Source organism: Meriones unguiculatus, chromosome 10 (assembly GCF_030254825.1).
Source record: "Meriones unguiculatus strain TT.TT164.6M chromosome 10, Bangor_MerUng_6.1, whole genome shotgun sequence".
NCBI lineage: Eukaryota > Metazoa > Chordata > Mammalia > Rodentia > Muridae > Meriones > Meriones unguiculatus.
The window spans coordinates 27,010,400-27,154,578 of NC_083358.1; positions in this window are offsets into that span (position 1 = coordinate 27,010,400).

Genomic DNA, 144,179 nt, shown 5'->3' on the forward strand with positions numbered 1-144,179 from the left:
AAATAGACCATATAGTGGGCCACAAAGCAAGCCTCAACAGATACAAAAGGATTGAAATAATCCCTTGTATACTATCTGACCACCATGGACTAAAGCTCAACCTCAACAACAACAGAAACAATAAAAAGCCGACACGCACATGGAAACTAAACAACTTACTACTCAATGACAGCTGGGTTAAGGAAGAAATAAAGAAAGAAATTAAAGACTTCCTAGAATTCAATGAAAAGGAAGGCACAACATACCCAAATTTATGGGACACATTGAAAGCAGTGCTCAGAGGAAAATTTATAGCACTAAGTGCCTGCAAGAAGAAATTCGTAACATCATATACAAACAACTTAATGGCCCAACTGAAAACCCTAGAAAAAAAAAGAAGCAGATACACCTAAGAGGAGCAGACGGCTGGAAATAATCAAACTAAGGGCTGAAATCAATCAACTAGAAACAAATAAAACTATCCAAAGAATCAATGAAACAAAAAGCTGGTTCTTTGAGAAAATCAACAAGATAGACAAACCCTTAGCCAAACTAACTAAAAAGCAGAGAGAAACTATCCAGATCAGCAAAATCAGAAATGAAAATGGGGACATAACCACAGACATTGAGGAAATCCAAACAATTATTAGGTCATACTACAAAAGCCTATATGCCACAAAATTTGAGAATCTAAATGAAATGGATAATTTTCTTGAAAGATTCCATCTACCAAAACTAAGTCAAGATCAGGTAGAAAGACTGAATAGCCCTATATCTCCCAAGGAAATCGAAGCAGTCATTAACAGTCTCCCCTCCAAAAAAAGCCCTGGACCAGATGGCTTCAGCGCAGAATTCCACAAGACCTTCAAAGAAGTGCTAACTCCAATTCTCCTCAAGCTATTCCACAAAATAGAAACAGAAGGAACACTACCAAACTCTTTCTATGAAGCCACAGTCACCTTGATACCTAAACCACACAAAGACCCAACAAAAAAAGAGAACTTTAGGCCTATCTCTCTTATGAACATTGACGCAAAAATACTCAATAAAATACTTGCAAACCGAATCCAAGAACACATCAAAGATATCATCCACCATGACCAAGTAGGCTTCATCCCAGGCATGCAAGGGTGGTTCAACATATGGAAATCCAACAATGTAATCCACTACATAAACAAACTGAAGGAGAAAAACCACATGATCATCTCCTTAGACGCCGAAAAAGCATTTGACAAAGTCCAACACCCATTCATGTTTAAAGTCTTGGAGAGATCAGGGATACAAGGCACATACCTAAACATAGTAAAGGCAATATATAGCAAGCCTATAGCTAACATCAAACTCAATGGAGAGAAACTTAAATCAATCCCACTGAAATCAGGGACAAGACAAGGCTGTCCATTGTCCCCATATCTCTTCAACATAGTACTTGAAGTCCTAGCCAGAGCAATAAGACAACTAAAGGAGATCAAGGGGATACAAATCGGAAAGGAAGAGATCAAAGTGTCACTATTTGCAGATGATATGATAGTATACATGAGCGACCCCAAAAATTCAAGCAGAGAACTCCTTCAGCTGATAAACACCTTCAGCAAAGTGGCAGGATACAAAATCAACTCAAAAAAATCAGAAGCCCTCCTATATACCAAAGACAAAAAGGCTGAGAAAGAAATTAGGGAAACAACACCCTTCACAATAGCCACTAATAACATAAAGTACCTTGGTGTGACCCTAACCAAGCAAGTGAAAGACCTGTTTGAGAAAAACTTCAAGTCTCTGAAGAAAGAAATCGAAGAAGATATCAGAAGATGGAAAGATCTCCCGTGCTCATGGATTGGTAGGATTAACATTGTGAAAATGGCCATACTGCCAAAAGCAATCTACAGATTCAATGCAATTTCCATCAAAATACCAACTCAATTCTTTACAGACCTTGAAAAAAAGATTCTCAGCTTCATATGGAGAAACAAAAAACCCAGAATCTCCAAAACGATCCTGTACAACAACAGATCATCTGGAGGTATCTCCATTCCTGATCTCAAGCTGTACTACAGGGCAACAGTAATAAAAACTGCATGGTACTGGCATAGAAACAGAAAGGAGGATCAATGGAACCGCATAGAAGACCCAGAAATAAATCCACACACCTATGAATACTCGATATTCGACAAAGAAGCCAATTCCATTCAATGGAAAAAAGACAGCATCTTCAACAAATGGTGCTGGACCAACTGGATGTCTACATGCAGAAAAATGAAAATAGATCCATATTTATCACCCTGCACAAAACTAAAGTCAAAGTGGATCAAGGACCTCAACATAAAACCAGATACCCTAAATCAATTGGAAAAAAAAGTGGGGAACAGCCTAGAACTCATTGGCACAGGAGACAACTTCCTGAACAGAACACCAACAGCACAGGCTCTAAGAGCAACAATCAATAAATGGGACCTCATGAAACTGAAAAGTTTCTGTAAAGCAAAGGATACCGTCATCAAAACAAAACGACTGCCTACAGATTGGGAAAGAATCTTCACTAACCCTTTATCTGACAGAGGACTAATATCCAGTATATATAAAGAACTAAAGAAGCTGAAAAACAGCAAACCAAGTAACCCAATTAAAAAATGGGGAACAGAGCTAAACAGAGAATTCTCGACAGAGGAATATCGAATGGCAGAAAAACACTTAAAGAAATGCTCATCCTCATTAGCCATCAGGGAAATGCAAATCAAAACAACCCTGAGATATCACCTTACACCCATCAGAATGGCCAAGATGAAAAACTCAAGCGATAACACATGCTGGAGAGGTTGTGGAGAAAGGGGAACCCTGCTCCACTGCTGGTGGGAATGTAAACTGGTACAACCACTCTGGAAAGCTATCTGGCGCTTTCTAAGACAAATAGGAATAGTGCTTCCTCCAGACCCAGCTATACCACTGCTAGGTATATACCCAAAGTTTGTTCAAGTACACAAAAAGGACACTTGCTCAACCATGTTTATAGCAGCTCTATTTGTAATAGCCAGAACCTGGAAACAACCCAGATGTCCATCAACGGTGGAATGGGTACAGAAATTGTGGTATTTTTATACAATGGAATACTACTCAGCAATCAAAAAGGAGGAAATCATGAAATTTGCAGGCAAATGGTGGGATCTAGAAAAGATCATTCTGAGTAAAATATCCCAGAAGGAGAAAGACAAACATGGGATATACTCACTTATATAGACCTATAAGATATGATAAACATAATGAAATCTATACACCTAAAAAAGATAATCAATTGAGCAGACATGGGGTAAGATGATCAATCTTCATTTAGAAAGACAGATGGGATGTGCATTGAATGTATGACAGGAGTCTACTGAGCGCATCTGAAAGACTCTAACTAGCAGTGTTTTCAAAGCAAAGACTCATGACCAAACCTTTGGCAGAGTACAGGGAATCATAAGAAATAAGGGGAGTTAGTCTGATGGGGAAAGGATAGGAGCTCCACAAGGACCAAATATATCTGGGCACAGGGTCTTTTCTGAGACTGACATTCAACCAAGGACCATGTATGGATGTAACCTAGAACCTCCACTCAGATGTAGCCTGTGGTAGCTCAGTAACCAATTGGTTTCCCAAAGTGAGGGGAACAGGGACTATTTCTAACAGGAACTCAATGACTGGTTCTTTGGTCTCCCCACCCCCGAAGGGAAGAGCAGTCCTGTTAGGCCACAGAGGAGGGCTTTGCAGCCAGTCCTGAAGATACCTGATAAAACAGGATCAGATGAATGGGGAGGAGGTCCCCCCTATCAGTGGACTTGGAAAGGGGCACGGTGGAGATGAGGGAGGGAGGGAGGGAGGGACTGGGAGGGAATGAGGGATCGGGACATGGCTGGGATACAGAGTTAATAAAATGTAACTGATTAAAAAAAAAAAACAATAAAAATTTAATTTAAAAATAGAAAAAAAATTAATAAAGTGTAAATAATAATAATAATAATAATAATAATGAAATGCTCAAAAAAAAAAAGAAAAGGGGAGCTCTCCTACCAACCCACCCCAGCTCACTAAGTTACATCAGAACTTACCATGTTCTCTTCCCCTTTGGCCTGGTTCTCAGGGAAAAACAAACAAACAAACAAACTAGACACATCTTCTCTTATTGAGGCTAGGGGAAAAGGGTCCCAAAGGCAGGCAAAAGAGCTAGCACCAGGACAACCAAGATGCACAAGTGTTACATATGCTATAACCAGAGGGCCTAATCAGTCCCATGCATGCCCTCTGGTTCCCATTCATTCTTGGGGAACTCATGGAAATATTTTTTCTTACTTTAAAAAAATCTATATGGATGTTTTGCCTCTGTGTGTTTCTATGCAATCCCTACATGCATTGTGTCTTCAGAGATTAGAAAATGCTGTTGGATCCCACAAACCCAGAGTTACATAAGATTGTGAACCATGACAGCACTGGGGATTGAACCTAGCTCCTTGGCAGGAACTTAAGTGCTCTTAACTGATCGGTCCCTGCAGTATTTTGTTTCTTAAACAGACGATAATCAATTTTATTGAATATTCATAAATATAAGATATCTATGTTTTAACTGTTCCTAACATGCTAAAAACACTGTTTCTTCCTAGAGGTTGTCAACTTTATTATGAGTGTTCAAAGCGATGCCTTTTCCTTTTTCCTTTTCATTTTATGCCAACATCCCATGGAAAAATGCATTTCCAATGTTGTTTCTTAATATGTGCTTTCCTTCACCCCACACCAATTGACCACCTCCAAAGGTTCTCAAATTCATACCAAAAGAAATATTCCCAAGTACATAACACTATAAGAATATTAGAGTTTTGAAAAGTCTAATTTTGCGAGACTAAAAAAATGTAATCAACGTTGAGTACCGGGGAAAAATTTTTAGAAACTACTAGTGTGAAAAATAGAGTATCCTAATTAAAGAAAGACAGATGTTAATTTCTATGAAAATAAGAATGCAAAATGAGGATTATAGAGCACATTTACGGAGAAAACAGTTCAAGAAACCAAGAAAGAGTACAATTAACCTTCGGATTTTACTTGCAGATTTCTTTTGATATTGTGATACATTCGAATAACTTCAATTAATAAATATGCCTAATGATAATTTCTCTCTCACAAGCATGGTTTCTGACTATTTTCAGGCAGCTTTTCATGTGTATTAAGTTCATAATGCTGGAGTTAAATTGTTAAGTAATTTTATTGATTATAGCTCATCAATTTAATTAAAAAGATAATTAGATAGTTGACTAATTAAACAATTTTAAACACCATAAAGAATATATTCTCAGTGGACCAAACATTCATTAAAACACATTAAACACTTGTTTAATGAAGCCATGAGCTATGGACTTTGAAATAAACAAACCCATCAAGGGCAGTCACCTTTAGTTGACACATCTTTTCATTGTTTAAAGTATGCCACCACTGACATATAAGTACCATGCACTAACAGATTGCTCCACTGGAGCTCTCACTTAGAAGTGGATATTAGACATATCATATAGGATAAAGATACTTAAATCTGTACACCTAAAGAAGCTAAGCAAGAAGGAGGACCCTGGGTAAGTTACTCAATCCTCATACTGAAAGGCAAACAGGGTGGACATCAGAAAAGGGAGAAAACAGGGAACAACAGGAGCATACCACAGATGGCCTCTGAAAGACTGTACCCAGTAGGGTATTAAAGCAGATGCTAAGACTTATAGCCAAACTCTAGGCAGAGTGCAGGGAATCTTACATAAGTAGGAGATAGAAAGACCTGGAGAGGGCAGGAGCTGGACAAGGAGAGCAACAGAACCAACAATCTGGACCCAGGGATCTTTTTGAGACTGATACTTCAACCAAGGACCATGCATGAGGATAACCTAGAATACCTGTACAAATGTAGCCATTGCTCTTCAGTTTCCAAGTGGGTACCCTAGTAGGGAACAGGGCCTGTCTCTGACATGAACTCTGTGGCTGGCCGTTTGATCAGCTCCCCCTGAGGTGGGGAGAATAGCCTTACTAGGCCACCTAGGAAGACAATGCAGACAATCCTGAAGAGACCTGATAGACTAGGGTCAGAAGGAAGGGGAGTAGGACCCCCTCCCTTCTATCAGAGGACTGGGGGAGGGGCATGGGAGGAAAAGAAGGAGGGAGGGTAGAAATGGGAAGGGAGAGAGAGGGGGTTACAGCTGCTATACAAAGTGAATAAATTGTAATAAATAAAAAAATAAACAAAAAATGTTTGCCACTGAATTCTGACATAGAAGATGGTCCTTCTGCAAATCATATAACATTTATTATGTGTTGCTAAAAGTAGAGCCAAACAGGTAGGAGGACTCTAAGAATTTCAAGCATAAATGCCTGGTTACCTAGAATATTTTTCAATGTTTTATGATTGTGATTTTATGATCTCTAAAACAATGGTGATGCTGTGTGCTTTCTACTTAGGCTTGCAATTTCAAACTGCCCTGAACTGAGGCTGAGACAGGTATGTACAAACTCGCACTCATATAGAGAGGATGAAAGTCTTGTTATTGATACTTGTAATTAAGTAGAGGAATGGTTTCCTGTTTGTATTGCATAGAGTATATGTGGGGATGAAATTTGGAGCTCATGCTTGTTAGTGATCAGTCAAAAATATTTTTCTCTGTCATATTTATGAGAAACTTTACTTTTACTTCCAATTAAGGAAGAAATTGGGCTTATTTCATAGTAAAAATCAAATATCTAGGAGTTAGTGATTTTTTTTATTATTAGTTATTTATTTGCTCTACACCCTAATTGTAACTTCCCCTCCTTCCTCTCCTGCCCTTTTTCCCCATCCACCATTTCTTCCGTTCTCCTTAGAAAATGTTGGGCCCTGAAAGACTCTACCTAGCAGCATATCAAAGCAGATGCTCAGACTCAGAACCAAACCTTCAGTAGAGTCCAGGGAATCATATGATAAAAGGGGGGGTTAGTATGACCGAAAGAGGATAGAAACTCCACAGGCCCAAATATATCAGGGCCCGGGGACCTCTATGAGACTGTTTCTCCAACCAAGGACCATATATGGATATAACCTAGAACCCCTGCTCGAAGAAGCCCACGGTAGCTCAGTATCCAAGTACGTCTTCCCTAGTAAGGGGAAGAGGGACTATTTCTGAAACTAACTAAATGGCTGGCTCTTTGTCCATCCCCCACCTCTCGGAGGGAGGAGCAGCCTTGATAGGCCACAGAGGAGGACATTGCAGCCAGTCCTGAAGATACCTGATAGTCTAGGGTCAGATGGAAGGGGAGGAGGACCTCCCCTAGCAGTGGACTTGGAAAGGGACAGGGAGGGGATGAGAGAGGAAGGGTGGGATTAGGAAGGAATGAGGGAGGGGACTTTGGCTGGGATACAAAGTAAATAACCTGTGATTAATATTAAAAAAATAAAAATTATTTTAAAAAAAAGGTGAGGCCTCCCTTGGATATCAACCAGCATATCAGTTTGCAGTGCAACTGGGCATATCATCTATTGAGGCAGCCAATTTAGAGGAAATGAGCCAAAGGCAGTCAATGTAGTCACAGACAGCTCCTGCTCCAGCTTTAGAAGTCTCACTTGAAGACCCAGTTGCAAAACTGTTACGAAAGTGCAGAGGTCTAGGTCCATCCCATGCATGATCTTTGGTTGGTTAGCTGTTCAATCTCTATGAGTTCCTGTTGGCCCAATTAGTTGATTCTGTAAGTTTTCTTGTAGTATCTTTGACCACTTTGGTTCCTTCAATTTTTTTCTCCCCCTTTTCACAGGATTCCCCAAGATCCAGTTAATATTTGGCTGTGGGTTTCTGTATCCATTTCCACTAGTTACTGGGAGAAGCCTCTCTGGTGAGAGTTATGCTAGGTCAACGTCTGATAACCCTTGGTCCCAGCAGGCCTCTGGGTTTATTTCTGGATCTTCAATTCTATTCCAGTGATCAACCATTCTTTTATGCCAGTATCATGAAGTTTTTATTATTATTACTCTGTAGTACAGCTTGGAATCAGGGATGGAGATCCCTCTAGGAGTTCTTTTACTGTACAGGTTTGTTTTAGACATTCTGGATTTTTTATTTTTCCACATGAAGTTGAGAACTGTTCTTTCAAGATCTGTAAAGAATTACGTTGCTATTTTGATGGAACTGCATTGAATCTGTAGATTGCTCTTGGTAAAATGGCCATTGTTACTATATCAATCCTATCAATCCACGAGCATGGGAGATCTTTCCATCTTCTAATATTATCTCCAACTTCTTTCTTCAGAGACATGAAGTTCTTGGCATACAGGTCTTTCACTTGCTTGGTTAGAGTTAGATTAAGCTGCTTTACATTATTCCTGGCTACCGTGGAAGTTGTTTCCCTAATTTCTTTCTCAGACAATTTTATCACTTTTATACATGAGGACTACTGATATTTTTGAGTTAATTTTGTATTCAGCCATTTTGCTGAAGATGTTTATCAGCTGTAGGAGTTCCCTTGTAGAACTTTTGGGGTCACTTATATATACTAACATATCATCCTCCAATAGTGATTCTTTGACTTCTTCCTCTCCAATTTGTACCTCCTTGATCTACTTTAGTTGTCTTATTGCTTTATCTAGGACTTCAAGCATTGTATTGAAGAGATGTGAAGAGAGTGGGCAGCCTTTCATTGGCTCTGATTTCAGTGGGGTTGCTTTAAGTTTCACTCCATTCAGCTTGATGTTGGCTATAGGCTTGCTTCATACTCTCTTAAATGTGCTTAGATTTGTGCCTTGCATCCCTGATACTTCTTTTTTTATTTTTTAATTCTTTATTAATTATACTTTATTCACTTTGTATCCCCTCCCCATGGTTCCCTCCCTCATTCCATCCCAATCCCTCCCTTCCTCCACCCTCTGCATGCATGCCCTTCCCCAAGTCCACTGATAGGGGAGGACTTCTTTTCCCTCCTTCTGATCTTAGTCAATTAGGTCTCATCCGGAGTGGCTGCAGTGTCTTCTTCTATGGCCTGGTAAGGCTGCTGAGGTGATCAAAGAGCAGGCCAATCAGTTCATGTCAAAGACATTCCCTGTTCCTATTATAATGGAACCCACTTGGATACTGAACTACCATGGGCTACATCCATGCAGGGGTTCTAGGTTATCTCCATGCATAGTCCTTGGTTGGAGTATCTGTCTCAGAAAAGACCCCTGTGCTCAGATTTTTGGTTCTGTTGCTCTCCTTGTGGAGTTCCTGTCCTCTCCAGATCTTACTGATTCTCACTTCTTTCATAAGATTCTCTGCACTCTGCCCAAAGGTTGCCTATAAGTCTCAGCATCTGCATTTGTAGTCTGCAGGGCAGAGCCTTTCAGAGGTCCTCTGTGAGAAGCTCCTAACTTGTTTCCTGTTTTCTTCTTGTTCTGATGTCCAGCCTCTTTGCCTTTCTGGATAGGAATTGAGCATTTTAGCAAGAGTCCTCCCTCTTGATTAATTTCTTTAGGTTTACAGATTTTAGTAGGTTTATCCTATATTATATGTCTATATGATAGAGTATATACTGTGTGCATCTTTCTGCTTCTGGGATAGCTCACTCAGGATGATCTCTTCCAGATCCCACCATTTACCTGCAAATTTCATGATTTCCTTGTTTTTTATTGCTGAGTAATATTCCATTGTGTAGATATACCACAGTTTTTGCATCAAATTTTCAGTCTCTGAAGAAAGAATTTTAAAAAAAAAAGATATCAGAAGATGGAACGATCTCTCAGAGATCTTAGCAGGATTAATATAGTGAAAATGGCCATCTTACCAAAAGCAATCCACAAATTCAATGCAATTCCCATCAAATTACCAACACAATTCTTTACAGACCTTGAAAGAAAAATTCTCACCTTCATATGGAACAACAAGAAACCCAGAATTGCTAAAACAACTCTCTACAGTATAAGATCTTCAGGAGGTATCTCCTTTCCTGCTCTCAAGCTGTGCTATAGAGCAACAATAGTAAAAACTGCATGGTACTGGCATACAAACAGACTGGTGGATCAATGGAATCAAATAGAAGACCCTGACAGAAATCCACACACTTACGGAGACCTGATTTTTGACAAAGATGCCAAAACCATTCAATGGAAAAAAGACAGCATCTTCAACAAATGGTGCTGGTCCAACTGGATGTCTACATGTAGAAAAATGCAAATGGAGCCATACTTATCACCTTGCTCAAAACTAAAGTCCAAGTGGATCGAAGACCTCAACATAAAACCAGACACACTAAACCTCTTAGAAGAAAAAGTGGGGATGAGCATTGAACTCATTGGCACAGGAGACAACTTCCTGAACAGAACACCAACAGCACAGGCTCTAAGAGCAACAATCAATAAATGGGACCTCATGAAACTGAAAAGCTTCTGTAAAGTAAAGGACACGGTCGTCAGAACAAAATGACAACCTACAGATTGGGAAAAGGTCTTCACCAACCCTGTATCTGACAGAGGACTAATATCCAGTATATATAATGAACTAAAGAAGTTAAACAGCAAAAAAAAATCAAGTAATCCAATTAAAAAATGGAGTACAGAGCTAAACAGAGAAGTCTCAATAGAGGAATATTGAATTGCAGAGAAACAAAAAAATGTTCAACCTCATTAGCCAACAGGGAAATGAAAATCAATATGACCCTAAGATTTCACCTTACACCCATCAGAATGGCTAAGATCAAAAACTCAAGAGACAACACATGCTGGAGAGGTTATGGAGAAAGGGGAACCCTCCTCCACTGCTGGTGGGAATATAAACTTGTACAACCACTCTGGAAATCAATCTGGAGCTTTCTCAGACAACTAGGAATAGCGATTCCTCACGATCTAGCTATACCACTCCTAGGCATATACCCAAAAAAGGCTCAAGTAAATAATAAGGGCATTTGCTCAACCATGTTTATAGTAGCCTTATTTGTAATAGCCAGAAGCTGGAAACAGCTCTGATATTTCTAAGACTTCAAATATGAAGGTGTATTGGATCTTATCAAACCTTATTCAGTACCTATGGAGATGATCAAGTGATTTTAGTCCTTCAGCTTGTTTATATGGGGCATTGCATTAATAGATTTTCATATGTTGAACCATTCCTGCATTCCTAGGATGAAGCCTAATTGATCATGGTGGATGATAGATTTTTGTGTTCCTGGACTTGGTTTGTGAGTATTTTATTGACTATTTTTGAAGGTCAATGGTCATAGGGAAATTAGTCTAAAATTCTCTTTTAATATTGGACCTTTAAGGGGCTTAGTTATCAGGGTAACTGTGGTCTCATAGAATAAGTTTAGCAATGTTTCTTCTGTTTCTATTTTGTGGAATAGTTTAAAGAGTATTGGTATTAGCTCTTCTTTGAAAGCCTAGTAGAGTTCTGTACTGAAACCATATTGCCCTGAGGGGTTTTTTCAGGGGAGGGAGTGGGAGACTTTTAAGGACTACTCCTATTTTCTTATGGGTTATAAGCATATTTAAATTTTTTACCTGATCTTGATTTAATGTTGGTAAGTGATATCTATCAAGAAAATCACCCATTTCATTTAGATTTCTGAATTTTGTGTCTTATAGTCTGTTGAAATATGATTTAATGATTCTTTAGATTTTCTCAGTTACTGTTGTTATGCCCCACTTTCGTTTCTTTTTTGATAAATTTTTATTTTTATATTAATTACAGTTTATTTATTATTTGTATCCCAGCTGTAGTTCCCTCCTTCTTCCCCTCCTAATCTCACCTTCCCTCCCTCATCTCCTCCTAAGCCCATCTCTGAGTCCATGGATAAGGAAGGTCCTCCTCCCCTTCCATCTGACTCTAGCTTAGCCAGTCTCATCAAAACTGGCTGCATTGTAAGTAATAGGAAATAGTGATCAAGACTTTTTGCAAGCAGAACAATATGCAATGATGATGGGTAGTACACTTCTGTTCTAATTTAGGTAAGAAAGCAATGCCCAAGCAGAAAATCCTAGGAAATACACTATGAAAAAATATGAAAAAGTCAGAAGGTAGTATATATACTATAAAAGAAGAGTAGATGTCCACATTACAGATTAAAAATGTGCCTATGTACAAAACATATGGCTGTCACTCACAGAATATACCCCAGAAAAAAAGAAAACAATAGTATGGGAAAGAAAACTAAAATTTTGAGAGAAACTAACAGTGTGTAAAGTAGATCATCTTAAAGACATCTAAGTGTAAAATCAAAAGCTTCATTTGATGGGCTAATACCAGATAAAACTTGGTGTAAATAACATTAGAAAGCAAAGTTTTGTTAAACTACACACACTTAAGGACAAAAATCTACACATACATTCTCCAATATACTTTAACTTTGTATATGATGGGGATATAGTTTAGCAATTCTGACCAAATTTTATATTTATTCTATAAAAAATAATTCAATAACACCATTGAGTTTTGTTTCTTATTGTCAGAGTCAGTCATTACAGGGAGAAATTAATAAGAGATTGTAACAGGTGGTTCTGAATTTGAGCAAGATACATGATATTAAACTTGTGAGCTATATATAAAAAAATGAGTGTTGAGATGTGTGTACATAGATTTAGGAATTGTGCATGTATGCTTTCCTAACCCTGTTTTATTGAGAACCCAGAAGCAGTGACATTCCGGCAGCAACAGCACACATTGTTCTAAGATCATCTTCCAATGAAAGAACAATGGTCTCAACACTAACTGCACTGCTGACAAAGTACAAGAATGTGAAATGCAGACAGCTTGAGCCTGAATCATCTTGTGGTGCAAGAAGGGAAATTCTTCAAAGTATGAAAGAATATCCTTAGGCCACTGCAGCAACATAACCCAAATCTCAAGCAAGAAGTTTTAAAAGGAAGAATGATAATGCTGCCTTATAACCAGATAACAGGAAATTATACATATGCCAGTTACATAAAAGATGGGATACACTGTTGATTGACTATGAAAACTAAATAATATGATAATTTAAAAAAAAACTAACTTACCATAAAAAGTAAAGTAGGCTGCAGTTTTAGATGTCTGAACTTTTTCTGCTATCTGTGACAAGAAGACACACAGAGAACAACAGAACAACATGGAAGAAGTTAAAATTCTTTTTCACATCTGTTTTATAATATGTATAATTTCTTTTTTTTTAGGTAGTTAACTTTGTTTGTTTGTTTATTTATTTGTTTGTTTGTTTATTTCAATTTGTTCTCTTTGTGTACTAGCTGTAGCCCCCTCCCTCATCTCTTCCCAGTCCTACTCTCACTCTCTCTTCTCCTCCCATGCCCCTCCCCTCGTCAGCTGATAGGGGAGGTCCTCCTGCCTCTCTATCTGACCCTAGCCTATCAGTTTTCATCAGGACTGGCTACACTGTTTTTCTTGGTGGCCTGGTAAGGCTGCCTACCCCACCAGGGGGAGATGATCAAAGAGCTAGTCACTGAGTTCATATCAGAGACAGCCCCTGATCCCCTTACAAGGGAACTGGCTTGGAGACTGAGCTACAACTAAGCAGGAGTTCTAGGTTGTCTCAACGCATGGTTCTTGGTTGGAGTATCTGTCTCAACAAAGACCTCTCGGCCCAGATTTTTTGGTTTTGTTGGTCTCCTTGTGGAGCTCCTGTTCCTCTCCAGGTCTTTCTATCTTCCCCTTCTTCTGTAAGATTCCCTGTACTCTGCCAAAAAAAAAAAAATGGGGTATAGAGATAAACAGAAAATTCTCAATAGAGGAATATCAAGTGGCAGAGAAACACTTAGAGAACTGCTCAACATCCTTAGTCCTCAGGAAAATGCAAATCAAAACCACCCTGAGATTTCACTTCATACCCATCAGAATAGCTAAGATAAAAAACTCAAGTGACAACACATGTTGGAGAGAATGTGGAGAAAGGCGAATCATCTTCCCTTGCTGGTGGGAACATAAACTTGTACAACCACTTTAGAAATCAATCTGCACTTCCTTAGAAAACAAGAAATAACCACACCTCAAGATCCAGATATACCACTCCTAGGCATATATCCAAAATACGTTCAAGTAATTTCTTTCTTTAAGTTTGCATTAACTGAGGTTTTAAAAAATTAGGCACAATAGTGTGGTCACACAAAATATCCCAAAGGTATCTATGAATAAGTCTGTCTTTGGAAACACTCCTGATTCCCTCCTCTTTCTCTTTTTCAATTTTTTTAAATATATAATTTAGGTAGTATAAAAAATGGTTAGCATTTAAATTGAGGAAGATAATGATCCCTATGGGATTTCTCAAAAAAATGCCTAATGATTTATAATACCACAGAGGACAGTTTTTTACAAAACTGAAAAGCAAACAAAAGCCTAGCTTTGTATGTGAAGGAGTGTGTGTTTGTGTGTGGGGTGTGTGTGCGTGTGGTGTGTGTGTGTGTTTGCACATGTATGTGAAATCACTTTCTGGAAAGTAATAAAGTCTATTTTAAAATAAATGCTACTGTCTGGGTTTACTGTCCACAATGTTCCAGCTATCTGCGCTACTCTGATTCCTGTAATTCCACAGAGGACATGAAATTTTCCATTGTGTTTATGAGGAGCTTGGGGTACCTTTGAGAATAAAACATTTGTGATGTTGAAAACATCTATTATAAATGCTTCGTCATTTCTTATGTCATTTCTTTCTACTTATGTGCAAAAAATACATTATTGTGTTACGCGACATCCACCAGATTTTAATACTCAAGCCAACATAAAATAACAGGATTTGAACCATTGGTGTAACATAATAATCCGAGTAAGTAATGCAATCAGGATGATACCACTACACTCACAAAAGTCATGAGACATGACCAAAAGCATTTCAATTACAGTTGGATTTTCTTCAAAGAATAAGTTAATTTAATTTTTTTAACAAAGAAGAATATGATTTGTCTAAATCAATCAAAGGCTGTTACAAGAAAATCATGTGTTTCTAATAGCATTAGGCCTGCTTCTCATTTGATCTAAAGTCATTAGAGACCAGAGGACAATGTGGAATGAGGTATGTGTGATGCATAGAAAGAATTCTTAGAAAATCATCCATCTGTGTAAAGGTGATGAGAGCATGGTAGACATATTTAAAAGTGATGTCTTGCATCTCATCTCATCTTGATGCTGGCAGCTTTTTGGTCCAGAAGATTATTGTAACACTTATGAATTTCTTATCCTTCATCTAGATAGAATCTAGACCATGCTGTTCAAACTATCTTACTTTTTCCTATCTTACAAAAACTAGCCAAACCACATGCCTACTGGAATTAATCTCATCTTGCCTATGTGAGATTCTCTTCAGAAGCTTCTGCCCTATGATATCTGCCTGAGTCTGTAGTCTGACATCCAGAGTCCTCACCATGCTCTTTTCTTTCTGTCAGGCCATGACATTAATAACACTTCTAATAAATATCTTACCCTAAGATATCCACCTCAGTGCTCTCCATGAGCTTCATACCCAAGTCTCTCTGAAACTATAAGTTTAGAAATGATTACAAATCTGGTGTTTGGAGAGATGGCTTAGTGGCTAAAAGAACTTTCTTAACTTGCAGCGGGGGGTGGGGGGCCACTCAAAACCATCTTTAATGCCTGTTTCAGGGGATTAGATACCAGTTTTGACCCCTGTGGTCATCTGCCACATTGAAGATGCACATACACACATGCAAGAAAATACTCACGTATGTAAAATGAAAATAATAAAAAATATTACAAATAGCGCATAAAATTAATGTTCTATGGCATCAAATTATAACAGCAAGGGCTACAGCTCACTCTAATAAGCCAAATTAAAATCACAGCAGTATCAACAGGACTTGTGGCAGAAGTAGAAGACCTAACAAGGTAATTAATAAAAAAAAATTCATTATAGGAAAAAAAAAGGGAAGAGGGAAAAACAGATTAGAAGAATAGGACAAAAAGAATAACAAAAGGAACAATGAGGCAGGTAAGAAGGTTCGTCAGGTAAATGTGCTTTCTGTGTGAGCCTGGAATCCTCATGTCGATCAACGGAACCCCAGAAAAAAGACAGATGTAGGGATGTACATTTATAGAACAGTCCAAGAGTGAGCTGCAAGGCAGAAACAGGAGAACCTTCTGGAATCTTGAGTCCTGCTTACTTGCAGTACACAGCATGCAGGAAACAAGAGAAGCAGACCATGGCTCAGCAAGGTGGAAGGAGATAACTGACTCTAAGAAGCTGTCCTCTGAGTTTCAAATATGAACAGAGGAACTCACCGAGGTGTGCACACAAACAAATGCATGGGTACAATTATACACACCTGCACAAATGCATACACATGTATACACACACACACACACACAAACACACTCACACACACACAGACTCCCCTAAGTCAGCTTTGTATAGGAGAAGGATGTCCAAATAAAATGTTCAAAAGCACTCAGTGGTTGTGACTTGGTTAACACTGTAATGAGTGAAAAAATGGAGGTTCCTCAAACAAACAAACAAAAAACTAGCAGACAAACAAACAAAAGGCCCTAAAGATTAACCTTATGCATGATCTGATCCAGCTTTATTTCCAGCAGAAACAAATCAGTTTAGGAAAGAGATAGCTGCACAGCCTTACTTTCTATAGCATTGTTCCCGGTACTGAAAGTGTAGGGTTTGACGAGATGTGCAGCTACATACGGGAGAGTGTAAATCAACTACAAAAAAAAAATAAGAAAGTAAAATTATCTTATTTATAATGAAATGGATGCTACTATGCGCACTATGCATAAAAAAATAATCCATGATCTCTCTTCTATGTGGAAGTTAAAAATAAAATTATACAGGAATATAGAACAATGATTGTTACAAGTTTTAAAGAGGAGACAGAGGCTGGGAGAAGTGAGGCTGGATTAGGTCAGTTAATGTTGTATAAACACAGTGAAACATCACACCATGACAATACTTGAATCAAATTTTATGAGAAGCGCAATTTCATGGTATTTATTTTGTTAGACCAGAACAGCCATTCCAAACTCACTAAAAACTGCTCAGTCTGTAGCTCTTGTCATAGTAAACTATGCAAATGAAGAAACTAGTAATCGCATAATTAACAAAAAGAATTTCAGATGGTTAGATATAAAAAAATCACACAAAATTTTAACTTTATGTAATTGACCCTTTTCTGGATAATCCTGCAGACAAATAGGAGTCAGATACATCTTTCAACACCATGACTCTTTCTACTTATTTCTTTAGAGGATACAATTAGTTCTTTTGGAAAAATATTCCTTGAAAATTTTTGTGGTTTAAATCAAGTTATTAAGCAAAATACACTTGAGTTCTATGAGGAACAAAATGATCACTCTGAGAAAACTGAAAAGGAAATTCGACTATTTTAATCAGAAATACAACCAAAGGAAATTCAATAAAATTATTTACCTCTTTTAATGTCCAATACCCATTCCACATTATTCACTGGATCTACAGCTCACAGATTTTTAAAAATATTAATTAATTAATTAATTTTATTCATTATAATTTATTCACTTTGTACCCAGCCGTAGCCCCTCCTTCATGCCCTCTCAATCCCACCCTCCCTCCTTTTTGTCCTCCCATGACCCTCCCCCAGTCCACTGATAGGGGAGGGCATCCTCTCCTTCCATCTGACCCTAGCCTATCAGGTCTCATCAGGACTAACTGCATTGTCTTCCTCATTTGTGTTTGACTTTTTTTTCAGCTTTTACATTTTATTAACAAAGTCTCTCATATATTTCATCCTTACCATGGTTTCCCCTCCCTCTTCTCCTCCCACTCTCCCACCTCCTTCTTCCCCATTCACTCCTCCTCCACTTAACTTCAGAAAAGGGCAGGCCTCCTTTGGATATCAACAAAACATAGTATATTAAGTTTCCATAAGATTAGACAGTTCTCCACATAATAAAGCTGGAAAAGACAATCCAGTAGGACAACAAGGTTCCCAAACACAGGCAAAAATGTCAGGAACAGCCCTTGCTCCCTCTGTTAGGAGACCTGTAAAAACACTGAGTTACACAACTGTAACATATATGCAAAGGACATTGGTTAGACCTATGAAGGCTAATTGTTGGTTCCATCTCAGTGAGCCAATATGAGTCCAAGTTTATAGATGCTGTGGGTTTTCTTGTGGTATTGTTGACCCCTCTGGCTCCTACAATCCCCCCACCCACATTCAGCAGGATTTTCTGAGTTCCACCTAATGTTTGGCTGGGGTCTCTGCATCTGTTGCCATCAGTTGCTGGATGAAGCTGCTCTGAAGACAATTTGTTAGGTACTGATCTGTGAGAAGAGCAGGATATTATTTTGCATCATTTCATTGACATTTCAGGTCTAAGTGGATCAAAGACCTTGGCATAAAACCAGATACACTGAAGCTGATAGGCAAGAACATGGCAATACACTGGCATGGGAGACAACTTCCTGGAAAGAACTCCAATCGCCCTGGCTCTATAATCAACAACTTATAAACACCTCGTAAAACTGAAAGCTTCTGCACTGTCAATAGGACAAAAATAGCAGCCTACGAATGAGAAAACATTTTCACCAACTCTACATGTGAGTGAGGGCTAACTTCCTAGATATTTAAAGAACCCAACACACTAGACATGAACACTTAAGATCAGAAAGGAGAGGAGAACCTCTCCTATCAGTGGACTTGGGGAGGAGCATGCATGCAGAAAGGGGAGGGACGGTGGGATCGGGAGGGGAGGAGGGAGGGGCTTATGGGGGAATAAAAAATGAATAAAGTGTAATTAATAAAAAAAAGAAAAAATTTAAAAGGGGTACAGATCTAAACAGAGAATTCTCAACAGAGGAATATCCAGTGCGGAGAAGCACTTGAACTTCAGCATCCTGAGTCATCATAGAAATGCAAATGAAATGACTCTGAGATTCCATTTTACACATGCTAGAATAGCTAAGATCAAAACCACTAGTGATAACCCATTATGGCGATGCTGTGGGTAAGGGGAACATTCCTCCATTGCTGGTGCGAGTGGAGGCAAACTTGTTCAGCAATTTTGGAAATCTATCTGGGAATTTCTCAGAATAAAATGAAATTGATCTATCACAAGACCCCACTATACCAACCCTAGGCATGCCCCCCAAAATGTTTCATCCTACCACAAAGAGACTTGCTAAACTAAATTTATGTCAGCTTTATTTGTCATAGCCAGAAATTGTTCTCAACTTCTAATTTTGAGAAAATTATAAACTCTTGGGGAATTACAAATCTAGTTACAGAGAAATTCTGCATATCAGTAACACTTTACAGAATGGCAGCACATTACCACAGTGTCAAAGCCAGGAAATTCATATGAGCATGCTGCAGAGATGACTTAGTGCATTGGCATGTGAAGAAGAATGAGCCCAGAGACTCAGTCATGCTGCAGACCTATTTCATCACTAATAACCACTCACTTGTTTTGCATATCATCCACAATACAGAATTATCTCTAATTATTTTTTCTGCAACTGATAGGATCGAGACGCTGTGTAGCTTTAAATGGATAATCATGTTTTCTTATTCATAATTTATAATTTGCAGTCACATTGACATTATTATAAATATTTGTATGGATTTGCTTTTACATATTTGGGAAATTGGATGCAGAGATATGCAAACTTCCAAATAATTCCAAATGAAATATCTCATTCTCAAAATAAGACTGAAGGTTGAGTCAAAGCCATATGTATTGTGAACAAATACTTAAAATTTTAGAAAAAAATCATCTGGCATCTGACAATTGTACTCAGATGAAGACAAGGAACTCAGAGAGTGGCTATTAACATAAACATCTTTTACCTGCCGACTTCCCTTTCTATAACATAGGAAGTACATCACTGAAGGAAACTTTTTAACGTAAAGTTACCTACAAAAAAATGAAATTTTTGAATTTAAATTATTTGTGTTGACTCAATGGATGTGATTACTGTTTTAACCTTAGCATGATGCTGTGCAACTGTACAAATGTGTAGAAAGTATAAGGAATTGAATACACAGCAACTTTAATAGGCTGTGCAATGCTTTTCCCTGAGAAAGTTTTAAAAATTTGGTGCAAGTAGTTCAACTGTAAATAAACTGTATTTATAAAATTTAATGTTCTGTCAATTGTCCTGAGAATATACAAGAATCACAGAAAAGTCCCTCCATGCAGACTGTACTAGAAATAAATATACTTATTTATATTATACTTTATTAATATCACTAACTATGCCTTTCCTACTTATATATTTTGCTACATATATATTCCTACTTATATTTTGCATTTATATTAATTTATTACAGTAGATATTATATTTGTGTATAATATATTTAATTTTATGCTAATTAATAATTTAATGTTATTAAAACATTAATTAATATGATTGTAAATTTAATATAATATAGTAAAAATTTATGTGGTAAAAATTAAGGTATAATATTAATGATATATTAATATTTATTAATATGTTATATTAATTACATTATATTACCATAATAATTATATTATTTATTATTATATTATATTAATTATATTATATTATTAATAGATAAAGTATATTATTTCTAGTAATACTAGAAAGTCACTGTTACTACACATGACAGAGCTAGCAAACTGTTTTCAGTACATAGTCATCAGTCATGATGTTCACACAGACTTTTCTGCAGGTCAGAAGAGACTTTTTTTTTTTTCAATGCAGTTTATTCAGAACCTTGAACAATCATCGGATCCTGGGGAAAGCCAGCCCACAGCTTAAATAGCCTCTGGGTAGCCAACCCCAGCGTGCCACGTGGGCAATGCAGATAGGTCCACATACATGGAAGCAAGCCAGATCCTCAGCCTTAGCCAAATGTGGAGTTGTTCGTGACAGAGAGCACTCACCATCGGGAAGGTGGAAGGCGGAAACCGGCTCCATCTTTAAGGCGCGGCATCACGCAGCTCTCTACAGTTCCCCCTTTTGTTTTAGACGCATCAGGCAAGAGTAGAGGTCTGACCTCTGATATTAGAAATAAATTGGGACTTTGTACTGATGCTCATTTAGGTGTCATCCACCCAAAGAGCATCAGACCCATCCCATACCTTTTTCTCAGAGGCGGGACCTGGGGCATCAACCCGCATGCAATCAGACTTGCTCTTCTCTGGGTCTACAGCAGCTGACCCTGAGTGCAGTGCTTAGCCTCGCATCCTGAGCATAACATTTTAGCTTTTTATGGTAGCCAACCATGCTTGGGGAGACTGTCCTGCTTCAATGGCTGTAAAGGCCTGAATGATCATGGCTGCATTACGCTGTTGTGAGACTCTAATCTTGCATATATACCACAGGCAAACCAAGGTGACCAACACCAGAAGGCCTGCTAACGCTCCCATGCCCGCCCATTCCTTCAGATGATTCATGGCTGCAGCAATCCATGGTGATAATCCTGTGGCTAGTCCTGCGTCCACTCTGGTAGAATTTACTGTGATAATGGCCACTCTCAGCTGCTCCATCGTAGTATCGAATTCTCCAGTCCAATTACCTAAAATATAGCTAGACAATTGTTTAGACAGATTTGCAGCACAGGAAAAATTCTCATGTTGTATGCTAGTGACACAAAGTCCAGCATACTTTCATTGACAGCCCGGTTGAGCCATTTGCCATAGGGTATCAATTTGCTCCTGCACGAGGTCAATCGTCTGATTGAACACCATCAAGCCTCCTTTTAGTTGAGCATTAATTCCTTTTTGTACATCTAAGGCATTAGCTACATTGGCTAAAAGATTATTCAGGGTCTGAGCAGTCTGCACAGTATGACTCATGACTAATGCCCTGGTGGTAGCTCCAACAGCCGCCAATGAGATGGCAGTAACAGTGGCGTCTGTAGTTCCAAGATCCCTTTTCTGTCTGAAGAGAGTCATAGCGTGAGGGGCATCAACGCGCACAGGCACCCAACGAGGTATGCGAGTAACCAGGGCATACCTAAATTCACTAGCATTCCAGCATTGGGCAAAAAAGCAAGTATCATCACCACAATTACTTGGCTCTATCTGGCTAATAATGAATAAAAATGGGGGATATAAACAAACAGGTGTGGGCTTATAGGAAATATTATGAGAAGCCTTAACCCCCTCGTTGGAACATCTTGCATCAGTTCTAGAACTAGCAATGGTGGTGTCCGAGGTCTGAGTAGGTTCAGGAGACCATTGCCCCCAGGGGCGAGACGTGCTCCATGTAAATTGACTGACTCCATGTTTTGCTCCACTTTTGAAAGCCATATAAGGTTCTTAAATTATTCCCCCCCCCTTTTTTTTAAATTTTTCCTCAATTACACTTTATTCATTCTGCATCCCCCTATAAGCCCCTCCCTCCTCCCTTCCCAATCCCACCCTCCCTCCTCCCTCTGCATGCATGCCACTCCCCAAGTCCACTGATAGGGGAGGTTCTCCTCTCCTTTCTGATCTTAGTCCATCAGTTCACATCAAAAGTGGCTGTATTGTCCTCTACTATGGCCTGGTAAGGCTGCTCCCCCCCAGGGGGAGGTGATCAAAGAACAGGCCAATCAGATTATGTCAGAGGCAGTCCCTCTTCATATTACTATGTAACCCAATTGGACTCTGAACTGCCCTGGGCTACATCTGTGCAGGGGTTCTGGGTTATCTCCAAGAATAGACTTTGGTTGGAGTATGAGTCTCTGGGAAGTTCCCTGTGTTCAAATTTTCTTGTTCTGTTGCTCTCCTTGTGGAGACCCTGTCCTCTCCAGCTCTTACTATTTCCCAGTTCTTACATAAAATTCCATTCACTCTGTCCAACACTTACCCATCAGGCTCAGCATCTGCTTTGATAGTCTGTAGAGCAGAGGGTTTCAGAGGCCCTCTGTGGTAGGTTCCTAGGTTGTTTCCTATTTTCCAGAAGGGACTTTTATTACAATTCTAGAATTGCCACATTTAACAAAAGTTAAACATTTGTAAAAGCATGGCCTACAAGCTTGCTTAAAATTAGAGTAGTAGAAAATTAATACTTGTCAAATGAATTAAGCTTTTCTTGTTTGCTTGTGTTTGTATATTTAAAATGATCCTACAGAAAACAGCAAAGAACCATGATCTCCATGTTTAATACCAAACAGACAGTATTAGCTTCACATTCTTATGAAGCATGTGAAAGAAGCAGCTCACAAATGGGTAACTTGAGCTCATGTTTATGCAGGTTCAAAGGCAGGGCTGAAGCACTGTCTCCATTCTAGCAAAAGCCAAGGACGATTGTATGTATTAACAGAAACAGGTATGAGAGTGGGTGCTTGTCTTCAGCCAGAGACCTAAAGAAACTTATGTAATGCAGTTCAAAAGCGCATCCCAAACATATGTAAAAGGCTCTGGTAAGAAGTCACCTCCTGCTGTTCCCACACATCTGAGCCAAGCACAGCTGTCACCCAGCACCTGATGGAAACAGATGCAGAGACCAAAAACCAAACCATTGGGTGGTGTGCAGGAAGTCTTGTGGAAGGGGGGAGAGGGAGAGATAGAAGGACCCAGAGGGAACAGGAACTCCACAATAAGACAAACAGAGACAACTAACTAACCAGGGCCCGGGCTGGCCTGTGGAGACTGAAGCACCAACCAAGGACTATACATGGACTGGACCTTGGTTCCCCTACGCAGATGTAGCCAATGGGCAACTTGGTCCTCACTTGGGTTCCCTAATAAGGGGATTAGGGGCTGGCTCTGACATGGACTCTGTTGCCTGTTTTTCTGTCACTTTCTCTTGGTAGGGCTGCCTTGCCAGGCCACAGAGGAAGAGGATGCCCTCAGTCCTTACTATGACTTGGTTTGCTGAGGTGGGTGGGTGGGAGAAACTTCCCTTCTCTGAGGAGTAGGGGAGGAAAATAGCGGAAACAAAGAGGAAGAGTAGGACCTGGAGAAGAAAGGGAAGGGGATGCAACTGGAATGTAAAATCAATAAATAAAAATTAAAAATAAAAATAAAAGAGTTAACTTCCTAAGAGCACACACTTCTCAATAGCTAAATATGGGGCTCTATCCTAAAACATATGGTACTCTGTGAGGACCATTTTTGAGACTAAAGCCACAGTACACATCTCTTTGAAATCAGGAGAACTGTCTTTTTTTTTTTAACTAAAAAAGAAATGTTTGAGATTATAATATAATTACAATATTCTCCTTTCCATGTTTTTCCTCCATCTCCTTTGGGTTTTCATTTACATTACAATATTTATATTAACGTAGACCTACAGAGATTCAGTTTATATTTTAATTTTGTTTAAAATATTTAATCTTTCATCATTAGGAACTTTTTCCTTTTAACATTGTTAATCTAGATCTGGACTATCTACCAACTGCATATTTAGTAAAGGCTTAGTCCATAAGTCAGAGTGTTATCTAAGACATAAGGATTTCAAAGACATGCTTAGTGAAAGAACATGGGGTTGGTAAAAGGCAGCATGGCTATGAATTGTGGAAAGCCAATCTCTCCCATTCTTTCTATCTAAGTACCAGGAAGGGAGCTGTACCCATGCACACATGTCCTGAAGGAAGATGGGAAAGCTCCAATAGTTAGCCAATTTAATCCTTTGCTCTTTTTAGTTAATTTTAATAAATATAAAAATGGAAAGATGTCCAAAGCACTCATGAATGTTTTCTGATTCAGCCTCTTTGTTTCATTTGTTTTTCAAAAGCTTCTGACATTAGGGCCCACTAATTCTAGAATTATTTTTGTGTCTAAATGAATGGTGATAATTTACCTTAGAGAATTCAGTCAAAATAATTAGGTGTATAATATGTGAGGATTTTTCCAGTAAGATGACAAGAGCCTCCTTACATGAGGAAGGAAATAAAAGGCACAATAATCTATGAGTAACATGAATATTGTGAGTGACTTATACATGATACAGACACATACATATATAACAGGTAGTATATGTACATATATTTGCATGACTTACATATATACATGACTTATACATGATACAGACACATACATATATAACAGGTAGTATATGTACATATATTTGCATAGATGTGTATGCGTGGATAAGTATATGCATTCATCTGTATCTTTATTTGACTGAGTTTCCATATTGGTAACTTCAGCTTTCATTTGTTATCATTTTCATCCTCTGAAACACATTTCTGTTTTTATTTGTAAGACTTTATTCTTTCACCACCACCCAAAGCCATGTTTTCAAATTGGTAAAGTCTAGGGTGCATATAAAATGATTTTAGAATTTTAGTCTTTGTAACAAAGAGAAATTAACTTCATCGGCAACATTAGCATACACTTGCTTTTACTCTGGGGCTGTGTTACCCTCCATTCTTACAAAATTACTTAACGTCATCATCTGTTGGCTAATCATATGCCTTTACACATTTGTCATAATTTGCTTACTGCTCTGAAATTTCTCCAACAAATAAACAAACATCTTTAAAATTCCATGCAGCAAAATTTGAACTTTCTGCTATAAATGTCTAACTTTTGAGACATAGTTGACACTGTTACATCTAATCATTAGATTACATCTCCCACCTAAAATATATTCAAGATTTATTTCCAACAAACTAAACTCATATGACCACTATTTACTATTTATATACTTCTATCATTTCATAAATTCAAGGAAATTAAAATCACACATTTTAAACTCTTCTGAGAATATAAACTGTCACTCTCCTCTGCATGACATGAGAACTTGTTCTTTTCACAGAGGGTAGAATTCTTTATGGATATCACAGTTTGGCTTGCTTTGTTTTGTTCAAATATGCTCTTCTATTAAAGGTGATCTGTTTATTTTCAGTTTAGAGTAATTAATAGAAGAGCTCTAAGTATTTTTTGTTGCATACATTTTCAGCTCAGTTACATTTAATTTTTAAGAAGGCCACTTGTACATCAGATGGCTAGGCTGTGTTTGGCTTTGAGAAGAATATCTGAGAGACTCCAAGATAACTTTTTAATATTGCATTTCTCACTGCAATTTGTGTTTCGACATACTCAGAAACTGGTATTGTCAATATGGATGAGATGGGCTCAGTCGTTCTAATATGAAATGGCTTTGTTGTATTGTTAGTTTGCATGCTTTGTAATGAGAAATAATACTGAATATTTTTCATAAGTTATTCACTATTGATAGATTTTTTTAAGTGTAGTACTTTTTCAGATATGTGTTCATTTTAAAACTGATTTTTTGGTGTTGTTGTTATTGAGTGCTAAGATTTATTTTGGTCTTTTAGATAAGTTTCATCTCAAAAGTGCTTTCCCGTATTTTCTCTTCTCTGAGGCTTATCTTTTCCTTCTCCCAACATTTTTAAAAAGTGTATGTTTTTCAGGAGTGGCTGACTAGGATCATAAGGAAGCAAAAGAAGACCTCCCCTATCAGTGGACTAGGGGAGGGGCATGCATGCAGAGGGTGGAGGAAGGGAGGGATTGGGATGGGAGGGGGGAGGGAACTACAGGGGGGGTACAAAGTGAATAAAGTGTAATTAATAAAGAATTTTTTAAAAAGTGTATGTTTTTAAGTTTAATATAGAACAACGTATCGTTTTCTTCTGTGGATTTTGCATTATGTGATGGTAGAAGGAATTTGTTAGTGGACTCAAAAAGAGAAAATTGTCCTTCCCTAGGTAGTGCAGAAGTTTCATGTTTTGCAATGTTTTCTTCAACATCATATTCCTTATTTGGTACTTTAAGTACAAGACCTATATCTTAAGTGGCATATACGTTTTTATTTGCTTTTTTTTAACCTAGGATTCTTTGTTCACATTGCCATTGAAATTTTCTTTTTTAGGTGGTTACCAGTATCACTTGTATTATTGACATTATCTTCAGTCTGTTTCATCTTGAGCTTAGCAATTAGTATTGTTGCTTATACTGTCATTAATGAAATACTATCATCCCATAATCTCTCTAACACCGCTTTTCCTGATTTAAAAAAATATATATATTTTTTTAAATTCACTTTACATCCTGGTTGTAGCCCTATTCCACCTTTCTTCCCAGTCTCACCTCCCCCTGCCTTCCCCAACCCTCCTTCCCTTTACCCTATTCCTCATAAAAGGGGAGCCCCTTTTCCCATTAACCCCAGCTAGTCAAGTCACATCAACACGAGCATGACCTCTCCCCCTGTGGCATGGCAAGCCAGTCCCACCAGGGAGGAGTGATCAAAAAGCGGTCAGGAAAGTCCATGCCAGCTGCAGTCCTCACTTCCTTATTTGAGAACACACACAGAGCCTAAGCTGCCCATCATCTACATTTTCTAGGGTGGTTTGGTCCAATCCATACATGGCCCTTTGTTGATGCTTCAGGCTCAGCAAGACACTGTGGGTCTTGGTTAGTTGGCTCTATTGGTCTTCCTATGGAGCTCCTGTCATCTCCAGGTCTTTTCCTCTTTCCTCCAACTTTCCCACAAGATTTGCTATGCCAATGTTTTGAGTGGTTGAGTCTCAGCATCTGTTTTGAGTGGTTTCTTAGTAGAGCCTCTCAGAGGAAAACTCTGTCAGGCTCCTGTCTGCAGGCTTAGCCAAGTATCATTCATAGTGTCATAGGTTGGCATTCTCCAGTAGGGTGTGTCTTTGATTGGCTCAGGCATTTGTTGGACATTCCTTCAAGCTCTGTTCTATCTTCATCCCTGCACATCTTGTAGGCAAGGTAAAATTTAGGTCAAAGTTTTTGTGGCTGGTTAGTGTTCTCCTCCCTCTACTAGGAGACTTGTCTAGTTAGAGGGTGTCCTCTTCCATCTCTATGGCCTCTGTTACCAGTAGTCTGTGTTTGAGTCTCCAATAATGTCTTCCCAGGAGCCTACCCTACTCAGGTCTTCAACTTGTCACAGAGATATCCCCACTCTCAGTTTCTCTTTTTTTTTTTCTACAGGCTTTCTGTCCTCTCATTCTAGCTCTCCCGAGATCTGATCTCTACCATCACTTCAACCACTATCTCTGTCTATTCTATTTCCCCTTCCTAGTGAGATTTTTGCATCCTCCCTTAGACCCTCCTTATAGTATGTTTATCCAGGACTAGTTGGCGAAAATCCAACTGACATACCTCAGGTGTCTTCTTGGGTCTGGATTACTTCACTCAGGATTATCTTTTATTTTTCCATCCATTTGTCTGTAAATTTAATAATTTCTTTGTTATTAATACCTGATTAATATTTCACTGTGTTAATGTGCCACAGTTTCTTTATCCATTCTTCAGTCGAGGTTTATTTAGGTTGTTTCTAGATTCTGGCTATTACGAATAAAGTTGCTATGAAAATATTTGAGCAACTGTCCTTGTTGTATGGTGTAGTGTATTTTATGTATATACCCAGGAGTGGTATAGCTGGAAAGCTATTTCAGTTTTTCTGAACAAGCACCAGATTGATTTCCAATGTGGTTGTAAAACTTTGCACTCCCACCAGCAATGGAGCCATGTTCTCCTTTTTACACACCCTTGCCACCATGTGCTGTCACTAGAGATTTTAATCTTAACCATTCTGACTGCTGTGAGATGGAATCTGATTTGCATTTCCCTGATGACTAAGGAAGATGAACATTCCTCTAAATGTTTCTCGGCCATTCCAGATTCCTCTATTGAGAATTCTGTTTAGTTCTTTGCCCCAATTTTTAAATTACTTAACTTTTTATTCATAGTCTTCCTCTGTGTCCTGGTAAGGCTGTGCTCCCTCTCAGGGGGAGGTGATCAAAGAGCCAGCCACTGAGTTCCTGACAGAGACAGTCCCTTTTCCCAATTACTAGGGTACCCACTTGGAGACTGAGCTGCCATGAGCTACATCTGTGCGGGGGTTCTAGGTTATCTCCAAGCATGGTCCTTGTTACTCCAAACAAGTACCATGCAGTCCCATTTATTAATTGTTGATCTTAGAGCCAGAGCTGTTGGTGTCCTGTTCAGGAAGTTGTCTCCTAGACCAATGAGTTCAAGTCTCTTCCCTGCTTTCTCTTCTAATAGATTTAGTGTTTCTGGTGTTAAGGTCTTTGATACACTTAAATTTGTGTTTTGTGCAGGGTGATAAATATGAATCTATTTATATTTTTCTACAGGTAGGAATCTAGTTAAATCAGCACCATTTGTTGAAGAAGCTATCTTCTTTCTATTGTTTGGTTTTGGCCCCTTTGTCAAAATTCAAGTGACCATAGGTATGTGGGTTTAGCATATAGCTTTTATTACTATTTCTTTAAAGTATAGTTTGAAGTCAGGGATGGAGATGCCTTTAGAAGGTTTTTTTTATTGTTTTAACTGTTTGTTTGTTTGTTTTTCCATATGAAGTTGAGAATTGTTCTTTCAAGGTCTGTGAAGAACTGTGTTGGTATTTTGATGGGAATTGCATTGAATCTCTAGATTGCTCTTGGTAAGATGGCCATCTTTACTAATAGGTAATCCTACCTATCCTTGAGCATGAGACATCTTCCCATCTTATGAAATCTTTAATTATTTTCTTTCGAGACTGAAAGTTCATGTTGTACCGTTCTTTTACTTGCTTGATTATAGTTATACCAAGATACTGTATGTCATTTAAGGCTGTTGTGAAGGGTGGAGATTACCTAATTTCATTCTCAGCCAATTTGTCATTTGCGTACAAGAGGGCTACTGATTTTTCTTTTAATTAATGTTCTTAGGTGAAATGCCACTTAGGTGAAAGTGTTTATTAACCGTAGGAGTTCTCTTTTGGAATTTTTCTATCACGTATGTATACTATCATATCATCTGTCAATAGCAATACTTTGACTTCTTCCTTTCATATTTGTATCCCTTTGATCTCTTTTATTTACCTTGTTGCTCTAGCTAGAACTTCATATACTATACTGAAGAGGTATGGAGAAAGTGGGCAGTCTTGTCTTGTTTCTGATTCTAGTGGAATTGTTTGTGTTTCTCAACATTTAATTTGATGTTGCTTTGCTGTATATAACCTCTATCATGCTTAGATGTGTGCCTTGTATTCCTGATCTCTCAAAGACATTCATCATAAGGTGGTGTTGGATTTTTTCCAAAGGATTTTTCTGCATCTAATGAGATGAGCATGTGAGGTTTTTCCTTTGAGTGTGTTTGTATAGCGGGTAACATTGATGGATGTTTGTATGTTGAACCATCCCTGCATCCCTGGGATGAAATTTACTTGATCATGGTGGATGATGTAATTGTGTTCTTGGATTTGGTTTGTATTTTATTGAATATTTATTGAGTATTTTATTTTTGAGTATTTTATTGAGTAATTTTGCATCAATATTCGATAGTGAAATTGGTCTGAAATTCTCTTTCTTTTTACAGAATACAGGCTTTTGAAGTAAGACCTAATGACTTTCAGGATTTCCTCATTGTCTGTTGTTAGATCTCCCTTTTTATTTCTGATTTTGTTAATTTGGATACTCTCGTTCCCTCCATTTTTAGTTACTTTGGCTAAGGGTTTATCTTGTTGATTTTCTCAAAGAACTAGATCTTGGTTTCATAGATTCTTTGTATTCTCTTTGTTTCCAACTTATTGATTTCAGTTGTGAGTTTGATTATTTCCTGTCATCAACTCCTCTTTGCTTTCTTATGTTCTAGAGCTTTCAGGTGTGCTACTAAGTTAATATTATGGGATCTCTGCAATTTCTTTCTGAAGACACTCACTGCTATGAACTTTCCTCTGCTTTTATGGTGTCCCATAATTTTGAGTATGTTGTGACTTCATTTTCATTGAATATTACAAAGTCTTTATTTTTTCCACTATTTCATCCCTGACTCATTAGTAATTGAGTAGGGAGTTATTCAGTTTCCATGTGGTTTTAGGCTTTCTATTTTTTCTGTTTTTGTTGAGTTCAAGCTTTAATACATGGTGTTCTGATAAGATACAAGAGATTATTTAAATCTTCTAGTATATATTGAGGCTTGGTTTGTGACAGAGTATATGATCAATTTGGGAGAAGGTTTCCTGAGAAGAAGGTATATTGTTTTGTCTTTGTGTAGACATCTGTTAGGTCCATTTGATTCATGATGTTTGTTAGTGTCTTTATTTCCCCATTTAGTTTCTGTCTCAATGACCTGTCCATTGGAGGAAATGGGGTGTTGAGGCCTCCCACTATTAATATGTGGGGTTTGATTTGTGATTTATTCTTTCATAATGTTTCTTTTACCAATGTGGGTGCCCTTGAATTTGGGGCATAGATGTTCAGAATTGAGATGTCATCTTGATGGACTTTTTTTTCCTTTGATGAGTATGAAATGTTCTTCCCCATATCTTTTGATTAATTTTGGTTGAAAGTCTATTTTACTAGGTAATAGAATGGCTACTCCAGCTTGCTTCTTGTGTCTATTTACTTGGAAAACATTTTTCCAGCCCTTTCCTCTCAAGTAATGTCTATCTTTATGGCTGAGGTGTTCTTCTTGAATGCAGCAGAATGATGGGTCCTGCTTAATGTATACACATCACTTTTGTTTTTCTGTGCCTTTGGGGGGGTGTTAGGCCATTGATATTGAGAGATATTAATGACCAGTGGTAATTACTTTCTGTTATTTTGGTGTTGGTGGTGGTAGGGTATGTGTGTGTGTTTCCTTCCTCTCTTTTGGTTTGGCAGAGGTGGGTTATTTCCTGCGTTTTCCTGGGTGTAGTTGGAGTTTTCCTTCTAGTATCTTCTGCGAGGCTGGGATTGTTGATAGGTACTATTTAACTTCTATTTAACTACTATTCTCTTCCCTAGGATTTCCATCTCCAGCATTGCCTCAGAATGTATTTTCTTTATTATTACTAGTTCTATTTTTTTCAACAGTTTTATTCATTTCCTTCTCCTATTTGATTACATTTTCTTGTATTTTCTTAAAGGAATTATTCAATTCTTTTACCTCTTTAACTGTATGTTTCTGTTTTTCTTTGAGAACTTTATTTTCTTCCTTTAAGGCCTCTATTGTTTTCATAATCTCAGATTTGTTTATTTTCCTTTGCTTTGGGTATGATAGTATCTCCAGGACTTGCTGTGGTAGGACCCCTGCTTTCTGGTGGTGTCATATGAGTTCTGCTGCTGTGTTCTTATGCTGGCCTCTAGCCATCTGGTTGACTCTGGTGTTAGCTTTGTGTTTCAGGTGGGTGGCATCTTCAAGCTGAATGCTCCTCTAGTGCCACAGGCCTCCTCATAATGGGGGACAACAGGCCTTGGATTCCACACCCAGCTCACTTCTGCTGGGTTCCTATGTGGGCCAGGCAGATAGAGAGAAGGCAGAGAGATTCCTAACTGAAGTCTGATCAGGCACAGGCACACAGGCCTTCTTGGTATGTGGAGCAATGGGGCTTGGAGCTCACATCCAGATTCTACTTTTTCTTCTTCTTCTTTTTTTTTTTTCAGATACAAGCATCAAATATTTGTTGAAAGATGTTTAGTTGTAAAATTATATGTGTCTCTTTTAAAAACTCAATTGACTAAATAAGGTGGGTCTATTTATAGGCTTCCTATTCTGTTCTGTAAATTGGTGTGTCTTTCACCAATATCACTCAGTCTAATGATTGCATACTTCTGTATTGCAGGTGTTCAGTGTGTGCATAACACATCATTTTATTCATTTGTGTTTTACTATGTACAGCTATCATCAACTGTATCAAACTTTATGTTTTAAAAACGCTCAGTTTCACAAGTTTAAAATGCATTTACTATACTTACAATAGCTTACCAATACATATCTTAAAATAAATTCAATACATTTAAATATTCACATATTCATGATTGGCTTAAAGGCACATCAACATTTTGCTTTTTTTGTTCCTCTCTCTTTTTTTTTTCTTGGAAATTATTGATGTGCTGCTGTCACAAGCCTAGGAAAAATTGAGTTTCAGAAACCTACTATATTGAACATATATTGCTTTTATTCTCTGCAATGTGAGATGTAATATGAAGGAAGACCATCAAAAGTTAGTAACTACTTTTATTTCAGGATTTCACTTGTGTCAAATAAATTTCAGAATCATTTTGTAAATGTCTACAAAGAGCATTCTTGCGTTCTATTGGCTATTTAGTTAAATATATATGTCAGTTTAGTTAAAGGTAACATCTCAACAGAACTGAGCTTTCCAATATATTCACTAGCATGTAAACATGGAGTATTTTCATTTGCTTATATCTTAAATTCGTTTTTCTCATCAATAATATTATTAATAAAATAAAATAATAAATGTTAATAATAATATTTATTATAATATAATTATAATAAAATAATAAATATTTTGTTCTTTTCTGCTTATAGATTCTGATTTTTTTCAACTTATTGATTTTGTGTATATCTTTTAAAATGAAAATATGTGAAATATGCATGTAACATTTATCATCTATGTTATTCTTCTTTCTCATAATTTTTTACTTGTAGGTGATATTCCTTTATAAAGTACAAACTACAACAATTAATTATTAGAACTAATTCCCTTACTCCTATAAACATAAACCCTTAACAATTTCCATGGTAATATAACCGCATGAAATACAATATGCAATGTTTTATTTTTTCAAGTTGCATACTTTGAATGATATTATGATTTTGTCCTATTTCAGAATAATTATTATTTCTAATTGAAGGAACTGAGTACCATTTCACTGCTTTTTAGCATTTGAGCACTTTTGTAAAGTCAGAATGAATCTCTATCCTCAAATGCTCAAGGCTAGAACTAAACCCCCATATTTAAAATATGGACTTACTGACTATGCCAATGAGAATTACAAAGTCGGTGTTCCATGGTGCTATATTTGCTTGATGCATCTGCTATGCTCTGAGTGAGCCAGGTTTTAGCTATGGGGATCGAGAGCTAATGCATCTCCCAGCACTAAGACCCTCAGATGATAACTCAGCTACTTTTTTTTTGCAACTTCAGAGGAAAAGAGCACATCTAAATCTCCATACAAATCACATTTGGAATAATTTGTGGAAAGACACTGGAAACATTGTGAAATAGTTTTCGTGATACCATGCATTGAATCAGGATTCCTCAAGTTCTCTGTAAATGCTGAGAATTATATTTTTAATGGAGGCATGAAGATGTGAGTTGAAATATGTGGCCACACGTGAACCAAATAAAGGACATATAAGTTGATTTTCCAATAGAAAAAAATTATTAATAATTAATAAAAGCACCATGAAATCCAACAGTAGTTTACTTGCAGTTTTCTTTATAGAATTAGACTTTTTCTAAAATTGAAGAATAATATAACTTTTATCTTTTCATAAAATGATTTTGGTTCCATATTCACATTTTTATTCAGTATTTTCATATGAATTAATTTTTTAATTAATTTATTTTTATTGATTACAGTTTATTCACTTTGTATCCCAGCTATAGTCCTCTCCCTCAGCCTCTCCCAGTCCCACCTTCCCTTCCTCATCTTCTCCCATGCCCCTCCCCATGTTCACTGATTGAGGAGGTCCTCCTCCTTTTCCCTCCGACCCTAGCTATTAGGTCTAATCAGGACTGGCTGCATTGTCTTCCTCTGTGGAGTCTTTTCTGAGACTGATACTCCAACCAAGGACCATGCATTGAGATACCCAAGAACCTCTGCACAGATGTAGCCCAGGGCAACTCAGTCTCCAAATGGGTTCCCGAGTAATGGGAATAGGGACTGTCTCTGACATGAACCCATTGGCAGGTTCTTTGATCACCAACCCCTGTGGAGGAGCAGTCTTACCAGGCCAAAGAGGAAGACAATGCATCCATAGTCACATTTTTTACAATGTGAGGGTATAACATCAATTTGCCATCTTATATAAATAGTGGTCTCATGGGCTAAAAATAGAGAAATGATATTTTTATTTTATAGGCTTACCCTTATAAATAAATTTAATGTTATTATTCTTCATAAATAATTTCAGTTACTAAAAGGAGAATTAAAAAAACATTTGCCCTATGTGTAATTGACTCTACCTATTAAAAATAAAAAATGCAGCTATCTATTCCTCTTTCAAATAGAAAAACTATCTCTTAAACGAGAGAGAGAGAGAGAGAGAGGTGAAAAAAAAACCAGAATATGCTTGTGCTTCTGCTTTTCACTATGTAAATAAATATAACAGGTTGCATTTTCTGAGTCCATCATAAATTTATAAGGAACATGTTATGCTAGATAAATTTGATTGCTTCTTTTTGATAAATTCACTAAATTAGTGGATAAAAAATAGAATGGAGAGAAAATATCTTGATCATAATAAAATTGGCTGATAGCAATTCACAAACACTTATTCAAAAATATTCTGCTTGAAAATTTAATTCAAATTACCTTAGCTGCACGTATTATCATCACACAGATTGAAAAGTGAATGAAGAATAGCTATGAAGAAAACATAATGAAAAATTCTCACAAAGAAATCTATCATGGGAACTTAAAGTATTAATGAATGTTATATTAAAAAGGCTAAATAGCTTGGCTTTAACTTCTTCCTTTGCCTACTCAATTGAGAAGTTTATGGATAACCAAAGGAATTCTTTTACTTCACTATTTAAAGGAATTACTTCTCTCGGGTTTATCAGACTATACATATTAATTTGTTCCTACATAATTTCAGTCATACTGAGAGCTGCAAGGAACATTTTAGTAATCTTCACAGTGCATTTGCATATTAAGTGTGGGTAAGAGTCAAGGAGGTGCTTACCAATCTGATCTCTGTCATAGGTTCAATGTCTGGCATTCTAATGGAAGACAAAATATCACAACTGCACAATTTATTACATAGCCTACTGTCCACCTGAGTCGTGGAGATAACCTTTGTGGATTAAGGGGCAGTTGTTTCTTTTCTCTAATGGAATATCTATGTCCCTGTACCCAAAGAAAGCATAAAGCATAGTTAAGAACTTTATTTCAAAATGGTTGTATAGCTTATAATCCAACACTGTGGATACTAGCATAACATAAATTCAAGGGTAGTGTGACCTATATAGTAAAAAATGTTTGTCTGTTAGAAACTGAACAAACAAAAAGTGTTTGTTTACTATTTTCCAAAGCCTTGCCTGAAATTCAGTAAGAATAGTGTTGCCTGAAGATCCAGCTATACCACTCCTAGGCATATATCCAAAATATGCTCAAGTGCACAACAAGTACATTTGTTCAACCATGTTTGTAGAAGTTTTATGCGTAATAGCCAGAACCTGGAAACAACTCAGATGTCCCTCAAGAAATAGGTACAGAAACTGTAGTACATTTACACAATGGAATACTCCTCAGCAATTAAAAACAAGGAAATCATGAAATTTGCAGGCAAATGGTGGGAACTGGAAAAGATCACCCTGAGTGAGGCATCCCAGAAGCAGAAAGACACACAGGGTTTATACTCACTCATAAATGGATATTAGACATATAATATAGCTTAAACATGCTAAAATCTGTACACCTAAAGAAACTAATCAAGAAGGATGACTCTGGCTAAGATGCTCAATCCCCATTCAGAAAGGCAAAAAGGATGGACATCAGAAGAGGACAGGAGCCTACCACAGAGGGCCTCTGAAAGGCTCTACCCTGCAGGGTATTGAGACAGATGCTGAGACTTATACCCAAACGTTGGGCAGAGTTCAAGGAATCTTATGAAAGAAGTGGGAAATAGTAAGACCTGGAAAGGACAGGAACTCCACAAGGAGAGCTACAGAACTCCATATTTGGCTAAGGCTGAGGATCTGGCTTGCTTCCCTGTATGTGGACCTATCTGCATTGCCCACAAGGCAGGCTGGGGTTGGCTACCCAGAGGCTATTTTAAGCTGTGGGCTGGCTTTCCCCAAGGTCAGAAGATTGTTCAAGGTTCCTGAATAAACTGCATTGAGAAGAACACACACACACACACACACACACACAAAAAAAAAAAAAATCAGAAAGAAGGAGAGGAGGACCTCCCCTATCAGTGGACTTGGGGAGAGGCATGCAAGCAGAAAGGGGGGGAGGGGGGACCGGGAGGGGAGGAGGGAGGGGCTTATGGGGGGATTCAAAAGGAATAAAGAGTAAATAATAAAAGTTAAATAAAAAATTAAAAAAAAAATATCTGGGCACAGAGTGTTTTCTGAGACTCATACTCCATCCAAAGACCTTTCATGGAGATAACCTAGAACCCCTGCACAGATATAGCCCATGGCAGTTTAGTGTCCAAGTGGGTTCCATAGTAATGGGAAGAGGGACTGCCTCTGACATGAACTGATTGGCCTGCTCTTTGATCACCTCCCCCTGAGAGAGGAGTATTCTTACCAGGACACAGATGGAGACAATGCAGCGACTTCTGATGAGACCTGATAGACTAGTATCAGAAGGAAGAGGAGGACCTCCCCTATTAGTGGACTGAGGGAGAGATAGAGGTGGATAAGGGGGAGGAAGGATGGTATTGGGAGGGGCAGAGGGAGGGAGCTACAGGGAGATACAAAGTGAATAATCTGTAATTAATTAAAATTAAAAGAAAGAATGACTGCTACCCCTGATGCTATTAACAGTACTCTGCTATACCTAACGTAGCTGTCATCTGAGAGGCTCCACCCAGCAGCGGATCAAAATAGACGCTGAGACTCACAGCCAAAGGTTGCACGATGCTTAGGGAGTCTGTGAAAGAGTCAGGGTAAGGATAGAAGGACCTGAAGGTGACAGGAGCTCCACAAGAAGATCAACAGAGACAACTAACCAGAACTCAGAGGGGCTTGCAGAGACGGACAGATCAACCAAGGACCATACATGGACTGGACCTAGGCCCCACACACAGAGGTAGCAGAGGGGCAGCTCAGGCTTTATGCGGGTCCCGTAAAAAGGGGAGCAGGGGCCTTTCACTGACATGGAATCTGTTGCCTGCTTCTTGAACACTCTTCCCTGGCAGGACTGCCTTGCCAAGCCACAGGGAAGAGGATGTGCACCACCCTGACACTAACTGATGTGCTGGGATGGGTTGTTATAGGTGGGCTCCCCTTTTCTGGGCAATAGGGAATTGGGAAGGGGGAAGAGAGAAGGAGGGTGAGGCCGGAGGAGAGAGGGGAGGGAGTCATGATGGAGATGTAAAGTGAATAAAAAAATAATTAATTTTTAAAATGACTGCTATGTATTGCCAAGAGCTAGAGCTGAATCCAGATACCTGCATGATTTTTCACTAGTGGCCATGATGTGGGGATGACCTAACCCGGACCATCAGCTCTTATTCCTGTCTATGCCATCAGGGACAGAGTCCATCTACACCTGTGACTGTACCGATGTACTGGACTCTGTAGACTGGACTAACATGCTCTATGTTCACTTGAGAAAAACAAGTGAAAATTATCACAACAGAGTTTTGTTCTTGTGTCACTGTCAAATTCCCCTCAGGGGCAGCACCTTGAAAAGTCCTACTGAGTCTTGCTCTGGTCATGAACATTCTAGACTTTGAATCTTTAAGCTGCCAACCCCTTGATTTTTTTATTTTAAAATATTTAAGAAGTTTTACTTTCACATAATAAAAAAATGTTACCGCTATTGATAAATCTCTGACATAGAAAGTATACACAAGGTACACTATATCAAATGTTGTATGATATTAGAACTTTTTCTGCCAGCAGCCACAGAGCTTAACATATAAGCATACATATGGTATGTTCAGTTACTTGCCAAATGCAAATAACTATTCAACTCCATATGAATACCATGCATTTGACAATGTTTCTGTACCTGAGCCCATATCTACTTGGCTTGGAACCTGATTGTCTCTTCCTTTCTTCCCAATAGAAATGTAGTCCCTGCCATTAATCTCTCTAGGACTAAACCCAGGTCTATTACATTTAGAAATTCTGAATATTTGAATTTGAAGGTCATTGGTTTTTCAACTGATTTGATTGGCTACTTGGAAATTTTTCACAACGATGATTCCTTTAGGAGTTTTTCTTGTACTTACATAAAATTAAATCCTTCTCATGGACATGAACAATTCTCATCACTTTCCCATTTTCTGTGTACTGCACTGCTGAGTTCTATTCATGCCTTCCTAAATGGCAGCACACATTAAACTATAACTCACAGGTAGACAAAGCTAAACACTGCCCTATCAACATCTGGCAGAATTCAAACTGGCAGAATCAGTAGTTTTAAGCATATGAGTGGTTTATACCAACACTATTTATAATAAACTGAATGTGTCTCTATACTTTGATTAATCCCCTAGCTCATATGAGTGTTATTTTCCACATCTGCAAAATGGGAATGCTAATCCTCTTATTGCCTGTAACACAAAACTAATATGAGGATCGGATTACTATTGAAAGTGCTTTGCATCCCCTAGGTACTGAAGAACATTGGAAAATAAATTTAGTGTGTCATTTGTGGGATAGGAAAGAGAGGCCCCAACGTTAATTATTCTTCTTATAGCATCTAAACTAGTATTTTTAGATATGATGAAATGTTTATTTGTATCACAAGCAGTTTTGTTTCATAATCTTAATGATCAAATAAGTCTCAGGATAAATTTGAGATGAATATAATAGGCACAATATATTTTGAGTGATAAAATTTTGGAACATTAACTTTTTATTGCAAGGTTTTTATTTTCATCTTTTTAAAAGATTTCCATGCACCATGTATCTACCTGCATTAAAGTTAGTTTCTTGAATATTAAACATAAGTGTTAGTAGAGATTATTTAAATTAAGTTTTCAACTTTAATGATAAATTAAGGCATAAAAATAGGTAGCAATTACTCATATTTGAAAAGATTAGTAATAGAAATTTAAACAACAACAACACAAACAAACAACCATTTAACTTTTCCAAGTCCTGTTCTAGTTTATCTACTATTGGAATAGGTAATAATATTTTTTAATTATAGTTGACATATTCATTGGTACTTGCCTTTGTGAAAATTAAAATTTAAAGAGTCATATAGGCACAGAGTTAATGTCAGAGACAGTCCCTGTTCCCATCACTAGGGAACCCACTTGGACACTGAGATGCCATGGGCTACATCTGTACAGGGATTCTTGTCTTAACAGGCCACAGGGGAGGACAATACAGCCAGTCCTGATGAGATCTAATAGGTTAGGGTCAGAGGGAAGGGGAGGAGGACGTCCTCAATCAGTGAACTTGGGAAGGAGCATGGGAGGAGATGAATAGGTTAAGGTAGGATTGGGAAGGGATGAGGGAGGGAGCTTCAGCTGGTATACAAAGTAAATAAACTATAATTAATAAAATATAATTAAAAAAGAAAAGTCATACAGTTTGAAATTTTGTTATATGCATAAAATCTATAACTATTAACTATGATAATTTGCAAATTTTATGGCCAGGAAGTATGGTAATCTATGGTAGAAATAGTACTCAGTAATAGAACTAATATGTATATATAGTAAAATTAATATGTCCTGATGTATAAAGGCAAATTCAGAGATTTTTGAAGTAATCATAAATATATAAACTATACTCACCAGAACCAGAAATTGCTAAAGGGGTAGAAATTCTAGTTTCTTTTAAATGCCTGTCTTCTTTAGAGAGGTAAAGAAGTGGTAATTTAAGAAAGGCTCTCTCTAAGGTACCTAGGCCAACAATGCTGAACTGACTAGAACTCAAGTTTTCCTTGGATTCCTAATCTTCCTTGTACTGCATTCCCACTGTTAGGATTACAAAACTGCTGTCACATTTTTAATCTGAAGCCATGCTTGTGACAGAGCACACAACTTAAGTAAGTAGTGGACATTTAAGGATGGTATCTGTGAAGTATTTCCCCCTTTAATGTTCAGTTACCAAGTTTGGGCAAAAGGAATGACGTCATTATCCCTTCAAAAACGGAGAAATGATTAAATAGTTATACCAGTTTCAAAAAACAAGATGAACACATATGAGCTCTCAGTATGTATGCCGTAGATGTACCAATTCCTTAGAAGCTTAACCAGGCTTTTGTGGACACTGGTTAGCATAAGCTCTGGAAAGAGAGTGACTGATGAGAAAATGTGAGTAGGGAAGAGATGAGGCACTTTCTGGCTCATGGTGGAGCTATTTAATGCTTTTGTCAACAGGAGACACGTTGTCCTTAAACCTGTTGAAGAGCAGTGAGAGTACACAGGAACCTTCACAGTCTGGCAGTAGAAATTGCATGGGGTCATTAAATGGCTTCCATCTTCCTTTTCTTTCAGCCACTGTAGAGCTTTTGCAGCAACCTGTGTTTCCTGTTCAGTGAGCACTTGAGTGCTGAACGATGGATATGTATCCAAAACTCCAGGACAAAGAGGACTTAGACGGCAGTCCTGGTTTAACCAAAGTACATAGGAGCAAAGTTGTCTGATTCAGAATAATAGCAAAGGGTGTCAGGTGTGAACACATTTAGACACCATTTAAATCAATAATAAAATACACAATTTTCTTGCCTGAACCACACCATGAAGTATCCACTTCCTTGGATTCTGCTCTTCCTTCCTTAATATGTTATTTAATTGTAGCAGTTTAAGATACAAGTGGCAGATGGTATCACTGGCTCATGTACCCTTATTTAACATCTACAGACGTTTTAAGTTGTATGCCCATCACCTTTTCCTTTAATTTCAATGAAACTCATTATTGTTAAACCAGTCTGATGAACTGCAGGAGAAACTGCATAAAACCTGCATGAAAGCCATTTGATGCTTTTATTAAAAACGACAGTAGCAAACATGATAGAGCTCAAAGCACCAGGGAACAAGAGAAGCCATTCTATCTGGACATAAAGATAGAGATTACTTTAAAATGAAGAAAGAATCTTAACTACTAAAAGTAGGAGTATATGGGTTTTCTTTGAAATCTTCCTTGCCTTCATGTATGACCAAGATGTTCACATTTTGAACCACTTATGAAAAGGTCTCAGCAAATGAAGTAAGGTAGCTAAGCAATGGCATTTGGAGAACAGAGAGCACCCACATGTGCTTTACAAACTGACCTGTCTGGAACTATGGGTCACGTTGTAGTGAGGGTGGGATAGAACCACTGACCAATGTGGCTTAGATATAACCAGGACAGAGTCACAAACGTTTTTATACACGGAGAACTGAAGCCTGACAGTTCTTGCCATTAGCAAAGACAACCCATTTATTCACATCAAAGTTTTAAAGCAAGTAGCAGTCCAAGTTTTACAATGAACAGGTACAGAGAGTGGCCAAAGCTGGAACATTTATGGTCTTCAAGAAAAAGACACAGGGATTGAAAGTTTATTTATTCATTTTTAACAGCAAATCACTTTGATCCATGGGCTTCATACATGGCTCAAAAATTCAGTGCAAATGACACTTTCACAAGAACTCTTCAAGATACTCTTAATTAAGCAATAAAATGAACACAGCCTATCATTGATAATCATTGTTTTTCACTTGTATTCATTCTGAAAGTTGTGAGAGATATTTTAAGTTGGTATTTATGAAATACACATCCATTTACTGCATTCTGTCCTTGTAAACTACGCTTTCAAAATTTAAACCAAAATTCTTGAAAGCAAGTCACAAAAATATTGAGCCCATAGAATTGTGCCAATGACAGCACAAAGAAAAACAATATACATATCATTTCTCTTTACAGAGTGATTGAAAATGCAATAGTGGGAATGGCTTAAGTGTTCAGGAGATTTCTGTGACACTAGCATAACACTTGTGCTTCATGTATGTCAAGATCCTTTGATTACATGTTAGCTATGTTTAAGTGGATAGCCACTTTAAAGGACTCTTAAATAGATCTAGTATGCACTTATAAGTAAGTATATACCGTATGTGTCTTTCTTCTTCTGGAATACCTCACTCAGGATGATCTTTTCTAGATCCCACCATTTGCCTGCAAATTTCATGATTTTTTTTTTTGTTTTTAATTGCTGAGTAGTATTCCATTGTGTAAATGTAGCAGAGTTTCTATATCCATTCCTCTGTTGAGGGACATCTGGGTTGTTTCCAGGTTCTGACTATTACAAATAAAACTGCTACAAACATGATTGAAAAAATGTCCTTGTCTTGTACTTGAGCATATTTTGGGTATGCCTATAAGATAGGATGAACATACTAAAATCTGTACACCTAAAGAAGCTAACCAAGAAGGAGATTCCAGGATAAGATGATCAATCCTAACTTAGAAAGACAAATGGGATGGACACTGGAAGTAGGAGAATGCAAGAAACAGGACAGGAGCCTATTATAGAAGACCTCTGAAAGACTCCACCTAGCATTGTATCAGAGAAGATGCTAAGACTCATAACCAAACCTTGGGCAAAGTACAGGGAATCATATGAAAGAAGGGGGACTTAGTAAGATCTGGAGAGGACAGAAGCTCCACAAGGACCAAATATATCTGGGCACAGAGATCTTTTCTGAGGCTGATTCTCCAACCAACGGCCATGCATGGATATAACCTAGAACCCATGTTCTATGTAGCCCATGGCAGCTCAGTATCCAAGTGAATTTCTCTAGTAAATGGCATAGGGAATCTCTGACATGAACTCCTGGGCTGGCTCTTTGACCTCCCCCGCACCGTGAGGGAGGAACAGCCTTGCTAGGCCACAGAGGGGGACATTGCAGCCAGTCCTGGTGAGCCCTGATAAGCTAGGGTCAGATAGAAGGGGAGGAGGACCTCCCCTATTAGTATACTTAGAGAGGGGCAGGGAGGAGATAAGGGAGGGGAAAGAGGGGATTGAGAGGGAACGAGGGAGAGGGCTACAGCTGGGATATAAAGTAAATAACCTGTAATTAATATAAAAATAAAAATTATATATAAAAAGGACTCTTAAATAATCTTCTCTACAGTATTTAAATAGAAGAAATAAAAACCTTATTTTTATTTTATTTTATTTTGTTTTTGGATTTCTTCATATTTTATTACTCTTGGATATTTTGTTAAGGATGCTGAATTCTAGTAGTGACTGTGCTATCATGAATATGGCAGCAGTAAGCCTTCAGTAAACCTTTATGTCCACCCTCTGGAATAGATGTCATTGATAATACTAAAATCTAATATCTTAAGTATTCAGAAAACCAACAGTAAACACAGTAGGTAAGAATCTGATAGATGGTGCTTAGCATGGAGGACAAAGATGCACAGAAGCCACAAGATTATTGAAAACTTCCACGGAGGCACCTGAATTATCCTACAAAATACAAGCTTTTGTAATGACTGCCAAAACTACTGAAACTGGACTCAAAGACATTAAATTTTCTCCAAGAATCTCTTGTTGTTAGGAAAAAACTGAAGTCCTGGAGTATTCTGGAAATGAATTTGCAACCAGAGATAGACCTTGTCTCCTGGAAGAAAACCTTACTTTTAAATGGCACAAAGAGCTTATTTCGAGCTTAGTCACATGATATGAGACCTCTACCTGTATTTTTATTCTCCCCTACACAAATGATATTTTCTAATATTCTCACAAAGAAACTGGAATAAAAATAGAAAAATTGTGATTTAAGTAAATTTATTTTTTAACAGAGAAGAATAATTTTTAAAGTATGTTCTGTTCATTTGGAAAAGAAATAAATGTTCTCAGGTTAGCTAAAGTAAAAGCCATATTGAAAATGTCATTGATAGAAATAAAACAAAGAGACAAGCAAATACAAACAAACTAAATCCATTCCCAATGGCTGACTAATTTTGAAACAGATGGCCTAATTAGAGACTGAAAGAACATAAGAAAAACAAGTGCCAAAGGGGGAATAAGAGGCTTTACATCTGGGTTGAGAAAAGAACAGGAATGAAAGAAAAGGATTGCACTAAAAAGATAACAACTATTGGTTTGATGGCTTTGCAGAGTCAACTTACTAAAATCTGAACATGAAAATGCAAATTAAAAGAGGTGTTTTCATTATTCCACTGAGGTGTGCAAGACCTAGAATAGTGGGTAAATGAACTCTCCTGACACCCAATTTTTAAACTCTTTCTTTTTAAAACTGGTATGATATTCTTTCAAAGGTCACGTTTTGTAGAAGGAAAACCTGTGCGCTCCTAGACTAGCAGACTCTCAAAGTTATATGAAATGTCCATATGTTCTTCAAAGGTTAACAATTCTGTTTAAAGATTGATGCATACTAAAACCTGTACACCTAAGAGAAGCTTATCAAGAAGGAGGACTCTGGTAAGAAGCCCAGTCTTCATTGAGAAAGGCAAACGAGATAGACAATAGAAGAGGGAAAAAACAGGGAACAGGACAGGAAGCTATCACAGAGGGCCTCTGAAAGACTCTACCCAGCAGGGTGTCAAAACATATGCTGAGATTCATAGCCAAACTTTGGGCAGAGTGCAGGGAATCTTATGAAAGAAGGGGGAGATAAAAAGACCTGGAGGAAACAGGAGCTCCACAAGGAGAGCAACAGAACCAAAAAATCTGAGCCCAGGGGTATTTTCTGAGACTGATAATCCGACCAAGGACCATCCATGGAAGATAACTTAGAACTCCTGCACAGGAGTAGCCCATGGCAGCTCAGTGTCCAAGAGAGTTCCCCAATAATAGGAACAGGGACCATCTCTAACATGAATTCATGGGCTGGGTCTTTGATCACCTCTACCTGAAGGGGGACAGCCATACCAGTCCACAGAGGAAGACAAAGAAGCCTGTTCTGATGAGACCTGTTAGACTAGGGTCAGATGGAAGGGAAGGAGGACCTAACCTATCATTGGACTGGGGAGGGGCATAGGAAAAGAAGATGGAGGGAGAGTGAGATTGGGAAGGAGTGGGGGAGGGGAATACAGCTGGGATACAAAGTGAATAAACTGTTATTAATAAAAAGAAAAAAGAAAAACAAAAAAAGATTGACATAGGCGACAAAAGAAAAAGAAAACAACAACAAAGTGTGGGGGAAGGGGTGTTTTGTCAGCAGACACAAACTATAATACTTTGAATTGTTAGTCAGTGGATTTTGACTGTCTGATCAGATATTGAAATGTCTATGTGAGAAAGGGATCAGATATTAGAATTGTTATCAAAAGTGTCCTGTAATACTATAACTGTATGATGTGGTAAAGACATGGAAATTCATTTCTAGAGTGTAGAAGAACACCAGTTTACAAAGATACCATTTAATAAATAAATCTCTGAATTGTATATTAAAAATTTGCCTACTAATGTCTCTATAAAGCTATGTATCTAAAAAGAATGGCTATAAAAATGGCTATCCTGATATTCATTTCATTCTTTTAGCTTAGGCACACCCATGCTTGATCATAACTGGGTCACAGATATTTACACGTTAGTATGTCCTTTCCATGCTTTATATGAATATATAAGGAACTAAAGTCATGAACAATGTAGTATGGTGGCTTTGATGAATTTTATTTACTTTTATTAAGTTACCATGGAAGTTTTATATTATGTATACTATACATTCAAGATGTCTTAATGAATGTATGAATGAACATATAATGAATTCCTTGTGATGAAATACTTGTGAGTCTCCTCAATCTTCAGAGTTCTACTTTATATCAGAATTTTCACAAATAATTTAAAATTATTATAAGGAGAGTTGGGTGATATCTTACTGAGTAATTTGCACAAATTAAAAAAGAAAAGATCTGGTGTTGGGTTAGCAAGATATCTTGTACATAAAGCACATATCACAGAAATATGATAATCGATGTTTAGACCACCGATGTCATAGCTGGGTACGTCTGGTGCCCACATTGAATTTGAGCACTTGGGAAGTGGTGACAAGGAATCCCTAGAACATCTGAAATTCTGAGCTCTGAGTCCAGCTATTTCTTTGGAAATACACAGTTGTTGGAGTATCTGCTGTTTGAGGTTGTGGCCCTGCAGCTCCAGAGGGCCTTTCTGAGCTCAGTGCTGGATGGAAAACTCTATCTCCCTGGCAGGGCCTCCTCACTCTCTGCTTTACCTCATTCGGAGAGTATCTTTAGGCAAACACACCTCTAACCTTATCTCATATCTGACCTTTGGCACAGTTCCCTGCTAGCACTTCCTTCCCTGTGCCCATAAGATAATTAGGTACAGTGTTCCCATTCATAGGATAGGAATGTGCTGCCAAATGCAAATAAAGCTTCCCTGAAACTTACAGCTTCAACCAACTTATAGCTTCAACCTACCTGCAAACCCACCACTGTACAACCTCTGTTCACCCCGAATATGTTTGTGCTGTCTAGCTGCAGTGGTTCCTCGGGGTCATTCAGTCCTAGTTGACAGGTCATCCAAATCCCGGAATGAGGGGGTCGTTGGACACCAGTCCTCAGGAATAAGGGAGCAGAAGAGGATTCATCAAGAAAGATGCATAGGTCAACTTCGGGCCTCCATCTACTCACATGTGTTCCCAAACTCATAAACACACACACACCACAGATATACACTAAAAATAAAAATAATTCTGATGTGGTGGCTCAGTTTTCATGCCAGCACTAGTGAGCTAAGGAAAGCCTGGTAGCTAAGGCTGGATGAGAAGGCACATTAGGCTAAGTGGTGATCATCAGGACAGTGACAGACACTGCCTCACACAAGAATGTGGATGGTACATGAGGTACAACAGCCAAGATTGACCTCTGGCCTCCACATACATGTGTGCATGAATTAAACCACATGAACGCACGTGTGGACATACATACACACATACACATGCACACACACTTCCATGGAAGAAAATGAAATCATTGGTTTAAACTGATTATCTGTCAAGTATTTGAGAGGTGGAAAAAGATGAGGAAAGAAAATGAACAATTAGGACAGAAATGGATACAGCCTGTCACTCTAAAGACGTCCATGCCAAACTTGCCTTGAGAGTTTGAGTTATGAAGAGATCATACAGCATTGTTCCAGATTCGAAATGGGTTTTGTTTCATTCGTAATACCTGGAGTACAATGATAATTGGTTCACGACTATTTCATCTTCTGTTTGTCCTCCTGAAGAGCATTTGTTTAAAAATGGGGCTGTATTTTGGTTTTCTTTTTATAACTGCCTAGTAGTAACAAATGGTCACTTAGAAAACAGAAATATAATAGTATATTAGTGTTTGAAAAATGTATTTGCAGGTTAATAACATAACTCTCAGCTGCTCAAGGTCTTAAGTGAATTAAGTGAATCAAATCCTATGTCTGTATTACACAGAGACAAAACATTCCACTTTTTTTTTCTTGTCTTTACACACATGCTCTAAAGTTGTCCCTTTTTTCAAGTCAAAGCCATTATAATGAGAGGTTTCTGTAGCTCTCCCTACAGTACCACAGTTACAGAAGATTCTAACATAATCAAATTTGGGTATTTCTAGAGAGATCGAAAGAGAAAAAAGATGAAGGTGTGCCACCCTCCTTAAAGGGTCTGAGAGTACAATTAACCTCCAAGTGAGTCTTTGTGAAGCCAGGCTTCCAGAGCAGATGAATACAGCAAAAGTCACACAGACAGGAGGAGGCTAAGAGCTGCCCCTAAAATTAGTGGCCACACAGGAATTTGCACAAAGATGTTGAACTTTAGGGAAGGTAGGAGATTCAACAGACACAACAGAGCCCAAACTGTTATGCAAATATGGGATGCTCCAGGAGGAGATAGAAGATCAGAAGGCTTAACAAAGGTTCTTGTACTGGTGGAGATTCTCTTTTATCCATGCCAGCAACATCAACATAGTACTTGAAAAAGAAGAGGAAACAGAAATGCTAGGCAGAAACAGATGCAGCTCAAGAAAAGCTAGAGAGCCACCACCACTGCTAATCACTTGGCTTCTTAGTGCAGATCTGAAAGCTGCTTTAGCCGGGGTTGCTGAGGAATTTCATGTTAGCCTTTTCTTTTTATTTTACTTTTTTCTTTTTTTTTCCTTTTTATTATTAGTTACAGTTTGTTAACTCTGTATCCCAGCTGTATCCTGCTCCCTCATTCCCTTCCAATCCCATCCTCCTTCCCTCATCTCCTCCCTGCCCCTTTCCAAGTCCACTGATTGGGGAGGACCTCCTCCCCTTTCATCTGACCCTGTTTTATCAGGTATCTTCAGGACTGGCTGCAAAGTCCTCCTCTGTGGCCTAACAGCACTGTTCCTCCCTTGGGGGGTGGGGAGGTCAAAGAGCCTGCCATTGAGTTCCTGTCAGAAAAAGTCCTTGTTCCCTTTACTAGGGGAAACCAATTGGTTACTGAGCTACCACGGGCTACATCCGAGGAGAGGTTCTAAGTTATATTCATACATGGTCCTTGGTGGAGTGTCAGTCTCAGAAACATCCGAGCAGAGGTTCTAAGTTATATCCATACATGGTCCTTGGTTGAATGTCAATCTCAGAAAAGACCCCTGTGCCCGGATACATTTGGTCCTTGTGGAGCTCCTATCCTTCCACATCATACTAACTCCCCCTTCTTTCATATGATTCCTTGTACTCTGCCTAAGGTTTGTTATGAGTCTTAGTATCTGCTTTGATACACTGCTAGGTAGTCTTTCAGAGGCCCTCTGCGGTAGACTCCCTACTCCCTCTTTAGAGGAGGCAGGAGGCTGCTAGCAGAATCTGCCACAGATCATGTTAGCCTTTTCAATACCAGCAGCAAGAATGACTTAAAAAATAGTTTTCTTTATCCTTTGGGCTTCTAATATAGTATTATTAAGATGCCAAAATTAATATGAGCAATGGTCATAGTCAAAATAATAATGATGATAATAATAATAATAATACTTTCCCATGATAGCCATTATGGATGTGATGCAATGTTAATAACAGTAAGGATTTGCTATGTGACTGAGGTCGTCAGTGCACCATGATAATAATCTCTTCATGAATTGTGTTTTAACTCACTCCTTTTACGACTTTTAATACACAGGATTTATAAAAGTAAGAAAATTTTAAGCAATTATATGTCATATGGTGCTCTAAAATTTGAAAAACAAAAAACAGGAAACAGTCCTATCATGTTACATTTCTAGTGAGATGAAAAGTAAAAGAATATAAAGAAAAATATTAATCATCAAGAAAATACCTTCTAATATCAGATAAGAAAGAATATAGGGCTAAGCTATAGTACGTGACATAACGCCATTTTAGATTTACAGCGTTTGTTAAATATGTGCTAGTTTAGCCTTAGAAATGGCATTTATAGAAATAGTTTTCTTATAAAAGAAAAAAGTACATTAAAAAACTATGGTCATATAAAATGAGATATACATGATACTTAGTATAATGCTAACAGTTAGTGGTATTTTATTGCTAACTTGTTACTATTAGCTTACCATTTTCATTACTTACAGAGGTATGTCATTCCTAAGCAAGAAGAGGATTAATTACAAAACACTGACTGTACAGTTTTTTTTATGGTAACACATTTATCAATATGATGCTAAAATGTTTCCTAAAAGTTGGTAGATATTTTATATAAATAGATATGATTATATAATGCATGTATGTACACATATATTACACATACTCTATATATTTTGGAGTATAAGTTATGTTTACATTGTTACAATGCCAATAATTGACGTATCAAAAGATTATTAATAAGTTAAAAGTAGAAGGCCTTCCTATTCAAGAGCTATAAATGAACAAAGGGACTTTCATATCCTTTCACCTTTAAACACTATAGCAAGGAGTAACAAAATCAAAGGAAGGAAAAACAAGAATGATCTTGATCATATGACACAAAGAGAAGCAAAGGAACAAATCACTTGAAAATCACTTCATATGGTTTTCTTTATAATAACCCCTGAGTCAGTTTTTTTAATTATTTTCAAAAGATTTTTACATTTTATGAAGTAACGTTTCCTCTATCATTGTATGAAGTCTTCAAACTTATAAAAACTTGACAATGTAAAAATTATATCCAATGTCTGTGAATTTGTTGAGTTTTTAAAAATTTAAAGTAAGGTAAAATCCACTTGGAGCCACAACTGCCATATATCTTTGAACTGGGTTTTCCAACTTCCATTCATAATCACATTTTCTTAACCTTTTCTCTCCTATTTGCTATGTGACTAGAAATGAGCAAACCATTTATCTTCTCTGCATTTTAATGTATCAACCACAAGAGACAATAATGTAATCTTCCTTTAAAATATTTAGTATATATTTATTGGGTTAATGTCTCTGTGCACTGTGTAAAGATCATCCTTGTATATTCAAATGCTGATTTCTGTTACTGCAGAGATCAGATTACAGGCCTAACGGTGGTAAGCATCAACTCTCTCACTGTTTTGTAAACATTCCCTCTCTCACCTTTTGAGAGGAAAAGAGGTGGGATTTCTGGGACAGAGGGGAACCCTAGGAGAGAGAGAAAGGAAGTTACTACCTGGACCAGAAGCAAAAAGAAAATCAGGACTGAAAGAAAGGTAATAAGAACTACTTGGCAGAACTTAGATTAGCATAAACTGAATAAGTGAGTTATGAGCTTGTTGGGAACTAGCTATAAGAACTAAGCATTTGTAAAATAATTATAATAATAGTAATTCTCCTTTTCATTTTTTGGGAGGTGGCTCCGAAAAGAAAGCCTTGCTTTACATACAATAAATGGGAAAACCCACACAAAAACTGCTATTTGGTGCACGGCCAGCTGTATATGAGAGGTATTTAATTTCTTTAGTAGGATCATTTAAAAATAATTGGTGTTGATCTGTAACAGGACAATAATTGTGTGTGTCCATCTATTAGGATGGATAAAAATCATCTTAAAGGATTGTAGTCACATTAATGAAATATAATAAATAATAAATATTTGCTTATGAGGTGCACCGATATTCTCGTTTAGAGTGATAATTAATTTGAGATTTTTAATTGAAAATACTTCAGATCTAGACCTTACTGACAATGAAATGAAAGCTACATTTAAAAAAATAATGTGCTACTAGAATCTCTGATCCTATACAGTCAATGTAATTTTGCAAGCCTCCTAACTCATATTAGAAATATATGCAAAGGACTCATACCGCAACATGTATGATTTTCCTGAGCATATGAAAACAGTCTGTTTATTCTTTTATTTATTTATATATTTATGTATTACATTTTATTCATTTTGTATCCCTGCTGCAGCACCCTCCCTTGTCTCCTCCCATTCCCACCCACTCTCCCTCTTCTCCCCTTAGGTCCATTCTCTAGTCCCCTGATAGGGGAGGACCTCCTTCCCTGCCATCTGACCCTAGCTTATTGGGTCTCCTCAGTGCTGGCTGTATCATCACCATCTGTGGCCTGGCAAGGCTACACCCCCCGGGGAGTAGGTGATTAAAGAGCTAGCCACTAAGTTCATGTCAGAAACAGACCCTGTACCCCTTACTAGGGAATTCCACTTAGGAACTGAACAGCCAATGGGCTTCCTTTTAACAGGGGATCTAGGTCTCCTACATGCATGGTCCTTGGTTAGAGTATCAGTCCCTGCAGGCCCCTCTGGTTCCAAGTATTTTGGCTCTATTTTTCTCCTTGTGGAGTTCCTGACCCCTCCAGGTCTTTCTGTCTTCCTCTTCCTTCCATAAGGATTCTGGCATTCTGCCCAAAGTTTGGCTATGAGTCTCAATATCTTCCTCGATATCCTCGTAGATAGAGTCTTTCAGATGTCTTCTATGTAAGGCTCATGACCTGTTCCTAGTCTTCTCCTACTTCCAATGTCTATCCTGTTTGCCCTTCTGAATGAGGCTTAAGGTCCTCCTTGTTTCTTAAGTTTTTATGGCGATAGCTTTTAGTATGTTTATCCTATACTATATGTCTAACACCCACTTATAAATGAGTATATACTATATGTGTCTTTCTGCTTCTGGGTTACCTAATTTAGATGATCTTTTCTAGTTCCCACCATTCCTTGCAAATTTCATGATTTTCATGTTTTTAATTGCTGAGTAGTATTGAATTGTATAAATGTACCACACTTTCTGTATCCATTTCTCCACTGAGGGACATCTAGGTTGTTTCCAGATTCTGGCTATTACAAATCAAGCTGTTATGAATATAGCTGAGCAAGTTTCCTTATCGAATTGTGGGGCATCATTTGGGTATATGCCTAGGAGTAGATATAGCTGGATCTTGATGTAGCATTATTCCTAATTTTCTGAGAAAGCACCAGATTGATTTCCAAAGTAGTTGTACAAGTTTACATTCCCACCAATAATGGAGAAGGGTTTCCCTTTCTCCACATCTTCTCCAGCATGCATCATCCACTGAGTTTTGATCTTAGCCATTCTTATGGGTGTGAGATGAAATCTCAGAGTCATTTTGATTTGTATTTCCCAAATGATTAAGGATGTTGAGCATTTCTTTAAGTGTTTCTCTGCCAGTCAATATTCCTCTTTTTAGAATTCTTTGTTTGGCTCTTGTTGGTATAATGTTCTTTTGAAATGTATACACCTTACCCTTCTTCATTCAAATGCTGATTTCTCCCCCCCCCCCACACACTCTTTGGTTTCAATTTGGATATTGCATTGTGATACTCGTTATAAGCATTCTATCTCAACTCTTGTGTAAACAGGACAAAATAAAGCAACTAGACACAATGTTGAGTAGGGAGGAGTCAGAGGACAGGAAAGAGGGGAGGAGCCAGAGGGCAGGAAATGAGTGGAAGGAGAAGGTGCAAGAGGAGAAGCTTGGAGAGAGAGCTGGAGGAAAGATCTTGAAACTACATGGAGAGATGGACTGGACCTAAGATATCTCTAAAAGCAAGTATAATGTGGGAAATCTAAATGTTAGGAAACTATGTTAGTTTCTAAATGTTAGGGCTAGGGAGTTTAGGCTGGAGTAACTAGTGCATAGCATTGTGCTCTAGGTTAACTAAATAAACCCAGTCTCTGTGTGGTGATTTGGTTATAAGGCTGTTTTGGACTAACAGCAGAATTACCAGAAGATATAACAATAGTAAATATTAATCGTCTTTTATTACAGGCTCTGTACCCCACTTTTTAATTGGATTACTTGGTCTGTTGCTTTTTAACTTCTTGAGCTCTTTATATATTCATGATATTAGCCCTCTGTCATATACAGGATTGGTGAAGAGCTTTTTCCAGTTTGCAGGCTGTCGTTTTGTTCTGATGACACTGTCCTTTGCTTTACAGAAGCTTTTCAGTTTCATGAGGTCCCACATTAATCGTTGTCTTAGAGCCTATGCTGTTTGTGTTCTGTTCAGGAAGTTGTCTCCTGTGCCAATGAGTTCAAGGCTCTTTCCCACTTTTTCTTCTAACAGGTTAAGTGTGTCTGGTTTTATATTGAGGTCTTTTGATCCACATGGACTTAAGTTTTGTGCAGGGTTATAAATATGGGTTTATTTTTCTACATGTAGACATTCAATTAGGCCAGCAACATTTGTTAAAGATGCTGTCTTTTTTCCATTTTATGGTTTTGGCTTTGACAAAAATCAAGTATCCATAGGTGTGTAGGTTTATTTCTGGGTCTTTGATTCAATTCCATTGATCCACCATTCTATTTATATGACAATACCATGCCATTATTTTATTACTGTTGCTCTATAGTACAGCTTGGGTAGTGGGATGGAGAAAACTCCAGAAGATCTTTTATTGTACAGGATTATTTTAGCTATTCTGGGTTTTTTGTTTTTCCATGTGAAATTGAAAATTGTCCTTTCAATGTCTATAAAAAATTATTGTGGTATTTTGATGGGAACTGCATTGAATCCGTAGATTGCTTTTGGTAGGATAACCATTTTCACTATGTTAATTCTACTCATCTATGAACACGGGAGATCTTTCCATCTTCTGATATCTTCTTAAATTTCTATCTACAGCAACTTGAAGTTTTTTTCATGTAATTCTTTCACTTGCTTGGTTAGAGTTACAGTATGGTACTATACGTTGTTTGTGGATATTGTAAAGGGCGTGGTTTCTCTAATTTTTTTCTCAGCCCATTTATCTTTTGTCTTTTGTGCTTCAGATTTTTTTTCTCACTTAATTTTTTATGCAGCAACTTTGCTGAAGGTGTTTATCAGCTGAAGGGGTTCTCTGGTAGAAATTTTGGGGTCACTCATGTATACTATCATATCTTCTGTGAATAATGATACTTTGCCTTCTTTCCAATTTTATCCCTTTGATCTCCTTTAGTTGTCTTATTGCCTTACTAGGACTTCAAGAACTATGTTGAAGAGATAAGGAGAGAGTGGGCAGCCTTGCTTTGTCCCTGATTTCAGTGGGATTGATTTAAGTTTTTCTCCATTTAGTTTGATGTTGGCTGTAGGCTTGCTGTATATTGCCTTTACTATGTTTAGGCATATGCCTTATATCTCTGATCTCTCCAAAATTTTAAACCTGAATGGGCAATAAATTCTGTCAAATGCTTTTTTGGCATCTAAGGAGATGATCATGTGTGCGTGTGTATGTGTGTGTGTGTGTGTGTGTGTGTGTTTCTTTCAGTTTGTTTATATGGTGGATTACATTGATGATTTTTATTTTTATTTTTTTTAATGTGGAACTACCCTAGCATGCCTGAAATGAAGCCTTCTTGGTCATGGCGGATGATATCTTTAATGTGTTCGTGGATTCATTTTGCAAGTATTTTACTAAGTATTTTTGCATCAATGTTCATAAGTGGGATTGGTCTGAAGTTCTCTTTATTTGTAGGGTCTTGGTGTGGTTTAGGTATCAAAGTGACTGTGGCCTCTTAGAATGAGTTTGGTAATGTTACTTTTGTTTCTGTTTTGTAGAATTGGTTTTATAGTATTGGTATTAGCTCTTCTTGGAATGTCTGGTAGAATTTTGAGCTGAAGCCATCTGGCCCTGGGGGTTTGGATTGGAGACTTTTGATAACAGTTTCTGTTTCCTTAGGGGATATAGGACTTTTTAATTTATTTACCTGATCTTGGTTCAGCTTTGGTAATCTGTCAAGGAAATTGTCCATTTCATTTAGATTTTCAAATTTTGTGGTATATAGGCTTTTAAAGTAGGACCTGATGATTCCTTGGATTTCTTCAGTGTCTGTTCTTATGTCCCCCTTTTCATTTTGATTTTGTTAATTTGAACAGTGTCCCTCTGTCTTTTAGTTAGTTTGGCTAAAGGTTTGTCTATCTTGTTGATTTTCTCAAAGAACCAGCTCTTGGTTTTGTTGATTCTTTAAATTGTTCTCTTTATTTCTAATGTATTGGTTTCAGCCCTAATTTTGAGATGCCTCAAATGTCTTTATGAAAGTGCTTAGTACTATGAACTTTCGTGTTAGCACTGCTTTCATTGTGTTCCATAAGTTATGGCAAATTGTACCTTCATTTACATTAAGTTCTAAGAAGTCTTTCATTTCTTTCTTTCTTTCCTGACCCAGGTGTCATTGAGTAGAGAGTTGTTCAGTTTACACTTGTCTATAGGTTTCTGTTATTGTTGAGATCTGGTTTTAGATCATTGTAGTCTGATAGGCTACAAGTGATTATTTCAATCTTCTTGTATTTGTTGAGGTTTTCTTTGTGCCAGACTATATGCTCAATTTTGGAGAAGGTTTCATGAGGTGCTGAGAAGGTGAAAGGTTCTCTAGACATCTATTAGGTCCATTTAATTTAAGACCTCTGTATGTGTCATTATTTCTCTGTTTAGCTTCTGTCTCAATGATCTGTCCCTCGGAGACAGTGGGATGTTGAAGTCTCCCACTGCTAGCATGTTGGGATCAATATGTGATGTAAGCTTTAATATTGTTCCTTTGACAAATGAAGGAGCCCTTGTGTTTGATGCATAGATATTTAGGATTGTGATGTATTCCTGGTGGAATTTTTCCTTTGATGAGAATGAAATGTCCCTCTCTATCTCTTTTGATTAATTTTGGTTGAAAGTCTATTTTATTAGATATTAGGATGGCTACTCCAGCTTGCTTCTTGTGTCTATTTGCTTGGAAAAACTTTTTCCAGCCCTTTACTCTTAGATAGTATCTATCTTTGTTGCAGAGGTGTGTTTCTTGAATGCAGCAGAATGTTGGATTGTGTTTCCTCAACCAATCTGTTAGTCTGTGTCTTTTATTAAAGAATTGAGACCATTGATGTTAATAGATATTAATTCCCAATTATTGTTAGTTCCTTTTATTGTGGTGATTGTGTGTTTGTATGTCTTTTGTTTTTTTGTTTGTTTTTTTTGTTTGTTTGTTTGTTTGCTGCTTTTTGATGTAACAATGTCTTTATCCTGTGTTTTTTTGGGTATTGTTGATCTCGTTGGGTTGAAGTTTTCCTTCTAGTGTCTTCTATAGGGCTGAATTGCTGCATATTTATTGTTTAAATTTAGTCATGTCATGGAATATTTTTTCTTCATCATGTTGATCAAAAATTTTGCTGGATATAATAGTCTGCGTTGGCATCTGTGATCTCTAAGCTTCTGCATTATATCTGTCCAGGCTCTTCTGGCTTTCATAGTCTCTGTTGAGAAGTCTGGTGTGGTTCTGATAGGTTTGCTTATATATTACTTGACGTTTTTCCCCTGCCCCTTTTAATATCTTTTCTTTGTTCTGTATATTTAATGTTTTGACAATGATGTGACATGAGGAATTTCTTTTCTGGTCTAGTTTATTTGTTGTTCTGTAGGCCTCCTGTATGTTTATGCACATCATTTTCTTAAGGTTGGGGAAATTTTCTTCTATGATTTTCTCAAAAATATTTTCTGGGCCTTGGAACCTGGAACCTTCTTTTTCTTCTATTCCTATTATTCTTACGTTTAGTCTTTTCATGTTGTACTTGATTTCTTGGATGTTTTCTGTTTGTAATCTTTCCAATTTTATTTTTCTTTAAAACATGTATCTTTCTGTCTTTCTGTTAAAGACACACATGGTATATACTCACTTACAAGTGAATATTAGACATAAAATATAGGATAAACATAGTAAAATCTATACACCTAAAGAAGCTAAGTTAGAAGGAGGACCCTAGGTAAGATGATCAATTCTCATTCAGAAAGGGAAACAGGATGGACATTGGAAGAGGGAGAAAACAGAGAACAGGACAAAAGCTTACCACAGAGTGCCTCTGAAAGACTCTCCCCAGCAGGGTATCAAAACAGATGCTGGGACTCATAGCCAAACTTTGAGCAGAGTGCAGGGAATCTTATGAAGAAGGGGGGAGATAGAAAGACCTGGAAAGGACAGTTGCTCCACAAGGAGAACAACAAAACTAAAAAATCTGGGCCCTGGGGTCTTTTCTGAGACTGACATTCCAACCCAGGAACATGCATGGAGATAACCTAGAACCCCTGCAAAGATGTAGCCCATTACAGCTCATTGTCAATGTGGGTACCTTAGTAAGGGGAACAGGCATTGTCTCTGAAATTAACTCTGTGGGTGGTTCTTTGATCACCTCCCCCTGAGAGGGGAGCAGCCTTACCAGGCCACAAAGGAAGACAATGCAGCCACTCCTGATGAGACCTGATAGACTAGGGTCAGATGGAATGGGAGTAGGACCTTCCTTATCAGTGGACTTGGAGAGTGGCATGGGAGGAGATGAGGGAGGGAGATTGGGGTTGGTTGGGAGTGAGGGGCTACAGCTAGGATACAAAATGAATACACTGTAATTAATACAAAAAATTTAAAAAAGAGATGTATCAATTTCTGCTATTGTATCTTCAATGCCTAAGATTCTCTCTTCTATCTCTTGTATTCTTACCTTTGTGGTTCCTGATTTCTTCTCTAATTCTACATCTCCAGGGTTTTCTCTGTGTTTTCTTTATTGATTCCAAATCTGTTTTCATATCTTGCACCGTTTCCTTCATCTGTTTGTATGTGGATTTCTGTCTATGATGGCCTCTATACTTTTGTTCATTTCCTCTTCGTGTACATCAAGTAACTGTATAATTATAGATTTAAGATCATTTTCCTGTGTTTCAGCTGCAATAGAATATCTGTTCTTTTTTGGAAATTTTGGGGAAAGCATGATGTCCTGGTTTTTGTTACCTGTGTTCTTATGCTGGTCTATAGCCATCTGGTTTTCTGTAGCCTTGACTGATTATTCTTGGAGCCTGTACTGCAGACTGGAAACACCTGTCTCTGGAGTCTTGAGTAGTCTCCCCTGTATTAATTGTCTCTGTTGGCTCTGTGACCCGGGTCGCTGGGGCACAAGCAGAAAGATCTTTGGGTTTAGAGGTGCTCCAGTGTCCCACAAGCTTCCTTAAGAAGGTGTCCCCAAGCCTAGCTCAACTCTGCTGGGTTCACTGGCTATGCTGGCTGAGTCTTTACTCACCCAGGTGAGCCAGGCTGCTGGTGAGCAGGCAGAAGGATCTCTAATCCTATAACTGCTCTAATAGCACACAGGCCTCCTTGGGGAGTCAGACAATGGAACTTTGGTCAGGTGCTTAGCTCAGCTCCACTCTGTTCTCTGTCTGTGCTGGACTCACTGATTCTGCCCTATGCAAATGCCTGGCAGGTGGGGCATTTGCAGATAGCTCTCTTTGCCTAGAGCTGCTCCAGTGTCCCACAGAATGATGGATAATGGAACCTGGGTCCCAAGTCTAGCTCAGTTATGCTGTGTTCACTTTCTGTGCTGTGCTGGCTGATTCTGACATGGGTGAACCAGGCAGGAAGGAAGTAGGCAGAATGGAGCAGCTACTTCCCCACAGTACCAGAATGTATCCCCTTCTCTGGGCGGTGAGAGTGAGTGTCACTAGCTGCTGTGACCAAGAAGGTGTCTATAGGATGTTGAGTGTGGTCTCCATGGTTTGGAAACAGGAGTCTCTAGTACCCAGAAGGTGTCCAAACAACTGTGAGAGTGGGCACCCAGGTTTGGAGTCCACTCAGAGTACAGGAAGATATTCACTCCACAGGCAGAGAGAGTGAGAGCCCAAGGTCAAAGCTGCCCAGCTCTTGTTCCAGAAAAATATCCACAGAAAGTAGGCTTGGGTAGTGGGTGGCCTAATGCTGTAGGGAAGGATCCTCATGTGCACGCTGCCTGTTCCAGGAAAGTATCCACTGATGGCATGTTCCAATATGTGGCCTAGGGCTGTGGGGTCAGAACCAGGCAAATTACAGCCACTGGTCTTGGTTGGTTTGGGTGGGTGGTCTAAGGCTTCAGGGTAGGAGCCTCTCCCAATGTGTTCTGCTGCTGAGGGTCCCAGGCATATATCCACAGATGGTAAACTTGGTCAAGTGGCCTAGGGCTGCAGGGTCAGAGCCCAGAGAGCTACAGCAGGTCCCAGGGGGATATCAGCAGATGGCATGATTGGGCAGGTAGCCTAGGGCTGTGTCGGTGCCAGGAGAGAACCCAGAGATTTTTCCTGGTATTAGCCAGTGGCCTGACAATGGACCTTCAAGTATCCCTGTGGACTTGAGAGACTGAAGAATTAAAAATTACTCTTTTGGATATTGGATTAAAGTTTAAAGCACAAGCCTGAACAAAGGCCAAAGAGGTGGAGACATGTCCAGCCACCTACTGGGAGGAACCAGCCTTACTGTATTCTTTTCCTACCCATCAGAGATAGACTTGCTAGGAAGCAGGCCCAGATCTCCCCTCTCTCTTAGGACAGCCAAACAAGGCAATCCAGACTATTAATGGTTTTGGGCCCTCCTCACAGCACATCAGTTTAAAATGCAACATCCCCTTTTGTGTTTCAATCAATAGATGCTTGCCAGGCAGGAATTACCCTGCTTTGGGCAAACTGGGAGGGACTAGGACCTTTAAATCACCCTTCTACCCTGAGCACAATGCTCTCCACTCTCAACCACTGTGTTGGTGAGGGTGTGAGCCCAAGCTCTAGCTTGTAATAAAAAGATCCTCATGTGTTTTACAAACTACTCCTGGTGGACTCTTGCAGGTCTCACTATCTGGGCATAATAGATTCTCCTCTTACCTGAGAAACACAGATGTTGAGGTTTGGTGGTCCACAGTATAGCCTTCCAGTCACCCTGCTCTCACTGCTGAACTGCTGTTCAGAGACCCTGCTTGGTCTATGCTGCCATCTTTGATCCCTGTCCTGTTTATTTGTGATAGGGTAGGTGAAAGGACTCTAGCCAGCCCAAACATGACAAACAAGGATCTACTAAACCTTGCCCTTTTCCCCCATTCTCTCTGCCTTGCTAAACACCATTATATTATATTCCTAAAGATAGCCCTCAGAGTCCATTTCCTTATTTGGCTACTTCCTCTTCTTGAGGCTGACCAACAAGATCCACCTATAATATTATTGAAATCCAGCCATCAAAAGCCTCCGTTGGTTCACCTAAATAATGTGCCCAATCAAAATGTACCACAACATCTTAGGCCATTATAACATAGGCCTCCCCCGTTTTTCCTTTTAAACATCACACATGCAAAGTCATTGGCTGTTGCTTGCTGACCGAGTCAGAAATCAGCCACATTTACTTTTCTTCCTCAGTTAATAAAAGCTGTCTCTGTGAAAATAGGCATTTGGGTGTGGCTTGTCCCTAACCCAGGGTCCAGGAGGGAGCCCATGCAATGTGCGGGTCTAGTCAGTAGGAATGAAGGAGGAAAGCAAGATTTCCGCCAAAGCTCCACTTGTCAGAACTTGGTACTTATGGGTTTTCCTGTTGCTGGCTCAAAACACCACAAGCAAAGGCAACTTAAGGAGGCGAGAGCAACTTGGGCTTGTGGTTTCAGAGCCATAAAAGTTTGTCATGGCAGAAAGGCCAGACAGCAAGCAGCAGGCACTGCAGAAGAAACAGGAAGCTGAGAGTCAAACTCAGAAAGCAAACTGGGAGTAAGGTGAGGCTGTGATCCCTCAAAGCCAATTTCCAGTTACATACTACATTCAGGAAGGCTGTACTACCAACCTAAACAATCAACAGGGAACAAACAGTTTAAATACCTGAGTCTTTGCGGGGAAGAGTCTCACTCAAACTGCCCCAATGGGAAGGGGGTTACTTGAAAAGGGAAGCCTATGGTGGACACTTTCTTCCCCCTTCCAGGAGCAAATATTTCAGTTAAGGAAATACTGTTGCTTCCTAACAACAATATGCTTGTTTGACCTTCTTAGGACAATGGAATTTCAAGAAAAATATGAAAAATTCACACATGCATTTTGACTTGTGTCCTTGAAACACAAACCCTTAAACTTATCGGTAATGCCTGCTCCATCTTTGTTTTGAGTCTGAGAATGAAGTGTCAGGGAAAGAGCCAGGTAAATTGACCTACAAATACATAACTGAGTAATAAGTTTTCCTTTGCCAGTGAGCTCATGCATAACACTAATTAACACTTATATCATTGATAGCGTCCACAACTTTATGTGCCAACCGAATTGCTTGTTCACATTACTTATGTTTCCTCACTTAATTTTTTTTTCTTCTGCACATCCTAAAATAAAGCCAAATTATTTACGTTTTAAAATATCGTTTTCTGGCCCAGATGTGGTTTGTAGTCAAGTGTCGAATTTTGTGACTTTAAGTGGATTCCTTATGTTGAGGTTTATGCTGCGGAGCTATGCAATGGGTTCCTAAGTCACGCCTCATGACTGGTCCCACGTGGGAGGTTTGTTAGGGGAGGGATTACAGAGACTGTCTCTGGGTAAGGTGAGTAAAGAGAAGGGGGAGAGTCCTTTAATAAAGTGACCTAGTGCATGCCGAAAGGGCACACGTGGCTTGTGGTGACAGTGTCCGATCTTGGCAGCTGGTAATGACATGTCTTGTTGTCGCCTCATTTCTGGGGCTGGCTGTGAAGTGCCAGACTACTAACACCTCACTTTTTTCACATTTTTGTATACCTAGATAATAATATAAATACTTACCTACACAAAATTCAAATTATTAGAAATACACAAAATACTATATTTTATTATAAAAACAAATTAATATAACTTCAAATTACTGATGTTTACCTTATTGTAGGCTTAAATTTTTCACCAAACCTACTTTATTTAGGGTTCTTAATCACCTTTACCTCCCTTACAATCTTTCCCCCTCCCGCACCCCGAAACCTTAGGTAGGAGATTAATAGGGAAAATGGCTGTAGATGTCTTCTGTAGATTTACTTCCTGCTAATTGAGGTCAGTGGATCATTAGGAGATTACCAGACTCAGTCATCAGGGTTCCAGCAGTTCAGCGCAAAGGCCAACATGGAGTAGCAAAAGTCAGCAAAAGCTGCAAGACCAACTTGGATTGCCCAGAGAAGCTCTCTGGAACCTTTCTTTCTTCAGAGTCAAGTGCTAAACTACGAAGATCAGGTCAGCAATGTTGATCCAAAAAGCAGTGTCTTACTCTGCCTTGTTCTCTATATATGTCCTCTTCTCAAAGTCCACCCATAGTTGTTCTCTGCTGGCCAAAGTCATGCCCCTCACACATGAGGGATTACAGTGTTGTACACAGATCTTGAGACCCTAAAAGGCCACCAGAAGTCGAGTCCATTGCAAAACACATGAGGATCTTTTAATTACAAGCTCAAGTCCAGGTCCAGCAACGTCCCCTGTGAAGAGGAGGAGTGTGGCCCTGCCGTCTAGGGGAACAAGGTTTTTAAAGCTCAAATCCACAAGCAGGAGGCTCCAAGCCTTGTTATACAACTGGGTGAGGGAAATTGACTTTTGAAATAATTAGGCATCAAGACCACAAATGGTTCTGGCTTGGCCATCTGGGCCAGTTTCCTAGCAACTGTATCTCTAGTGGGCAGCAAAAGAATGTGGAAAGGCTAGTTTCTCCCCACACGTGGCTGGACATGTTTTCACCTGGCTGGCCTTTGTTTAGGCTTGTGCTTTAAACTTTAAACCAATATCCCCCCAAAAACCTAATTTTTAATTCTTTGGTCTCTCAACAGTAAAACATCACATGCCCTCTCACAAACCAATCTAGGAAAAACATCACATACCCAGCTTACAGCAAAACATCACAGGACAAAATTCAGTCTTCAAAGAAACCAGAAATTTCCACTTCACCTTATAGTGATTAATGCCATTCATTTATTACTTTCAATTAGAGAAAATGGTTTATATTTACAAAGTTAAGCCATTTAAATTTTGTCTGTTATAAAGTTAATAGCAGAAAAATAAACATTCATATTGTCTTATTAAGGATGTCATACGCACCCAGGTACAACATTTCTTCCAGTAACCAATAGGGTCACTGTTTTCATTATTAGCGTCTTTGACATTATTAGGTCCTTTTATATGTTGCACTTGCAAATGAAAACATTTTAAATTAATACATTTAGAGGTAAATATTAAGAACAACAGAATTATATTAAAATTATATGCAGTGGAGCTATATGATGGATTCATAAATCATACCCCATGAAAGGTCCCATGTGGGAGGCTTATTAGGGGAGGGATTACAGAGACTGTCTCTGGGTAAGGTGGGAAAACATGCCATTAAAACATTTACAACATAAAACATTTTATAGTTATCCTCATTTAATAAAAATAAAAATAAAATTGCCATTCTGCAAATTCCATTTGTCCAGATTGTTTATTGTATATAACAAGTTCCATTTGTTCAATATTTAAAATTTATGGGATGATGAATTTGCCTATAGCAAATGTTTATTTTAATTATCAACAAGCTTAAGCTAAAAATGCAAATTACTCATCCCATTGAATACATTATTATTTATCAGAGAGTCAAGTGATATAGAGCCAATGAATTGGTAATTGTGTCCACAGAAAAACGCAATAATATTTATACCACATACTTATCAACTATGTGTGTGAGAATATACAGACAAGAGTTTATATCATATGGACTATGAGACCTATGTACATCTTTATTTATTTGTATTTGCATATTATTTTTAATGTTGTGCTTGTTTCTATGTTTCTATATTATCCTTGATAATAATTAACCCAAAGTAGATTTATTGGTAGCTTTAAGTTCGTTCTTGAAAGCTTGGCACTACAGTTAAGTTGTGTGATGCACAACAGCAAAAGAGGAAATCAAGGTAGTGCTAAAGAGCAAAACCTGATAATTGCTGAGTCCTTGTCATAGGCTGGAAATATTGCTGATCTCTGTTAGCAGAACTGCGGCAAGAACTGTCCTGCTCCCATTTTTCTGATGAGTAATCGGCTCTCTCTCACAGAGTTGATAAATTACCACTCAGAATTCAAATTCAAAATATAGTTTTTATTCATTTGTTCAAAATTACATAGTGGACATCTGTGTAATAAGGGATCCCATATTTACTTTTCACCAAAATCCTAACACATTTCACAGTGCAATATTACTCAGCTCTTTAAAAAAACATGGCATCCCGAAATTTGCAGTCAAAAGGAAGGAAGTAGAAAGAAATCATTCTGAGTGAGGTAACCCAGACCTGGAAATGTGAATACAGTATGTATTTATTTATATGTGGATATTAGCTGTTAAATAAATGATAAAAACTTCAACCCATAGACCCAGAGAGGTTAGGCAAAGAGGAAGGGATGAGGGGACACACAGGGATCTCCCTGGAAAGAGGAAATATAAGAGATTTTATTTGAACATGGAGAGGTTCAATTGGAAAGAAGGAAGGTAGGTAGAACTGAGGGAGGGAATGAGAGGAGAGACTTTACTGTAAGACATTAGACTGGCAGAAAAAAATTAAAGTACAATACCAAAAGCTACTTTTTAAAATCAAGTAGACCTAGTTCTAAGACGTAGCTTTGTTACCTTCTACTTGTGTGGGTTTGGACTTTCAGTTTCTTTAGTTTTCATGGGTAATGTAAAAACAGTATTGTTACATAAGTATTAATGTTGGCATGATGGCACAGGATAATTTATAAATTAGCCTGTATGGTATAGTCAGATTTTTAGAAATATATAATTTATTGCTTTAAGAAGTTTATTTTAGAATGTGCTTTTTAAAAATGGGTAAATTTATCAAGTGATGTCAGCAGAGAATAACTAAAACAAGATGACAAAAGGATGGCATGAACTGGATACCTAAACAGCAGCTAGGAAGAAACAGAGTTATAGAACTCAAGATTGAGAGACAAGTCATAGTTCTCAAGACAGCAGAAAGGCTAGAAATTCAGAGGTGATTCTAAAAGGAAAAAGACAAAGATGGAAGAAGCCATAGATCTGTACATATATATATATATATATATATATATATATATATATATATATATATATATATATCATTGCTCGACCCCCTAAAAATTAAAAGAATTCAGCTGGTCTCAAACATGAATTGTTTAGATTTTGAATCATGAACATTTAAAAGAATGAGGTGGATGCTTGGTACTTTTAAGAGTTAGGAATACAAAAGTATTTTTCATAAATGAAAATCATATATCATACTCAATGTGCTCATTAAGGACTTATTTGGAACGAACCTTAAAACTGAGAAAAAAAACTGAGCCTCTGTAATTCCCACAACTTATCTGTTATTAATGTAACTGTCCTTAAAGTAAATGAGTAAAAATAAACACACATTTGATTTCCTATATTATTCTGACAATTCTAGAGTGACAAAATTGGTAACTTACATGTTTGTAAAAATTTTAAGATATTTTTTGAGTGATGGCTCACACACAATCCTGATTGAACCCAGGGCTTCTAACATGCTAGGCAAGTACTTTAACATTGAGCCATATGCCTTGAACTCTTTACCTAATTTTTGTACATATTTTGAAACAAATCTTTTGCTGCAAAGAATAGACTTGACCACATAATAATATAGCTCATGTAATCTTTGTACCTGCAATTCTTTTATCTCAGCCACTTGTAGCTGAGATTACAAAACTATATTAAGTATATAATATATATATATATATATACACTATGCAAGCCATCCTTAAGATGCAAATCATATATATATATATGTTTATATTTAAGCACATACATATATTTAAGCATACACATATATTATGTGCACATTTAATGCATTATATATACATATATATATATATATATAGAGAGAGAGAGAGAGAGAGAACAGAATGATTAATTTGATAAATCATCCAGACAAAACAGGCATACAAAAGACTGTGTCAAACAAGGAAAATATAGCGGGTTTAATGTCAACAGAAACCAGCTCTGCAATTTGTTGCAGTGTATGCAGTATTGTCTGTAGTAAATCCACATTGTAGTTTACTAAACAAATATTGGTGAATTTAAAGCCTCATATAATAAAAATGTCTTTTCTGATCTAATAGAACTGATCCAGGAATAAGTAACAGTAACTCAAAATATGCAGAATTTAACCAAGATGTGCATGATTTAAAAATTTGTCAGAGAGCAGGTTCCAAACGATATTTGAAAAATCTCAGAGACAAATTAACTTGAAAACACAAATTGACAAACTCATAAAACTCAAGAAACACAGTGCTAAGAAATACACACTAATAACTCGGAACATGAAATAAATGCTACAGAGCAGTCAGAAAAAGAGATAAACATTACAGAGTGGATAAACAAAATAGAGGATAGAAAAGCATATCTTCATGTACAAATAGAATTGCATAGTCTTATTCAGTAATAAAAGAAAGTAAAGATATTTATACATATCACTACTTGGACACATCTTAGAAACACTATGCTAAGTAAAATAAGTTAGAAATGAAAGGTTATGTGATTTCTTTGTGTGAAATATCAATAAGAGACACGTGCGTGTAAGTTGGAGATTGACACAAGTGTGGCAGTCAAATAGGCTTTTTGTGTCCTTTGGGCGCTATCAAATGGATTCTGAAATGTTTTCTAATGGCTGTGTTGCAAAACATTGTGAGTTTACTGTTGGCGAGTAGACATAGTAATATAGTTCATGGCATTTTGGAACATTTATGCTTTTATTCCTTTTTTATTTGAGACAGTGCATTACTAGGTATTCACCATGCTATTAGACAAATGTGTTTGTTTCCGGCCTCCAGCTACAAAGAGCTGGAGTTACAGGTGTCCCCTTAGGTTTAATAGTAAACTTGACACAGCCTAGAAACACCTGAGAAAGGAGCTCCACTTGAATTGATAAGGTTAAATGCTCTGTGGGCATATCTGTTGGGGAATTGTCTTGTTTGTTAATTTATGTGGGCTATCCAGCCCACTGTGGCTGGTACAATCCTCTTTCCAGGTGTCATGGCCTTTATAAGTAACCTGAGCATGGGTCCAAGCAAACCAGGAAGCATCAGTCATGGTTTCGGTTCCAAGTTCTTGCTCAAATTTCTCACCTGACTTCCCAGCGTGAGGAACTGCAAAATGGAAGGGTGAAAGCAAATCCAATCAGGTATGTGCCAAGACTCCTGCCATTTTTCTGCAATTCTAAATTAGTTTGTTCTTTTTATTTCCACAACCCATTATTTCTACCCAGGACACCACTGTCCCATTTATCAGCTTCTTTTCCTAGCTCACACAGCTTTTGTATTCTTTCTTGGCACCAGTATTCTTTCTTATATCAAAACAATATCTGATTTATCCCAAGTCTGTTGCCAGAAAGTAAAATCTGGGTTCACAATTTCCCCCTGTAATCATGTACTAGATAATTTAGGACAATTTGGCTCCTTTACTCAAGTCTGATTTATCTCACATGTTATATTTGTTATTTCTTAAGTGAAAAGTTCCCTACGACTTTAATTCATGATCAAATTGATGTATGTAGATATTAATCATTAAAACTTGGTATCATGAATAAAAATGTAATTCCAGTAATAAAACACTGATATGATAATAATTATGTTTCAATCATTCATTCAATCAATGCTGTAAACACATATTATTCTCTGCTCTTGTGACATAAGTGCAATAAAAACTTATCTATAGCTCTTTTGGTTTCTTAGAGACATATACTTTACAATGATGGTGATGAACTCAAAAGTAGAACTACACAAAAAATTTTCTAAGAAAGGCTACCAACTGATGAAGGCAATTATAGGAATTGTACATATTTTTATTTAAAGAAACAGTACTCACAGAGCTGCTGAAAAGCACATTTATAAATCTGTTCACAAGTTGCTTTTCTTTGAAGACATTAAATATTTTGTCCTTGTCATATAACCTATTTTCTGATAAGATGAGCTCTTATCTCTGTTACTCTTTGGAACTCTTTGTAGATTTCTGCTGTTTTCCAAGATTTTACTGTGAAATTGTTTGGGGGTTTTGTGACTTTGACAGCTTGAATGTGAATATTTAAATTTGTAATTATGTTAAACCATTTGAAAAATTTCTACCGTTTCAGGATATTCCCTTATTATTATTTTATTTTCTGTTTTTCTTCAATTTTTGCAAGTAGATTTATAAAATCTCTATTGGCTTATCTTCAAACTTGCTGATACTCATTGTTCATTTTCTGTACACTTTTGCACCTAAACTTCCCTGTGATTCCTAGTTTTCATATCTAAACACATTAGGCACTGTGTTTCCTGACTTCATTAATATCTTTAACATATTACTCACCATTGTCATTATTCCAACCAACATCGGTTTTGTTTTTAAATCTGTTTGGTGTTATTTATTTAATCACTCTGCAGCCCAATACCCTCTCCACCCAGTCCCATCCTCGTGCCTCACTCCTTCCATTCCCACCTACTTGTTTTCAGAGAAGGAGGTGGGCTAAGAAGTACCAACCTACCCTGGCACCTCAAGTCACAGCAAGACTAAACACATCCCCTCCCACTGAGACCAGACAAGCAGCCCAGCTAGAGAAAAGGAATCCAAAGGCAGCGAACAGAGTCAGAGTCAGCTCCTACTATTGTTAGGGGACCCATATAGTGACCAAGCTGCATGTCTATTACATATCTGGAGGGGGTCTAGGTCCATCCCATCCAACTTTTTGGTGTGTGGTTCAGTCTCTATGAGCCTTCATGGGCCCAGGTCAGTTTACTCTGTAGGTCTTCTTGTGTTGTCTTTGACTACTCCGAATCTCTCAATCCTTTCTCCCACTCTTCCACAAAATACCTCGTTTTCATGCTTTGTCTCCTGACTTGCTTTCTTTGTTTTCTTCTTATCGTAGTTTAGTCTTTTTTAAGCCAAGCAGGATGTATCAGGTAACGTGAACTTAGATGATGGTTTTTTCACTTATAGGTCAGTTTGGTTATAACGATTTGTGCTTAATATTTGTTTGCAGGTATTGGCTTGAACTAACACAATTTCCTCCTGTCTTTGGCTTTCCCCTTTTCTTTCTGGAGCTGAGGACTTCACAACATTTTTTTTTGCAGTTAATGTACTTTTATTAACAATTTTTGGGTGATTATGAAATATAGATGTAATATAACTGCTATTAATATCATACAGTGGCAGAGCTGAGTATAGAGTACTCTATAAAATGAGACCTACCTTGTAAATAAACCTGTGTAACCAGTAATATTTAAAGTGGATTTATATTACTTGACATTTTCTATCACCAAATAAACTAATTAAAATTTTGACATTCAAAAGATGTCATGATATAACACTAATAGGCAGCCAAATAAAGCAATTAACAAATTGCTTTACAGTTTATTACAGACCCACTGAGAATCAAGATCACAGAGGAAAAGAAGAAGCACAGTAATATAGAATACAGTTCCACACAACTTTTAAATTTTATTTTTAAGGTTTTCTTTTTAAGATTTTATTATTAACAAACATTTATTTTTTATTTTTATATTAATTACAGTTTATTTGCTTTTTATCCCAGCTGTAGCCCCCTCTCTCATTCCCTCCCAATCCCATCTTCCCTCCCACAGCCCTTCCCCAGTCCACTGATAGGGGAGGTCCTCCTCCTTTTTCATCTGACCCTAGCCTATCAAGTCTCATCAGGACTGGCTGCACTGTCCTCCTCTGTGGCCTGGCAAGGCTGCTCCCCCCTCAGGGGGAGGTGGTCAAAGAGCCAGCCACAGAGTTCATATCATAAATAGTTCCTGTTCCCATTACTAAGGGAACTCACTTGGACACTGAGCTGCCATGGGCTACATCTAAGCAGGGGTTCTGGGTAATATCCATGAATGGTCCTTGGTCAGAGTATCAGTCTCAGAAGAGACCTCTGTGCCCAGATATTTTGGTACCAAATATTTATTTTTAAGATCTTATTATTATCTTTAGTTAGTATATGAATGGTCCCCTTGATTGCCCTGGAAGGACACCAAGTGTTCTTAATTATTGTTTATTCAGTTCCACACATTGTTTTCTAAATATTTCTACTTAGAACAAAGATGAAAATGATCAACAAACAGAAGCAATAAATAAATAAACAAAAAATAAATAAATAAAGACTGAATTACTCTAGTATCTGTTACAACAAAAGAGATAGTATTTTTATTATCAGGAAGCCAATAATAGACTTAAAATTAAATTGTAAAAAATAAAATTAAATCTTATAATTCTCTATCAATTGAGTACTTTTAAATAGTCTCTTTAGTAATAAGTCATAATATATGTAGATAGTTTATACATAATGATTAAAGAATAAATTTTTGTCCTGTTTCTTCATAAAAATATGGATGTTGTAGATTAATGAACTAAAAGTCACATTTTTGTTGTATCAATTGATTGTATGATTAATGTCAGCTGAATAGAAGTCTTGTTATACTTTTGCTCATTTAATTTTTAAAATTTATTTATTTTTTACAATTTATTCGCTTTGTATCCTCACTGCAGCCCCCTCCCTCATCTCCTCCCAGTCTCACCTACCCTTTCTCTTTTCTCCTATACCTTTTCCCTAGTCCCCTAGTTCCCTAGCTCATCACATCTCATCAAGGCTGGCTGCATTATCTTCCTTTGTGGCCTGGCAAGGCTTTACCCCACAGAGGAAAGTGGTCAAAGAGCCAGCCATTGAGTTCATATCAGAAACAGCCCCTGTCCCTTCCCTTACTAGAGAACCCACTTAGGAAATGAGCAGCCTGTGGGCTTCGTCTTAGCAGGGGGTCTAGATCCTGTCCTTGGCTGGAGTCTCTGCTGGACCCTGGGCTCAGTTGTTTTTCTTTTGTTTATTTGTTTTAGTTTTTTTTTTTGGTTTTTTGTTTGTTTGGTTTGGTTTGGTTTTTGGTTCTGTTGGTCTACTTGTAGAGTTCCTATCTCCTCCAAGTCTTTCTATCTCCCTCTTCTTCCATAATCTTTCCAGCACTCTGCCCAAAGTTTGGCTATGAGTCTCAGTGTCTCCTTCCATACCCTGGTTGGTAGTCTTTCAGAGGTCCCCTATGGAAGGCTCCTGTCCTGTTCCTTGTCTTCTCTTACTTCGGATGACATATTATGAAAGGGCTAGTCTTTTCAAAATTAACTTTTTCCTTTTTAAAATATTTATTCTGGTATTATTTATTACAATTTATTCACTTTGTATCCGTGCTTTAGCCACCTCCCCTTTCTTCTCCCAGTCCCACTCTCCCTCCCTCCCTCTCTTCCTCCCTCTTCTACCCCTATGTCCCTCCCCTAGTCCACTTATACAGGAGGTCCTCCTTCCCTACTATCTGACCCTAGCCTATCAGGTCTTATCATGACTGGCTGCACCTTCTTCCTCTGAGGCCTGGCAAGGCTATTTTATTTGCTAGGTTTGAGTATATTTCTTAATTCTGTGTTCCATTAAACTGTCTCTATGCCAGTAATATACAGTGTAACCATATACCATATGATTTAAATTAGTATACATTTATAAAATATGCAGAAATCAGAAATTATGGTTATACCTTTAGGTTTATGTTTTTGGTATAACTTTTTTGTAATAAAAATCTACATTATTTTAATATATGTGTTGTGATCAAATCTCCACACACCATCCTCTTCAATTCTTTCTATAATCCCACCAATATTTTCTTCATTCAATTTAATAAGCTCTTTTCTTAAATCTGCTGAGTCAATTTAGTGCTGCCAGAGTGTGCATGGTTGTAGGATCATACCCTAGAACATGAGCAACCTTGGCATCCTTATAACAAGAAAACTAACTCTTCTACCTTCAGGCAGCCATCATTCTGAATATCTTTTCTGATATGGTGGGACTTTGAGAATAAAAAGCCCCTTTTCCATTCATCCGCAATTTTGGCAAGATTAATCTTGTGTAGGTTTGTATATGCATGTATATCCACTGTGAATTCATGTGTACAATAACTCTGCCATCTCAAAAAATCTGTTTCCCAGCGGTCATCTGCTATCTTGGGCACTTCCAATTTTTCTACCTCTGATCTACAAATGATCCTTGAACTTGTGACAAGGAGCTGAATGAGCATTTGATACTCTCTTTTTTCTGCATTTTCCTGAGTTGTATCTGTTCTAGTTACCATCAACTGTGCAAAGAAAACCTCTGATAAGGATTTGTGGATGCATAGGCTAGGGTTATGAGGAAAATCTAGGGGTAGAAGTCAGTTTATTACTATGTTTATTTAAGAGAATAATCATAATATCTCTCCTAGAAGATATGACATGGCCCACTTAACAGTGCCAGTCATGAGTCAGTCATGTGGAGGAGACATTGACACAACAAGAAAGGTAATGGCTACCTTGAAAATATTTGTGCTATGATTTTACCAATGCATCCTGCATTTCTGTGTTTCACTAGGTTCACAGACAGGCAAGTCTTTTGATTATTCCTCTACCTCAGTATCATACGTAACAACTTCTGGCACTTTTTGCAGAGATGAAGCTTCTGATAAGCACTAGTTTCCATTCCTAATAACATAAATATACAGTATCTTCAGCAGTAAGCTCTAATCACCAAGTTTTGTCCCATAGCCACAAACAATGGCCATAGTATGTGTTGTCTTGGAGATTTACAAGACAACAATGACCAACAACTGAAACGAGGGTGTCTCATTCCTGAGAGTAGGCTTTTTCTTTGAGCTTATGCTCTGTGTTAGACGCATTATTCTCCATGTGAAAGAATTCTACTTAAACACTTTGTATATGTGTATATACAGATATTTTAGGAAGCTTCTGCACTACAAGGTTTACATGTGTGTTTTTCAAAGCTCTTTAAAATTGATTATTCTTCACTGTATATCTTTTTCTAGACTTTGCTTTCATTCCCAATCCAACAAAACACAATCTTTCCCTAGTTCCATTTTCTGTCTCACACCGCCTGTCTTCCTCTATATTTCGTGTCTTGAAATTACTCATCATAGCTCCTTTCTTGACTTCTATAAATACTCCATTTTAAACACACAGTTAAATCTAAACACAGAGGCTCCACATATGAGAGATAATATGAGATGTTTTGTCTTTCTGGGTCTGGGCCCTTGACACTTATAACCTATTCATGAGTCCATATCAATTTTAATGCATTTTGTTCTGCATGTGTAAAAACAACGTCATTCATGTTTTAAAATAATTAAAACTGAATCATTGGCTTGCTTGGACTGATAAAGAACACTTGCTAAGTTTAATGTTTGCATTTATGAACACAAGGCTTTCTTTCATCTATTTTTCTTTTTCTGCAATATGTTATTGTTTTCCTTGGTGAATTTTAATTGTCAGTTTGTACAAAACTTTCGTTTTTCTGGTAAACTTAGTTCTTCAGCATTTCATCCTTTTGATGCTTTTACAGATGGAAGTGTTTTCTTCATTTTCTTTTTCAGGTATGTCTTACTAGTATGCAAAAATAAGTTGTCAATATTTTTGATGTTATACAAAAACTACAAACGAAATTAGACAAATGGGAATACAACAATTTGGGACTAAACAGAGAATAAAAGGAACTATTTAAAGTCACATAGATAGAAATGAACCAAGTTCTAAATAGAAGACTCCACACTATGTATAAATTAAAATTAAAATCCAAGCATAACATATATTAGTCAATTCTAGTTCACTCTCAGTCCTCAGGAGTGTAGGGGCTACCAGGCACAATGGGACTGTTTTTCAGTAGATGGTAAGTTTTAGTTATGATATGCAAATGCCTTCTAGAGTATGTATTAAAATATGATTCTTTTTTTCTGTCATCTCAGAAGGTGCCTTGCAAGCATCCACAGGAGGGAGGCAACAATCAAGCACAAACTCCAGGATTTGAATAGGAAATTCAGAGCGCATCGTGTCGTGAAGCACAAGGACATTCACAAATACGACGTTGAAGTTTTGTTCTATGTCTAATGGTCTTGATTTGTTCCCCAGATTTCTGCATTGGCAGAAAGGAAAGTGCTCTTCCTATGTTCTTGACCATTACAGCTGCTATCTAATGTGATTGTGTCTTCATTTTTCATCTTAATATCTCTAGTAACTTTCATTATGATTGGACTGTATTTCTCAAAATGCACTTAGAAAAGTTACTGCATAATTTTTGTGGTTGAATAAGTATGTGGATTACAGCGTTAACATTATACAGGTTTCATTACTGTAGAGATTTGTCAGAGATTGTAATATGCTAATGAGCATTGCTTTTTTTCCAGTAAAAGAATATAATACAAGTTCCTTTCTGAATATGATTTCCATTTTGCAGATTAAGAGAATAAGACTAAATGACAATCACTTGGAAAGCTCTTTTTGTTCTATCTATTTGCATGTGGAGAAATGAACTCAATATTTACAACTGAAACAGGTGTTGCTATCATCATTAGAAAACTGATGAAATGAGAAAAAAAAAACTAGTTCACTTGTAAAAGTCCACTTATCCTATAAGTGACAGGCCCATTGGGTATATAGTCTTTCAGATTCAGGACAAAGCTAAGTCAAAGTATTTTGATGGTGTTCACTTCAATGACACAAGTAACTCCTACATCCAACAGCCAAGGGAAAATTGTCACTTTTTCCAGGTCCAAAATTTTGTTCTGGTACTAAACAGGACACTCATCTTCTGTACCAATATATGCTGCCCACTTTGCCAGCATCACTTTGAAATATCCCAGCAAACACACATTTTGCCGTGTAAATCAATTTGCCACATTGCTCTCCAAGAACACTTTTCACAGCCAGGCAGGAGAGCCTCATATTAATCATGTTTTCTAATTATTTATTTATTAGAACAAGGGAGATGAACACCTGGCAACATTTACATTTGCAATTAAGAAAGATACCTCTCCAGCCACAGTCTGATTTTGTAATGTGCTTTTGCTTTTTGTAAGCAAGTTGGCCCAGTGGTAGAGAAAATTTTGTTGTGAGATGTAATGATGGAATTTCTGGACCCAAACTCTTTCCTATCTTCAGATACTGTTTATATCATGAAAAAGTCCATCATTATGGTGGCACAGTTATTAGTAGGAAGTAAACAGTGCACTAATGGCCTCTTCTTTATACATTCAATAACATACAGCTACAGCTACCTTATGAAATAAACTGAAGACCAGGTAAATGTAAGGCTCTGTGCAGAACTTAAGATGTGCATGCCTGCCTATAAAGCAGGTTTCCTTCCAAAAAAGCAGATAACAGGATCACTTGTTATCACACTCTAAGGATCACTGGACATTTGGAGCTCTTGTGTTAACTCAGGAAATAAAGACCACATAATAGACCTTTTGAGGATCCCAGTAGATATGAGCATGCTATCTCACACAGGAGTCAAGTCAAGTATTTGGTTTCCACTTATGTACAGTAATCAAAAGATAAAAACATAACAAAACCATTCAGCTCTTGGTCACAGCGTATAGCCAAAAAGACAAGGAAAGCTACTATTTATTTTGTGAAAAGGCAAAAAATTAATCTGGCAATAGAAAACAACAAATATCAGTGAATAAACGGTGATTTTTTTTGTATTTTTATTAATTATTATTATTTATCACAATTTCTTTATTTTGTATCCAAGCTGTGATCCTCTCCTTTGTCTCCCCCCAATCCCACCCCCCCTCTTTTCTCCATATGCCCCTCCCCTAGTCCACTAATAGGGGAGGACCTCCTTCCCTTCTATTTGACCCTAGCTTATCAGGTCTCATCAGGACTGGCTTCATGCAATAGACATTGGAAGCAGGAGAAAACAAGGAACAGGACAGGAGCCTATCACAGACAGCCTCTGAAAGATTCCACTGATTGAGGCATTGAAGCAGAGGCTGAGGCTCATAACCAAACTTTGGGCAGAATACATGGAATTTTATGAAAGAAGGGGGAGATAGAAAGACCTGGAGGAAAACTGTAATTAATAAAAATAAAATTAAATTGAAAAAGTAAAACAGATCAAACAGGGAAATAAATGCTCATTTAAAAGAATGGAAAAAAAAAGTAAAAAGAAAAGAAGACCTGGAGGGGAGCTCTAAAAGGATACTAACATAGCCAAACAAAACAAAACAAAACAAAACAAAAACAAAAACAAATAAACAACAACAACAACAACAATAAAAAAAAAAACTGGGGGCCCTGCAGAGACTGATGCCCTAACCAAGGACCATGCATGGAGAGGACCTAAAAAGTGATTTTTAATATTAATATAGATGATGGCATGGACAAATCTAAGTATACAGGTTATGCAAAATGGGGAGGGGAGATAACAATATAAGTTTGGATAATAACTTTCTCTAACATGAACCTTTGATGGTTGGTATTTACCCTGTAATCAGCATTACTTCATTGATAGTCTATGGTGCTACTTTACCAAATTTGACTTGGGTATTGCATACCTTGTAGGAAGTGGATTGAGAGAGAAGAGAACGTCAAACCACTACAATGTGGACTTAAAAGCTCTGCGGATGTCAAATCTGCAGGTTTCAGGGTTAACTGTTAACATTAACTCTCCGAAGGACATGAATTTCCTATAGAAAAATACCTCCCTGCCTCCTGTACAAACAGTGCCAGTTGTATTGCTGATAGAATTATATCTCTGTCCTTCTAAGACTTGAAGCTAGGGATAAGGGAGCTATCAAGAGCAGCGAAAACAAAAACAAAATATAAAATTCAAGGGAGAACTTCCCTCTTCTAAGAGGTACAGGTCCTCAGATATGGTTTGTGTATGAAGATGACTTTCTGAATTCCTTTCCAATGATAATATGATAATCTACGAAGCAAAAGAATCCACAGAACTTAAAGTGATTTTTGAAACTGCAGCTACTTTGAACACAAAGTAAGTTGACAAAGGTAGTCTTAAATAACCTGCATTAACTGAGCAAGCTACTTATCCACTCATTTCTATAAGTAATGTTTTTAACCTGTGAACATTGCATGCCATTAAAGATACAAAGCTGTGGGCATTTTGTTCCTTTCTAGACATATACAGTAAAATTATACATTGTGACATAAAACAATCAATGGCTCTATTCACTGCATGTTGTGACATTCAATGAAAAGGAGTTTTCTCTTTTAACTAGTGGAACAATCGATGAACTGAGAAGTACACTACATATGTATTAACCCATATTAAGAGACAGAAAAAAAAGTAAATCTCACCTGGTGGGAATGTAATGTAAGGAAATTTATTTTTACACATCAAACATACTTGAACAAAGATGCTTCTATGGAGAAACCTGCTACTTGAATTGCTCAGCTTGTGGGGAGTCAATTGCCCAACCTGAAAAGTGCTTGCTACCTACATGGAGAACAGATGTTACTGTTTTTGCTTAATGTGGTAGCAGGAAAATGGTAACGATCAAAATTCTGTATTGTCTCGGTGTGAATTTTACTGTCTAGGAACTCTTTGTATTTGTGTATACCTGGAGGAAACAAGATTCTCTTTTTTTTTGTCCATGTACCACATCATCTTTACAGGACTCTTGATAATCAGTAACACGCATACAGGAATGCTAGCAAAATGTTGGTCGTTCTCAAAACATTGATGCTCTGCAGACATGGCTTTCTTTTGTTGTCAACACATAAATGGCTGCATATACTTGTCTATGTTCTTCAACTGATTTCAATTTTGTACACGATGGTAGAAAGTGATTCATAAATCTCAGCCTCCATTGTGTTCTCCATGAACACTGCTTCTGCTCTGATAATCATTGAGAAGACAGCTTAATATTAGTGAAATCCCTCTGAATCAAGTCAGACAGGTTACTCAACATTTTGCCTCCTTCAAATTTATCAGAAAATAATACTTATAATAAGCACATCAGTATTAATAATGGTAATTATTTATCATCATTTTTATATGTTACAAATATACTTCGTGTTTTATTCATATGACCTGGCTTAGTGTTTATTCCTCTTGTGTAAGTTAATGGAAAAAAAAAAAAAAACTAAAGAAGACAAGTTAGATAAATCTGCCCCACATTTAGCACAATATTGAGGTTGCTTAAATAAATATGTATCTTAGTGCCCTTGGGATTTATCAAGCCCAAACTTAGAAGGTAAAGACTATGTTCAAATTATGGCTTCAAAATACATCACGGACATCTCTGGGACAAGCTAGAAACCTAGGACAATGGAAGCTCCCAGGAATCTATGAGGGTGACCCTACGAAAGACTCCTAGCAATAAGGGATATGGTGCCTGAATTTTGCTATACTTGCAGACAGGAGACTGGCCTGTCATCTGAGAGGCTTTACCCAGTGGCTGATGAAACAGATTCAGAGACCCACTGCCAAACATTAGACAGGACCAACAGCCAAACATTAGACAGAACCCAGCTAATTCTATGGATAACAGGGAGAAAGGACTAAAGGACCCAGAGAGGTCAATGTTACCACAAGAAAACCTAAAGAATCAAATAACCTGTGACAATAGAAGCTCACTGAGACTGAACAGATAGCCAGAGAATATTCATGAGAAGAACCTGAGACCCATACACATATATAAGAGATGTGCACCTTGGTCTTCAAGTTGGTCCCCTAACAACTAGAGTAGGGGTCATCTCTGACTCTGCTGCCTGCCTTTGGATCTGTTTCCCTTAACTGGGTGGTCTTGTCTAGCCCCATTAAAAGAAGATGCACTTAGACCTACTACAACTTAATATGCCAAAATGGATTGATATCCATGGGAGGTCTTCCCTTCTCTAAAAAAAAGGAGGGGGGGCTGGGGAGATTGGGAGTTGGAAGAGGAGAAAGAGGGACTGGGAGAAAGAAGGAAGAGGCTCTGATCTCAATGAAAAATAAAAAAAAAAAAAATTAGCATCCCCACGACAGCCTAGAATTGTGGTCTCTAAGAGGCTCCACCCAGGGAATGAGAATTAGGAATGTATACCAAACCCACTTAAATCTTCCAAGGATCAATAGTTTCTAAAGCCTCGTACTATATATAAAGAAGTAGTATTCATTATCGACTCTGAGAAAGAAAATAACTGAGAATAATATATATATCCACATCAGTGTCTCCAGCAGTAAACCCCGAAAACAGTGATTATTAATTGTACCAGGATGCATGAGAGGACCATATATGTATGTACATATCTATATGTAGGTATCTATAGCTTCACCTCAAATAAATATTGTAAGAAAAAAAAAACATTTCAATAATATCAAATTGTGATATTAATGTCTTCTTTATAATACCTATATCAATTCCTGGATTCTATAATAATTTTCAGGTACAATCAGAAAAAAACATAAAAACAAACAAACAACTAGCATTGTCAACAATCAAATCTTTGAAGTAAACAGTAAATATCTAAATTGGTACTAAATCTATTTGAAAGACAATCTGATAATTTAACAAGAATTGTGCAACTTTGAGTAAAATAACATTCAAAATAAATAAAAATATACTTTGACAAGGAGAAAATACTCTTAAGACTTTCTATTTTCCCACAAAGCATTTTTTCACAAGAAAACCATGGTAAATTTGGGTGTGAGAGATTATGTTTGACGGCGTAACACATTGTAGATTGCCAGTTCAGTTTCCAGAATATTCTATCTATATAAGTTGATATCTATATAATTGGCCTTTTTTGTTTCATGTGTTCTCTTCAGAGTTCTTTTGATACTAAAAGAAACATGGACATATAGTCAAAGCCACATGAAAAACATTACCATACAAAACTATTTGGTTATTATTACTATCCCATCTTTCTGATTAAGTGATCACTTTCACAAGGTCAGAATATTACTAAATTTGTGAACCAAAGCTGTAACACATCTATCTATAAATCTGCTCTAAGGAAAGTCAATAATGATGAAAGGATGTAGGGAGAAAAAGAGGAAGGAGTAATTACAATTGAGAACTATACAGTCTCGTGTTACAGAGAAAAGAATATTCTTGATAGGTTTGTAAATCAATTTATTCATGTCCACACTGCCACAATGTGTGGATTCAGGATAGGATGTGTGTGTGTGTGTGTGTGTGTGTGTGAACTATATGGAAGGCATGGAATTCAGAAATACATCCAATGGCTTAATTAGCCTCAACTATCATATGATACCTAATCCCTTCTCCCTATACACAGCTCTGCAAAGAGGGCCAAATAAATTTAAAGAGAACACCACAGACACTGTATATCATAAGAAGAAATTCAGGATGAGCCTCATAATGCAGTGTGTGTATGTGAGAGAAAGTAAGAAATGGAGAGAGAAACATTGATTTGTTTGTACATCTGTAGTGCCTATTTTTGAGATAATGTTTTAGAAATTAGGTCATGTAGCGACTTTTAGTCAGAATGGATCATTTTATGTCACCTTATCAGCAACCTGTGTCATCACCTCTTCCCTGTGTAGTATGTTAGAAGCTCAAATTCTAAAACAGACATTCAAGTAAAGTATTGCTCTATAGGTAATCCACAAAGTAAGTAAGACCACTCATCAATGAGTTCATGAAACTAAAACCCTGTGAAACTACTCAAAGGGAAGCACTTAAAATCTTCAGTCATATCAGACCTCTACTCTTGCCTGATGCGTCTAAAACAAAAAGGGGGAACTGTAGAGAGCTGCGGAATGCTATGCCTTAAAGATGGAGCTGGTTTCCGCCTTCCACCTTCCCGATGGTGAGTGCTCTCTGTCACGAACAACTCCACATTTGGCTAAGGCCGAGGATCTGGCTTGCTTCCATGTATGTGGACCTATCTGCATTGCCCCCGTGGCACGCCTGGGTTGGCTACCCAGAGGCTATTTAAGATGTGGGCTGGCTTTCCCCAGGGTCCGAGGATTGTTCAAGGTTCCTGAATAAACTGCATTGAAAAAAAATCTTCAGTCATCCTAATAATTACTGTATATAGAAATAAAATGTCAGGAGACTTTAAAAAAGCTGGACCCAGAGGGGACTGCAGAGACTGATGAATAAACAACGACCATGAATAGAGAGGACCTAGATACCCTGCTCAGATGTAGCCCATAGACAACTCAGTCTCCATGTTGGTTCCCTAGTAAGGGGAGAAGAGACAGTCTCTGACATGAACTCTGTTGCCTGCTCCTTGTTTGCTTCTCCCTAGTGGAGCAACCTAGCTAGCCCACAGAGAACTAATATCTAGACAGTCCTGATGGGCCCTGATAGGCTAGGGTTAGAAAGTAGGGGAGGAGGGCTTACCTGTCAGTGGACTAGGAGAGAGGGATAGGGGGAGAGAGAAGGGGGGAGGGTGGAACAATGAGGAGATGAGGGAATGAGTTACAAATGGGATACATAGTGAATAAACTGTAAAAAAGTAATGATAATAATAGAAAATAGGCTTGGTGTATTCATTCAGTTCAACAGTAATTAAGAAAAGAGTAGATTATCTAAGAGTTATTGATCATAACTCTACTTTAGGGCATATTTAGTCCATATAGCAACTTTATTCTGCAAACGTAAAAATCTGTAGTTTAGAGTTGAGACAAAGGTTTCCATTGACAGAGGCTGGAAGCAGCAGGGTTCTGATTTCATCAGGTCGGTTTGATTCCAATTCTGATGCTCTTTCCTCAGCAGCAAGCTGCTTCCACAGCAGTAGAAACTTGTCTGCATCTGTTCTCTACTTGTTTGCAGTTTTCCATTTCGAAGCCACAGCTACCACATGTCCCACAGTGCTGAGCACACTTTGATTTCCCTTCCTATAGCTGAGGCAGATCCACTCACCTCCCTGGCATTCATGAGCAGCTCTGCAGAGTGCTGGAGCATCTGGCAATCCACCCAGCCAGAGTGACTGGGAAGTACAGAAAATCCCTCTGAGAGCAGGCAACATCTGTTTGATAGGCAATGAAAAATAAACCCATAATAAACTCATTTTAGGAGCAAAAAAATGGGCTTCCTAAACTGCTGATTAGTCATTTTAGGCAAGTATATTAACATAGGTCTACTTCACATGCAGAAAAACAGCATGCCTGGATACAAATGACTGGAACCACAGGGTGAGTCTGCTCAAACACAAAGCAAGAACATGTGATGCCACATGAGAACGTATTTAGAAATTTTACACAAGAGAGTCCGCAGCACCTGTGGCTGTCTCCTGGCAAACAGCATGATCTGGGTGGTCTTATAGGAGCAATACAAATTGGAAATCAGTTTCAGTTCAGGAGCAATGACTCACTGACAAACACTCCGCTAATTCAGACATCAAAGCACTCTTTCCTTTATTCATTTTTCTTCTTTTCACCAATATTTATTATATCCTCTAATGAAAACATCTTTTTATTACTGGTTGCCTTTTGGAGATATCATCGTTATTATATTATAATCTGGAGTGGTTTTCTTAGAGAAGCCCAAAGGGAACAGTTTATCTATGATGGTAGATTAACATTTATTGAATTTAAGTCTCATAAGATATAAAAGAGTGAAACAAAATAGAATGAAAGTAATTGAAGAGTGAAATTATCCTTGGTGATAATTACAGTGACTATAAGCTGGACTGCTGACTATGGAAAATACACAGGTTTTTTTTTTTTTTTTTTTTTTTTTTTTTTTTTTTTTTTTTTTAATTCTGGAGTTAGTTAAAATGACTTAAACTTAGTGTTTTCTTTCCCCCCAGGTGAAGTCATCGCCTATTTTGAGAAAGGACAGAGAAGAAAGGCAGATCAAAACTATTCATGGGTGATATAAACAGAAGCCAAACAAATCCTCCCACATCTGAATTGTAAATTTTTTATAATCCTAAATCTTCCAGATACATTTTAATTTTATACACTATCTCACATACATGCTGGCCTAAGGAAAACAAAACAGAACAAAAATGAGGAGAGGAGGAGGGCAAAGGGAAGGAGAAAAGAAGATACAGAAAGAATATGGAAGAGCAATGTATCTTAGCCATGGTAGATGATGGTAGAAAATTAAAGTATGGTGTCCAAAAAATGATTAATTAAGCATACTAGCATGGGACACTCACGTGCGCGCGCGCACACACACACACACACACACACTATTGCCAATGCTGAAGACTTAATATTATTCAGTTATGTAGGGTACAAAAATGTCTCATAAGTATGAATTAATGACAGTTGATACTGATACTATGACAGGAGCAACATGATTTACCAGTCCACACATCCTTCAGAGTTATGAGGGGACCATTTGGAGCCAAAAGTGATAATTCTTGGGGTCAAAAAATTTTGGATTCAATGCTACAGTTTCCTGTTTGCAAGTTCACTGACGCTGGGCAAGTTACACTTAAGCAAAGAATATATATATAAAAAATAAAAGTGAGTGTGTGTGTGCGTTTTCTGATTGTTGTAAATATCAAATATGATGGTACTCATTAAGTACACGGAACAGTGAATAATAAAGACTAGCCATTCAAGGAAATATAGCTCTTATTCTTATGAACATAACTACAATCATTTTTTATGTGCCTTATTTATTCATTAGTTAAGCATGAATAATGATATATAAGGTTAGACTGAACAAGAAATGATATACCCTTTAGGCATTTTATTTGGTAACAGTACTTGATTTGGCTACATTTAGAGATGAAATTGTATTGATTATTTAGATATGTCTATAAAGGTAAGTCTAAACAGTGATAGAATGTTATTATTTTCTTATGGTGAAATCACTGAGGTGGCTCTTCCCCAGGGTGTGTAAGGCTGTGTATGTGAAAGAATAAGACAAATATTTAAGTAAGTATTTAACTCAATACATGTATAATAGCAACAGTAGTTGTAGAAATAGGAAGACAATTTGAGAGGGTGTGTGGGTGTCTTCAGAAGAGTTGACATGGGGGAGCCAAGATGGCGGCGCTGGAAGAACAGCGCATCTGAGAAGCAGGACAGCTCTCTCCGTGCAGAGACCGGGAGACTGAACTTGGGGCCCTGAAACTACATCGATCAATCGTGTTTCACAGGTGAGGGGAGGCTCCCACGGCGTGGGAATCGGTCGGGTCCACTCACAGCTACCCAGCCAGAACCCGGAAGAAATCGCGGGTAACGCAGGCTTTGGGTCTCTGGGCTGGAGCCACAAGCGGGCATGTCCCAGCCACTTTCCCAGGCTGATCCGTGGGCACAAGGGTACCTGAGACTGGGAGTCCCAGATGCGGGGGGACCCCACAGGGAAGCAGGGTTACGGGTCTGATCGCAGGTCACCCAGTCTTTCCCCGGAAGGTCTCTGATGCCATCACAGCCGAGCTCCTAGCTCTTGCCACACGCAGAGAGCTTTGCGCTCAGCTCAGCGGTACAGACAAGCTGCTCGCCCCAGTACAACAGGGACTGAGAACCCCTGTCCGGAGAGGACCCCACAAAGAAGGAAGAAACCATGCTGCTGGGGTCACCTAGGGAAAGTCTAGCAGACTGCAGATCGCAAACAGGTGAGTACGCCCAGCCCTCACAGATCTGGGCCCAAACAGGGAGTACGGAGTGATTGGAAACTCAGCTCCCACAGACTAGCAGGTGGGCGCACTCTCTGCCAGCTCAGAGGCCTGCTTCATACCAACTATTCCTTACAGACAAAACTGGGTGCCCCAAGACACCAGAGCAGTACGCACCCGCCACAGATTACCTCTTGGGTTCTGGGGCACAGAGCCCCAACCTCAGACCTACAAAAGACCAGGAACCCTGAGATCAACCCCCAGATACTGCTCCAAGGGGCAACCAGTTATCCCTAACCACAGGACACACACGTTACAGCAGCTGATCACTAAATTTACAGCAAGAAACCCAGAAGGAGGGCAGATGTCTCCAGGACTTCTCCCAGTGAGAGGAGAGCCCTCTTGACTAATCAGGACCACAGTTACCACCCAGGTCTCTATGCCTGAGGTGAGCTGTAGCAACTCCTGAAAAACACCAGACATCCAGGGACTATACCCAAAAAGCTGGGAAGGCTTCCTTGAGGAAAAACCATCTTCCTGCCAAAGGGATTCTCTCCACTACAACAGTCCAGGAACAACCAGAAACTAAATTCAAACAACTAAGATAGCCCAATGGGTAGAGGACAGCGTAAAAGTTCAACCAACAAAAGCCAGAGCATTATGGCATCTCCAGAACCCAGTTATCCAGAGGCAAATAGCCCTAGACACCCCAGCATAAAAAAAATTCAAGGAGACAACCTAACATAGTAAAAATGGCCATCTTACCAAAAGCAATCTACAAATTCAATGCAATGCCCTCATTGCAAACACAATTCTTTACAGACCTGGAAAGAAAAATTCTCAACTTCATATGGAATAACAAGAAACCCAGAATTGCTAAAACAATCCTCTACAATAAAAGATCTTCTGGAGGTATCTCCATCCCTGATCTTAAGTTGTACTATAGAGCAACAGTTTAAAAAACTGCATGGTACTGGCATAGAAACAGAATGGTGGATCAATGGAACTGAACAGAGGACCCAGAAATAAACCCACACACTTTTGGACACCTGATCTTTGACAAAGATGCCAAAACCATTCAATGGAAAAAAGATAGCATCTTCAACAAATGGTGCTGGTCCAACTGGATGTCTACATGTAGAAAAATGAAAATAGATCCCTACTTATCACCCTGCACAAAACTGAAGTCCAAGTGGATCAAAGACCTCAACATAAAATCAGACACATTAAAACGGCTTGAAAAAAAAGTGGGAAATACCCTAGAACTCATTGGTACAGGGGAAAACTTCCTGAACAGAACTCCAACAGCACAGGCTCTAAGAGCAACAATCAATAAATGGGACCTCATGAAACTGAAAAGCTTCTGCAAAGCAAAGGACACCATCATCAAAACAAAGCGACCTCCTGCTAATTGGGAAAGAATCTTCACCAACCCTTTATCTGACAGAGGAATCATATCAAGTATATATAAAGAACTAAAGAAGCTGAAAAGCATCAAACCAAGTAACCCACTTAAAAAATAGGGAACAGTGCCAAACAGAGAATTCTCTGTAGAGGAATACCGAACGGCAGAGAAGCACTTAAAGAAATGCTCAACCTCAATAGCCATTAGGGAAATGCAAATCAAAACAACCCTGAGATTTCACCTTACACCCATGAGAATGGCCAAGACCAAAAACTCAAGTGACAACACATGCTGGAGAGGTTGTGGAGAAAGAGGAACCCTTCTCCCCTGCTGGTGGGAATGTAAACTTGTACAACCACTCTGGAAATCAATCTGGCACTTTCTCAGACAACTAGGAATAGCGCTTCCCCAAGATCCAGCCATACCACTCCTAGGCATATATCCAAAAGAGGCTCAAGCACACAAAAAGGAAATTTGCTCAACCATGTTTGTAGCAGCTTTATTTGTAATAGCCAGAAGCTGGAAACAACCCAGATGCCCCTCAACTGAAGAATGGATGCAGAAATTGTGGTACATCTACCCAATGGAATATTACTCAGCAATGAAAAATAAGGAAATCATGAAATTTGCAGGTAAATGGTGGAGTCTGGAAAGGATCATCCTGAGTGAGTTGTCCCAGAAGCAAAAAGACACACATGGTATATACTCACTCATATAGACATACAACACAGAACAAACCCACTAAAACCTGTGCATCTAAATAAACTAAGCAAGAGAGAGGACCCTAACTAAAATGTCCAATCCCCATCTGGAAAGGCAAAGAGGATGGACATCAGAAAAAGAAGAAAACAGGAAACAACCTAGGAACCTACCACAGAGGGCCTCTGAAAGCCTCTGCCCTTCAGACTATCAAAGCAGATGCTGATCCTGATGGGCAACTGTTGGGCAGAGTGAATGGAATTTTATGTAAGAACTGGGAAATAGTAAGAGCTGGAGAGGACAGGGTCTCCACAAAGAGAGCAACAGAACAAGAAAATTTGAACACAGGGAACTTCCCAGAGACTCATACTCCAACCAAGGACTATTCATAGAGATAACCCAGAACCCCTGCACAGATGTAGCCCAGAGCAGTTCAGAGTCCAATTGGGTTACATAGTAATGTGAAGAGGGACTGCCTCTGACATGAACTGACTGGCCTGCTCTTTAGTCACCTCCTCCTGAGGGGGAGCAGCCTTACCAGGCCATAGTAGAGGACAATGCAGCCCTTTTGATGTGAACTGATGGACTAAGATCAGAAAGGAGAGGAGAACCTCCCCTATCAGTGGACTTGGGGAGTGGCATGCATGCAGAGGGAGGAGGGAGGGGCTTATGGGGTGATGCAGAATGAATAAAGTGTAATTGATGAAAAATTAAAAAAAAAAGGGAAAAAATAATTTAAGAACCTTAAATGACTTTCAAAAGTGGAGGAAAACATGGAGTCAGTCAATTTACATGGAGCACGTCTCGCCCCTGGGGGCAATGGTCTCCTGAACCTACTCAGACCTCGGACACCACCACTGCTAGTTCTAGAACTGATGCAGGATGTTCCAACGAGGGGGTTAAGGCTTCTCATAATATTTCCTATAAGCCCACACCTGTTTGTTTATATCCCCCATTTTTATTCATTATTAGCCAGATAGAGCCAAATAATTGTTGTAATGATACTTGCTTTTTTGCCCAATGCTGGAATACTAGTAAATTTACTAGCTGGTTCCTCACATGCCTCACTGGGTGCCTGTGCCCATTGATGCCCCTCACGCTATGACTCTCTTCAGACAGAAAAGGGATCTTGAAATTATAGCCGCCATTGTTACTGCCATCTCATTGGTGGCTGTTGGAGCTACCACCAGGGCATTAGCCAGGAGTCATACTGTGCAGACTGCTCAGACCCTGAATAACCTTTTAGCCAATGTATCTCATGCCTTAGATGTACAAAAAGGAATTAATGCTCAACTAAAGGGAGGCTTGATGGTGTTCAATAGGAGGATTGACCTCGTGCAGGAGCAAATTGATGCCCTATGGCAAATCACTCAACTTGGCTGTCAGTGAAAGTGTGCTGGACTTTGTGTCACTAGCATACAACATGAGAATTTTCCCTGTGCTGCAAATCTGTCTAAACAATTGTCTAGCTATATTTTAGGTGGTTGGACTGGAGAATTCGATATTATGATGGAGCAGCTGAGAGTGGCCATTATCACAGTAAATTCTACCAGAGTGGACGCAGGACTAGCCACAGGATTGTCATCATGGATTGCTGCAGCCATGAATGATCTGAAGGAATGGGTGGGCATGGGAGCATTAGCAGGCCTTCTGTTGTTGGTCTCCTTGGTTTGCCTGTGGTGTATATGCAAGATTAGAGTCTCACAACAGCGTGATGCAGCCATGACCATTCAGGCCTTTACAGCCATTGAAGCAGGACAGTCTCCCCAAGCATGGTTGGCTACCATAAAAAGCTAAAATGTTACGCTCAGGATGCAAGGCTAAGCAGTGCACTCAGGGTCAGCAGCCTTGGACCCAGAGAAGAGCATGTCTGGTTGCATGCGGGTTGATGCCCCAGGTCCCGCCTCTGAGAAAAAGGTATCAGACGGGTCTGATGCTCTTTGGGTGGATGACACCTAAATGAACATCGGTACAAAGTCCCAATTTATTTCTAATATCAGAGATCAGACCTCTACTCTTGCCTGATGCGTCTAAAACAAAAAGGGGGAATTGTAGAGAGCTGCGTAATGCTGCACCTTAAAGATGGAGCTGGTTTCCGCCTTCCACCTTCTGGATGGTGAGTGCTCTCTGTCACGAACAACTCCACATTTGGCTAAGGCTGAGGATCTGGCTTGCTTCCATGTATGTGGACCTATCTGCATTGCCCACGTGGCATGCTGGAGTTGGCTACCCAGAGGCTATTTAAGCTGTGGGCTGGCTTTCCCCAGGGTCAGATGATTGTTCAAGGTTCCTGAATAAACTGCATTGAAAAAACAAACAAACAAACAAAAAAAAAAAGAGTTGACATAAGAGAGGATGGGTAGATATGATCAAAATTTGTTCTACTCTGGCATGGATGGAACTCTAAAACAAATATTGCCTGACATTAATCTGTGAAATATTTTTATGTGATTACTTATTGATACTTTCCATTATCTAATGCTTTATTTCATTTTTTTTTAAAAATCTCTTTCTCCTAGAAGATCATGAAATCTTTAAGAGGAGATATTATTGCTTTATTGAACTTTTGCATGCATTACTAGCTACTGTGATGCATTAGTTTTGCTCATGTTATTTCTCCTTCAGCACAGAGAAGTTTTGTTTCATGTTGTTGCATTCACCTGTTCGTGTTTTATACAATATATTCAAAATCTAGTCATTTTCTTACTGAGCTATATACATAAAATATATATTTATTGTATACATGAGTAAATAGAGCATAGTTGCAAAAATTAGCATAGTAATAGATCATGACACCTTCCCAGAAAAGCTTTACATTTAAAAGATAAAGTGGCCTGTAATAAAATAACATTAGATGTATTTTAGAGCTATTCAAATTGTCATGATATAAGAGACCATCTATCTGTAAAGAAGATAACATGCAAACTCAAAGATAGTGAATGTGTTAAGGTTTATCTTGTAATGGTCAGTGGTGGCAGGGAAATCATCAATCTTGATAATTCCTACAACAAAGTCTGCTAAGGAAACTTGGATGGTTTTCTTGCATGCTCCCTTTCTCTAATAGGAGCAGAACGGTTCTATCTTCGAACTTAAGCTCTCACTTAGAATTACTAATACTAACAGTCTTGGTGTTTGTATGTTACAGGTACTATCTCCCTCAAATAGCACACTCCAATGTTGTCCTTAAATGTCTGTCTTATGTTCTGGATATTTGCTGTCCAGTATATTGTGATCCCTTATATATATCTCCCACTCCCCTCAGGCACTCTAACTGCTGTCATTTCTAAATATCCACTTTCCCCAGCTGGAGGCACTTAGAGAGGTTTGCTCCCATAAAAGCCATGTGGGTGAGGTTTGAGAAGGACAGGAATAGGGTCTTCTTGCCACTCTGGAATTTTTTTAGCACTCAGAACTAAACCAGCTGGAAGGAGGTCTTCTTTGCATCAATTGACCTCTTCATTCTAACCAGCTCTCAGAAAACCTTTAAAAAAAATCAGATCAGCTTAACATCCTGCAAAGCCAACGCAATTCTTTTGCTTCTGCAGTACTCCAATATAAAAGAGGACTAGATCTATTGATAAGGATGGGATCTGTGTCCTCCCCCAGAAACAATGCCGCTTCCACACTGAAAAAAGTAAAAATCCAAACTGGTTTGAGAGTAGGCTGTAAGATGTATGGATCATACATATAAATAGAGTCAGCACACAGTCTCCACTCCTATAGAGAGACTGAGGTCCCTTGTTATCCTGATGAAAAGTGCAGTCTTCTTTGGAAGGAAAAGAAATTTTGCAAGAGCAAATTACTTGCTTCAAGGGTGTATATAGTCATGAGAACATACTAAAATCAATAGTCCTAAAAAAGCTAAACAACAGGAGGAACCTAGGGAAGATGCTTAATCCTCATTCAGAACGGGAAACAAGATAGACATTGGAAGTAAGAGAAGACAAGGAACAACACAGGAGCCCTCCACAGAGGACTTCTGAAAGACACTACCCACCAGGGTATCGAAGGACATAGTGAGAATCACAGCCAATCTTTGGGCAGAGTGCCAGAATCTTTATGAAAGAAGAGGGAGATAGAAAAACCTGCAGGGAACAGGAGCTCCACAAAGAGAACAACAGAGCCATTGTACTTGGGCCCTGGGGGGGGGGAGGCTGCAGAGACCAATAATCCAACCAAGGACCATGCATGGAGAGGACCTAGCCCCCTGTTCAAAGGAAGCCCATAGGCTGCTAGTAAGAGGTACAGGAGCTGTCTCTGACATGAACTCAGTGGCAGGATCTTTGATCACCTCCTCTGGCAGTTGCGGTCTTGCCAGGCCACAGAGGAAGCTGCCAGCCCTGATAAGACCTGAGAAGCTAAGGGTCAGATAGAAGGGGAGGAGGTGCTCCCCTATCAGGGGACTGGGGAAAGGGCGTGGGAGAAGAGGGAAGGTGAGTGGTACTGGGAAGAGATGAGTGAGGAGGCTATATACAAAGTGAATAAATTGTAATAAATAAATATATAAGCAGAAACTGAGACAAGAAGAAAATTGGTTAACTCAAAAATGCCTAGGCAGCCAGTCCTGATGAGAACTGATAGGCTAGGGTCAGATAATAGGGGAAAAGGACCACCCGTATCAGTGTATTAAGGAAGGGGCATAAATGGAGAAGAAGGAAGGAGGATGGGACTGGGAGGATACAACAGAGGGGCCTACCGCTAGGATATAAAGTGAATAAATAAGAAATAAATGAAAATAAAAAATAACACCTGTAAATTTAGAGACAATGAAAACGTCAAGGGCTGGTTTTCTTTTTTTTTAATAATTTTTATTTTTTATATTAATCACAGGTTGTTTACTTTGTATTCCAGCCGTAGACCTCTTGCTCATTCCTTCCCAATCCCACCCTCCCTCCCTCATCTCCTCCCTGCCCCTTTCCAAGTCTACTGATAAGGGACGTCCTACTCCCCTTTCATGTGACCCTAGCTTATCAGGTATTTTTAGGTGCAATGTCTTCCTCTGTGGCCTAGCAAGGCTGCTCCTCCCTCCGGGAGGGTGGGGGGGTGGAAGAGCCAGCCATTGAGTTCCTGTCAGAAATAGTCCCTGTTCCCCTTACTAGGGAACACTTGGATACTGAGCTACCACGGGCTACATCAGAGCAAGGGTTATAGGATATATCCATACATGGTCCTTGGTTGGAGAAACAGTCTCATAAAAGACCCCATTGACCTGATATTTTTCACCCTTCACAAAACTAAAGTCCAAGTGGATCAAAGACCTCAACATAATACTGGATACACTAAATCAGTTAGAATAGAAAGTGGGGAAAAGCCTTGAACTCATTGGCACAGGAGACAACTTCCTGAACAGAACACCAACAGCACAGGCTCTAAGAGCAACAATCAATAAATGGGACCTCATGAAACTGAAAGCACCTGTAAAGCAAAGGACACTGTCGTCAGAAGGGCTGGTTTTCTTTGTAAACAAATTTGCAATTTAGGTTGCAAAATTATTGGAGTCATACGTGGTACTAATCACACAGAGGAGTGTGGCCCTATTGTGTGCATTTACATATAAGTAGCACATGGAAATATGAATGCATGAAAAGTGCAATTTTTCAAAAGTTTTATATCACTAGTTATACACAAACATACACACAAGTATGGAAATAATGATAAAGAAATAGTCCTTATACTTTGTACATTAATATTTATTTTATGTAAGCAATTAGGTTAACTATGATATCCCAATCTGAGTCTCGAGTACCTAATATTTAAATAAAGTATTTCAGAGTTCTCTCTAAATAAATACATTACTGCCTTTGGTTTGGTTTCTGTTGCAGGGATGAAATACCATGTCTAAAAGCAAGCTGGAGAGGAAAGGGTTAATTTGGCTTATATTTCCATGGTGTAGTCTATCATTGAAGGAAGTCAGGACAGGACAGGAACTCGAATAATGCAGTAACTTGAGGCAGAAGCTGATGTAGAAGCCATGAAAGGTTGCTGATTACTGGCTTGCTCCTCATGGCTTCCTCAGTCTGCTTTCTTGTAGGACCACCTTCCTACCCATAGTGCCTCCAACAACTGGCTGGCATCTATCCCATCAATCACTAATTTAAAAAATGTTCTACAGACTTGCCTATACCCCAAAATTTACAGGCATTTTTAAAAATACTTCTCTGTCTCTGTCTGTCTCCATCTCTTTCTGTGTCTCATCTGTCTCAGTCTTTTCTTTGTTTCTTGTTCTTTCTTTTTCTTTCTTTCTTTTTCTGTTCTTTCTTTCATTTTTCCTTTTCTTTTCTTTTTCTTTTTTCTTTTTTTTTTCTTTTTTGTCTTTTGAAACAGGACAGGATTATCTCTGTTGTCCTGGAACTCACTCTGTAGACCAGGCTTGCCTTGTAATCAGAGATCCACTTGACACTGCCTAAGTTCTGGAATTAAAGATGTGTGCCACCACCTCCTGGCCAAAGACATTTTCTTAATTGAGGTCTCCTCCTCTCAGATGACTTAAGCATACATCAAGTTGACATAAACTTATCCTGCACAATTAAACCCTCAATAAAAGACGTTCTGATGTCAAGCATAGACACATTGATGCAAAATAGGCCAATAAAATCCCAAAAGAAGGATTGTCTGGACTTAACAGAAACTTTGCATTCTTGAACCTTCAAAAGCTGTGCATCGTAGCATAACTGTCAGTATTCCAGCACCCATAGGGGAGGGGCTTACATGGGACCAAGCCTGGTGGAAGAGCTACAGACCATCAGTTCTGTGGAGGCAGAATTTGTTTTCTTCAAGGTGAGTCCCCTGATAAGTTGTGTATGACCAAGTGGTCACCCCTATATCCTTGTGATGCAGGTGGCAAAATTGGACTCAGTAGTTTTTATACATGTGTGCATATGTGTGTCTTTATCATATCATATAATGGTAAAAAAAATAAATTATAGAAATGTTGGAACATGAACTTGAGAGAAGGATGTGACCTATCCTGGGAGGAGTTGGTATAAGAGGGTGGGGTAGATATGATCAAAGTGTGCTTTAATCACATATAGATAAAAAAAATTTTTTTTCTAAGGATTAAGAAGAAAACATAAAATCAGGCAAAGGTTTTGGAGAAGAACCAGGAAAGTTATAACAATGGCAGTAATAAATCCAAAGAAGCCATGCTTGAATATACCATGTAATAAAACTACTAAAATATAAAATTAAGGAAAAATAGGCACAGAAAAAAATAATAAATTATAAAACAAGGAAAATATTACAATATTCAATATTTCCTATGAACCATAACAAGTCAAAATAGCTGGAAAAAATCTAATGAAAAGTTTTGAAAAACAGTATTAACTTTTTCTACCTTAAAAGAATTGTTTAGATTCTTTTTTAAATTTATTTTTATTTTATTAATTACAGTTTATTCACTTTGTATCCCCCCCCCTGTATTTCCCTCCTTTTCCCCCTCCCAATCCCACCCTCCTGTCCTCTTCCCCACACATGTCCCTCTCCCAGTCCACTGATAAGGGAGGTCCTCCTCCCCTTTCCTCTGATCTTAATCTATCAGAACTCATCAGGAGTGGCTTCATTGTCTTCCTCTGTGGCCTGGTAAGGCTACTCCCCCCTCAGCAGGAGGTAACCAATGAGCAGGCCAATCAGTTCATGTCAGAGACAGTCCCTGTCCCCTTTACTATGAAACCCACTTGGACAATGAATTGCCATGGACTATCTCTGTGCAGTGGTTCCAGGTCATCTCCATGAGTGGTCCTTGGCTGAAGTATCAGTCTCAGAAAGGAACCCTGTGCCCAAACATTTTGGATATGTTGTTCTTCTTGTAGAGCTCCTGTCCTCTACAGGTCTTACTATTTCCCACTTCTTTCATAAGATTCCCTGCACTCTGTCCAAAGTTTGGCTATGAGTCTCAACATCTGCCTAAATACCCTGCAGCGTAGAGCCTTTCAGAGGCCCTCTGTGGTAGGCTCCTGTCCTGTTCCTGTTTCTCCCTCCTTTGATGTCCATCCTCTTTGCCTTCCTGAATGGGGATTGAGCACAATGGTGGATCAGAGGAATCAGATAGAAGATCCAGAAATAAACCCACACACTTAGGGACACCTGATTCTTGACAAAGATGCCAAAATCATACAATGGAAAAAAGATAGCATCTTCAACAAATGGTGCTGGTCTAACCGGATGTCTACATGTAGAAAAATGCAAATAGATCTATATTTATCACCCTACACAAAACTAAAGTCCAAGTGGATCAAAGACCTCAACGTAAAACCAGATATACTAAATCTGTTAGAAAAAAAAGTGGGGAAGAGCCTTGAACTCATTTGCACAGGAGACAACTTCTTGAACAGAACACCAACAGCACAGGCTCTAAGATCAACAATCAATAAATGGGACTGCCATTACTCTTTCAAAGTACCAAATAAATAAAGCAGAAGTTGTTGCAAATGCAGCAAATAACAAAGAGAAATTTTATATTGTCAGCAACAGAACATTCTAGAATAGTCTCTTAAAAATATAACTTGTTGTAGGGGAATCATTTCACTTTCGTTAGAGTAGCGTGTTCTGATTTACTCAATGGAGTTACATGTGTTTTCTGAAAATTAGACTCTCAATTTATGGATAAAGAGAAAGGAGCACAGTGATTCAGAACTTCCCCAAGTTTATACATTTATATAAATTTCACAGTCACAGTCTATCTTTAGGATCGAATGCCTCCAAATATATAGGCTTTCCAGTTTGCCTCCATTTGATGAATCCTTACCCTGAAGTTATCTCATTCTTTTTTTTATCTATTTATTTTTCCTCTCTCATTCATACATTATATTGTGACCACAGTTTCCCCTTTCTCCTCTTCTCCCCTCCCCCAACCTCTCCTCTCTCCCATATATACTCCTCTGTTTCTCTTCAGAAAAGAACAAATCTTCTAAGGATGTCAACCAAACACAGCATAACAACTTACAATAAGAGTAGCACAAACCCTCATATTAAAGCGAAAGATTCAGACACAAACCCGACCCCCAATGCTAGGAGTCCCACAAGAACATTAAGCTATGCAACCATAACACACATGCAGAGAACCTAGCTCAGCCCCATGTAGGCTCCATGATCATAGGGGCTCATAGAGGCTAAAGCAATGATCATCTCATTCTTTTTAGGAACTTCTCTGTGTCCCTCGATGATCTGTAAACACACAGAGATGAAACCTGGAAGAAATATTAGCTTATTTTAAGTTGTCTAGATTGAAATTTTTACCTTTGTATTAATTTGCTAAAACTGTTCTTTGTGTATGTGTAACTTCACAACTTGAGTCTTTTCTGAAGTTACCTTATTTTGATTAAATTTAAACAAATGTCTCCTGTACAAATGCAGACAGAAGATTAGTGTAATCCCTTGGTAATAGATAGAGAAATGCAAACCGTCTGCCTTGAGTTCAGAAAATCACATCTTTGCCAGGTAACCATGGCTTCAGTCTACAACCATTTTCATAACATATTCATAGGAAAGGGTAAACTAATGACACCCTTGAGTAATAATTTACTTTTCATAATTAGCAGGTTAATATTTAACATAATGACATGGAAGAACTTTACAATTTTTTAAATTTAAAATGTGAAAATACATATACTGATGAGTCAGTTCAGAAGAATTTGGTGTAATTTTTTTTTCTGCACAGATAAGGCACACATTCTGTCCAAAACCAATTAATCTCATTAAATTTTTCCAAAAATCTGATTCAGACTTTGTTATCAACTGAAAATTGAAAGATGACTATAAAATTATACATTTTTTCCAATCTGTGTTATAAATGATGAGTTATTTGCTGAAATATTTTTAGTACAGACTTTGTCAGGGAGCAGCTAGTTACCAATGCTGTGACTATGTGGCTGTGTGCTATGTGCTATATGTTTAGTATAGAATAAATTTTGAATGTGAACTCATTCTTTCAACATCAAAGCAACTTTTAAATTGAAGTATTTTAGCACTCACATGCTAAGGACTTTAATGTATTAACATCTCAATAGCAAGTGGTAAACATTTACTTTATTCTCTCTTTGATTTCCTAGTTTTTCTGTGTTTACCAGATGGAAATGTCACCAGATAAAGACTCTAACTTCTTGCAGGTTAGTGAGAGAGTGACAGGTAATTATTGCCTTAATTTAAGTGCTCACATACTAATGGGTTATTGACAGTTACTAATATCATTATAATAGACCACCAGGAGAAATTATTCATAAATCCTTTATTTGCCTGTGCTGAGATATGCAATTTCCTCTAAGGATGGAATACATCATTGTCACTATTGCCTCTCAGAATATGCAGGCAGGGAATGTGATATTAAAGGAAATAAGAAATAAAACTTAAAACTGAAAGACATGCACAGGCTTATGTGCTGAGAAAAATCAAATCAGAAAGTTTATTGATAAAATAGTATCATGTGTGTTTCCACTTATGTCTGAAACATGATACATCCTATAGAATAAACCTTCTACTATATTCTATGTAACATTGCATTGCTGTGTCCTATAAGTTTGTGGCACAAAACTGTTTACTGATATACAGAAGGAAGTATGAACATGCTCTTCCTCAACTCAGCTATCTGATGATTGAAGCTGTGCTTTATTCCATTGCTTTTGTGCTTTTCATCCAAGGGTAGAGTATTTTCAAATATTCAGTTTTTAATCTCTGAGTTTTAGACTGCTTCACAGAGATTTATTGCTACCTCTCCTGTCTAATTTGAATTGATGTGGAATTTTTACATCTGTCTTTGTGAGTGGATATTCTAATCTTTCATTCCTGATATTTCTTCACCAAGGATGTTGATACAAGTCAGAAAGCATAGTCTTTGATTGCAACATATTCATCAGTCTGTATTTGCTATCATATGTATATGTTGGTGTTATTTGTGGGATAATGTAAAGAATAATTAATTCCATATCTGAATGAAGACATTACTACTAAGAGAACAGACCTAGATTTGCATCAAATTGGAAACAAAACATCAAAGTACAATAATGTAAACATGATGCTCTATCTCATTAAATGAGTTCAAAACATTATTATTTTAAATAACAATATCATGCTTTGTCATTCTCGAGTTAGAGATTTGGCCAGGCACCAATGTTTCTCTGCTTCAAAAAGTCTCACTTGCTGGCAGTGATTCCATCACTAGTGATCTGGGGCTTCTGGGAAGGGTAGTTCTATTTCCATGATGACTTCCTTACTCACTTGTCTACTCTGAGTTATAGCAGTTACAGGCTCAGGTTGAACTCTGGAACACAGCATCTGTCTGTTACTTCTCTCACACTGCAGTGTCTGTGCCATTCAACTTCTTCAATATAGTTTGTAGACTTTCAGGAGCAAGTGTTAATAGGACGCAGAGTGAGAACTTCTTGGATTTTTATAGCCAAAATCATTCAGCTGTAGTTTTGGCTAAAGCGGTAGTGGGGCTTCAAAGATGCAAGAACAGAAAACACACTTTCCATTTTTTAATTAAATTAAATTTATTTATTTATTTCAATTTATTCACTTTGTATCCACTCTGCAGCCCCCTCCTCCCTCATCTCCTCCCTGTCCTGCCCAACCTCCTTCTCCCCCTATGTCCTTTCCCTAGTCAGCTGATAGGGGTGGTCCTCCTCCCCTTCCATCTGACCCTAGCTTATTAGGTCTCATCAAGGCTGGCTGCATCATCTTCCTCTGGTAAGGCTGCACCCCCCAGGAGGAAGGTGATCAAAGAGCCAGCCACTGAGTTTATGTCAGAGACAGCCCCTGTGCCTCTTACTAGGAACCCACAAGGAAACTGAGCAGCCTATGGGTTTCCTTTGAAGAGGGGGTCTAATTCTTCTCCATGCTTGGTCCTTTGTTAGAGTATCTGTCTCTGCAGGCACCCCTCTGGGCCCAGGTATTTGGCTGTTTGTCTCCTTGTAGAGTTCCTGTGCCCTCCAAGTCTTTTATCTCCCTCTTCTTCCAAAAGGATAATGGCATTCTGCCCAAAGTTTGGCTTTGTGTTTCACCATCTCCTTCAATACCCTGGTGGATAGAGACTTTCCGAGGTCTCCTGTGGAAGGCTCCTGTCCTGTTCCTTGTCTTCTCCTATTCTGATATCTATTCTGTTTTCCCTTCTGAGTGAAGATTAAGCATCTTCCCTAGGGTCCTCCTTGTTGTTTAGCTTCTTTAGGACTCTTGATTTTAGTATGTTTATCCTATATATTATGGCTACTATCCACTTATAAGTGAGTATATCTCTTATGTGTATTTATTCTTCTGGATTACCTCACTCAGGATGATCTTTTCTAGTCCCCACCATTTGCGTGAAAATTTCATGATTTCCTTGTTTTTAATTGCTGAGTAGTATTCCATTGTGTGAATGTACCATACCTTCTGTATCCATTCCTTTATTGAGGGACATGTTGGTCATTTCCAGATTCTGGCTATTATGAAGAGAGTTGCTGTAAACATGGTTGAGGAAATGTCCTTATTGAATGGTAGGGTCTAATTTGGGTATATTGCCTAGGAGTGGTATAACTCCATCTTGAGGTAGCACTATTCCTAATTTTATGAGGAAGCACCAGATTGATTTCCAAAGTGCCGTACAAGGTTACATTCCCATCAGTAATGAATGAGGGTTCCTGTTTCTCTACATCCTCTCCAGAATGCATCATTCCTTGAGATTTTTTACTTTAGCCATTCTGATGGGTGTGAAGTAAAATCTCAGGGTCATTTTGATTTGCATCTCCCAAATGACTAAGGATGTTAAGCATTTATTTGAGTGTTTCTCTGCCACTCGATATTCTTCTGTTAAGAATTCTCTGTTTAGGTCTGTACACCATTTTTAAATTGGATTACTTGACTTGTTGCTGTTTAACTTCTTGAGTATTTTATATTCTGGATATTAGCCGTCTGTCAGATATAAGGTTGGCGAAGATCCTTTCCCAATCTGTAGACAGTCTTTTTTTTTTTTTTCTGACTACAGTCTCTTTTGCTTTATAGAAGTTTTTCACTTTCATGAGGTCCCATTTATTGATTATTGATCTTAGAGCCTATGCTGTTGGTGTTCTGTTCAGGATGTTTCAATAAAGTCAAGGCTCCTCCCCACTTTTTCTTCTAACAGATATACTGTGTCTGGATTTATGTTGAGGTCTTTGATCCATTTGGACTTTAATTTTGTGCAGGATGATAAATATGGCTCTATTTTCATTTTTCTACATGTAGACATCCAGTTAGATCAGTACCATTTGTTGAAGATGCTGTCTTTTTTCCATTGTATGGTTTTGGCTTTTTTGTCAAAAATTAAGTTTCCATGGGTGTGTGGGTTTATTTCTGGGTCTTCTATTCAAATCTACCAGTCTGCTTATATGTCAGTATCATGCAGTTTTTATTAATGTACAGCTTGAGATCATGGATAGCTATACTTCCAGAGGATCCTTTATTGTGCAGGATTGTTCTAGCTATTCTAGAGAAAACACACTTTTCAGCCCCTGATGAAACAATATTTATGCCTTGTCTTTGTATTTAATTTTCACAGAAACATAAAACAAAGATCATCTTCACATAAAAAAACTGTATTGTGTGTTTCTGTCTGTGTGTCTGTGTCCATGTCTGTGTGTATGTGTGTGTGTGTCTCCACACATGGCTAACAATGGAAGAAAACACAACCTCAAGCCTTCACAAGTATGAACAAACTCGCCTTCCCACACATGAAAACATATGTATGTTACATGAAGAAGAAATATATTGGTTATTGTTTTTATACAACAATACAAAATAAATAGTAAAATTGGAGGAAATTAAAAATTAATAAAAAAATAAACAGCACATGAAGTGACTTACCCAGCAATTTATCATCTAGAAACCCAAAGATATTCAAAGAATGCACCTCACACAATCACATTAAAGCATAGTGCCTAGTAGTTTAAAGGGACTTTACACGTATTAAATTCACCAAACACATGCTAATCATGTATTTATTTCATTTCATAAAGGAAATTGTCCCTTCTTTGTGTCTTCTAGTGACACAATACCTGTTGCTTTCCCTGCAGAAGTTACTTGACCAGCATAATGCTTAAAGTGACAAACATTAACAAAAACCCAAGTTCTCAAAGGTTAAACAGTCTATATTTTCCTGTACTTATACTTTATATAGAAAATGACTGCTCCTAAATATTGAATTTAAGCTTAGAATGAAATCTATGAATTTTGTATTGTTAAGATAATTAGCTCATTTAATCAATGCTTTATTAACCTGTACACATCAGAAAGAGAAAATGCAAAATTTTAATGAGATATAATTTAGCCAAATAGAAATCTCTGGGTAAATGCATTTATCCATAGAAAGAGATGCAAAATGTGTCATTTGGGATGGAGAAAATATATGTGCCCTACTCCCTTAGTGCACAAATGAGAGACATTACTAATTAGCTATGGCATTCATGCTTCACCTAGACATGAAAGTATCTTCCGTAGAATAGCTTGTCACTTAATCCCACCAATTAATCATCATTGTAAGTATATGATGTAATGATGAGCATCTCCACTGAGGGGAGAGAACATAGGATTTTAACCAGCTCAATTACTACCTACTGAGCAACTTCCTAATTATCTAAACCAGAAACAGTACATAATTCAATGAGCATTAGAATGAACACACTTGCTAGGTTCAGTGTAGATGGAAAGACACTGCATTGCACTGAAAATGAACACAAGCCAACTACAAACTGAGCCTTGGTTTCATCAAAACTTATGTAAGTGGGATGACCATTGCTGAAAGACAGCAAAGCCATGCTTTCATCCAGTCCCAACATTATTATTAATAATGATTTGTCTTATTTTTCTATTTTTACATGTAATTATTTATTTGTTTATTACAATTTATTCACTTTGTATCCCATCTGTAGCCTCCCTCCCCTCCCACTCTCCCTCCCTCTTCTCCTCCAATGCCCAGCTCCAAGTCCACTGATAGGGGAGGTCCTCCTCCCCTTCCATCTGACCCTCGCCTATCATTTCTCATCAGGACTGGCTGCATTGTCTTCTTCTGTGGCATGTTAAGGTTACCTCCCCTCCCCTCAGGGGAAGCTGGTCAAAGAGCCAGCCATTGAGTTCATGTCAGATACAGCCCCTGTTCCACTTACTAGGGTACCCACTTGGACACTGAGCTGCCTTGGGCTACATCTGTGCAGGGGATCTAGGTTATTTCAATGCATGGGCTTTGGTTGGAATATCAGTCTCAGAAAAGAACCCTAGGTCTAGAATTTTGGGTTCCGTTGCTTTTTTTTATAGAGCTCCTGTCCCCTTCAGATCTTATTATCTCCCTTGGGCCCACATTTTTTGGTTCTGTTGCTCTCTTTGTGTAGCTCCTGTCCCCTCCAGGTCTTTCTATCTCCCCCTTCTTTCATAAGATTCCCTGCAATCTGCCATAGTTTGGCTATGAGTCTCAGCATCTGCTTTGATATCCTGGTGGATAGAGTCTTTCAGAAGCTCTCTGTGGTAGGCTTCTGTCCTGTTCCCTGTTTTCTCCATCTTCCAATGTCTATCCTGTTTGCCATTCTGAATGAGGATTGAGCATCTTACCCATGGTCCTCCTTCTTGCTTAGCTTCTTTAGGTGTGCAGATTTTAGTATGATTATCCTATATTATATGCCTAATAACTAGTTATAAGTGAGTATATACCACATGTGTCTTTCTGGTTCTGAGATACCTCACTCAAGATGATCTTTTCTAGTTCCCACCAAATTTCATGATTTCCTTGTTTTTAATAGCTTAGTAGCATTCCACTGTGTAAAGGTATCTATTCCTCCATTGAGGGACATATGGGTTGTTTCCAGATTCTGGCAATTAAGAATTAAGCTGCTATGATTTTTTTTTTTTAACATTCTTACATAGTAACAGATTTCCTCATGGTACTTTCATGTGTATTTTATTCGTGGTGATTCTCCATCTCCTTTACCCCACTTTGCTTGCAGGATCATCTTTTTATCCTCTAAGAACTTGTGTTACACTGTCTTCTCCACTATCAATACCCTTTTTTTTCCCATCTCACCAACTCCTTTCAAAAGTCTTGGATCTTAGCCAGATTACTCCCATATCAATTCACATATTTAACAGGTGGTACCTAAGATCTACCTTAAAGAGAATATATGATACATGTTTTTTTTTTTTTTTTTTTTTTTTTAAGGCTGGCCTACCTCACTAAATATAATATCTTCTAGCTCCATTCCTTTTTCTGCAAATTTAATCATGTTAGTTTTCATTTTGTCTGAATAAAACCCTATTGGGTATATATACCACATTTTCTTTATATATTAATTCCAACAGATGTACAGTTAAATGATTTTTAAGAGAAGATAGTCTATTAGAAATTTCTGAATGACCTTAAAAAAACTTAACAATTCATATTCACCCTATTTCACCAGTTGTTAAGTGTTATTGCTAAATATTGGACAATGTGGAGAGATCAAGCTCTTTGGTAAAACAAATTTTTCTCAGGTGTTTCCATTACAGAAAGGAGTTAAGAGCTGAGAACACTTGAAGCATAAGTTCCCATGTTTGAAGTCCCCATGTTTGGGGAGGTAGATTGTACATCCCAATAGCTACCACAGGCATAGAACAACATGAATGAAAGTCAGAACTAGAATTCTGAAGGAGAAGTCCCCTGTGCATTCCCCTGTGAATGTTTCCATAGGAACTTTGTAATTAGGAAATGAGCCATAGAGCACTCTTCTTTTTTTTCTTTTTTCTAAAATTTTATTAATTACAGTTTATTCACTTTGTAACCCAGCACCATCCCCTCCCAATAACAATCTCCCTCCCTCTTCTTCTCCTATGCCCCTTCCCCAGTCCAATGATAGGGGATGTCCTCCTCTGCTTCCATCTGACCCTAGTCTATCTGGTCTCATCAGGACTGGCTTCTTCCTCTGTGGGCCACTAAGACTGCATCCCCCTCAGATGGAGGCGATCAAAGAGCCATCCACTGGGTTCATGTCAAAAATGGTCCTGTTCCTATTACTGGGGAATCCTCTTAGACAAGGAGCTGTCATGGGCTACTTCTGTGCAGGGATTCTAAGTTACCTCAATGCATGGTCATTGTTTGGAGCATCAGTCACAGAAAAGAACCCTGTTGCCAGATGTTTTGGTTCTGTTGCTCTCCTTGTGGAGTTCCTGTCCTCTCCAGGTCTTACTACTTCCCACTTCTTTCAGAAGATTTCCTGCACTCTGCCCAAAGTTTGGATATAAGTCTCGGCCTTTGGTTTGATACCCTGCAGGGAAGAGTCTTTCAGAGGCCCTTTGTGGTAAGCTCCTGTCCTGTTCCCTGTTTTCTCCCTCTTCTGATGCCCATCCTCTTAGCCTTACTGAATGAGGATTGAGCATCCTAGCCAGAGTCCTCCTTCTTCATTAGCTTCTTCAGAGATGTTTATCCTATATGATACGTCTAATATCCACTTATGAATGAGTATATACCCTGTGTGTCTTTCTGATTCTGGGATGCCTCACTCAGGATGATCTTGTCCAGTTCCCACCATTTGCCTGCAAATTTCATGATTTCCTTGTTTTTAATTGCTGAGTAATATTCCACAATTTCTGTTTCCATTCCTTAACTGAGGGGCATCTGGATTGTTTCCAGATTCTGGCTATTCAAATAAAGCTGTTATGAACATGGTTGAGCAAATGTGCTTGTTGTATACTTGAGCATCTTTTAGATATATCCCTAGCAGTGGTATAGCTGGATCTTGAGGAAACACTATTCTTAATTTTCTGAGAAAGCACCAGATTGATTTCCAATGTGGTTGTACAAGTTTATATTCCCACCAGCAATGGAGTAGGATTCCTCTTTTTCCACATCCTCTCCATCTTGTGTTGTCACCTGAGTTTTTGATCTTAGCCATTCTGATAGTATAAGATGAACTTCCAGGGTCGTTTTGATTTGCATTTCCCTGATGACTAAAGATGTTGAGCATTTCTTTAAGTGTTTCTCTGTCATTCGATGTTCCTCTATTTAGAATTCTCTGTTTAGTTCTGTTCCCCATTTTTTAATTGCATTACTTGATTTGTTGCTGTTTAACTTCTTGAGTTCTTTATATATTCTGGATATTAGCCCCCTGTCAGATATCGGGTTGGTGAAGATCTTTTCCCAATCTGTAAGCAGTCATTTTGTTCTGACAACAGTGTCCTTTGCTTTACAGAAGCTTTTTAGTTACATGAGGTCCCATTTATTGATTATTGATCTTAGAGCCTGTGCTGTTGAGATTCTATCAGCAGCCCTCTTGTATACAAAAGACAAAAGGGCTGAGAAAGAATTTAGGGAGACAACACCCTTCACAATAGCCACAAAGTACATAAAATACTGTGGTATAACTCTAACCAAGCAAGTCAAAGACATGTATGAAAAAAACTTTCAGTCTCTGAAGAAAGAAATAGAAGATCAGAAGATGGAAAGATCTCCCATGCTCATGGCTTGGCAGGATTAACATAATAAAAATGGCCATCTTCCCAAAAGCAATCCACAGATTCAATGCAATTCCCATCAAATTACCAACACAATTCTTTACAGACCTTGAAAGAAAAATTCTCAACTTCATATGGCATACCAAGAAACCCAGACTCGCTAAAACAAACCTCTACGATAAAAGATCTTTTGGAGGTATCTCCATCCTTGATCTTAAGCTGTACTACACAGCAATAGTAATAAAAACTGCATAGTACTGGCATAGAAACACAATGGTGGATCAATGAAATTGAATAGAGGACTCAGAAATAAATCACACACTTATGAACAGCTGATTTTTGACCAATTTGCCAAAACCATACAATGGAAAAAAGATAGCATCTTCAACAAATGGTGCTGGTCTAACTGGATGTCTACATGTAGAAAAATGCAAATAGACACATACTTATTACCCTGCACAAAACTAAAATCCAAGTGGATCAAAGATCTCAATATAAAAATGGATACACTAAACCTGTTAGAAGAAAAAGTGGGGAAGAGCCCTGAACTCATTGGCACAGAAGATAACTTTCAGAACATAGAGAACTCTTAAGAGGCAACTACTGCTGAAGGTTTGTCCACAGAAAGCAGTATTTAAAATGCGTTACTAGTTCTACTACTAGCTATCTAGGTGTGCTCAGTTACTATGTGAACTCTGAGTTGTGTATCAAGGGGCTTTCCTGTGTACCTACCAGGATAACAGATTTCTGCACCTAGCCCTCAGGTTATAGCACTCTTTGTGAAAGTGAAGGAACCTTTAGGAACTGGAGTCCTGCTGGATGAAATATATCACCTCAGCCTTAAGCATTGAGGGTTCATAGACATACCCCATTTCCAGTTGTCTTTGCTTCTTACTTGTGGGTGAAAATGTGATCACCCAGTGTTGGATTCACCATGACTAAGGCAACCTATAGAAGAAAGCATTTAATTAGGAGCTTGCTTACAGCTTCAGAGGGTTAGTCCACTATCATCAGGGAAGGGACTGCAGTAGCAGGCAGGCAGGCATAGTGTTGGAAAAGTAGCTGGGAGCTATGTGTCCTGATCAGTGGATCATGCTGGAACCAGACCAAAACACACTAGGCCTGTGTGGGCCTCGGAACCTCAAAACCCACCTCCAGCTACATACTTCCTCCAACAAAACAACACCACCTCTGAAAAGGACACACCTAATCCTTCCAAGCATTTCATCAGCTGGGAACAAAGCATGCAAATATATGAAACTACAGGTATATTCCCATTCAAACCAGCGCACCAGGCATATTGTTTGTTTTCTTGGTTTTTTTTTTTTGTTTTTTTTATAATGCAGGTTAGTATTATACTGGGAAACATTCCATGATATTAAAATTTCTAGATCTAATTATAAGATAATCTCCAAAACACTGATAGCATTCATCAGTCAAACATTATCTAAAAGTAGACATGTGGAAATGAGATGACGTAGAACTATAACTAAGATCACATATTTCCTTTCATTCCCATCAGGGCTTAATATGCTTGACTAATTTTACCCACACATACAAACACACATTTGAAAGTTTGTATATATACTAGAGAGATAGAACAGGAATATGGTTTATAGTTCTGCTATAGAAACGCCCTTACTCTAAACAGACTGGTATATAGATTAACAGATAATGATCGCATCACAGAGGATAATAATCTAAACGTTATTGAGATTTAAGAGAAGAAAGGTTGTTATTGTGACATGTGTATTTTAAAAAGTGAAATAATAGCTTTCTCAGAGTACTTGACACTCTCAACACTTCATCTATCTAGAGTCCACTTATACTGGACAATGTAACACATATATACATACGAGGATGAAATGAATTTAAGAATATATTGGGTCCGGTAGCAGAACTTTATATATAAGCCACAATATGGCTTAATGTTAACTCATACTATTTTCTTTGCTACTAGTCTACTTCCAAAATACTCATCCGGGATGTTAGTATTAGGTATTTCAGCTACATCACGATGTTCATAATTCAATTGCTCTTTAAACAATACCCTATCTACTGAGTGAACATTTTGTTAGCGATACCTATACAATCACTAATGACCAATCTGCTCCCACAAATAAACTTTAAAAATGCTTCTGAGGTCAACGCTCTAGTTATGGACAACTGCTCTATCAATGCCCATTCAAAATACTTCACACTTCAGCTCACCTTCTTATTAGGAATCAGGTATGTATCGGATAATATGTTGTAAGAGAACTGGCTGCCAAGATTCTTTCCAATGGAAACTAGCATATAATGGATAAGGGTGTTTGGAAACATTATTTTATAAACAAGCATTTTCTAATTATCCTTTGCTACTTTTAGAACCTTCACTATGTGTCAGACACCATGTTCCACCTTGAACAAGGGACATGAGTGGGGCTTGCCTTTGACCTTTAAGAACTCTCCAGGTGGTACTCCATACTGCCAATAAGTGCCTAGCCTTGTGTAAAGGTAATACATTTATTAAGAGTCTTCATGAGATGTTTCACAGAAGTGGCCCGTGAAAGGTCAAGAAAGACATTAGGGTTAGAGAAGAAAAAGGGGGAGGAGGAGGGAGTCTAAGCTTCTCATGGAAGAGGAATGAGAGTAATGTCAGTCATAAGCTTAGGAAAACAACAGTTTAAACTACATGTTTGAGAGCCAACAAGTTGTCTCACTAAGTAGTTGCCCTGCCAGCCTAGGGACCTGAGTTCAATTTCTGGAACCTACATAAAGGCAGAAGGATAGAACTCCCTACACAGATGTCTCCGTTGTCCACCTATGTAGCGTGACATTTATGTCTACACACACCAGGTGCACACACAGCACTGCTACATTTATAAATGTTTCAAGTGAGTAAAACGTTTTAATCACTTAAATTACTTGAAGCGCTCACTCTATGTCAAAATAGACTTCCAACTTCCTTATTGGACAAGTTATATTTTTTTCTAGATACTGAAAAGTTATATTCTACAGCTTCCTCTCTCCAATATTGACAAATGGTTAAAGGGAAAGGAAGGTCAAAAAAGAAAATCAATGTGTTTTTGCTGGCCTCATTACTAGGTCAGCTGTGTCTTCTCTGTGCATGCTCAAGCTGGTTTCCTCTCTGGGTGCAGCTGTTTAAAAGGTTGCTTGCTGGCTGAACTGTCAGCTCAGGGGAAGAAAAATTAGTTTTAAAAATCTATATATACTACAGAAAAGTAAAGTGAACCCTCATGTATGGCCTCTGTGATTCAGTTTTCAATTATTATCATTAGAAAAAATGAAGCTGGAACGAATCATTGCTCAAAATTTTCATCTGGACAGATGTTTGGGAGCCATGTATGTTAATATCCACTGTTTTATTTTATAAAAATTAAAATCGTTGTATCAATGAGTCAAGTGGCTTACTTCAGGTAACAAAGGAAACAAAAGGGAAGAACTTAAGCAGCGTGGTCCTAGTAGAAATTCCTCAGAAAGCAACTTTCTAATCTGCTGGGCAAGGGTGCATCTTTAATGCTGAAGTACTGTTTTTTTATTACTGGCAAAAGAAAAGTTGCTTATATGAAACCCTTAATATGATTATGCTATAATAGCTACTTTTCTGTGGCTAGCTCTATACACATATGTGAACGTGTGTCAGAATATCAGCTCTTCACTCTTTTAAATCGGCATCCTGCAACCCGTTGGCTCTCATCTATAGCCACACATTAAAATCGCTGTGTAGCTTTGAAAGAAATCAATGGCAGGACTCCACTCCTCAGCGATTCTAACTTAATTGGTATGGGATGGCAACCTTGCCTCAATATACTTAAAGTCCCCAGGTGATTTTTCTGCCAAATCAGTATGAAGAACAACTGCTGTGAAACAGTCTCAGAGCCAGAGTTCAGTTGTTTACAGACGACCTTATATTCACGAGCTACTATATGGTTAATATTTACAGTTATCTTCCAATGGACTAGTATTTAACCTGAATAAGTCTGTTATTATTATATTATTGTGTTATTATTATATTATATCATTCTGATAAATAATAGTGATTATTAAGAATTAAATGTAGTGGAAAAAAATAAGAATTACTCATTACAAATGGGTAGACTCTGCTGTTAACTCTTATTTTAATACCAATAAGATACCAAGTCGTTCTTCATTGACTGATAAATTTAAAGGGAATGCTCATAAAAACGTTTGTTCTTTTATAATCCTAGTAAATATAAATAAATTAATAAATGTGATGATAATGATAAAAAATACACCTTGTCGCATCGTAAGTCCAAATGCCTCCCAGGCCGAGACTCCTTGCAGAAACCTACAGGAGGAGTTAGGCAGGCATTGTCTACATTTCTTCACGTGCATATTTACTGAGGACTTGCCCTGGTGTCTTGGTCTGCATTGTTGCTTTCAGTTAGGCTGAACTTCTACTGCACTGAGTGAGTAACTTCCCACATCTAATTACACATAAAACAAATTAGATCTTATTAGGTTTTTATGAAAAACTCTTAACAAAATGGGGCAGCCGATCCATTCAGTTCTTCATTTTCCACAGCTCCTCAAATACCCATTAGGCTGATTAGGTGTGTGATAACTTCTAGAAATGATTGGAATCAAGGGAGTGAAGCTGGTTGTACTCTGAATTCTGGTATATGTGCCCAGTGATGAAGAAGAATGTTCCCAAAGGTGCCCATGCCGCAAAAGGCCTTGTCATTCATCAACTCTTGAGATGAGAAATGGTGAAAATCTTGTTCACACAAAGGTGGTCAGTGTCAGACTAGAGTTCTCTCTCTCTCTCTCTCTCTCTCTCTCTCTCTCACACACACACACACACACACACAGTTTTGAGACACAGGGAAGAGACAAGTTCACACTTTACTTTAACATTAATAGCTAAATCTGTTGTTTGCATAGCCACAGCTCTCCTTGTGTAAGTCAATGGGTTTACTGGTCTGCCTACCTCATACTTCTGTGTCTTATTTTTGTTTCTCCTGTTCTGCAAAATGTTCCTTTCTTCTTGTACTCTATTCTGTGGAATTGCTTTTCTTAGTTGTCCAGAATTGGCTATGCATTTCTAAAATCATAAGAAATTAGTCTAGAAAACATCTTCTTTATGTTTGTAAAGTATGTTTACTCTCAACTTCAAAGTCTGGTTTTGCTCTACATGCTAAGTCCGCATTGATATCTTCTGAATCTTTTGTTCTCTTGAGGGCAGCTTTGATCACTCTATATGTGTGGCACTGAGTCTCATCTCAGAGAAATGATGCATGAGGAACACTGAGAAATGGGTTCCAATTACAATGGTGGTTACGTGTCATTATTACCATTTTCTTTTAATATCCCATCAGAATCTAATGTATTCCCATCAGTTTCTCTAGCCATCGTACTTACTCAGATAAGCAATGAAGGGCTGTATAATAACATGCGTAGGTATTTCACATATTTAAGATAAAATACTATTTCTATTTGCTATTAAAGACCTATTATATTATTCACTATCTCCGAAGAAGCTATTACTCTTTCCTCCTTCCCTCTTTGACTTCAGCTGTTTAATCTTAGTTCATACCATGAAAGGAGAAATGCAATGTAATTGTGAAGAATTTTCCCACGGTATCCATGGTGCTGCTTATGACCCTCCTCCACCACACACTCTTAACTCACACATACTCAATATTTAATAATACATGCTATGAGAGATACTAACCTGCTAGTGAAGTTATGTATACTGTAGAAATTGCATGACGATCATAGGGGTAACTAACTGCATTCTGGCTGAATCTGATAGCTGTTCTGCAGGGGGCATTTCATATCTGCTACTATAGACTTGGTTCAAAGTCTGAGAATGGAGAGGTCATGCACCATCATGATGAATCTATTGCTTCTGTTTTTTGTTTGTTTGCTAAATGGCTAAATGGAAGTATTGTTAAACACCTTCTAAATTAGTATGATTAGAGCAATAGAATAGTGCTGCCATCACCCTTTGTCAATGAAGCACCGTTTTGCAACAAATGGTAGTTAAGGCAGAGGCTCATGACTGCTCAAGGTGCTACAAATGAGTGTCTGTTGAGTGCTCTGTCCTCAACAGAATCATATTACACATTCATCATAGAAGAAAGAATGGAAGAACCAAAAAAAAATAGAGAGAGGTGCCTCAGGATGCTGTCAACTGGGCATGACATGAAGGTTGCAGTCTTGAATGCATAGCAACAGTTGCTTTTCAAGACCTGTATGAAACTAGACCTGTTATCAACATTTAGTTTTCATTGGGGAGTTGCTTACAGTGTCTTTTCCTTCTGCATTAGAGCAATTTTCAGCTAATGACTGCTTGTGGGGAGAAAGCCCTTGTTTTCAGTGATGGAACAGTGAGTGCTATCACCACTCATGCTTTCACTGGTTAAAGTCAGTGTGTCACAAAAAAAAAAAAAAAAAATAGATAGGATAATGAAAGAAAGACTTGTTTATAGGAAAGGGGTGTCATTGGAGATGAGAGGGTAAAAAGAGAGAAAGAAAAGCCTGAGTTATTTTTATTTTGTTTTGTTTTTCAAGACAGGGTTTTTCTTTTTTTTGTGTAGCCTTGGCTGTCCTGGACTTGCTTTGTAGATCAGGGTGGCCTTGAGCCCACAGCCATTTGCCTGTCTCTGCCTCCCCAGGTGCTGGGATTACAGGTATGCACCACCATGCCTGGCTTCCTGAGTGACATTTTACCAGAATGTATTACATACAGATATAAAACTGTCAAACAAATTGATTTAAGAAACTATTAAATATATATTTTGGTCTTAACATCTTTTTCTAGAAAAGTCAGGACTATTTGTGGTGGTTTGAATAAGAATGGCCCTCATAGGTTCATATATTGAATGCTTGGTCATCAAGGAATGAAACTATTTGATAAGGATTAAGTGTGGCCTCACTGAAGAACATGTGTCGTTGGGGAGGTGGGCTTTGAGTATCCAAAGTCCAGCCAAGTACAGTGTCTCTCTCTGCTGCCTGCACATCTGGATAAATAACTCTCAGCTACTTTTCCATCAACATGTCTGTCTGTGCTGCCATGAACCCTGCCATGAAAATTATGGACTAAAGATCTGAAGTGTAAGCTAGTTCCCATTAAATGCTTTCTTTTATAAATGTTACCATAGTAATGGTATCATTTCACAGCAAAATAATGCATTGAATAAGACAGTATTCCATTAATTTTTACATACTAATTTAATATAATAGGAGTCACTCTCAGGATCACATTTAGCAAAGAAATTTTGTTTTTCAATATTTGAAGAAAAGGAAAAAGGGAGGGAAGAAGGAAGAAAAACATATTGGCAGAAAAACATATTGGTACAAAAAGAGATAACATTGATAAAAAATATTTCTCTAAAATAATAAATTTAGTGTATCCTTAAAACAGACATGAACAAACAGAAATATTAAAAAAAAAACTTTAATTTTAGAAAGCCATATCTCCTAAGAACAGAGTGTCTTTTATTTTGGGAGACAAATGAACATTTAATCATTTTATGTTGGTTTGATAACTTTATTAGTGATATTAATGATATTAATAATTAATAATATTGATGATATGATATCAATCATACAATGATGCATATATATGGTTATGTTCACTTATCATGTACAAATGCATATACTACAAAATACCCATGTTAAATATGTGTTTCATTATCTTCTGTAAACAAATTTTGGGGAAAATGGGTTAAGAAAAGAAGCTCTTAGATTACTTTGGAGCTAAAATAGTAGTGTTCATTAAATCGTATGCAAAACAAACTATTATTATAAAGTCAATGTATAATGTGACAAAACAGATTTTGATGTCAGTACTCACATGCTGTCTGAGAGGTCACCATGAGCGACCCATTACTATAAGGGAATGACAACTACTTACTGCTTTACAACTATGCAATGAAATGGGACTGTTCTCAGCAATAAGGTAGACATTAAAACAAAAGCAGCGTGTCAAATCGGTCTGTGTAGAAAGAAAAGTAACAGGGATTGTTTAAGGGATGTGATTCCGCTAAAATACTCACGTGATTAATAATATAGCACTGTGATTATGTAAACACATTTTCACGAGGCCAAATAATAGTTCTGTGGTATATAGGAAAACACCTCTGTCTTTTGTTATATATATATATATATATATATAAATGTTCAGCTAATTTGTTTCTTCCTTTTCCTCGCTCACTGCCTCCAAAATTCCCTTTATCCTCTACCGATGGACAGACCTAAATTGAATTACCAAGAAAAAGCGTTTTCTTCTAGCCTAGACACCACCGCAGGAGCCTGCTATCAGTATCAGACACTGTCTCTCCACTGCCATCTTGTGGTCAGGACGGTACTGTGCAGATTTTTTTTTTTTTTTTTTTTTTTTTTTTTTTTTTTTGTCACAGTATGGACACAAGGCAGGAGCCAGTCAGGAAATGTGAATCCACAGACACTCTGAAGAAGCTGTGGAACGCTTCGCTTGGGTCTCATACACAGTCTCATCACACACACACTATTGTTATAAATTAAGCAAGTGTTATTTATTAGCAGGTAAAATAACCATATTCCCAGGCATAGTGAAGTCTCTCTATGTGCGGTAATGTAAAATGAAGTGAATGAGTGTCATCAATTATTTTTTTTTCAGTCTTGACGGTGATATGGCCAATTACTGCTTACGATTCCGTCGGGTCTTAAGATTTAAAACGGCATTGATTTTCATCCTGTAACCAACCAACCACTCCACCACCGCCCACACTATCCTAACCTCAACTTTTTCACTTTTTATTTAAATTCTACTTTAAATTAAGTCAAGCATCTTTAGCCTTAGCAATGTGCCCTTGACACAGCATCTGTTCGAGTTGATTGCTGCTCTTCGCTGCTTCATGATCTCTTGGGTATCATAAGATGATGAGTTTTCTCTTCCCAGGCTCTTCCACCATGATGTTCCGCCTGGGCACAAGGCTAACAGCAAACAGATCAAGCCATCACGGACTCACATCTCTGAAGACCTGAGTCAAATGAAGCACTTTATCCATTTGTATGTTTATGTCACGTATTTTGTCACAGTGATAGAAACCGAACACTTCCTGCCAATGGAGACATGTAATTCCTGATTTCCTCTGGCTAATTGAAAATATAGCCCACTGTTCTGATTTTAAAATTCTGCACATTACACATTACTCCAGCTTAAAAGTAGGGCCGGAGTACCAATCACAGACACTGTATTTTAAAGCAAAGTTTGTGGAGCGTGTAACCAATGGCAGTTTAGGGAGGTAGGCCTTTGTCACACATTTGTGACAATAACAGATTTGATCTTTGCACCTGAGAACATGGACAGTGTTCCTGGCCTCTACTCACTAAACAAAACTTACACCCACCTGTCTCAGTATGGCAAACAGGTGTCACTATGCATTTTTAAACTCCTTGGGAGATAGTAATGCCACAAAGAGAGGGACCATCGCTGGTTACAAATCATGGCCCACCAAACATGAACTTCTAGATATTTCTGCAATATGACCTCTTCTGTTCACACACACACACACACACACACACACACATACACACACACTCATTCTGCTAATTGTTTGAGTGACAACTTTTTCTCGCCATCAGTGCAGACACATTTCTGATCTTACAGAAGATGTCCATCTTCTAAATAACACTCTTACTTTGGGTTAATATTGTTGAACTTTTTATTACCTTCATTCAAAAATTATTTGCAGAGTGTGAAAACTCTGCAAATAAATATCTTTCTCTAAAAACCAACAAAATTTCCACAAACATAGATTGTTTGGTATTTGTAAATTTGGTCAGTGTATGGTAGAGAGATGTATGTATGTGTATTTTTTTTTTTTTGTCCAAGTGAAAAAGGGGCAAACTATGTTCAATATGAACATTCACAATGCTCATTATCATCATGAACTGTAGATGCTTTCCATTGATGCAACTGTTTGTAAAATTTATTTTAGTTCTCTTCAATATTTTGACTTTTAGCTGTCAGTGAATAAAACATGATTAGAGAACACAGTTTGGTTAAGGCATCGTTCATTAGGATTTTCTGCCTCTCAGCTTTTTAAAAGTTACTAGAGCCTTTAAAAAGCTTTACTACATCTGTTATTTAGGTGTCCATGTGTGTCTGCATGTGCAAATGAAAATACATGACTGGAAAATATGAGATAACTTGCCATTCTTCTAACACTGTGGGTCTCAGGACTCTTACTCACATCATCAGGCTTTGAAGAAAACATACCTTTCCTTGCTGAGCCATCACAAAACGCTGGATGTCTTTTTATTTAGTCTCATATTAATTTTTGTTGGGTGGAAAAAACATACTCTTGGCCATTGACATTGTCATAAAGTCTGACCACTGATCAGGTAGGCTGACTTGCATGACCATAGTGTGTAAAGGGAATGCACACTGAGAAATGAAGGGGAAATGAATTATTTCTTAGTTTGAACAATGTCAGGGAACTTACAAAGTAACTCTTTCATCTTTCATAATTTTCCTATCTCCAGTTATATGTGCACCTTCCATTTTTTAGTAAAACTTATGCTGAAACTTACTTTTGTATTTTAGTAATACTAAAGATGAAATCTCTAATGTTAGCTTAAAAGATGACTGCTTTTTAATTCAGATTAAACAAAAAGTGTTAACCTGCAAGAGGAAAATGCTTCCAGTGGATTTCCAAGAATAAACATCCGGTGATTCTTGCTTCAGAAAAATTATCCTCTGACTGCTGGTAGCAGGAAGTTATGCCTGCTGAAAAAGTGTCTATATATTCTGCTTGTTCAAATGTAATGGCTCCTACTTTCACCTAGGGATTTAGAAAATAGGACAGAATATACATCTAACATGTCACACACAATTATTACAATTATGGTGAAGTGCTGATAATGCAACTCCACCTCTAAAGAGTAATTTTAAATATAAACGAAGAATACATCACATCTTTATATTGATCTTATAAATTAATAAATGTATACACAGGCATACAAAATGATAATTTACTCTGCAAACAAGCCACAAGCAGCTCTGTTCTGCAAACTAGCGTGGTGCTGGGGATGAGATAAGCAGGAAGTCTCATGCATGCAGGTGCCACAGAGGTTACTACTTCAAGGGCAGAAAATACTCATAAAAGAGAAAACAACTTCCATTTTAGAAAGAAAGGCATCTTCCTTGGGAGAGGAAGATGGGAAAGGAATAAATGCTCTGTGAGTAACTGCACTGGCCACCAGGGTATTAGAATGAATGCTGGAGTTCGCCTGTAACAAAGTAAGAGAGTATATCTCAGATGAAGAAAATAGTTACAATAAAATTAAAAATGTGAACAATGAGACTTATAAAAGAGTGTATGAACTATAGAAGGCACAAATCCAGAAGTTACGTCATGAAGGGGAACTGGATGGTGAGTTTGCCTTTAGTATTCATGTTTTGTGTAAAGTTAGAATCATTGAGATTCAATGTCTCACAGATACAATTTAAATTAATTTTATTTCACAAGTTGGGAGGGACTTCAATTCATCATAGCATAGATGGTGCCCATGATAGTTTTTTATGTCAACCTGACAAAAGATAGAGTCATATAAGAAGGGGAACCTCAACAATAACAACAACAACAAAAATGGCTCCATAAAATCAGCCTGTAGGCAAGCTTGTGGAATATTTTCTTGATTAATAATTAATGCAGGAGAGTCCCACACCTCATGGGTACTGACACCCTGAGCAATTGGTCCACATTTGTATGAGAAAGCAGGTTAAAACACCATGGGATGCAGAAAAATGAAAATAGATCCATATTTATTACCCTGCACAAAACTAAAGTCCAAGTGGATCAAAGATCTCAACATAAAACAAGACACACTAAATTGGTTAGAAGAAAAACTGGGAAAGAGCCTAGAACTCATTGGCACAGGTGACAACTTCTTTAACAGAACAGGCTTTTAGATCAACAATCAAAAATGAGACCTCATGAAACTGAAAAGCTTCTGTAAAGCAAAAGATACTCTTGCCAGAACAAAACTACAGCCTACAGACTGGGAAAGGATCTTCATCAACCCTATATCTGACAGAGGGCTGATATCCAGAATATATAAAGAACTAAAGAAGTAAAAAAGCAACAAAGCAAGCAATCCAATTAAAAAAAATGGAGTACAGAGCTAAACAGAGAATTCTCAGTAGAGGAATACAGAATGGCAGAGAAATACTTAAAGAAATGTTCAACGTTCTTAGCTATCAGAGAGATGCAAATCAAAATGACCCTGAGATTTCACCTAATACCCATCATAATGGCTAAGATAAAAATCTCAAGTGACAACACATGCTGGAGAGGTTGTGGAAAAAGAGGAACCCGACTCTATTGCTGGTGGGAATTCAAACTTGTACAACCACTTTGGAAATCAATCTGGTGCTTTCTTAGACAATTAGGAATAGTGTTTCCTCAAGATCCAGCTATACCACTCCTAGGCATATATCCAAAAGATGCTCAAGTACATAACAAGGACATTTGTTCAGCCATGTTTGTAGCAGCTTTATTTGTAATACCCAGAACCTGGAAACAACCCAGATATCCCTCAGTTGAGGAATGGATACAGAAATTGTGGTACTTCTACACAATGGAATACTACTCAGCAATTAAAATGAGGAAATCATGAAATTTGCAGGCAAATGGTGGGACCTAGAAACTATCATCCTGAGTGAGGCATCCCAAAAGCAGAAAGACACACATGGTATATATTCACTTATATAGACCTATAAGATAGGCTAAACTTACTGCAATCTGTACACCTAAAGAAGATAAATAAGAAAGAGGACCCGGGGTAAGATGATCAATCCTCATTTAGAAAGACAAATGGAATGGACATTGGATGTAGGAGAAAACAAGTAACAGGACAGGAGCCTACCACAGAGGGCATCTGAAAGACTCTACCCAGCAGTACATCAAAGCAGATACTTCATAACCAAAGCAGATACTTCATAACCAAACCTTCGGCAGAGTGCAGGGAATCATAAGAAAGGAGGGAGAGTTAATATGACCAGGAGAGAATAGGAGCTCCACAAGGACCAAATATCATGGGCACAAGGATCTTTTATAAGAGTGTTTCTCCAACCAAGGACCATATATGGATATAATCTAGAACCTCTGCTAGGATGTAGCCCATGGTAGCTCAGTATCCAAGTGGGCACCCAAATAAGGGGAACAGGGACTGTTTCTGACATGAACTCAATGGGGGGTTTTTTGACCCCCTCCCTGGGGGGAAGGAGGAGCCCTGCTAGGCCACAGAGGAGGACTTTGCAGCCAGTCCTAAAGATACCTGATGAACCAGGGTCAGATGAAAGGGGAGGAGGTCCTCCTCTATCAGTGGACTTGGAAAGGGTCAGGGAGGAGATGAGGGAGGGAAGGTGGGATTGGGAGGGAATGAGGGAGTGTGATACAGCAGGGATACAAAGTTAACAAACTGTAACTAATATTTAAAAAAAATAAAAAATAAAACAAAAATAAATAAAACACCATGGGAAGCAAGACTTCTTTGCATCAGCTTCTTCCTCTGCTTTCCTGCCTTGAGTTCCTGCCCTGACTTCCTGAATGATGTGTTTTAAGCTGTAAGATGTAATAAACTACTTTCCCAGCATTAAATACCCTAACCAAGACAGAAGCCATGACAGGACTGGCTTCACTGGCAGCTGGAGCATGTGGCCTAGGATCATGTTCCCACTGGGGCAGACCATAGGCTGAGAAAGCCAGTAGGGAGAAGAAGGGTTGGCAGACAAGAGTGACTCATGCTATTAGCCAGGTTCAAACCCTAAATGACCCCACTGCCTTCAAAATAATGCCATCAGATGGAGGCGCAGTATTGAACACCTCAACCTCGTGTTCAAACCATCACAATATTTCACAAGATTTGGTTTTGTAAGAGAATATTTGCAGAGCTCATTAAATACATATTAATAGAGGTTTATAAGTAAACCACTTAAGAAATTGAGGAAGTTATGTGGTACTATGTCTCAAATAAAATAAAAATTTTAAATATTTATTTTGCGCTCTGCAAGAAGCAGAGGCAGAGCCTCCAACAACTGGAGCAGGAGGCCTATGATTCTGATGCGTCCCTTGGCATGCCATTCCCCTAACTGGGCTGCTGTGTCTAGCCTCAGTGGGAGAAGATGAAGTTCTGCAGGACTAAATGTTCCAGGACTGGTGGGTTGGGACCCATGAAGGACATCTCCTCTTCTGGGGAGAAGGAGAGGAGTGAATGGGGGAATGGTGTATGAGGTGGGCTCTGGGAGAAGAGGGGCAAAATGAATTTTTACTTATTTTTAAAGGCAGAAGTGGGTGGATTTCTGTGAGTTTGGAGCCTTCCTGATTACAAAGTGCAGCCAGGGTGGTGACACAGAGAAAAACCCTTTCTTGAAAAACGAACAAAAAAATATTTATTTTTTATTTACTTTATTTTGCATTAGTGTGTGTATTGGGGTGGGGGGAGGCAGTCAGCTTTTCTATTTCTGAAATGAAGCACCATGACCAAAAACCAAGATTGGAAGGAAATGGTTTATTTTGCTTACACTTCCACATCACAGTCCATTATTGGAGAAAGCCAGGACAGGAATTCAAGCAGGGCTGGAAACTAGAGGCAGAAGCTGATGCAGAGGTCATAGAGGAGTACTGCATACTGGCTTCCTTCACATGGCTTGCTTAGACTGCTTCTAGTAGAACTCAGAACCAGCAGCCCAGGGATGGCCCCAGCTACCATGAGCTGGGCCCTTTCCCACTGATCACTAATTAATAAAATGCCTTAAGGCAGTATCTCTTTGCAGGCATTTTTCTCAACTGAGGCTCCTTCTTCTCTGATGACTCTAACTTGTATCAAGTTGACACTCCAAACTCAACTCCAGCAAAACTGACCCGTTGTGATCTTGACACACAGATACATGACTATTAAGCCACAAACCCTCCCTCTCTTATTCATCCCCGAGATCCCACATTAAACACATAAGAAACTTAAAAGTCTCACAGTCGTTAAAATTTCAGTCTCTTTAAAATACTCACTATCTTTAAAATCCAAAACCTCTTAAAATTTCAAGGTTTTTCAGCTGTGAGCTCCCACACACACAAAAAAAAAAAATCAAAATTAAATTAAATGCCTTCTTCAAGAGGGAAAATCCAGGACATTGTCACAGTCTGAAACAAGGAAAACTAAACTCCAACAGTATAAAGAACTCGTATCCAATGTCTGGGATCCACACACGATCTTCTAGGACCAGCTCTGCCCCCTGTTGTACACACGGCTGATCTTCAAAGCTCCGGCTGGCTTCATTCTACCTCCCCTGCTAATGGTGTTCTTGGTGGTCATCCCATGGTACTGGTGTCTCCCAGACTGCTGTGGTCCCTTGCTGCAACTGAACTGCACATTCAACAATAGCCTCTCTTCCTGGTGCCAAGACTAAAATTCTCTCCATGATACCTTCTGTCCAAGGCCTTCAACTGCCACTGAGGCTGTTCTTTCACCAATGGCCTCTACAGGACTCTCACAGTGCTAAGCCTTAGCTGCTCGCTGTGAACTTCATGCCTTCAAAACCAGTACCACCTGAGTGACTCTTACACGTTACCAGATTCAGCTGCTAACACCAGGTACAAACATGGCTGCCTCTGGAACACAGCTTCTCTGCACTCTCAGGAAATACTTCCCAGAAGATTTCACCTCAGTGATGCTGGTCTCTTAATTACCACTAAATTCTTAGCAATAACTAACCAGCATTAATTGTCTCAGTAACACAAAGGTTTCCACTTTAATAGTTCTGGTATCCTATATAATCACAATTGATTCTTCAGGCCCTGACAACTAAAAACACAGATTCTTCTATCGCAAACAGACAGAACTAAAATAGCAAACATCCCTGATAGAGTCTTTAAACTTCCCTTTGAAATTTCACAGGTCAGGCCTCCATCTTTTGCATTTATCTCAATATTCTTATATTTCTGAATCCCACGATCATCCAGTTGAGCTCTCAACACTCAGTGGATTTTCTGACTCAAAGTTCCAAAGTCCATTCTCAATCCTCCCAAAAATACGATCAGGTCTCTCATAGCCATACCCTTTTCCCTGGCACCAAATTCTCTCTTAGTTAGGGTATATACTGCTGCTGTGAAACAGCAAGGTCAAACAGCAAGTTGAGAAGGAAAGGGTTATTTGGCTTGGACTTCCAGATCATAGTCCATCATCAGAGAAAGTCAGGACAAGAACTCAAGCAGGGCTGGACCTGGAGGCAGGAGCTGATGCAGAAGCTGATGGAGGGTGCTACTTACTGTCTTGCTTCCTATGGCATCCTCAGCCTGTTTTCTTTTCTTTTTTTTTTATTTGTATTTTTTTTTAATATTAGTTACAGTTTGTTAACTTTGTATCCCTGCTGTATCCCATTCCCTCTTTCCCTCCCAATCCCACCCTCTACTTCTCTCTGCCCATTTCCAAGTCCATTGATAGGTGAGAACCTCCTCCCCTTACATGTGGTTTATCAGGTATCTTCAGGACTGGCTGGAAAGTCCACCTCTGTGGCCTAGCAGGGCTGCTTCTGTCTGGGGGAGGGGGGAGGAAGGGGAAGGAGGTCAAAGAGCCCGCCATTGAGTTCATATCAGAAACAGTCCCTGCTCCCCTTATTAGGGTACCCACTTGGATACTGAGATACCAAGGGCTACATCTGAGCAAAGGTTCTAGGTTGCATCCATACAGGGTCCTTGTTTGGAGAAACAGTCTCATAAAAGACCCCTGTGCCCAGAGATATTTGGTCATTGTGGAGCTCCTGTCCTTTCCTGGTCATTTTAAGTCCCCCCCCCTTTTTTTTTTGATTACCTGCACTCTGCCAAAGGTTTGGTTATGAGTCTTAATATCTGCTTTGATACACTGCTAGGTAGAGTCTTGCAGAGGTCCTCTGTGGTAGGCTCCTGTCCTGTTACTTGTTTTCTCCTACATCCAATGTCCATTCCATTTGTCTTTCTAAATGAAGATTGATCATCATGCCTGGAGCCTCTTTCTTGTTTGTCTTCTTTAGGTGTATAGATTTCATTGTGTTTAGCCTACCTTATAGGTCTATATAAGTGAGTATATACCATGTGTGTCTTTCTGATTTTGGGATACCTCACTCAGGATGATCATTTCTAGGTCCCACCATTTTCCTGCAAATTTCATGATTTCCTCATTTTTAATTGCTGAGTAGTATTCCATTCTGTATCCATTCCTCAACTGAGGGGCATCTGGGTTGTTTCCAGGTTCTGGCTATTACAAATAAAGGTGCTGTAAACATGGTTGAGCAAATGTCCTTGTCGTGTACTTGAGCATCTTTTGGATATATGCCTAGGAATGGTACAGCTGGATCTTGAGGAAACACTATCCTAATTGTCTGAGAAAGCACCAGATTGATTTCCAAAGTGGTTGTACAAGTTTTCATTCCCACCAGCAATGGAGGAGGGTTCCTCTTTCTCCACAACCTCTCCAGCATGTGTTGTCACTTGAGTTTTTTATCTTAGCCATTCTAATGGGTATTAGGTGAAATCTCAGGGTCATTTTGATTTGCATCTCTCTGATGGCTAACGATGTTGAGCATTTCTTTAAGTGTTTCTCTGCCACTCTGTATTCCCCTACTGAGAATTCTTTGTTTAGCTCTGTACCCCATTTTTTAATTGGATTACTTGGTTTGTTGCTTTTTAACATCTTTAGTTCTTTATATATTCTGGATATCAGCCCTCTGTCAGATATAGGGTTGATGAAGATCCTTTTGCAGTCTGTAGGCTGTCTTCTTGTTCTGAAGACAGTGTCCCTTGCTTTACAGAAGCTTTTCAGTTTCATGAGGTCCCATTTATCAATTGTTGCTCTTAAAGCCTGTGCTGTTGGTGTTCTGTTCAGGAAGTTGTCTCCTGTTGGCCTGTTTTCTTACAGAACCCGGAACCAACAGCCCAGGGATGGCACCATCTACCACAAGCTCAGCCCTCCGTCATTGATCACTAATTGAGATAATAACTTAATAACTTACAGCTGAATCTCATGGAAGCACTTTCTCAGCAGAGGCTCCTTCTTCTCTGATGACTCTAACTTGTGTCAAGTTGACATTCAAAACCAGCTAGTACAGTGTGTTTGTGTGTGTGTGCTTCTACATAACTATTTTTTTGTATCAGTGTCATGAGTACACCAGCACCCTTTGTAGTCAGAAGGGATCTGGTTCCCTGATACCTTAGTTTCAGGAGCTTCTGAGATACCCAGATCCTGTGCTTGGAATTGAAGCCTGGTCCTCTAAGTGAGCAGCAGGTGTTTTTAACTTCTGAGCCAGCTCCGGTTTAAAACATTTTAATATTGAGGACATCTTTAGATCTTTCTTGTTTCTCTTGGAAATAATTGGGTCAGTAGAGAAAATGCAGAGCTGTATACTAGAATAGAATCTAGATTAAACTCTACAACACCATTGTCCATTAGAAATACAGTGACAATCAAAGGTTTGAGTCATATATGTACCTAACAATGTTTATATGCATTAAAACAATTAATATTGAAATGAAATAGTTTAGCAATGGGGTTTAAAAATACAACGTGTCATCAACTTCCTGAACATGAATTTATTTAGATGCTTTATTTTTTGTCAAATTATGCTATAGTTTAAGTTATATGAGTTCATCAGACATTTTTTTCTTTAATCGTTTTGTCAAATCTCAAATTTTAAAAATTTTGGAGAGAAGAGGGAACAAGTCAGAAACCTGACACAGAGGACCTCTGAAAAGCTCTGCCCTGCAGACTATCAATGCAGATGCTGAGACTTACGGGCAACCTTTGGGCAGAGTGCAGGGAATCTCATGAAAGAAGTGGGAATTAGTAAGAGCTGGAGAGGACAGGAACTCCACAAGGAGAGCAACAGAACCAAAAAATCTGAGCACATGTGTCTTTCCTGAGACTGCTATTCCAACCAAGGACTATGCACCACGGAAATAACCTAAGACCCCTACACAAATGTAGCCCATGGCAGTTCAGTATCCAAGTGGGTTCCATTGTAATAGGAACAGGGACTGTCTCTGACATGAACTGATTGGCCTGCTCTTTAATTACCTCCCCCTGAGGGGGAAGCAGCATTACCAGGCCACAGAAGAAGACAACTCAGCCACTCCTGATGAGACCTAATTGATTAGGATCAGAAGGATGGAAAAGAAGTCCTCCCCTATCAGTGGACTTGGGGAGCGCATGCATGCAGAGGGTGGAGGTAGGGAGGGATTGGGATGGGAGGAGGGAGGGAGCCACGGGGGGGGATACAAAGTGAATAAAGTGTAATTAATAAAGAAAAAATAAAAAAAATAATTAAAAACAATTTCATAGATTTGAGGTAATTTTCACAAAAGAAAATTTTGATATTCTATTCAATATCTCACATACATGAAGGAGGATTGGTAGACATTGGATTGTTATAATTATTGTTTTTTTATACTGTGAAAATGGTATTTTAACACTTTGTCTTCCATGTTAATAACCACATCTACTGCACATAAATCATTGATTTTCTTTTCTCCCTCATGCTAATTTCTTCTCTTTGCATTTTTATAACGGAAAAATTTTTAGTAAAATACTAGGTAGTAATAAGATAAAATAGCCTTGCCTTGATCCAGTTAGAGACAAGTACCAGCACTGATGAAATGAGGAGCTGATAGACAAAGTGGGACAATGAGGGAAGGGCCTTGCCACCATGGCTGAGGACTCGAATTCCATCCACGGATTCCATGAAGTAGAAAATAAATGACTACGGTAAGTTTTCCTTAAACCTTCAGATCTTCACATACACACACACACACACACACACACACTTAATTTATTAATTGAAACTGTCAAAGTGAAAATAATCAGGTGTCTGTAACATGACATCGTTTGAGCTCAATGTTTCCCTTATACATTTTGAGAACATTTTCTCCCAATAATCTTATTTTATTCTATTAAATTTCTAGTTTGCTGAAAGTTCTGCCATAAGTGGGTGTAGTTTATTTTAAGTGATTTCTACGTTCTTTCTCTACTGTGTTCACTCCTTTATTCTCAGATCTCAAAGGTAGTTTTTTAAATTTATTTATTTTTCTTATAAATTACACTTTATTCACTTTGTATCCCAGCTGTAGCCCCCTCCCTCACCCCTTCCCAATCCCACCCTCCCTCCCTCATCACCTCCCATCCCCCTCCCCAAGTCCACTGGTAGGGGAGGTCCTCCTCCCTTTAGGGTCAAACTTAGTTTGAATGACATACTTATTCCCAAATGGAATATGTAGGCGTTTGAAATGAATATTTGTAAACATTTAAAAAAATTAAATGGCCAGTGTGAATGACTCAGTGATTTGAAATTAGGGTGTCATCCAATAACTATGAATTATTAAGGACACATGGACTGAAACTTGTCAAAATGGCTTCTTTCTGGCCAGCTCTTGAGCGTCAAAGAAGTCAAGTACAGATCATTTATATGCTTATACCATGGTCTTAAATAAAACCGTGTGTAATTTCCAATGGAGCAGAAAATCATCATGGGCATATAAATTCATTTAAGGCCCTCTAGCCAAAATAGATACTGTTAATACTTAACAGTTTACATTAGCAAGTCAAAGCAAGACAACTCTTAAGGTGATATGTATTTTGATGTTCTTCATAGAACCCTTTATAGGCTGATTTTTATACAAGTGACTATAGCCATGGCTCATCAACTGTTAGAAGCACCAGATGTTCTCTCTTAATTTCTTATTCTCAATCCTCTGCTTCTGAGATTGTCTATCCATCAGTATCCTGAGACTCCATCACCTTGGCCCAGGCACATCAAAGGCACCATTGGAAATGTCACTAGGACTGTTTGCTACCTAATTAATCTGTCTTTGTGTTGCCACAAAACACCACACACACACACACAGTCGTAATTGCTACCACTGCACACCCACTGGGATCACAAGCAGAGAATAAGCAGATTCAGATGCTCCCTGCAACTACCATATTAGCATCATTTACTGCAAGATTAATGAGAGAAGCTGAGGCAACCAAAGGGAAGCAGAAAAGTACAGGTTTGGGCTTTAAGAAACTTCCCAGGGCACTTGACTGTCAATATCAGCAGTTTTTTTTATACTAATATGACTTTTATTTATTTTTTTATGTTCCTTAGCTGCAATGCTCACTGTCAATGAGCTGAAAGGCTTGAAATGTGATATTAATGTTGCTTAATAAGAAACTTCAAATGTGAAGCTGTTTTAATTTTTAAAATGTAATTTTATATAAGGCAATCTAATTATGTTTTTATTCATTTTGTTAAGTATATAATTTATTATATTTGTATGTCAGGCAGAGTGATTACTTGAAAATGAAATGTTAATATTTTTAAACATATTTCAAGATAAGTATAATAAAATTGACATTGCAAAGAGCATAATTATAAACCCACACAGAAAATACATCCATGAATTTTACAAACACATAAAAGCAATGAAAGGAACAAAAATCCTTGTATGTTTTATTTCATATCCTAGATTATTTAAATTTGATATAGTATCATATTACCTTTTTAGTCTTCTATGGATAAGCTTTAGAGAGAGTGTGTGTGTGTGTGTGTGCCTGTGTGTGTAAAGCACTGAAAGTGTTGTGTGTTCTCTGTGAAGATATAGTAGCTTGTTCTTTAAAAAATAAAGCAATGTGTTATTGTTTCTTGGACCATTTTCTTTGCAAAACTCTTAAGAGGATGCGGATAAACAAAACCACATGAAATGTACAGAAAGCTTTAGAGCCATAAAGTGACCCTATAATGTCCTTGATCTTAGTTCACTAATGTTTAGGAGTATATCAGGCAAGACTCTTGGTCTGTTTCTGCCTCTCTCCACTTGAGGATTCTGCAGAGCACTGTTGATAATACAAATTCAAACAACTGATCTCTTTTCTCTGGCCATTTAATTCTAAAAGCTCTTGTTTTCTTTAATATACCCATAAAAGCAGGTACAATTTATTATCAGAGAAATAGATTAAAGTGAATCGTAATTTATTAATTGGCTAGAATCTTGCAATAGCCAAATTTAAGATGTATGTTTATTATGTTTCACCACAGAGTTACATGATTAACTCGTATCCATGGCTGTTAGTTTTTGGCTCATCTTAGCACATAGCAAGAAACAATGGTGTAGAAACCTCATTGATAAAGCAGAAAGCAGAATAAGTTAGACATTCTGGTATCAAAAAGGTCACCTAGAAGGCAAGTTATTTTGTTTCTTATAAGATATGTATATGCATGTTCAAACACAGACACTTATCAAATACCCCACACTTACCCAAACACAACTAATAGTGAATCAAATAAAGTATTGAAACAAATAAGACCTTAAACACTTTTAAAGAATGAGGGATAATTACTATGGAATTATTACTCCATAGTAATAATTCTTTTTACTGTGACAGAAAGCCAGATTAAAGAGACTTGAGGAAGGCATGGTTTGTTATACCTCACTAATCAAGTCCATCAGAGAGAAGAAGTCATGCCTCCAGACATAGAGGCAGCAGCTAACATTGTATCCATACAAGAAGGCAAAGAGACAGAGGGGCTGGGAAAATGGGTCTGTCATTGTAGCACTTATTACTCATCTATAGAACCTGACTTACATTCTCATCAACCTTTTTGTTCAGCTCACAGATATCTGTAATCCGAGGTATGAGGGATTCAATGTTCTTTGTTGGCCTGTGATAGGAACAGAAAATACAGTGTATACACAGCCACACACACACACACACACACACACACACAGAGAGAGAGAGAGAGAGAGAGAGAGAGAGAGAGAGAGAGAGAGAAAACTTCCTTTAAAATTAAAGGAAGGAGTAGGAAAAAGAAAAGGGGAGGAGGCAAAGGGGAAAGGAGGAGAGGAGAGGGGAGAAGAGGGAAGGGGAAAGGAGGGAAGGGGACAGGAAAGGAGAGGAGGATAGAGGAGGCAAGGGCAGTAGAGAGGAGGGGAAGGGAAAGGAGGGAAGAGGAAGGGAAAGAAGGGGAGATGAGGAAAGAGGAGAGGAGGGAAGGGGAGAGGAAAGGAGGGGAAGGGAGAAGAGATGAGTAGAGGAGAGAGGAAAGGACAGCAGGAAAGAGAAGAGGAGGGGAGAGAAGAGGAGAGGAAAGGAGGGGAGGGAAGGGGAGGGGAGGGGAGAGGAGGGGAGGGGAGGGGAGAGGAGAGGAAGAGAAAAGAGGGGAGGGGAGGGGAGAGGGAGGAGAGGAGAGGAGAGGAGAGCAGAGGAGAGCAGAGGAGAGGAAAGGAAAGGAGAGGGGGGAGAGGAGGGGAGGGGAGGAGAGGGGAGAAGAGGAGAGAGGAGGGGAAAGGAGGGGAAAGGAGGGGAGAGAGAGGAGAGGAGGGGAGGGGAAAGGAGGGGAGAGGAGGGGAGAAGAGGGGAGAGAGAGGAGAGGAGAGGGGAGGGGAGGGCAGGGGAGGGGAGGGGAAAGGAAGGGAGAGGAGGGGAGGGGAGAGAGGAGAGGAGAGGAGGGAAGGGGAGAGAGCAGAGGAGAGGAAAGGAAAGGAGGGGAGGGGAGGGAAGAAGAGGGGAGGGGAGGGAGAGGAGGGGAGAGAGAGGAGAGGAGAGGAGAGGAGGGGAGGGGAGGGGAGAGAGGAGGGGAGGTAGAGGTAGAGGCAGAGGGAGAGGAGGTTGGTCTAGTTTCAGCTAGCTTTCAGTTTTTATTCAGGAGTCCAACTCATGGAATGGAGATACTTCAAATAACCTAATTCAAGAATTTTCTCAGATACACACCTTGAAGTTTATCTCCTAATCAATTCTTGATCCTATATACTTGAACACTTATATAAACTATTAAATATTTAAAAAATGACAGTAGAAAAGCTAAAGTATACTATATGTTAGTGATTCCCAATGTTAAGCAACAAGGAAAGAGTGACCTTATTTTGATGAATGAATTGCAACAATTGTAAGAATGAATTGTTAACAATTGTTTCACTTTGAAATCAGCAAAGTAGTTACATGTAAAGAACCATGGACCTATAGGGATAAGTAGGAGGGAACACATCTTTTAATGTGAATATTCAGTATTATTTAGTGTTCAAAGTAAGTGTTTATGCAGTGGAGTGTAATAACAGGGTCTTTTTACTTGTTTGTGAATAAATACCATACAAGTAACAAATTATGAGAAGATGGATTATTTCTTTTTTTTTTTTCAATGCAGTTTATTCAGGAACCTTGAACAATCATCTGACCCTGGGGAAAGCCAGCCCACAGCTTAAATAGCCTCTGGGTAGCCAACCCCAGCGTGCCACGTGGGCAATGCAGATAGGTCCACATACAAGGAAGCTAGCCAGATCCTCAGCCTTAGCCAAATGTGGAATTATTTCTTTTGATGGTCCATGATGTTAAGGAAGTTGTGGCTGTTGGAGGAGCTCTTGGTTATGGTGGCAGTATAGGAGGCTGCTTTCTCATATCTGAGTGGATAAGGAAGCAGGGAATGCAGTTAGGCTAGGTTATTACCCTCCAGGCCCAAACCAGTGATTTACTTCCTTCCATCAGCTAATTCCCACCATCTGACATTCTTCAGCCTCCCCCGACAGCACATGGGTTAACACACCATAACCTTTTAGGAACATTTTACATTCAGTTTATGGCAATCATTTATACCTGCAATGTGGGTAAAGACTATAGATAATGTCTTAGGTAGGGGAGATGAAAGGAGGGGAGAGGAGAGGAAAGAAGGAGAAGGGAGAGTAGAGGAAAGGAGGGGAGAGGAGAAAAAAGAGAGAAGAGGAGCGGAAAAGAGGTTTTTTTCTATGATTGTGATGAGAAACCATGGTCAAGTAAACTGACTATACAAAGTGTTTAATTTGGTTTAGAGTTTTAGCAGGTTAGAGATCATGGTATCAGGACAAAAAACAATAGCAAGAACTCTGAGAGCAGTAGGGGAAAACAAGTAACAGGACAGGAGCCTACCACAGAGGGCATCTGAAAGACTCCACCTAGCAGTGTATCAAAGCAGATGCTGAGACTCATTAACCAAACCTTCTGCATAGTGCAGAGAATCATATGGAAGAAGGGGGAGTTTGTCTGACCTAGAGGGGATGGACAGGAGCCCCACGAGGTCCAAATATCTCTGGGCACAGGGGTCTTCTATGAGACTGTTTCTCCAATAAAGGGCCATGCATGGATATAACCTATAATCCCTGCTCGGACATAGCCCATGGTAGCTCAGTATCCAAGTGGATTCCCTAGTAAGGAAGACAAGAATTATTTCTGACATGAGCTCAGTGACTGGCTCATTGAGCTTCCCCTCCCCACCAAGGGAGGAGCAGCCTTGCTAGGCCACAGATAAGAACATTTCAGCCAGTCTTGCAGATACCTGATAAGCTAGGGTCAGATGGAAGGGGAGGAGGACCTGCCTTATCCATGGACTCAGAAGGGGGCAGGGAGGAGATGAGGGAGGGATTGGGAGGGAAAGAGGGAGGGGGCTATGGCTGGGATACAAATGAATGACCTGTGATTAAAATTTAAAAAAAAAATTAAAAAAGAACTCTGAGAGCTTACATCTTGATGTACAAATAGGAGGCAGAGAGAGAAAGAGTCACACTAGGAATAGGCCAAGTCTTTTAAAACTCAAAGTAGCCTCTGGTGATACCTATCCTGTAACTAGGCCACACCTCCTCATCCTACCAAACACTTCCACTAAGTAGGGAGGAAATATTCAGACATTTGTGCTTATGGTGGTTATTCTCATTCAAACCATCACACATAATGAGAAGTCACTTTATATTTCACTAGTTTAGGAAAACAATGATATTTATGACCTCATAGGCTCACACTGAGTAAGAAAAATATATACCAGGAAACCTGATTCAGATGACAAACTCATACTAACTGCACCGTTGATTTGCAGATAGCTCAGCACAAAATCCCTTGAAGACAAGCCTGGTGGTTTGCACTGCAGCACAAGATATGTAAAGTTCCCAGGAAAGTCACTGTTCTCATGTTGACCCTGAAAGGTGATTTCCCACCTGAGAACTACACAATCTAAGGTGTTTAGTTGGGGTGGGGGAGCAGGAAGCAACGAGTACTCTAAATAGAAGGAGTTAATCTCTTTCTGTTGTTGTTTGTTTCATTTACAATTCAGCATCTTCTAAGCACCAGGGAAAATGACTCCATGTCCCACATAATGTGGGTGTTCTGATAGTACAGTCAAGTTAGATTAATTGTAATAAACAAAAATTGTCACTAAAGTTCCCAGCTTATGCTTCTAATACTGTATGAATACATTTTATTTCCTAACATTATGAAACAGCCAAGAGTATAATAAATTACTTACCTAGGCCCTTTGAGGATTTTTGCATAATTTACCAAAACAAATTGATTTTAGTGGAAAAGCTGCTAATTTACATGGGTAGGAAGTGTTTTCCTTGGTGTGATGAATTTAATTTCAATTTCCCTGTTTACATGAATTCACTCCAGTAATTTATCACTGTTAGATTAAACTACAACTATGTTTTACTTCAGTAGGCCCCTAACATTCAATATATATGAATGAAAATAAATTACAGTCGTGGTATGGCTATGTATTATACACAATGCAAGACTGTTAAGGTGCCTTAAATATAGTAACAATTTTTAAGATAGCAAACCATGCACTATAAAATTTTTAAGTATGAACAAATTTGTACTCTTATTCAATTTTTTTCCAGAGGTTTTTATTTAGGTTGGGGTTTGGGATTTTATGATTTTCAAAAGAGAAATACATTTATTGGGCTCTGAACGCGTAAGAGTTTGTGCTGTGGTTGTATTATATGTGTCTTGGAAAGTTACCCCTTGATATCTTAATTTGTTTGTAATGCTAAAATACAAGAAAACAAAATAATTTTAAAAACATTTAAAACTAGGTCTCACACAGTTTTTTGAAGCTTGGGATTTGATCATGGCTCACATAAGCGAATCCTGGCTCTCTCACAAGGTTACCTGCTGGCTGGGGTCATAACCGTCTGAGCTGGAATTACCTGTGAAGTTCTCTCACACAGAATTCAAAATTCCCCATTCATCATTGCTTTTGGTGATTGATTTCTGTTCCTTGCCATAAATATTTCTCCTAAGGTAATGTCCTCAGAACAGGGTGTTCTTCTCTGTCCAGAGTGATTGGAGAAGAAAACAAACATGGTGAGCTAGACAACACCCAGGACAGAAACTCTCCTTTAACATAGGTTGCCTTAGAAGTAACCAAATAAATCGCTTTTGCTGTATGTCACATGGTCCAACACGTTACAACCTGAAGCCTGGAAAAGATGTGATTCATGGAATAGTGTCATCCTCATGGGGACAGGAGGGTGGGTTACAGATACCAACTGTATCCATTTCTGTGGCAAAAATAAACTGTCAAAGATACCGACGAACAGCATGTAAAAGGAATACATATTACCATGGAACAGTCTTTTGATTCCAAAAGGTCTCTTTTCTGGAGAAAACAACAACAACAAAAATCTTAGTGCAATATTGTCAATTTCAGTCTATATAATAAACAATTTTTACAAAGCTTGCATAGTAACAAGAATTCTCAGGAAATATTCATTGGTATGTAAGAGAATAAACTTTAATTTACCTAGCATGAAAGTTAATGGCAATATCAGTTTTAAGGAGGGGAGCGTGATTGTTCATTGGATTCAGCAGCAGCTTTATGCAGAAATCTTCAGCTTTGAAGATCCTCCTCATGCTGACTGCCCCGTGTGTTCCAGCACCACAAACCATTTCCAAAATCACTATAGCTAGGAAGAAGCAGTGGAGGGCGAGGCACAGCCATCGCTGCTATTAGAAAAGAAACAAATATCTATTTTATTCCATTTATTAGCATGTGTGTGAGAGAGAGTACATATGTGTATATTTGTGAAAGTGTGTGTGTAAGAATGAGAAAGGGAGGGAGGGAGGGAGATGTCAAAACTCAGGCCCACAGGTGCCATGGCACCTGTATACTCGTCAGAGTTTAAGTTACAGGTATCAATTTTTTTTTCCAACATGGCATTGAAGATTGGGCAGATCAATGATATTGTCAGGTTTACATGCTAAATGACTTTTACGCTCTCAAGCGTTTTGCTGGCCCAACAAATCTTTCTCTTTTATTAAGCATTATTAGTTCATGAGATGTCTGCATTATATGCCTTGATTATATTGACACCTCCTTTATCTTCTCCAAGATCTAATCTCCTTTCATATTCATTCAGATATATATCTTTACCCTGATGAAGTCCAATTTGAGATGCCCATTTAGTTTTGGATGTGTGACCTTCTAGTGAAGTACACTTGACTCACTAAGAGCAACAGTCAAGAAAACTAACTCCTCATTCTCCAGCAGTTATCAATGGCCAACAGTTCCTCTCTTGGGATGGGACTCTTTTCTTGTTGCCATAGCTAAAAATTATCCCAGATTTTCGGTTGTATTTAATAGCAAAAATATAGCTTATTAATAACTGTATATGCCAGGCATTTCCTGAACATTTCATACCAAATAATTTTATTTTCTGACTTTCTGAAACTGTGATGTAGGTAGCTACAGTATCCTTATTCAACAGAAGCAATTGAGATGTAGCAAAGGCTTTCCTTCCAAATATTACAGAGATAATATGTGGGAAAGATGGGATTTGAACTCAAGGGATTTCCTCTGGAACCCACAAAGGAAACAATTGTTCTAGAGATGTGCAGCAAATTCCACTGGATAAGGGGAAGCTTATACATAAGTATAAGGTTCTTCAGGAAAGAATATAGATGTTGTTGGGAGGGTAGAAGCTCCAAACAGAGAGACATCTCTCATTTTTATAAGGAAGTTAACATAGAAAAAGGAGGTGCAAAAATGATATTGAGCCTTCTAGGGTCTATCACAATTTATTCCATTTTGTTCCATCCTTTAAATTTTGGCCATTTAATTAATACTTAATTTACTTAAATTTCATCAGGACTGACAAAATCATCTTTCACTACAACCAGAAAAAAACAACTAATAAAAATATGTACTATATATTTTAAGAAAAAAACAAGGACCAAATATATCTGGGCACAGGGTCTTTTCTGAGACTGACATTCAACCAGGGACCATGTATGGATATAACCTAGAACCTCCACTCAAATGTAGCCTGTGGTAGCTCAGTAACCAATTCGTTTCCCAAAGTGAGGGGAACAAGGACTATTTCTAACAGGAACTCAATGACTGGCTCTTTGGTCTCCCCACCCCCGAAGGGAGGAGCAGTCCTGTTAGGCCACAGAGCAGGGCTTTGCAGCCAGTCCTGAAGATACCTGATAAAACAGGATCAGATGAATGGGGAGGAGGTCCCCCCTATCAGTGGACTTGGAAAGGGGCACTGTGGAGATGAGGGAGGGAGGGAGGGACTGGGAGGGAATGAGGGCTCGGGACACTGCTGGGATACAGAGTTAATAAAATGTAACTGATAAAAAAATAAAAATAAAATAAAACAAAAAAAACAAAGAAAAAACAAAAAACTTTAGTTTGTCTTCTTTTGAAAAAAAATAAGTTTAAATTGATGATATCAGGTATTTTTTCAAAAAATTATCTTTATAAACACTTTTTTGTATTTTGGAATTCTTATTCAGTGTCTTAGTTTTATAATTTTGTATTATATTTTTATTACTTAAATAATTTAAACTTTAAATATTTGAGACGATCTCAGGCAAAGTTAAAATAGCAAATCTGTTTTACAAAATAGCATTTCTTTCTCAGCCAGAAAATAAAGAAAAATATATCTGATTAGGGGAAACAAAATTAAAATTGGCTGGGAATTATAACTTTCAAAGGACTTTCATTGTAATCAGGATGCTCTGGGTTTAACACCATCACTGCACAGAGCACACAGGGTACTGTATGCTAGTAAATGCTTGCAATGCTAGCACTCAAGAGGTAGTGACAGCGGGATCAGAAATTCAAGGTCATCCTCAGCTACATTGGAAAATTGTCTGGGATCAGAGAGAGAGAGAGTTAAAGATAAATGATAGGTAGATTGATGTTAGATAGATAGATAGATAGATAGATAGATAGATAGATAGATAGATAGATAGATAGTTTCAAATGGTAACTAAAATTTAGTTAAAATAGGGGATTCACCTTCATGAGGCATTATAAACAAGTACATTATTACAACTATTTCTATTTCAGTTGATCCCCATAAAATGTTCATAATATCATTTCAGACCATATTTTTCTGGAGAGTAAAAAATTACCTTTTAACCTTTGGACCTTTGGGGACATTCTAGACCCAACCAATAGCAAGAGGAAAAGGAGATCTCAATTAAGAATTAAAATACAAACAGAAGATGCAGACCAAAAATTAGGAGCTAGTAATATGGTTTGCGTAAACTATACAATATCGGCGTGTTTGAGAACATGTGGAAGAAGACAGACATCACATTTTGTTCAATGTGTGTCTTGTGTTTACTTGTGCACAGGAATCCTTAGGGGCAGAAGGTTAACAAGGTTTTTCTCAGTCCTCCTTAACTTTCCTCATATCAGAATCTCATCTCTACATGTTCTTTATGTCTAGAAAAACATGCTGTACTTGTTAGCACATCTTCAGATCAATCGTTTCTGGACTGGCTCTTTAGAGATGGTGAAACATTTAGATATATTCCACATGCTTTCCTTCCATTCAGCCCCCAAAACAGGGAATAGCTAGCCACTGGGTCAGCCATATTAATTTGCTCCAAAGAGAGAATTGCTTGTTGATATAGAGTAAACATTTTAAATTAGCTAATACGTTGACACAGTCCTTTGAATATTAAAATGGTAGAAATATTTTTAAGTAAAATAACCTTCTTACCATTCCTTAATCTAAATCTAAAACATTTCTTCACACACACACACACATACACACACACACACACAGACACACACACACAGGAGATGAATACTTCCGGAATGTCATGCTTATTTAACATTGACATGATTAAGTAACAATCACTTGCATATTTGTCTTAATTAAATATTTTACTGACATATTTAATTAAATCTATAAAGGGCAATACTCCTTACCCTTAATAAATGGGTAGACATATCATGGAGTGCAGAATGTCTCTCTGTTTATTTTTCCTGACTTTATTTATTTATTTATTTATTTATTTATTTTGCTGCCCAAACTGTGCACACTTTACCAATGCTGTCAATTAGAATGAAAGGAGGAAAATTAAAGTCACTCTTGAAATATACTCTAGTTTGCTTTTGAATTCTTTGCACATTCAGAAGGCAGTGGTTTGCACTTTCTTGTGTAATTAAAAGCAGAAAAAGTGTACAGTTGAGTCATTAGGGAGCATCACCCTCTTACCACTCTTTTTTCTTCTTTTTTTTTTTTTCATTTCTGGAGTTTCATACCTGCCATTGTCTCCTCTTCAAAAATGTTGGATTTCTGCCTCCCACCAAGACAGATACTACATTGATTGTTCTTCATTTAACCTGTGCACTTTGAAGTATTTGTGGATATATGTAATATGGCCTTGCTGAGATAATGAGTGTGAGATAAACCTGATATAAACCATTGTATACTGAACATGGATTCCAGAAAAATGAATGTCTCCCATCCATTTTTATAATCATAAAAAGTTTCAACGTGCCACTTTTATGCGATCAATAATATGAAGATAATATATGTCATTGGTCATATCAACAAATGGAGAATCCCACACAGTAGCATGCAATCATTTTATAAAGCATCACATGTCAAAGAAATATAAATGTAATCATATTTTTATAAACTTTCAGTATCTTATGTAGCAACAACAACAATAATAATGATAATAATAACAATAATACTCATTGTGCAAATTAGTCTTACAAGTATAGTGTAAAAGAAAACAAATCAGCCTCCACAAGTGAAGTGGAATGCAATATGCTGGATAAATAAAGCGTGAAAACATGACACAGCTACGTACAGTTCATTAGACTTCTTGAAACAATACTGTTGGGAATGGGAACAGATACATCCCAGAGGAAGTAAAAATCCATCTTCAGGATCAAGATTGGAGATACCTTTACAAAGTTAGCAATTCAAGCGAACATTAAATACAGAAATGAAATGTATCATTTACTGAAAAACAAATTTCTGAGACAGATTAGCTGAACTCATATATAATAGTTTCTCCATAATTGCTTCTGGTTAGTGTCATCTGCCTTTTAAATTCGAGTGAAAGGTCAACCAGAAAATATATCAATGAGCTTAAGTAAAAATCAGTGACACCGTGTGTGTCTTTCTCCTTCTGGGATACCTCACTCAGAATGATCTTTTCTAGGTCCCACCATTTGCCTGCAAATTTCATGATTTCCTTGCTTTAAGTGCTGAGTAGTATTGCATTGTGTAAAGGTACCATAATTTCTGTATCCATTCCTCAACTGAGGGACATCTGGGTTGTTTCCAGGTTCTAGCTATTACAAATAAAGCTGCTACAAAAAAGGTTGAGCAAATGTCCTTGTGTACTTGAGCATCTTTTGGATATATGCCTAGGAGTGGTATAGAGCTCAGTATCCAAGTGGATACCCTAGTAAGGGGAACAGGGACTGTTTCTGACATGAACTCAATGGGTAACTCTTTGACCTCCCCCTACCACCACTGAGGGAGGAGTAGCCCTGCTAGGCCACAGAGGAGGACTTTGCAGCCAATCCTGAAAATACCTGATAAAACAGGGTCAGATGAAAGGAGAAGAGGTCCTCCTCTATCAGTGGATTTGGAAAGTGGCAGGGAGGAGATGAGGGAGGAAAGGTGGGATTAGGAGGGAAGGAGGAAGTGGGATACGGCTGGGATACAAAGTTAATAAACTAACTAATATTAAAAAAGAAAATTAAAAAAAATCAGTGACATACTTATATTTCTCTCTTGATAGTTCTTTACCTCCTAAGCTGTTGATTTCTTTATATATAGCACCCACATGTAACAGTCATGTTTATTTTTTTCCTTTTCTTTCTTTCCTTTTTTAAAAACTTTTATTAGTTACATTTTATTCACTTTGTATTCCCCATAACCCCTCCCTTCTTCACTTCTAATCCCACCTTTCCTCCTCCTTCTTCACCCATGTCCATCCCCAAGTCCACTGATAGGGGAAGTTCCCCCTCTCCTTCATTCTGATCTTAGTCTATCAGTGGCTGCATTGTCATCTTCTGTGACCTGGTAAGGCTACTCCCCCCTCAAGGGGAGGTGATCAAAGAGCAGGCCAATCAGTTTATGTCAGAGGCAGTCCCTCTTCCCATTACTATGGAACCCACTTGGACACTGAACTGCCATGGGCTACATCTGTGCAGGGGTTCTAGATTATCTCCATGCATGGTCCTTGGTTGGAGTATGAGTCTCTGGACAGACCCCTGTGTTCAAATTTTCTTGTTCTGTTGTTCTCCTTGTGGGGTTCCTGTCCTCTCCATATCTTACTATTTCCCATTTCTTTCATAAGATTCCATGCACTCTGCCCAACATTTGGTCATAAGTCTCAGCATCTGCTTTGATAGTCTGCAGGGCAGAGCCTTTCAGAGGCCTTCTGTGGCAGATTCCTAACTTGTTTCCTGTTTTCTTCTTCTTCTGATGTCCATCCTCTTTGCCTTTCAGAATGGGAATTGAGCATTTTAGGCAGAGTCCTCCCTCTTGATTAGTTTCTTTAAAGGGACTGATTTTAGTAGGTTTATTGTATATTATATGTCTATGTGAGTGAGTATATACCGTGTGTGTCTTTTTGTTTTTGGGACAGCTGACTCAGGATGATCCTTACTAGTTCCCACCATTTTTCTGGATGTTTATTTTTAAATCAATTTTAAATTTCCAATTAAGTTAACAGAAATATAGAAAGCTTTCCTCCAACATACCATGTCCGATATGTTTAGCCCTTCTATTTTCAATCTCATCCACAAGGTTAGCATATTTATTATAATTGATGAGCCTACACTGATTAGCTTTTTCCATCACAATCCCTGTTTTATGATAGGATTTGCTTCTGGTGCTGTTATGTTCTATGAGATTAGATTTATAATGACAAGTTCTCACCATTTATAGTGTATTAGACAGAAAAGCTTTAATAACCCTAAAATTATCTTTATCCTTCTGTATATCATTTTCACTTCCTTGACCTTTGACCACCACTTTTCTTTCTTTACTATCCTTGCTCCATAATTTCCAGAATATCATATCATTTAAATCACAAAGCATTTTTTCTCAGAGTAACTTCATTCACTTTGTAGTGTAAATTAATATTTACATCTTTTCTCATCTTAGAAACTCATTTATTTTATTAAAAAAAAAATAACATCTCTTTGAATGGATATACCAGAGATAGGTGGTTCTCACACTTAGAGAAACACGTCTTACTTACTTTGTGGTTTGGAAAATAAAAATAAAATTACTGTAAATATTGTTATTTGTGATGTTTTGTGTGGGCATAAGTTTCTTTTCTAAGTAAGAGAGGATATGACTAGTTCTGTATGAAACTATCAAATTATCTGCAAAGTAGGTCATCAGTGTACACTGCTACTAGCAACAATAAAGATTTCTTAGTGCTGAGCATTTGCCTCAGCATTCTATACCACCATTGTTCTTCACTTCAGGCATTCCAATTGATCATAGAAATAGATGGAGAGCTTGAATTTTCCTGATGCTTTGCAATATAGAACGACTCTTCATGCCGTTGTTACAAACATATTCTGTTTTTGCTAAATCGGACACTTATGTGTATATTATCTTGCATGAGGTGGGTATTCATGTGTAGGCTATCTTTGGTAAGTGTACTCTATATGTACACAATCCTGGGTGAGGTGAGAACTCAGGTATGTGATATTTTTAACAGGGTTGCTTGATTTATTGTTGGTGACTTTTGTGAGTTCATTGACTGTGAAAGTTTCAGATGTCCATATTGTTAGTCCTACTTTTCTTCCAATATGTACCGTGTCATTTCTCATTTAGAGTCTTTCATGGTGAAGAGACTTGTTATTTTAAGGAAATTCCCACTTACAAATGCCCATTTCATAAATCATCACTAAATCAGTTACATTTATTTATCCCATGTGACCTAGTAGCATGTTCACAGTCTTGCATTTCAGTTTTAGTCTTGTCATCAATATTGGGTATATTTTGAAAAAGAGGTTTATGTTCTACATCTACATTCACTTCTGTTTAAAAAAAATATTAATTACAGTTTATTCACTTTGTATCCCAACTGTAGCCCCCTCCCTCTTCTCCTCTCAACCCCCCTCCATCTTCTCCACCCATGCCCCTCCCCCAGTCCACTGATAAGGGAGGTCCTTCTCCCCTTCCACCTGATCCTAGTCTATCAGGTCTCATCAGGACTGGCTGTATTTTCTTCTTTTGTGGCCTGGTATGGCTGTACCCCCTCAGGGGAAGGTGATCAAATAGCAGGCCACTAAGTTCATATCAGAGACAGTCCGTGTTCCCATTATTGGGGAACCCACTAGGATACTGAGCTGCCATGGGTTCTAGGTTAGCTCCATGAATGGTCCTTGGTTGGAGTATCAGTCTCAGAAAAAAGGCTCCTGTGCCCAGATATTTTGGTTTGGTTGCTCTCCTTGTGGAGCTCCTGTTCTCTCCAGGTCTTACCCCTTCTTTCATAAGATTCCCTGCACTCTTCCCAAAGTTTGCCTATGAGTCTTGGCATCTGCTTTGATACCCTGCAGGGTAGAGTCTTTCAGAGTCTCTCTGTTGTAGGCTCCTGCCCAGTTCTCTGTTTTCTCCCTTTCCAATGTCTATCACTTCTTAAAATATGACAGTCTATTTGGACCCCTGGTGGGGGGGAAAGCCTTACCAGCCTACAGACAAAGGCAATGCAACCAGTCCTGATGAGACCTGGTAGGGTAGGGTCAGATAGAAAGGGAGGAGGACATCCCCTATCAGTGGACTTGAGGTAGGGCATAGGGAGAGAAGAAGGAGGGAGGGTGGGTTTGGGAGGAAAAGAGGCAGGGGGCCAGAGCTAGGATACAAATTGAATAAATTGTAATAAATTATAATAAAAAATTATGGCATCTGAAGCAAAACTTCCTGGAAATATTAGTAAAATCTAATAATTTCTGTCTTTCAGCTTATTATGCTCCTTTAATATCTTGCCATCTCTTCTTTGCACCTTTCATATCCACTTAGAGATACTTGTTTTTCAAAGTCCACAATAATAGTTATTTTGATTTGGATTGCTTGACTATTTAAATATAATGGGGAAAATGTTGACGTAATAGAGATTTCTTGTTGTTTTTAACAAAATCTCAAGCGTTAGATTTTACCAAAAAAGACACAGAAGCTAGGTGCTGGGGTGATAGCCTGCTCCCTCAGGGAAGCAGAAAAATCACCCTGCTGACCTTCATCCTGAGCAGCAGTAGTCCCAAAAGGAAAGGAATCTACTTTCCCGATGCTGTTTCAAATTGCAGAGACTAATGAATCAACCAAAGACTAAATACATGGAGAGGACCTAGACCCTCTGCTCAGATGTAGCCCATGGACAGCTCAGTCTTCCCTAGTAAGGGGAGCAGGTGTAGCCTCTGGCAGTTTCTGCCTGCATTTTGATCACCTCTTCCAGACAAGGTGGAAGTCTGATGAGACCATAGAGAAAAAGGAACCAGATAGTCCCGATGAGACCTCACAGGCTAGGGTCAGATAGCAGGAGAGGAGGACCTCCCCTATCAGCAGACTAGGGAAGAGGCATAGGTGGGGAAGAGGGAAGAAGGGTGGGATGGGGAGGAGCTGAATGAGGGGGCTGCAACCAGGATACAAAGTGAATAAATTATAAATAATAATAATAATAACAACAAACACTTTTGAAATCTTATTACTGAAACTGACATGGTTCAATATGTACAGAATATAATATTATCATAAATGTATTCTAAGAGAAGTGGTTAATGTAAATATAATACCTACAGAATGAATTCTTAAATCTTGTTTCTCAAACTTGGTAGACATGTGTCAAGTAAATGCTCAGTTCTCTATAGCTTTCAACTACATGATGATTAGCTATTTGAGGTCATTCCTAGCTCTTCCTCACATATATAATGAATATTCTATAATATAAAATAATATGCTTTTTCAAGAAACCTTAAAATGTTATTCTCAGATAATATAATCAATTTGTTCCAGGGTAGAAACAGTCTATCGTTAGCTTTGAAACTGTGTTATCTGATTATCTATCTGACTATCTCAACTAATTTGTCCTTTATTTGTATGAAAGTGTAATATAAATTCACACGAGGAACTCAATGAAGTGACCACATCAGTGTCTGGTGTGTGAAATGAAATGCAGTCCTCAAGTCCTCATGATATCACTGTCAAAAGCAATGGTTTAGAAACAATTGAGAAAAAACAGTGAGAACTATGAAGAGTTCTTAAACAAATATCTTGCTTAATAATGGTTAGAAATTCTTAAAAGAGAACCTTATGCTTTGTTTTATACATAAGTAAACCAAGGCTTTGAAATACTGTTCCATATCAAAAAATAAAAAATTAAGTCAGAAAGAAACTACTCATAGCTTAGATTTCATTTTAGAATTGCTTTTCAGATAACTACCTACTTAATATTTCTGTTAAGGTTGACCCAAAAATGTATAAATTTCTCCACTGTGATTTAGGTGACTTAAACGCTACAGTCTGACCCTTCCTTGAGTAAGGTGTTACCTGCCTCTTTTGCCTTCATTGACACTCAGAATTAGTAAATCAAAGTGTTCCTGGGCATTGAAACTAACACATGTGTAGGAAATTTCACAGCTTTAATCAGAACCACAGCACACATCAGCCATGTCAGGAATCATATACTTTATGTAGTGAGCACCCCAATTGCTAGATGTCATACTGCTTTAGATCATATGTCAGCTTCAAGATTAAAAAAATATATATATATTCATAAATGGAAATGAAAAAGGTGATATACAATTTGGATAAAATAAAAATATTTTAATATGCTCCAATTTATATGCATTATTAAACTCCTCCCTTCAAGGATCAGGTGTTTTGGTGGGAAAGGAGAGGAAAAGATTGTAAGAGCCAGGATGGGTGGAGAGAAGGAATAGCATCTTCGAGACTCAGGCAGACTGATGCACATATGAACTCCCAAAGACTATGACAGTCAATTCCAGGTGTCTCCGGGTTCAAACCATACAAAATCCCATCGTTGAGAAGAAAAATGTGAGCACAAAGTCCCACCCCTAAAAAAGAAACTGTGTGCAGCTGATACATACTGAGATGGGAAAGTCAATGGGTAGGTCACCTTCATTCCAGGGTAGGCCTTATGCACAGGAGTAGTTGACCAACACGAAATTGACTCCAGTTTTGTTGTTGTGGTGGTGGTGGTTAAATTTTTTACACACTTTTTTTTTTGTTTTAGTTGGGTAATATTTGTCTAATTGATTTTTTGTCTGAGTTTAGAGAGAGAAAGAGAGAGAAATTGTGTGAATGTATGTCTGTGTGAAGGTGGGAGAGAACCTGAGAGAAGATGGAGGAAGAATATGATAAAATATTTTGCATGAAAAAAATTATTTTTTTTAATTGTTGAACAGTGGATTTATTTACATTTCCTCCCTGTGTTTCTGGGCATTTATAATGTATAACAAGCTATGAGTCAAAGACTGGAATGCTTCATGTATTATACTTACTTTTAAAGTAAAATTCCTAGAAATTAGACTCACCTAAGAAATTAGAATCATGAGGAGACTTACCTGCTCTTTCATTCATAGAAGGTGTTTCCAATCTTCTGTAGTGGATTATAGAGAGGCACCAGCATCTCTCAGAGAAACTTTCAGGATCCTGGTGCCAGACTGTTACTTCGTAGGCACCTATTCTGGTGGACTCAGCAACAGCCAACTGTCACCTCCTCTTT